Source organism: Anolis carolinensis, chromosome 5, assembly GCF_035594765.1.
Source record: "Anolis carolinensis isolate JA03-04 chromosome 5, rAnoCar3.1.pri, whole genome shotgun sequence".
In the NCBI taxonomy this organism is placed as follows: Eukaryota; Metazoa; Chordata; class Lepidosauria; order Squamata; family Dactyloidae; genus Anolis; species Anolis carolinensis.
This window is the reverse complement of record NC_085845.1, coordinates 175,233,607-175,370,672: the sequence shown is the minus strand read 5'-3', so window position 1 is coordinate 175,370,672 and position 137,066 is coordinate 175,233,607. Positions and strand designations below refer to the sequence as shown.

General features: G+C 41.9%; 4 protein-coding genes across 7 annotated transcripts in view; all 4 read right to left on the bottom strand.

Moving 5' to 3' along the window:
• Positions 1–22,212: 22,212 nt before the first annotated feature.
• txn2 (thioredoxin 2) lies at positions 22,213–40,330 on the bottom strand. Of its 2 annotated transcripts, none has more exons than XM_003220934.4 (4): positions 40,179–40,330; positions 37,377–37,651; positions 32,015–32,138; positions 22,213–22,819 (listed from the first exon to the last, which is right to left on the bottom strand). In XM_003220934.4, the coding sequence occupies exons 2-4, from the start codon at positions 37,649–37,651 to the stop codon at positions 22,703–22,705; spliced, it is 516 nt and encodes a 171-aa protein (XP_003220982.2). In that variant the 5' UTR covers positions 40,179–40,330; the 3' UTR covers positions 22,213–22,702. The 2 variants fall into 2 exon arrangements, with proteins under 2 accessions (XP_003220982.2, XP_008108856.2); XM_008110649.3 differs by having other exon boundaries at positions 40,140–40,272.
• A 2,397-nt stretch (positions 40,331–42,727) lies between these two features.
• On the bottom strand, positions 42,728–74,747 carry foxred2 (FAD dependent oxidoreductase domain containing 2). The gene is made up of 9 exons (XM_008110650.3): positions 74,527–74,747; positions 71,057–71,598; positions 69,877–70,128; positions 68,301–68,567; positions 67,113–67,279; positions 63,711–63,876; positions 49,256–49,497; positions 47,178–47,348; positions 42,728–45,079 (listed from the first exon to the last, which is right to left on the bottom strand). The coding sequence occupies exons 2-9, from the start codon at positions 71,572–71,574 to the stop codon at positions 44,817–44,819; spliced, it is 2,046 nt and encodes a 681-aa protein (XP_008108857.1). The 5' UTR covers positions 71,575–71,598; positions 74,527–74,747; the 3' UTR covers positions 42,728–44,816.
• A 4,212-nt stretch (positions 74,748–78,959) lies between these two features.
• eif3d (eukaryotic translation initiation factor 3 subunit D) lies at positions 78,960–92,619 on the bottom strand. Of its 2 annotated transcripts, none has more exons than XM_008110651.3 (15): positions 92,463–92,619; positions 88,679–88,812; positions 87,541–87,586; positions 86,497–86,633; positions 85,931–86,016; positions 85,232–85,304; positions 84,969–85,081; positions 84,043–84,175; positions 82,910–83,057; positions 82,553–82,683; positions 81,977–82,062; positions 81,717–81,846; positions 80,747–80,889; positions 80,175–80,455; positions 78,960–79,109 (listed from the first exon to the last, which is right to left on the bottom strand). In XM_008110651.3, exons 2-15 carry the CDS (start codon positions 88,799–88,801, stop codon positions 79,096–79,098), a joined length of 1,644 nt encoding a protein of 547 aa, XP_008108858.1. In that variant the 5' UTR covers positions 88,802–88,812; positions 92,463–92,619; the 3' UTR covers positions 78,960–79,095. The 2 variants fall into 2 exon arrangements, with proteins under 2 accessions (XP_008108858.1, XP_003220983.1); XM_003220935.4 differs by having other exon boundaries at positions 88,679–88,809; positions 92,463–92,583.
• Positions 92,620–128,239: 35,620 nt separating this feature from the next.
• Positions 128,240–137,066, bottom strand: part of cacng2 (calcium voltage-gated channel auxiliary subunit gamma 2) — a 177,615-nt gene continuing 168,788 nt past the window's right edge. For both annotated transcript variants that reach the window (XM_003220936.3, XM_008110653.2), the window contains one exon: positions 128,240–132,400. In XM_003220936.3, coding sequence (XP_003220984.1) covers positions 131,865–132,400 — 536 coding nt within the window. In that variant the 3' untranslated portion in view covers positions 128,240–131,864. The remainder of the gene's footprint in view (positions 132,401–137,066) is intronic.

Genomic DNA, 137,066 nt, shown 5'->3' with positions numbered 1-137,066 from the left:
TTATGAATTTAGCACCAAAATATCACGATATATTGAAAACATTGTCTACAAAAATGCGTTGGATAATCCAGAACGTTGGATAAGCGAGTGTTGGATAAGTGAGACTCTACTGTATATAGAAAGGAGGGAAGAGTGTACTAATTATCTGCCCCTTCCTTCACATCAGAGCTTCAGGTGCCTTTCTACACTGTAGAATGAGTGTAGTTTGAATGAGTGACACCTGGCTTTTACTGTCCTGTCTCAATGCTAGGGGATCACTGGAGTTGTTTTGGACTTCAACTCCCACAATTCCTAACAGCTGGTAAGATGGCTGGGATTTCTGGGAATTGAAGTCCAAAACACTCGGAAGCTCAAAGGTTGGGAACCACTGGTTGGAATCTCTTTTCCTGCCATTTGAACCCATTGCACCATTGTGTCCTAGTCTCCAGAGCAGCAGAAAACAAGCTTGTTCCCTTTTCAGTGTGGTATCCTTTCAGATATTTAAACATGGCTACCACAATAACAACAGCAATAATAATAAATGTGTCACCTGCCTCTCTTTGTGGCTCAAGGTGAGCAAGAAATAAAACACTACTCAAAGACATCCAACAAGAAATGCAGATTAAAATTTACAATTTAAAATGCTTCATCTTCATCCTGAAAGCTGTGACAAGTGGAGTGTCGCAGGGTTTCGTCCTGCTCTCGGTTCCGTTCAACTTCTTTATTAATGGCTTAGATGAAGGCTTAGATGGTACAATCATCAAGTTTGCAGACAACACCAAATTGGGAGGGATAGCTAATATTCCAGAAGATAGAAGCAGAATTCAAAATGATCTTAATAGATTAGAGAGATGGGCCAAAACTAACAAAATGAAGTTCAACAGGGAGAAATGCAAGATACTCCACTTAGGCAGGTAAAATGACATGCAAAGATGCAGAATGGACGCCTGGCTCGACAGCAGGACGTATGAAAAGGATCTTGGAGTCCTCGTGGACAACATGTTAAACATGAGCCAACAATGTGATGCGGCAGCTAAAAAGCCAATGGAATTTTGGCCTGCATCAGTAGGAGTCTAGTGCCTAGATCCAGGGAAGTCTTGCTACCACTCCCTTCTGCCTTGGTCAGACCACACCTGGAATCACACTGTTTCCAATTCTGGGCCCCACAATTGAAGGAAGATGTTGACAAGCTGGAATGTGTCCAGAGGAGGGCAACTAAAATGATCAAGAGAACAAGCCCTATGAGGAGCAGCTTAAAGAGCTGGGTATATTTAGTCTGCAGAAGAGAAGGCTGAAAGGAGACATGAGGAGGGAGCAAGCTTGTTTTCTGCTGCCCTGGAGACTAGGATGCAGAACAATGGAAAGGAGATTCCACCTGAACATTAGGAAGAAATTCCTCACTGTGAGAGCTGTTCAGCACTGGAACTCTCTGCCCCAGAGTGTGGTGGAGGCTCCTTCTTTGAAGGCTTTTAAACAAAGTCTCGGTGGCCATCTGTTGGGGATGCATTGAATGCGATTTTCCTGCTTCTTGGCAAGGGGTTGGACTGGGTGGCTCATGAGGTCTCTTCCAATTCTATGATTCTATCATTATTTCACCCAAAAAAGAACCCTCACTAATTTCCTTCCTCTTCCTCCCTTTTCTGGCAATACCAAAAAAAAATGAAATTAGTGAAGTTTGCTGCGCTTTGATGACATACAAAATCTGTGACTCTCATATAATCTCCCTTCAACAGGAAAATGGCCCATTGGGATTGTTAAGGATAGCTCGCAGTACCTCAGGGTGATGCCAGTGAACCATTGTACAGAATTGGGTTTGCTAAGTACAAAGTGTGCAGGGAGAAACCTGGCTATGAAGTATGATGTTTAATATCTGAAAATTAATTCAAAGGCTGACATAATGCTGCGGCCCATTTAACTCAGTGAGACATCACTGAAAGAAAAGTATGGGTTAAGAAGCCAACTGGCAAGCCCTGTCTTTAGAATACAAGACTATCCTTTATTTCAAAACATTCCCACCCCCTTCAGAGAGTCCTTCATCTGCCCCCCCCCCCCCCAAGATTACTGGTAGATTCGTAGAACTGGAAGTGGGTAGAAGGTTAGCCAATCCAAATGTTCTTCCAGGAGGCAGGATCCTTGAAACATCAGCTCTCCTTACAACAATTGAACAATGCAATCCAAAAAGACGACCCATATCAGCCCTGTTGCAAAAAAAACAACAACCTTAATGACTAACACATTTATAGCGGTTTGAGCTTTTGCAGACAATCAGATACAGTTCATTGAGTTCATTGCATTCATCAGATGCAGTCAGTGATGTTGGAACATGCCTGGAAACTCTTCCAGAAACTTGATGAAGTACAAATTTCAGCACCTACAGATTCCATGAAAAATAAATTCTGCTTTACGCACTTATCTCTAAGCATGTTTAAGATCTTAACAGTACAGCTTGCATCTGTTCCTGCCATTTGAAATAAGCTCTCACTACATTTGATAAGAGTCTTTCTCTAACTAAGTATTTTTTGAGCCAGTATAATGTGGTGGTTTGAATGTTGGACTAAGAATGCGTCTACACTGTAGAAATAATGCAGTTTGACATCACTTGAACTGCCATGGCTCAATGCTATGGAATTGTGGGAGCTGTAGTTTGGTGATGCATCACCACTGTTTGGCAGAAAAGATTGAAGACTTTGTAAAACTACAACTCCCTTGATTCCATAGCATTGAGCTATGGTAGTTAAAATTATTTCAAACTGCATTAATTCTATAATTTAGATGCATCCTAGGGCCATGGAAAACCAGTATTCAAATCCTTTCTTGGACATGGAAACCCATTGGATGCCTTTAGATAATTCACAGATCACCTGAAGAATGGCCACTTCTGGAAGCACTGTTAAAGGAGGAATAAAGGAAGATGTAAAGTTGAATATTCTGAAATGTTGATTATGTGTGTAGTAGTTTTCATCTAAAGTAGAAATGCTGTCATTTTATGAACGGGTGGAGACTATATCACTTCATACGAAGTTTCATGTTTACAGAACTCAAAGCTAACTAGGAGTATCATAAGTATATATTTCTTTTATAACTTCAATAAAATGTAAAATACAGAAACAACACCAAGGTTAACTAGCCAGTGTTTCTAGTCAGAAACTCCCTTGCTGATCAAACATATAACAAATAGTTAAAATGGATTGGGAACCTTTCACCATCCAGATCTTGTTGGAATTCAACTCCCATTATCCCTTCTCATCGGCAATAGGACTGATGGGATCTGGATTCCAGGAACATCTAGAAGGCCAAATATTTTCCACCCCGAAGCATAAAACCAAAGCTTATCCTTCAGTTCTTCCCCTCTTTCTACCAAAACATCATTAGGGCACAAGTGCAGATAGTGCATCTACACTGCAGAATGAATGTAGTTTGACACCACTTCAACTGCTACGCTTCAATACTATGAAATCCTGGGATTTGTAGTTTGGTTAGGCAACAGAAAAAACTAAAAATTTGTAAAACTACACATTCCATGATTCCATAGCATTGAGCCATGGTAATTAAAATGATGTCAAACGGCATTAATTCTGCAGCATAGCTGCATGTAGAGTTGCCAACTGGCAAGTAAAACCCATCCTGAAGTGCTGAAGTGCTCTTATTATTTTAACTAAGATCAATTTTCAGAAATCACAGGGTATATTTTTGTGGAAAGTGCACATAGTCCCCTGCTGCCAATCAAACTGCTGTTAATGGGAGAGATCAGTTTGAAACTGGCAACTGGACAAATCCGCCCCACTTCAATGTTTTGTTTCTAGTTGCAGCTTGTGAATAAAAGGTAAAGCTCCTCAGAGATTTTAAAGGACAGGCCTGTTTCAAGCTGCATGAATGCGTTCTGGTTATGTGAGGCTGAATGCCTGTGTGACTTTGTGTATGTTATCTCTACACAGGCAGCTCTGCAGCTGGGCAGCCGCAGATCCAATTTCCCTTTGTTTCCCTATGGAGATGTTTACACTGGAGCTTGGATCTGGCCAGGTAGCTTCTACATTACTCATCTGCCAGTTATGATTATGCTCTGGCAACCTTGAACTCAGACTATCAGGTTTATCCTATACACACCTTTCTTCCAGCTAGTGGGGAGAAGAGACAGACAACACAGGCTTTGTTTACCCAGAGAGAACAAGTCTTTGCTACTGGGGCCTCAGCAGCAAAACAGTATTTAGAAGCATGGAGAAAAATATTTTGTCTAATAAACCAAAATATACTAATATGATAGTATTATGAAAGAAGGAATCTATACCTTGACAGTTTTCACATTGGTGACATTATATATGTTCAGCCTGGCATTCTAACTGATACAATTTATTTTTGTTGTGTTCCTTTAAATCATTTCTGATTTATGGCAACCCTAAGGGTTTTCTGGAGGGTTTTCTGCGAGTGTGTGACTTGTCTTCATTGCTCAGTAAGTTTTAATGGCCAAACTGGGATTCAACCCTGGTCTCCAAGAGTTGTAGCCCAGCATCTAAAACACGACAACATGCTGCCTCTACAATAACCACATGTAAACAAATTAGAAGTGTTTAAAATATTTCATTTAACTTTTTCATTGAAATGGCTTCTGCCTCTGAATAATATATAAAAGCCTACCAATCTGAGGGTCAAATTTGGTGTAGGTTATATCAAAGTATTTTTTTTAAATTACAGGTCAGAATATACCTAACCCAGCATCACAACTGTCCATGAAGTTCAGGAATTGTAGTACCCTAATAGCAACATTTCTCAGTTCCTAGTTACTTAACTAGGAACTGAGAAATGTTGCTATTAGGGTACTAATAACTGTTTACAGGATTTGTTTTCAAAATACAGGTTCCATCAACGGGAAGAGGGCTGATAATGTACAAGATTCCCTTTTGTGCAGTTAAACTAGTGTCTTCATTGCAAAGAAGCATCTTACTCACATTGCATTGCATCAGTTTCCCAGACACACCTTTAAAAAGTGATTTTTCTCAGAACTCTACCAAGAAAATAAAGGATTAAATTTCTCTTCCAGGGCCTACTCTTGATGATCATTTGCTTTGCCATATGCAATTTTCATTTTAAAATGTCAAGACTCTTTGACGTCTTATTAATTTCTCCTCTGACAAGGACATTCATTTTTTTCACACCTGAAGCAAAACCTCAAAATTATCCTTTCCCAATTGCTATTATTTTCTTAAACACTGCCAAAGGGTAAAAGAGAGGTTTGTTGGTATTATTTGCTGTCAAGTTGACTTTGATTTTCAGCAGCTCAATGAAAGAGAGTCCTCCATCAATTGCCTTCCTTGGGTCTTGCAAACTCAAGGCTGTGCTTTTTTGATGGAATCCATTAATCTGTAATGTGGTCTTCCTCTTTTTCTACTGCCTTCCAGTTTGCCGGAGTATTGGTTTTTTTGGTGAATCATATTGTCTCTTCATATGTCCAAAGCACAACAGTCTTTGAACCTTCCTCCACCACCACATTTACACTGAGTTTTTTTCCTGTCATTATTCATCACATTCTGGCTTTCACAATCATATAAAGAAATCAGGAATGATGTGGGCCAGATTATTCTGACTTTAGTATGTAATTATATGCCTTTACACTAGACTTCAAGTCTTTATATTTGAGGAAGAGGTTAGCCCTATGATAAAGCTATTACTTCATAGTTAGAATAACTATGGTTAGAATAACTCAAAGGCAATTTCTCACACAACAGCATGCCAGAGTTGGTTCTTCCAAATTTGTTGAAGTGCTTTGGTCCATAACTCCAATATGTGATGGAACAGAATATCAAAAAATTTGCTTCCCACTATTGTTTTGCAGGGACTTGGTTCCCAATGATGCTATCAAGATGTTGAACTATGATTCTGGAGACCAGAGTTTGATTCTGGATTCCCTACTCAGACATGGAAATCCACCTTGGGCATGTTTCACCCTCAGTCTTTGAATATTCTGTTATAGAAGTGCCTTAAGGCTACCATAAGTCAGATATGACTTGAAGGCACACAATAAAGCAAATCTCTAAAAGAGAACTTTTCACTTCCACCCCAATTCTGTGGTCAATGCTAATACATGGAGGCCAAAAATAATTCAAACTATAGCCAACCCTACTGAATTTAATGGCGCAGAAATTGTTCAAAACTTGGCTACTAGCTCAATACGACTGATAATGGGGGCAAGGATTTTTGGTTTTCCTTCCTGCATAATCTGTCCAAACCCAACTGTTCCCACTTGAAGGAAGACAAAACTGAGTTTGTAGAAAGAGCTGGTCATCTTCAAATAAAATTCAGCAAGCAAACCAATCACTTTCTATTACTTAGAACGGAGTAGGAGGTGACATTTTGCCCACAATGGGCTGCAAAATATCTTGAGCCATCCCTCAGTGCCTATATTCCCTTCAGCTAGCAGAAATGCCCCCACTTCTCCCCTGTGGTGGATGATTTTGAGAGCAAGCAGTTTTGCTGCCGTGTTCCTTCTTGCCGCCGGAGATTAGGGGGATGTCAGAGTCAACATCTGCAAGGGAGATAACATTCCTGTCTAATTAGTGGAATGGGAGCAGTGAGGACTTCCTGTCGTCCCCCCTTCTCCCAAGTCCTCATCCTCAAGGGCAGGGAAAACAGCTCAGTCTTCACGCCGTGTGTCCCTCAGTACGTTGGACTGGAACTCCCTGTAGGCATCTCGGGGTCTCTCGTTTCCCACAGCCTGAGTTCATCCTCTTACCACAAAGCTTGCAATTGCTATTAAGAAAAATATTTGTAGAGTGAAGCAGTTTTTGAGTGTTCTGGAATACTAGACAAGCCTGTTCCAGTACTGGCTTGTTTACAGATAGCTTGGCAAAGACATTTTGTTATATTTAGGACATTCATTGGGGTGGGGGAACCCCAGGTCCCAGAGCCAAATCTGGCTGCCTTGGGATCCTAATTTGGTCCTCTTAGGGTGCATCTACACTTTGAATTACTATACATTGACACTACTTTAACTGCCATGGCCCGATACTATGGAATCATGGGAGTTTTATGAGGTCTTAAGTCTTCTCTGCCAAAGAGTGCTGGTGCTTCACCAAACTACAAATCCCAGGATTCCATAACATTGAGCGATGGCAGCTAAAGTCATGTCAAACTGCATTAATTCAACAATGTCTATATGCTTCTCTACACAGACTAAAAACCTTTTACTCAACTCAAAGGCACTGCGCTCCTGACTCATGACATTCTTGATGATGTGCTTGCAACGTGGTCCTGTGGGTTTTTATCTGATTCAACGAATCTTGCCTTCAAACCTGAAGTTGTACAGAAAATCTGTGTGGCTAGCCCTCTATCACTTCACTATGGAATTAGGAAGTCAGTGGTGGGTGGATCTGGTTGGTGGGAAGTGAGCATTTCCATCAGGAAGTGGTTGTTTCCTGGATTTTATTGTAACTTTTTAATTTTTGTAACTTTTTAAAAGTATATTTAAAATATACTTTTATATTTTAAAATATACTAAAAATATACTTGCATATCAGTATATTAGTATTACCTTATATCTGCTTGAGAAAAAATACATATATTTGCCTGCTAATGGAGAAGAGGGAAGTAGAGCATCCATGGCTACATGGTTAAAAGTAATGAGAAAGATTGGAAATGTGGATCACACGTAGAAGTGAGGTGAGTGTGCTAGGGGAAAATGTGTGGCTGGTCATGTCAATCTCACTACAATGTGATGTGTTTGGTTTTAACAGAGATATTGCAGAGTCAATGTGGACCAGGAAAATGTAATGCCAAGTAGATTTTTTGTCAGTGTGGACAAACCTCAAGACCTCTTTCCTGTGCTATTATTACCTGGTAATTTCTGAACTTTTGTGAAGTTTTTCCCCCCAGTCTAAAATGCTAATATGTCTTTCATAAGGCTTAATTACTGCTAGTAAGAGCTTTGAACTAAAGTATGTTGGAGGCAGGGTTGATCCCACTCTTTTTATCTTTGACGTCACGCGTCACTGGATTGTAGCCTCTGAAAACATGGAGTGATTTTACACCCATGACATACATTAGACCTGCACAATCTGTGGCCCTTCAGGTCCTTTGAGATTTCAACTCCCAGAAGCCCTAGCCAGTTTGTCCAATCGCCAGGAATTCTGGGAGCTGAAGTACAAAACCCCTGGAAGGCCACAGGTTGTGTAGGTCTGACATACATGCACATATGCCAGCTGCAAACGGAAATCAGCCATACCTGGAAGTACTGGAAAAGCTGTTTCTTCCAAAGAAACCTAACAATTTGATTTTGCCTGTCTAATTGACTACAAAATGACAGAGCAGTCTTAATTTGCCTATATATCTTTGACCTTATTTTAAAAAATGGAGCCCTCAGTGGTGCAATGGGTTAAACCTTTGTGCCAGCAGGACTGCTGACCAAAAGGTTGGCGGTTCAAATCCGGGAGTGGAGTGAGCTCCCGTCTGTCAGCTCTAGCTGTCCATGCGGGGACATGAGAGAAGTCTCCCATGTGACGGTAAAACATCAAATATCCTGGCATCCCCTGGGCAACGTCCTTGCAAATGGCCAATTCTCTCACACCAGAAGCAACTTGCAATTTCTCAAGTCGCTCCTGACACACACACACAAAATTAAATACTATTTAAGTGAAATTCAAGAGATAGTGTGGGCCACTGGATAGAGTTTGGACATGGATGGGAGCCTTTGACTCTCCATGTTTTCATCTTCACCTCACATAAGGCTCGGTTAACATGGCTAAAGAATTTGGGCTGACCCAAAACATCTGGAGAGTCAAAGAGTCTTCATATTTGTCAGTGTGTAGCAAGGAGATTTACTTCCTTCCCTCAACTTTTTAATACAAGTTATCTCATATATGGTGTTTTGGTAGTTATCTGAAGGAAGATGAGCTTGCAAACTAAATGGCATCATACTATATCTATACTGTATGTGCTTTCAAGTCATGGGCTTACAGCAACCTCATGAATTTAATAGGGCTTTCTTATGTAAGGGATTTTATGAGTTCATTTTACTACTTATGTCTTCTGAAACGAAGCCTCCAGCACTTGGTATTCATTGGTGGTCTTCCATCCGAGGACTAATCAGAGTACATCCTGTTTAGCTCCTAAGATCAGACATGATCCCATGCCTTTTATTCATGGATGATTTTGTATTTGTGGGGCAACAGCCCAAAAGAATAAACAGTACTAATTTCAAAATTCATGTCCTAAGGCTAAACTCAGTTGATCAGGCAACATGTCCGATGCTTTTCAGTTCTCCTGGCACATCCAGGGTGTGGTAGAAGCTCCTTCTTTGGAGGCTTTTAAACAGAGGCTGGATGACCATCTGTCAGGGATAGTTTGATAATGCTTTTCCTGCACGGCAGGGGGTTGGAGCAGATGACTCATGCACTCTCTTCCAAGTCTATTATTCTATGATTCTATGTTTTTTATAATAAGACAGGGCAACCCAATTTCACTATTTTTCCACCCTGGACATAGGTGTAATTCAGAATAAGTTATGAAATACCTCTCTTTACAAATAAAGACCGCTTTTCTTAAAGCCCATATAGAAATCCGAAAGATGAGCCTTTCTCTTAGGTATACTTAAGGGGCAATCTTGTCCCCAAGTTATATTGCTGGCACAGCAAAACTTGCCTATCACCCAAATTCAAAATCAAATTATGGCATGTGCATTCAGTGTTCTGATAAGATTTGACACTCAGCAACTCATATCCCAGGAAAGAAAGGATGGGGAAAAGTAGAGGGATGGGAGAATGTGTTGGGCAAAGCTGTCCAATTTTACACCCTGAACAATACTCCTCTTGTTCCTGGGACTACTAAAGTAGACACCTGTAGAACTCCCTACAACCCAGAGGCTGAAGGATGGCAAGGACTTTGCTTTATATGTACTTCCGAGTTTTGTTTTTAATCTGCAGGCTAGTTTACATTCTGGTTAATCTCCTTTGTTCCTTGCAGAGTTAATGCTGAAGCAAAATATTTCAGCCTCGGAAAGGAGGATGTGGTTACTTGCCCTGCCTCTTTCAAGATGTATTCTCATCTTTCAAACATGTTTTTCTAACCAGCCAAGGGGGAGATTTTCTGCATTAACCCTGAATGAGCTCTTACCCTCCTGCAGAGAATAGTTTCCCCAGTGTTAGTCACTCATGGCCTTCCAGGGAGGAGGCAAGATCCTCTCAGGTTTTACTGCAGGATGGATTTGCTAGCCAGAAAGCCTATTTTAAGGCATGGTTTATTTCTGTAGCACACTCCTGTTTCAAAGTATTTCAAAAACATCTGCCAGTTGGCACCAGTCTCTGCAGCAGTTGAGGTTGCAAAATCATTTGTTCTCTCCTCCCATCCCCAAACCCCACACGCTGTTTCATGGGAGAGCGGCATATCAACATTCACCATTATTTTTGATCTCTCCCTGCACTCTCTCTTGCCAACTCAAGGTGAATATTTCTGTAATGGTCTAGGAAAAATGTTTTTAAGACAGTTTAAATATATAAAAGCATTGTATTTTTAAAACCTACTTTTTCTGCACTGGGTTATAACAAGCTGCAATCATTTTTCTAGCCAGTATGTTTTTAAAGAAGGGACTTGGCCTATGAAGAAGAATCCCCACTGAGCCAAGCCGGCTTTGCCAATGGCTAAAAATGCAGATAAAGAATAACACAGTTATATAAACATTTGAAGACTTCCCTCAGCATATGTGTGTCCTGTTATTAACAGTGAATCCTTTTATTGCTAGGAAAAAATCAAAAGGACACACGGTCAGGGCCTCACCATACTAAGCGGAATGCAGACTTCACAATAAATCTGAACATCTGTGCACCTAAAAGCAAAGTTAAGGTCATTAGATATATTAACAGGTTAGTGTATCCATGCAAATAATTATTGCCATAATGACAACAGAACCATACTTTTATGAGGACCAATGAATATAATCTGCTATTGGGAAATGTGGTTTATTTGCATCTTCTTTGTGAGTACTGTCAGCCCAACATACTTTACTGCCTGAAGGGCAAACAAATATTTTCATTTATTTAAAAATAAAAATGGCACCCTTCTCATAATTCACATATAATATTTTGCATTTATTAAAATATTTTTGTCCCAACCTATGTCTAGAGATTTGGAAGTGAGTTATTTAACAGCTGAACTATGGGAAAGAATGTAAAAAAAATCCACAACCCAACAAGTGAAGTCAAAGGTAAGTCGTGCGGTGCATCTGCAGTGTAGAATTAATGCAGTTTGTGATCTGATCTATCATTAACCGCCATGGCTCAATACTATGGAATCTGAGAGTTACCCTTCTCTGCCAAAGCCTGCTGGTCACCCAACAAACTACAAATCCCCGGCTTCTGTAACATTGAGCCATGTCAGTTAAGTGGTGTCAAACTGCATTAATTCGACAATGTAGACACATAAATGACCTCTGGATTCCCAAAAGCTTGCGAGAAAGACTAGTTGTCATTTGGCAGCAAAACAAGATCAGTGTCAGCATTCAATTTTACAAGTAGGTCACCACAGAAGAGAAGCAAGGCATATGGCTCCCACTTGGTGGGGCACAGAGCATCGTCTTCCAGGTTGATCTAGGTCCTTGGGCTGCTGTATATACATGATGAGAATACATCCTCCTACTCGTAGTATGGGGATTCAAATACCAATCATACATCACTTTAGAGAAAAAATGTCTTTAAGATCATAACACAAAATAAATTCCAATCCGTTTGACTACATAGAAACATAGACTTGGAGGAAGCCACAAGGATCATCCAGTCCAAACCCATAACATGCAAGAATACACTTTTTTGCCCATAGTTTCAATGGTATATATTTTACATCTAACGTTATGAGACCACTATATACAATCTTTAACTTGTTCCTCTTCCAGCTTGTAAACTGGCTTGAATTGAGATTCTGAGGGAAAAGGATGTGTATGATGATGCCGCTGACTACAACAATGATGGTAATTTAGAAGTATTTCCACTGGGAAGAACCAGTTGTTCTTAGCTTTCCAGGACATATATGTAAAGTAAGTTTAACAAATATTTGTATCTACTAGTGAGAGAAATCACCATGTGGATGGCACCACTACTTCTTATGCATAAGTAACTGCCATGAAAGGAATTTCATTATGTGTCAGTGGCATGCTGCCATAACTTTGCATGGAGAAATTATACCACTAATTGTCCATTTACACATATGAATTCATTTCAACATATGCAAATTTAATACAATTGCTAGGCATCCAACAAAAACAAAACCCAGACATTATGTATTTGCAGATGAGCATGCTACAGACAGGAGGTGTTTCTTCCACTGAGATAGGTCTGTGATTGTATTACATTGGCAGTAATGTATATTTTTATGGGATCCTTTCTCAAAATGTTTTGGATGTGCTTATGCAAACAAAAAAGGTTGCCTAGACGTATTGTGATCTGATCTACCATTAAGAAATACTAGATGAATTGGTTCTGTAGAGCTGCCATAATTACAAATCACTTAATTTGCATAGGTGAATCAGGAACACATCCATACATGGCTTTTTTAAATCATACAATCATACTTGTTTTCACTTATACCAGGGCTCTGGGCAAAGCATGGCCTGTATGTGGCCTCTAAAATCTATTTTTGTGGGCTCAAAACCTACCCCACCCATTTCTTAAGTTTGCTGAATTTCACAATTTGTTTTGCCCTGATACCGTGTAGAAAGCCTTCAAATGCATTTTAAAAATTCAAAACGACCCTTAACAAACAATGCAGAACACCACACTATCCTCAAAACACTTCAATTTTCCTCTGCAAACCCTCTCAAAAGGGCAACAGGAATGTCATTTGCACTTGCCATTTTGAGTGGGACTGCAAGACAAATGGATGTATTTGAGTTTGCTGGGTAAATACAGTAAATCAGAGCAGGGGGCCTCTGGCTTTATACCTAACCTTGCTCTATGTTGTAGAGCTCCAACTTTCTTCCATTTATTTCTTTAAGAAATGGCGGGTGGAAAACGTAGCATCTGCACTGCTATATAGATTCTTATATTGTCATCTGTACACATTTGTGGGTTTAACTTTTATGGTTCTTCTTGTTCATGGATTTGATTAATATGTTTTCTCCATTAATCTCTTGTTCTTGTAGGTCAGCCTCCATTACTAGCTGGATTACTAGAGAGGTGATCTCTCAGGTAAAATAATAGCATTTTTAAAATTTGTGGTTTCCCCACTTTTGTGAGGGACTTGTACTCCTAAACCCCATGAAAGTGGAGGGTCTACTGTACTGAATCATAGAATCCTAAACTGGAAGAGACCCCATTCTGCTATGAAGGAACACACAATCAAAGCCTTCCTGACAAATGGCTATCCAGATTCTGGCTATTGAGATGTTGCCTGTAATACCCTGACAGCAGGCTGGATCCACATTTTGTGCAATGGTCAGCTATAGAGATCTCATGCCATCAAAGCCCGGGCAAAGAAAAACTGGGCACTAGAGAGAGCCTGGCAAAGAGCCTTGTTCACAACCATCAGGGCAAGACGAACATCTGTTAGAAAGATTGCATTCTCCTATACAAGGCTGTCTTTGTTCAAAAATCTCTTCTCTTGTTCCTAATGCCATCAGAAGCACATCACATCCGAGAGGTTCTCAGGCTCTGGAACCCTCTGCTAAGGAAGACTAGGAATTCTAGAATTCACTGTAGAATTAATGCAGTTCGAAACTACTTTAACTGCTATGGCTCAATGCAATGGAATCCTGGGAGTTGTAATTCTGTGAGGCACAAGCACTCTTTGGCAAAGAAGGCGAAAGATCTTGTAAAACTACAACTTCCATGATGCCACTCCTTAAAGTGGTGTCAAACCTCATTAATTCTATAGTGTAGATGCATCCTAGATTGCCCCCTTCATTGTGATCTTTCTCCTGTCAAGTAAACACATTTTTGTTCAGGCAAGCCTTTTTCCAGATACTCTGCTTAGCTGCTGTGACCAATCTAATTAGTTTGGGGCTGGAGAAGTCTCAAGAAATGGGTTCAGTGGACCGAGTGACTTTTTAGACTGACCGCACTCAGTGACAACCCTATGATAAGTTGCTGACTGCTGAAAGGGAAGAAAATAGAAAATGGAGAGGAGGAATAGAATGGCATGTCTTGGATGAAGGTGTGGTTGCCTGCAAACCAAACGGCCACAACACTCTGCAACATTTAGTAGCATGAGATTCCATAGGTCTTCAGCTTCATTTCAATACGTGTTTAAGCTTCAATACGCGTTTAAGCATCAAAAGTGAGCGATACCAAAGGTTACAAAAGGGACAGGAACTTTTTATGTAAGTTATTTTGGGAACAGTGAGGTTTCAAAGCCAGTGGTGCATTGATATATAAGTTCTGATCTCTGGAGCAGAATAATCAAATGCAACATTGTAATGGAGCTATTAAGCAGCAAGGACTTTTCCCTCCAGTAAAAATGGAACAGAACAACAGAAGTGGCACCTGCAAGAATGCTTGCAGTGACCTCCAGCCTAATTATAGAGTTGGATGGGACCCCAAGGGCTATTCAGTGCCTTGCAGGAACACACAATCCAAGTACTCCCAACAGATGACCACCTCTGTTTACAAAGCTCCAGAGAACGCACCACATCCCATTTTTACAGCTTTTTGTAAAATTTAACAGCTTTTACAGTCAGGAAGTTCTTACCACAGTTTAAGTGGAATCTCTTTTCCTGTAGTTTGAATCTGCTGCTCTGGGTCTAAGACCCCTTCTACACTGCCCTATATCCCAGGATCTGATCCCAGATTATCTGGCAGTGGAGACTCATATAATCCAGTTCAAATCAGATAATCTGGGACCAAAGCCTGGGATATAAGGCTGTGAAGATCCAGCCTTTGTCTCTGGAATGTCAATGTGACCTCCTTTCAAAGAGGAAGCTTCAAAGAGGAACATTCATCCTGGAGAGTGTTCATAACGGCCTGGAATAGGAGCCATATACTGCTGTCTGGCCTGTTGGAGGAATATATTTGTACTGTGTGTGTATATATGTATATAGGAATTACAAGAGATAAGAAATCTTGTAACTATCCCCAGACATACACATGCTGCCTGAATGCTGCCACCCTGAGATGAGGATATTTATAAGTTAAATATACATGTTGGATATGCAAACACAATAATGCAGTTGGGGAATTTCCTGTTCAGAAGTCTCCAAACTTGCCATGTCCTCATCAGTGACCTCCATCCTCTTTGCCCACTTGTTTCAGCCTTTAGACTGGAGATGGGGGCATCCGCCAGATGTTTTTGACTGACAAATCCCATCAGTCCTCGATGGGATAAGCAGTAGTCAACCTGCTCCTTGTAACTCACAAAAAAAAAATTCCTGGCTACTGACCATGCTGAAACCTGTTTGGAGAGTATAACCCATTTAGCCTTCAAATCCTTTAAAAACGTTTTCTAAAAATATTTTTTGCAAACCTCAGTGTTTCATTTAGGTTCCATCTACACTGCCATATAATGCAGTTTAGAAGTACAGTTCAATGTAGTTAAACTACATTATATGAGTCTATGCTAGGCATGGCAAACTTCGTCCCTTCAGGTGTTTTAGACTTCAATTCCCACAATTCCTAACAGTGTACTGGCTGTAAGACAGTGACTCCCAGTCCTATCCCAGTGAGATGACCCAGAAGGATACCATAGTCAATGGTATTGAAAGCCACTGAGAGATCCAGAAGAAGCACAGGGAGACATTCCCATTATCCAGCTCTCTTCGTAGGTCATCCACCAAGGCGACTAAAGCTGTCTCTGTTCCATAACCAGGCCTGAAACCAGACTGAAATGGATCTAGACAATCCGTTTCATCCAGAAATCTCTGGAGTTGGGAGGCCAGCACACGCTTCAGATCCTTGCTCAGAAAGGGAAAGTTGGACACTGGTCAATAGTTGTCCGTTATGGAGGGGTTCAAGGACTTTTTAAAAATATTGGTCTCACAACTGCCTCCTTTAGGCAAGCTGGAACTTTGCCTTGTTCTAAGGAGGCATTGACCACTTCCGTCACCCACTCTGCCAGCTCCCCTCTGGCCTGTTTGATCAGCCAGGAAGGGCACGGATCTAGAACACATGTGGTAGCTCTCACCTCTCCAAGGAACCTCACCACCTCTGAGGATGCCTGCCATTGATGTAGGTGAAACATCAGGAGAGAATGCTTCTGGAACATGGCCATACAGCCTGGAAAATGCACAACAACCCAGTGATTCCGGCCATGAAAGCCTTCAACAACACATTCTCCAAGGAAATATAAGGTAAGGCTTGCTGTATAATGGAAATTTTGTCCTTCCACTACTAGCTATTTTAAATATAGAACTCAAAAAGTTACCCAAGTATTTGACAAGTTACTGAGGCCCCTTCTACACTGTCCTTATATCCCAGGATCTGATTACAGGTTATCTTCTTATCTCAGATTATATGGCAGTGGAGACCTCATATAATCCAGTTCAAAGCAGATAACCTGGGATCAGATCCGGAATATAAGGACAGTGTAGAAGGGGCCTGAGAGAGAGCAAATGAAAGGAGGTGCATGCTTTCTATTTCCTCTCACCAGATTTTAAGATGTCCCAATGTTATATATACAAAAACAAGCAACTGTGTCTTTCATAAATGGTGCATTTATTAAAGTTTGCCAGTAAATCTCCAGCTTGTCCTGACAGTGTACAATACCACCCAGGCCCCAGAGCCTTGGAAGGAAATGATAAAACAGCCAATTTATGCAAGCTCCTAAATACACAATGCAAAGTCACAGTGCCTAGAGATGTTGTTTTCCTGTTCTGTATTTATGGGGGAGGGCATGAACATTGAACCACTGTAGAAACATGCCAGGCTAGTTCCCTCTCCCAGACTTTTCCTGCAGTCTCTGATAATACTCCCTCCTTTTTTTTTTTGCTTCAAGTAGGAAATGTGTTTGTTCCAACTGCACACAAACAAGTCTAACGATGAAGTTAAAAATCTTAATACAATGCTTACATTTCTGCCTTCTTTAGAACAGTTTCAAAATACAGACATACCTCTGTTACCAACACCTTTGAGAATGAAGTTCCTTTTTACAACAGCTTTTTATACCTGCCCAGACTCCTATTCTTCCTCATCCTCTGTCAAGCTGGAAGTATTTTTAGCAGCATCAGCCTCAGGAGGATGGTGAAGAAGGTCTGGATAAACGTGCATATTGTTCATATTAAATAAAAGGTTGCTTAAATATAATGGAACACTCTTCTCTTCTTTTTTGTAGTGTAGGAACCTAATCTATGCTTATGCTTTCCATGCTGTTTCTGCCTTCAGCACCAAATTTTCTGTTGAAGAAGTAATGTTCAGAAAGACATTTGGGCATCAGTTCTCTGCACATCCCTGTCTTCCTCCAGATTTTGCTCTCCTTTCTTGTAAGAAATGCTGCAATTGTTCAATCAAAAAAGTGTTACCAGAGCGCAGACTGGCGATCATGTCTTTTTTTTCTTAATATTCTGGGAAGTGAGAAGGAAGGTACAGACTGGGCTACTTCTGCTACACTACCCTTGATCTTGTCCAAAAAGCAGAGAGAGGAGGATATATAGTTTGCTTACTAGTACTATGCAATGCTATGGCTGTGCAGTATGTGTGTGTGTATATATATATATATGTATGTGTGTATATATATGTATGTGTGTGTATATATATATATAGGTAAAGGTAAAGATTTCCCCCTGACATTAAGTCTAGTCATGTCTGACTCTGAGGGTTGGTGCTCCATTTCCAAGTCGAAGAGCTGCTGTTGTCCATAGACACCACCTAGGTCATGTGGCCAGCATGACTGCATGGAGCGCCATTACCTTCCTGCTGGAGCAGTACCTATTGATCTACTCACATATGTATGTTTTCTAACTGCTGGTTTGACAGAAGCTGCTAACAGCAGGAGCTCACCTGGCTCCCCAGATTCAAACCATCAACCTTTCAGTCAGCAAGTTCAGCAGCTCAGTGGTTTAACCCACTGCGCCACCGGAGGCTCCGTGTGTGTGTGTGTGTGATTGCTTTTAATTGGGTGCTAAACATATTTTCTTGCATTGTTTATACATGTATTTGTCAATATTCTGCTTTATCCTACTGTTCCATTGCAACGTGTATTGTTTATACTGCTCAAGTGTTCACACTTCTATCTATATGCATTTAAAATATATATAACTGTTTGATTGCCTTATGGTTTATTAGTTTATTGACTGTAAGAAACACTTGAGCGAGGTTTACTTCTGCTTTTATTCTTCATGTTGTGTGAAAAACAGAAGTCCTGGCTCCTGTGAGAACTAATCTGATCCCAGCTTTGCAGCACTGGATCCAGTATAACAGTGGTTCCCAGCCTTTGGTCCTCCAGTTGTTTAGGACTTCACCACCCAGAAGTCCCAGCCAGCTTGCCAGCTGTTAGGAAATAGGCATGCTGAAATCCAAAACACCTGGAGGACCAAAGGTTGGGAACCACTGCGCTATAGGAATTATGTTTTCTTCCAAGGACTGCACTTTGATAGATCAGTGGATCAATCGAAAGGATATCTATTTATCTTTTTCCAGGGGTAGTCAACTATAACAAAATCCACAAATAGCAATGCCTTTATTGGGCTAGCTCCAAAACATAAAATACACCATGCAAGCTTTTGAGGCTTTACTAGCTTCTGCATCAGCCAAACATGTTTAAAATCATACATGAGAAAAATGTGATAAGAGTCATCAGCCTACTTTCTGTGTAAGATGTTGTGGTTTAAGATGATATTGAGGAATTGCAATGCAGGCAGAGGCGTCTCCCCTTCTTGGCCATGTGAGCCCTAGGAACAAAGAACAATGAAAGTCCAGTAATAAAATTTCAGCATCGTTAACAACAGAAAAGCAACTTCTCTTGAAATCTAGATGTGTCTGTCCTGTGCAAAGTCTACAACTCAAAGCAGCTGAAATTTTATTATCTGTTTTTTTATTACTCCTCACCTTCAGTCTTTACATGGCAATAAAGGGAGTGGCTCCCATCTGCATTGAAATCCTTCAACACCATTTTAACGGACATTTCAAACAGAATGTAGACCTCTGATTTTAACATCATCCCAATTTTTCATCTGTATGATTTGAAACATATTTTCTTGATGATGAAACTAGTTAAACTTGAAAACTTGCAAGAAGATTTGGCCCAATCACTGCTTGTGGATTTTGTGGCATTCCTTTAGGCATAATGCAGTGTATGTGTATGTATAGAAGTGGTTCTCAACCTTTGGGCCTCCAGGTGTTTTGGACTTCAACTCCCAGAAATCCCAGCCAGCTTACCAGCTTTTAGGAACTGTGGGAGCTGAAGTCCAAAACACCTGGAGGCCCAAAGGTTGGGAATTACTGGTATATAGGATGAGGCAGTATCCTGGCAGCTGGTAGGCCTGAGGCAAATAATAGATAGGGATGTAATTTTACTTTTTCTTTTCTCTGCTACTGCCTTCTCAGCAAGATGCCAGATGTCAATGGAGTCACTCTGGTCAAAGGTCTGTACCATCACTTGCCAAAGGGCTTTTGAAACTAAAAGACTGTAGATTGCCCAGCCCTGTATTAAAGAAATAGGGACCAGGTTTAGGTTGCCACCTGGCAGCCCTAAATCAGAATTCAGTTGATTCACTGCTTGGGCTTTCCAATGTCTGTAAGCACACACTGTATTTCTAATTAACATTAAATTGTAAAACCTAAAGAGACAAGCCACTAGCATTTTTTAAAAGCCTCACCCCTTCAAACTATGCAGAAAAATCTTCCACAGCAAATAAGTAATTATTTAGTTCCAATCTCATTTTTTTTAAAAGCCTGTTTCCCAACAGGAAAAAGGTCAAGGCCTTTGACCGGCCCAAGGACAGAGCTAAGAGTCCAATCTCCTCCTCCCCTTTCCTGGCAACATTTCCTGAAGGCGGCTTTCACTCCCTGCTTGAAGAAAGCTGGCAGGAACATTGCTGCCTGGGTAGTTATGTACTACAGGAAAACACTGAAAAGGACATCAAATACTGCTCCCTCCTTTAACAGTTTACTGCCTGTTCCCTGGTGTTAACAAGCCAGCTACAACAAATCCTTAAGCCTTTTAGATGCTGTATGCTGAACAAAGCGATGCATGTTAAGAGCCAATGGCATTAACAGACTTTGAAAAATATGGTCTTCGTAAAAATGGAGTGACAATAAACTAATGTATTCATAGCAGTGTAGGAATGAGCTGTTACAAGACTCTGATAGGCTTTTCAGAGTCAACACCATTTCTACATCCCAAATGGGTGCGGTAGGCTGACCACATTAAGGAAGCAGGCAGGTGGTTGGAGGGAGGTAGTTCCTAAGAAAAAAGCCAGATGAGAGGTAGCAAGAAGGCGTCATTTTAAATTACAGGCAAGAACAAATAAACCCAGTAGTCATAGTCTAAAGGTTACGTGATTTAACAGCCTAAAGGTGTGGATTATAATCATCCAGCTTCTCAGTATGATTATGGCTCAACCTGTCACAGTATTGCTTTCTTAAGATGAGATGAAATTCTAAATAGTTCAAAAAGTAATACCATACTAAACTATAAGATAACAAAAGAAAACCACCGAGCTAGCCAGAAGACTGTGGTCCATTTTTGCCCTGTGTTCCTCCTGAAATTATTTGTTGAAAATATCTATGTCAAACCGAGTTTCAAAAAGTAATAGTTGTGAGTGGTTAGGTTGAAAACAGAAGTAGGCAACCTGTTATTTTCCAGATGTCAATAACATCTATCATTCACTATTATGTGCTCTCGTTACTATTGATAGAAGTTGCAGTTCAACAGTAACTTGAGGACACAATTTGCTCCATATAAAACTTCACCCATCGTTATCTCTGTATTTTGATCACTGCTGGATTGCTAATTTATAAATCATGTTCTGGTCTGGAAGATCAAATGCATCAATGGTCCAGATCTGCGATGGGTCTATCTGTGGCCCAAAATGTGCTCTCTGATCTACACAGTAGAGCTTTTGCATAACTTTATTGAGTCAGATTTGTTATCATTTAGTAGTTTCTTTTTTACCCTAACAATAGCTATTTTAGCAAATAGTATTCATTATACCATTTACATTAGGGAAAGATTATCACTCTTCTTTCAACTGGAAATAATGTTGGTTTGAGAACCCAGAATCCTGCTTCACATTTGGGCTCTAACACCCCCCCCCCCCCCAAACCACTCCTTAGATCTTGTTATGTGCTTTGCTTTAATCATCAGTGTTTTATTTTGTATAAACTAGCATGTTAGCAGCTGTGGTTAGACTCACTAGAGTTCCACAACAAAGGTATTTTAGTTCCATTCATTCAAAAAACATTGAACTTTTAATTTCACTTGGTTGCAAATAGCTTCAGGGTCTGACCCTACCTGGAATGTTAGGGTAAATCAGGACATCTACAGGAGAAGCTTGGGTATCATTAAATGGCAGGAAACTGTCAATTCTTGTTACTGTGTGCTATCAAGTTGCTTTCTCATCTACAGCAATACTATCATGGGGGTTTCTTGGCATAATGGGTTTAAAGGTGCTTTTGCTTTCCTCTGAGACAAAAGAAATTCCAACAAAATCTATGGTACTATACCTAGACAGCCACACATAATCCACATAGTAGTCTTAACAGGCTGAACATGAGTTAAGTGTGATGTGGCAGCTAAAAAACCCCATGATCAATGGAATAAACCTCTTGCAGCCTCTTCCATCTACTCAATCCTATAATTGTTTCAGTAGTCTGGTCAGGAATCTTGGTTAAATCTTCACTATATTTCCAGGGATGGCTAACTCTGACCCTCTGAAGGCTGCTGGACTAGAATTCCCATCAATACCTGACAGCATAGCCAATAGTGAGGAAACATGGGAATAGGACTCCAGGTCATGACATCCTGGAGTCTTGAAATTCTCAGCTAGAAAGTTCAAAAGTTATTGTCCAGTGTTATGTAATTCCAAGTCTTTCACTGAATTAAAATTACAAAGATTCCTAAAACAGAACCATCATAAGCAATGTAGTATTGATCTGCTATATCTGTGCAGTATAGATACTTTCCTGAAGGACTGTTGTGTGTCTGCCCACCCAATCAAAGCCAGAGCTCCAAAGATAAGTTGAAGAACTTTGGCATTGCAATTGAAGATACGTCCTTTATTGCTCAAGTCACAAACAAGTCTATACCAAAGAGGAATGGAGAAATTACTAAAGCTGACTTTATCACTGATGAATCAAGAGGAACATAGAGAGATTGAGAGAGACAGACAGGAAGGAAGACTCCAAACAATGTTACTCTTTATTAATGTTATAAACAGCAGCAGCAAGTTTTGGGGCAGCAGCCAAAAAACTGCATATGATTTAAAACTATTACCAGACAAAGAGGGAAGACAATAATGACTGATTATATCAGCCACTCTCTCATGGGCAGCAGTTATTCACTACTTTGGGTCCAGAATGAACCAGGTGGCTGAGGGAAGCTTCTCCACTCTGTTACTAATAATCCTGCATTTCTTGCCATATTTCTTTTAGCCAGTGAGCTCTTCCTTTTGCCTTCATTACACAGCAACCAGACCTACTGTTATTTCCAAGGAGAAGGAACTAAAAGAATGGCATAGTCCAGTCCCTCCAGAATCATACACTAGTCCCTCTCTTACAAAATAGTTCACAATTTCTCTCATTTTCCTCCAAGGAAAGAGTTTTCTTTTATTAAAAGGAGAGATGCAGGAGTCCTTGGCGCACGTCACTCAGTTGTCCTTGGTTGTTCAGGGCCCAATGAGTTTCTTGAGGAAGGCTTCCAGTTGGTCCTCATCTTTTATCCCCACAAACTTGTCCACAACATCTCCGTTCTTCATCGCCAGGACTGTGGGCACTGCAGAAACCTAGGGACAAGGACACCAAAAGAAAGACACAAGGAAAGTAACAGCTGTGCTTCACTGACCCGTGAACATCATTTCAAAAGGCAAAGCAAACATTAAAACAAAAGGTAGGCTCTTTCAAGAAGTCAATGATTAATGTTTCCTCATATTGGAGCAGTCTTGGAGAATTTATCAGGAACATTTAAATCTCTTTCATTGTGCTTTTATCCTCTCTGTTCCAGAGCCTGGAAAATTAATTTGGGGACTATAGGTCCTTGAATCTCCCTGTCAGTATAGGCACTGTGTATGCAAGCTAGGGGCTATCAGACGTTGTAGCCCAAAGAGTATAATGTAGCCAAGCCCTGCTACCAGTCATTAAACTTTAGTATGGAATTTATATCTTGGGTAAAAGAAGTTTTGATAAAATGGAAAATATGATTTTATACCCAGGAATGTTAACACGTCTGCATCTTCCAGGGTTCTGACACAATACTGTAACCCTTTCACACTAAGGCCATAGCTCAGTTAATAAAACCTCAAACTAAGAAGGTCCTTTTTTACAAGGTCTTTTTCTGGTGACCCAGCCCCTGTTCTTCCTCTTCCTCCTCCTCCTCCTATCTGGAAGTTTGTTTTTAACAGCATTGGAATTGGGAGGATTGGAAATAACTGAAGAAATGCACACTTTCACTTGCTGAAGTTGTAATGCCCTATCTACAGTAAACAGTGCAATATCAGGCAAGCCTACTCTATTTGTGTGTGCTTGTCTACAACAGTCAAAGTAAAAACAATTGCCTTTAGAATCCCTTATTGAGTATATGTAAATAGCAAAACAGAGTGCAAAGGGGAAAAATTAGCCTGCCTGATAATCTACCCTCAACATGTTAAAAAAACACAGAACTTAAGTTTGGCTACCAAATTGAAAATCTAACAAAACCAGTGTCTGGTGAAAGAAAAATATTTGTTGGGTGCATTTGGTATGTCTGTAGAAGGTTCACAAAGTTTGTGTCTTCTTATGGCAAGACTCACCTGACCTGGTAGTTTCATTTCCCATGCAATTACTGTTAGTTTTGAATCGAAACTTTGGTTTCGTAGACTTAAGTCTGCAAAAGCTTATGCTACCAACTTCTTTCTCTGTTAGCATCAAAGGTGCTGCAAGATCCCTTTGCATACTGACCCACACTAACATGGATATGCCTTGGAATTTGGTGAAACATGTTGAACTGGTCTTTTTTTCTGTGGCAAAGGAACTTATCCTTACCCTTTCTATTATATTTCTGCCTCTGGTACTAAAGTTTCTGTAAAAGTCATATACTCAAGAACACTTTACTTTCATAAACTTAGATGCATTTGAATGTGTGTGCGCGCCTTTAACTCATTTGTCAACTTATGGTAACCTCATGAATTTCACAAGAGTTTTCTTAGGTAATGAATACTCAGATGGGAGGTTGCCAATTCCTTCCTCTGAAATGTAGCCAGCCTACAACACCTAGCATTCAGCCTCCCAGTCAAGTACTAACCGGGTATGGTGCCATTAGGATAGTAAGGCCAAGTATTGAGATATACCAGTGCTAAGCTATGTGGTATGATTACACCCTAACTGACAATGCTGCATCCTATGGAATCCTAGGGTCTGCAGTTTATGGAGGTGTATTTTAGAGTATTTAGAGCCCCTGGTGGTGCAGTCGGTTAAACCCAGCTTCTGCCAACTTAGCAGTTCAAAAACATGCAAATGTGAGTAGATCAATAGGTACTGCTCTGGCAGGAAGATAATGTGTCTCCATGCAGTCATGTCAGCCACATGACCTTGGAGGTGTTTTCGTATAACGCTGTCTCTTTGGCTTAGAAATGGAGATGAGCACCAACTGCAGAGTCAGACATGACTAGACTTAATGTCAGGGAAAAACTTTACCTTTAGAGTATTCTCAATCAGAGAACTGAAATGCCTCACAAAACTACATCCCTCCCTCCCGGATTGCACATGATACAGCCATAGCATTTAAAAGTGGAACCATCATGCTATAATGTACACAAGAGTCCTAGTTCTGAAAAACCCAATAAAAGATACTACTACAGTTTTTAATGTTTTGAAGGTCTAATTTCCCGATCAGGCTTATCAGATTATCTTGAGGATCAGGTTCCTTAAGTCAATATTACTGTGAATATAAAAAGGCCCAAAGACAGGAATGATGAAACATCTTTCACAATTAAACAAACACATCTGTTTCCTGGCCATTTTCTAAAAAGATTTGGACAACCCCCCCCCCCCCCCCCCAGCACTGAAAATAATGGAATTCTTAACTGCTTAGGAAAGACTGGAGAGAAGGAGCAGACTTTACTGAGGTATTAAACTACAACAATACTACACTCTGAAAACAGGGCTGAGGAATATTTAGCCCTTACCATAGCCGTACTGGTTGTAGCTTCGAGGAGTTGAATTCCCCGGCATACAAAGGGCCAAATGTTCTCTGCCTCTGCTCTGAAAAGGAAGCTCTTGGACTGTTCATAAGTGCATAAAAGCTCACCATGTGAGGAGATATGATTGTCTGTCACCTCTGACCATGTGTCAAGGAAACATTAACTATAAACACCTGGACATACTGGTGCTTACAATATGTCTGGAGGCTGGGGAGAAATTACCTATACTTATAGGGATATAGCTACCAAAAGGAAGCTTTTAAGCAGTTCCTTTTGGGATGTCCATTATCTATTTCCAATCCGCATCTGCCATCAAGCTCCCAAAGCAAGAACACCCCAGTTATGCAGAGGCTGCTATTAAGCCAAATATGATGTTTATTAATGAATGAGGAAAGTCACAAAAGTCTAATTTTTTTGAGCTTCTGAAACTTGGTCAGAGATTTGCAACACATTTTTAAATCTTTGCAGGCAGGCATGTGAACACCCTCCCCACGGAGATTAGGCAATCCCCCATACAGTCTTTCTTTCGTAGGGATCTGAAAACCTGGATGTTCCAGGAAGCATTTGAGAACAACTAGTCCCTAGTTATAAATGCCCTGTCCCTAGGTCGCCAGATAGTACTCTGTTCTCTGCACCTCATTCATTTCCCGGCTCTATGGTACGTTGTTTTGCACTATCCCACGTCCACCCCTTTTATAGCCTTGTAATTATGGTCATTGGTTTCTGTTGAACACTGTCTGATGGAGCCTCAATGCTGCTGTTTTTTCTCTTATGTTTAAATGTGTTTTATATTTTTATATGGATTGTTGTATTTTATAATGTTCTTATTTTATTTTAGTGGTGGTTTTGTTTTAATAGATTGTTTGCTTTTATGTCTGTTGAACTTTCTGCCCGATATGTAAGCTCCCTTTGGAGAGATGGTGGCAGGATATAAGAACAAAGCTATTATTATTATTATTATTATTATTATTATTATTATTATTATTATTATTATTATTTTATTATGACACAGCAAACAAGATAGACATGCTGGATTTCGTATCACAAAATCACAAGTCGAACACTTCCCAAGTGTTTAGGACCATGTGATGTATTTTCGGATGATGCGCGCAGATCCCGGTAGGGTGGCCTTTTGCAGTTGCATATTATTATTATATGTATAAATGTGTGTACACATCTATCAACTCTCAACCTGAAGAAGCAACTGCTAAGAACTAGCAAACTGACAACTGTGATGAAGAGAAACTGAAAACAAACCCGAATTGCTACCCTTCTCAGACTTCTCTTGAGTTCAGTCACATAATCCTTCCCTCACGCCAAATTTGTTTTATTGATTTATCAGAACTTCAAGAAGTTTTTAGGTTTTTTTGCATTCAAAATGGCAAATTCTATCAACCAATGGCATGCTGGTTGGAAGAGTCTGGGAGCTATAATTTTTCAAATTCCAGATCTATCAACTTTTTACTGCTTGTTTTTTAAATAGTAAAGAATACCACTAGGATCAGACAAGAACAGGAAACAGGGACTGGGATAGAGGAGGCTATCCTGGCTCAGACCAAATTCCTGCATTTACACTGCAGGCCCTGGAAACCACAAGCCCTGGCCCATATGATGAGTAAGCCCATGAAGAGGCCAGAGAATGGCCGGGGAGGCATTGGCAAATATTTCAGAAGGGGCTGACACATTCCACAGCTCCACTGGCGCCCTTATCTGCAGACAGCACAGCCACTGGGTCATGTCCCATCCTTATCTTGCATGCTGTCCATCCCAGGAATGCACTCTCTCATCAAACAACGCTCCCAGCTGCAAGGCATTTTGCTGCCATCAGCAATTTGCCACATGCAGATATCCTCGCCTCACATTTGGGAAAGTTACTTTTGGGGGGGGGGGGGGGCGTGTGCCAGTATGGCGGGGGTGGGTGGGTGGGGGAATTCTTGCAAAAAACAAAACAAAAAACAAAACAAACAAAATATAAAACTGTCTCCAAAGTTTTGCTCAAAGGCCTCTTTCAATTGGCACCACCCTTTCCTGTCTGTTGGCCAATGCAAAGCAGTTACTCAAGAGGGTTACATCCAATGGTTAACCCAGGAAGGTGTAATTAAGCAACAACTTCCCCCCATACCCCTCTCTTGCTTAAAGTAAGGATTAAGTATGCAAATACTTGGATTTTTTTTTGTTTGGTGTTCTTTAGTGACGCCTAGAGGTCAGTATGATTCTTTGCTATGGATCTTTAAAACGCTCCTCTCTTTATTTGCAAGACTTTCAGTGCTGGAAGAAGCAGGGCAGCTCATTTTACTTACTCTTTGATGAAGTAAAGGTAAACGTTTTCCCCTGACATTAAGTCTAGTTGTGTCCGACTCTGGGGGTAGGTGCTCATCTCCCTTTCTAAGCCAAAGAGCCGGCGTGCTCCGTGGCCAGCATGACTGCATGGAGTGCCATTACCTTCCTGCCGAAGTGTTACCTATTGATCTACTCACATTTACATGTTTTCGAACTGCTAGGTTGGCAAAAGCTGGGGCTAACTACTGGAGCTCACCCCCCTCCACGAATCTGAACCACCAGCCTTCTAATCAGCAAGTTCTGCAGCTTAGTGGTTTAACCCGCTGCACCACTGCAGACCCTCTCTGATCAAGGCAAGTAGGATAAAAACTATCAGTAGTGGTGCCCACAGACCTAGTATCCAATTCCCCTTTCCCATGCCCACATTTCAGCTCCAGACCATCCGGATGCATAGATTTGCCCAAAATAGAACATCTATGATGGACAAAAGATTTCTAGGTAGAGCAGCACAACATGACAAACAGATTTAGCACATGGGCCTTGTGTTTGACTCATGTGCCATAGAGGCTTCACTGCATACATGTGATGAAGTAGGCTGGAGTCCACAAAAAGTTTTTAATGAGAAATGTCTTTTTTCTCAGTCTCAAAAGTTCTACGGGAATCCTATCTATAAATGACTGAGGGTCCTTCCACACAGCCATATAACCCAGAATATCAAGACAGATCATCCACAATATCTGCTTTGAATTGAGTTATCAGAGTCCACACTGCCATATAATCCAGTTGAATATGGATTTTATACAGCTGTGTGGAAGGGGCCCGAGTTCAAAGCATGCAAATGTGAGTAAATCGATAGGTACCGCTCCAGTGGGAAGGAAATGGCGTTCCATGCAGTCATGCTGGCCACATAACCTTGGAGGTATCTATGGACAACGCCAGCTTTTCAGCTTTGATATGGAGATGAGCACCAACCCCTAGAGTCGGACATGACTAGACTTCATGTCAGGGGAAAACCTTTATTTATTTATTTATTTCTATCATTTCTACCCCGCCCTTCTCACCCGAGGGGACTCAGGGTGGCTTTACCTTTTTATACAGGAGCTACATTTAGCTCCATTTATATAGGAGCTTCCTTTTTATATAGGAAGGACAGGTTTCTTGCCTGCAAGGGCAGAAGAATAGACTAAGGGAGCATCTATACTGCAGAATTAATGCAATCTGATACCACTTTAACTGCCATAACTCAGGGCTATGGAATACTGGGAACTGTAGTTTTACAAGGTCTGGAGCCTTCTCTGCAAAAGAGTGCTGCCACCTTACCAAAATACAAATCCCACAATTCCACAGCACTGAGCCATGGCTGTTAAAGTGGTATCAAACCGTGTAGATGTGCCCTAAGCCAAAGGCCCACTCCTTAAACAAATTGAGTATTTGTCATAGGCAGAAAGGTAGGTACACAAGAGATGTCAAGCAAAGAGTTGCAGCAAGGCTGTCCTCCAGCAGCGCAGCAGCAAAGGCAACCAGAGCTTGGGTCAGAGTGCCCAAGTCCTTCCCTCCTTGAACATCAGAGAACAAAGCTCTGGCTTGTACAGATCTGGAGTGTGTTCTTGTGAAGTCCTCCCACCCTTGGTTTCACAGCAGGAAACACTTCACGGATGGCTGCTCCGCTGGGACAGCTTGGAGCCAGGGCAGGCCAGGACCCATGTGGAGGAATGCAAAGGCATTCCAAGGCTCACAGGAGGAGGGGTCTTTCTCCCCCCTTCCTTTCTCTCCCTTTGAAAGAATTGGTGCTGTTGTGAAATTTGCAGCTGGGATGTTGCCTGCTGTCTTGTAAACAGAGGTGGGTGAGGGAGACAGAGAAGTGTGGGAGGTTTACTGGCAATCTCTAAAGAATCCACAAGAACCGAAAGAAGCAAGCCTTGAAAATCCCCAAGGGAGTGTCAGAAAAAAAAGAACCATTTTAGGGTCCTGAACTAAAAATTCCCTTTGGCCAAATGAAGCTGAATTGTACTTACAGAATATTACTGATCTGCCTAGCCCAGTGTCATTATTTCTGAGTAGAAGCAGCTCTAAGATCTAAAGCAGCTGAATTCCTCAAGTCCTTTTAAAGTAGAGACACAAGAGGTATCTTATGACATCTAGTGGAAGTTATGTGGCCATGACAGTATTTCCAGGAACTGTAGTTCAAAAAAAGTAATGTAAAGCTCTGGATCTGAACTCTCACTTAATGATAAATGAGGGTTTAAGAGAACTAAGGCCCTTCTACACTGCCATATAATCCAAAATATCAAGGTAGATAATCCACTTTGAACTGGATTATCTGAGTCTACAGTGCTATATAGGATTTTTATGGCAGTGTACAAGGGGCCTAAGAGATCCCAGTTACATTTCACATCACTCTTGAAATGTGAAAAAAATGAAATTTGTAACTCTTCTTCAATTTAAAGGCTAAAGTCCAAAATACTTGAATATCAGAGTTTGGGAAGCATGGATGTAGACTAGAGAAATGGAAGGCAATCTTTCTGGCTTCCAACATCCTCTATTGCTAATGATATTAACTGGAAATTGCAGTCCAACAGTCTCTGGGGGTCCTTCCACATAGCCCTATATCCCAGAATATCAAGGCAAAAAATCCCACAATATCTGCTTTGAATTGGGTTATCTGAGTCCACAATCCGATAATGTGGGATTTTCTGCCTTGATATTCTGGAATATAGGGCTATGTGGAAGGGCCCTGGAACACAACATATTCTCTGCTTTTGTAATTCAGTTTTTTTTTTCAGTTTTCTATACACTGAATCTAAAGCTAGAAGATCCTTGAACAAAATTAAATATATACCCTTTTAAACACTTTTAAAAGTTGTTTTGGTTATCTAAAGAAAGGTTTTGCAAAGACTGTTTGCTTTCAGAAGTAAAATTTATGATCCCCATTTGAAATTCTGCAGTCTTCCTGTCTACTAATTTAGGGACAGGGAATATGTGGTGCTCTGGATGTTGATGGACTACAGCTCCTTTCACTTTTCCCTACTGGCTCTGCTAACCTGGGATTATGAAACAAGTAGTCATCCAAATCTAGAGGGCCACTGGTTTCCCAATATGTATTCTAAGCTATCCAAAACAGGCCAGTTTGCCTGTCTCTGCATTCCCCTTCACTATCAAGTCAGCTCCCCCACAACTTGACTAGTTGATGGAAAAAGGCTCCTCCTGTATTATCTTCCAGGGGATTATCTCTTTCTGCCTCCCCTCTAAGCCTTTCTTGGCCCCAGCAGAGCAGCATTCCTTCTGCAACATCTCTCTTTCTAATTTATTGAATTACATCATGTCCCATCACTTTTCTATCTCATTTGGATACTAAACACTCTGGACAAGGATCTGCTCACAAGTGTCTTTTGCACAGGGCCTAACATCCAACTGCTCTCCAGTAAGTGTTAAACTGCAGTGTCAGGAAACTGCTCAGAAAGTGTGGTCAGCTATGAGATTAGAAATCAGAGATAGGTAAGTATGGGCAAAAGTGCTAAGCATCAGCATCTTGACATTCTGTGATTTACACTTCAAAGAACTTTCTTACTTGGGTACCTATCAGATTGAATAGTTTTGTTTCCCCAGACAAAAATTTCTGTAGCTATTTTCATGCCCATCTTTCAAAATTAACACATGGAAATTGGCACTATTGTTAACTGAGGTGTGTTTGTGTACATTTTTGAACTACAAGCATACTATCTGCATTTTTTAAAATGTGATACTTAGCACATGGATTTTTCCCCCAGGGCAAAATGGTAAGCTAATGCATGCATAGATTTGTGAGCATAAATGGTGTTTGGCTCTCCTTTGTGTCTGGTGCTGAGGGTTAGCCTTATGTTAATACAAGAACCTAACATCACCCATTATATACCTTACAACATTTCACAGAGAAATACTGAGAAATGTGTGACCAAGCAACAACAGAGTGTGGTCCAGATGGCAAAAGATATGCACGAGGAAAAATATACACAAGCTATGAGAGACTGCAACTGTTAACTTTTGCCTGAACCCCCTGCTAAATTAATTGCACTGTTTCACTTTAAATTCAGTTTGCTACAGACAAAGTAAGTTGAGGAGAAAGGAGAAAATTGGAGGAGAAAAGAGAAACTGGGCTATGTTAAAAGAATCTGAAAAAGCGAGATGACAGAAAATCAACTGGAATGATCTCTGACAAATTGGGACTATTTTAGGGCATACAACTGTTTGAGATTGTAGTTTTCTGTTCAATATCTGAGATGCTTATTTCTATCTGTACATACGCCCTTATTGCTCCATAGCAATGATTCCTTCTCAATCCAGGTATACTTTTAAAAAAAACCAGATATAGAGAACTTCTAAGTTTTTCGGCAAAAACAGAATTGCAAGGGAAAAGAACTTCCCCATTAAATGGGAAGATAGAGATCAGAACAAATAAACATAAATCATATTGGCTTCATAAAGCATATCATATGCACATAGCAGTGTGTGTGTGTGTGTGTATATGTGTTTCTAAGGAGCACATACCTCATATTCGAGGGCTAAGTCTGTGTGATCGTCAATGTCCACTTTTGCCATAAGCACCTTCCCCTGATGCTTGGCCACCATCTTTTCTAGTCTAGGTCCCAGGATCTTGCAGGGACCACACCACCTCCAGGCAAAGAAAAAATAATTAGGGTTTAAATAGGAAGAAGCGGCAACCTTTAAAAAGATGGTGCTTTTCCAAACACATCGAGCCATTACACACCCCCCCATTTTTCTGGCCTTTATATTTAACTAGCGTATATACCTGCCATTTTCCAGGGTCGTTAGACCATCCTCCAGCTCTGAGTAGGCCTTCTTCACAATGTCACCATGGCAATACTCGCTTTATGGTTCTTTCTTTCCTTTCTCCCTTTCCCTCATATACTTTCTCCCTCTCTTTAGTTTATTTACTTTATCTTCTCTCCCTTCCTTCATCCCTTTCTTTCTCTTTCTTTCCTTTCTTCCCCATACCTTTCTCCTTTCCTTTCTCTTCCTTCCTTCCCTACTTTTTCTTTTCTTGTCTTTCCTTCCTTCCTTCCTTCCTTCCTTCCTTCCTTCCTTCCTTCCTTCCTTCCTTCCTTCCTTCTTACCTTCCCCTCATATACAGATCACCTTCCTTTTCCAATTAACATCACATCAACCTTTGTGGTACAAACAGATAAACATGCATGCATACTTTGACTTTTATATACATGGGTGGGTCAAACAGTTTTGCCTCCTGTGTTGTAAAAATGTTATGAACATATAACAGCAGAAGTTGCTACAGAACGTAGGCTCTATGCAAAACTGATGTTCAACATAGTCACCATAAATTTGTACACATTTGCGCCATCGTTTAACCCAGGCATCAAAACCATTTAGGAAAAAATCAATGTTTTGCTTCGTGACCCATGATTTTAAAGCTGTTTTAATGTCATTCAAGACATTGAGTCTGAAACCACGTAGGTTGTCTTTCAGAGGTCCAAACTTATTGTGAAAGCCAACACTTTTGGCCGACAGGGCTAAAGAGATTGTAACACTAAAACTCCTGTGATTCCACAGCATTGCAACGTGGCAGCTAAAGAGGTGTCAAACTGCATTAATTCTACAGTTTAAATGCAGCCTGTGAGGGAGGAAAAAATAATGACTGCTGGGTTGCTGTGAGTTTTCTGGGCTGTATGGGCATGTTCCAGAAGCATTCTCTCCTGATGTTTCACCCACATCTATAGTCAGGAGGGAATGCTTCTGGAACATGGTCATACAGCCCAGAAAACTCAGAGCAACCTAGTGATTCCAGCCACGAAAGCCTTCGACAACACAATGTCTGCTGGATTACAACAGTACTGTATGTCTGCAGTTTTTGTTGATGTGTACCTTCAAATAATGTTTGAACATGGACCCAAAGGTGAACCTACCACAGGGATTCCTTGGCAAGCGGGCTTTGCCTTTGCTTTCCTTTGAGATGGAGAGAATGGGACTTGCCAAGGCCACCCAGACAATTTCCATGGCTGAGAGAGATTCAAATTCTGGTCTTCCAGAATCCACCGGTGCATTTAAACTCCAGTATTAATGCAGACTGATCCACAGGCCAAAGCAAAATATATAATTTTGCCCCCCCCCAAGCCAGCCCTTATACACAAGTATATATGGTAGTTGCTTCAGGCTGGAAAAAAAAGAATATGCTGATATGAAGAGAATATGGCTCCCTTGGTTGCTAAGCAGCGGCTGACATGGTTCCTCGCTTCCTTCCTCTCCCTCAACCTTTTAAGCAAACAAAAAATGTCAGAGTCACGCAAAAGCTGTATAATGGCAAAGACCAAACAAGTTAAATTTTGATATTCTACTGTTCTGATCCAAAGGTCAAGTAGCTTCATTAATTTTTATAGAATTTGTTTACTGCTAGGAAATATCCCTAGCAATAATGTAAGCAGGATCTGGGTCCTCTATAACAGCAAGCACGAACACAAAAATATGAATAAAATGGAACAAAAATGTCTGGTATTTGCCACTCAAGGCAGAACACAGGAATGAAGAGGAAGGCAGATGGGACACACATTGCCTGTATTCTTTCAGTCTGAAGATGCATTCCCCCCCCTCCCTATATAAACATCTCTAAAAATGGGGTGCATCTTAGAATCACTAGCGCTTTATTATTATATACTAGTCTGTACCCGGCCATGCACTGCTGTGGCCCAGTCTGGTTCAAAGAAAAAAACTCAGGAAAAAGTTTTTTCCCCCACCCTGGACCTTCCACAGATATATAAAGAGAAGCCTCCCACAGGATGGTAGAACATGCGGGTGTCCCTTGGGCAACATCCTTGCTAATGACCAGTTCTCTCACACCAGAAGCAGCAAGGCTATTCAATGCTTATCAACTTGGCCAAGTGCAACATTTCTTGCAGTAAATAAATAACACTAATCAGAAAACAGTGGAATACCAGACATGAAGCAATCAGGGCCAGCTGACACCTCCCAACAAAGGATTCCCCCAGGCAGGAAGTAGCCAGGGTTTGAAGCAGCAAGGCTATTCAACACTAATTAAGTTGACCAATTGCAAAAAGTTTCTTGTTCTCCTCCCCCCCAAGCTCTAGTGCAGTGGTTCTCAACCTGTGGGTCCTCAGATGTTTTGGCCTTCAATTCCCAGAAATCCTAACAGCTGGGATTTCTGGGAGTTATAGGCCAAAACACCTGGAGACTCACAGGTTGAGAACCAGTACTCTGGTGGAATATCAAACCATTGGGAAGCAAGTCCTGTCTGCTGGATGGTATCTCTTGCAAGGGCTGTATATGTCTACCCCATTTGTAATTCCATTAGAGTCTCCCAACGTTCCCCAGATTGTCTCCTATGTTGATAAAAGGACTTGGTCCAAAATCAAGGTGGCCATTGGTCTTGATTAGTTATTCATATCCCACAAGAAAGCACTGACCTCCTCCTCCCGTATCTTACCCGTCTCCTGTCAGTGATGGTAACAAATGCTTTAATGACAACAATCACTGTTTAATTTATAGCCACTTTCCTTCCAGGCAAGGACTGTTGGTGGTTTACAAATTCAAATGCTTATAGTAAAGAGACATGTAAAATATCAATATTAAAATATTAACAGTATCAAAACTATTTTAAAACATATACCTAAAATTATAACAAAGCCATTAAAAACATAGCAATTTAAAGTAGTACAACACATCTTAAAAGGCTTTTCCTCAGCAACAGTCTATCCTAAAAATAATTGGAATAAAAAAAAGTTGTCTAACAGCAGAATGACAGCAATGAGGGGAGGATTTCTTGCTTCCAAAGGAGAGAGAGCCCCAAAGCCTTGGGACAGCCACTGACAAGGCCCTGTTCTGTGTGTCCACCAGCCGTATGAAGCATCTGGTTGGACTGAAACCAGAGTCAAGGCAGCTTCATACAGGGAGGTACAATCAGTCAAATGTCCTGGACCTAAACTGTATAGGTAGTGGTAATAGCAGAAAATTGAGCTATGGATACAAATTATAATTACTGTGTGCCTTCACGTTGTTCTGGTTTCTGGTAATGTAAGGCAGAGCTATCACAGAGTTTTCCTGTCTAGATTTGTTTAGAGTGGACCTAGCTTTACCTCACTCTGAGACTGAGAGAGTGTGATTTGTTTAAAGTCAACCACTGTGGCCGAGGGAGCAATTCAAATCCTGATCTTTTATCTCTGAGTGCTTCTTTTCAATTGCTCTTGTATATCCATTACTATGAGATATGAGCACAAAGAATGTTTTAGGTGAGAGATGGACAAACTCCAGACTTAAGGGGTTCTACTTTGGTTTGGAGTGGCTTTTTATTACATGAACTCAAAGACCTGTCAGTTGAAACCTGGTGCAAAATGTACTCAGGTTAAAAGAATTCTAAGCATAGATGTTTTTTTATTTCTTGGTATGCTCTTGTTGACCAAAGTTCACATCCCTTCAACACATAAAAGTCCAATCCTGATTACTCCAGGCAAGCTTTCCCAAATCCAGTGCCCTCCAGGTATGTTTACTGTAATTCCCATCATTCCCATCCTGTCATTGAGCCCAAGTTCTGGAATAAAGACTGGATATTAAATAAATGTGGCTATATGTTTGTTGTTAAACATCCAAGAGTCATTTCTGGGCAAAACAGAGGCCAGGCAAATTGTAGTCCTGTAGCTATTGTTGTAATTCAGTTCCCATTAGGCCCTAACCTTCTTAATTACAAAGAACAATGATAGTTTCAACTTAGCATTTGGCCTGCCTTGGGTTTTTTATCCTTAGGATATTTGAAAATAACCACATTGAGAGATACTTATTTCAATGCCAAAGAATAATTTCTGTATTTTTTACTGTTGTTTTTTCATGCTGTAGATTTATGAATCAGAAACTTCACTCAAGTGATGTCATTGATTCTAAGACCCACACTAATGTCAGTGCCACCAACAGAAAAAAATATTTATTTACCTATATAAATAAAAATATAATGTCCGTCAGTGAGGGACCTCATGTTTCCCAAAGTACTCCACCGATTGCTATGAAATTTGGACACAACATAGCATTCGAATGGCCATGTGTTTTAAGCCTACTCTCACAAACCTGACACACCTGAGAAAGGAAAAATTATACCACTAATCAATGGTCAAGCACTCCCCTCCTACCCTTAGCAATGGCGCAAGAAATGGCTAAGCAGTCTCCACCCTTTAGCAACTGGTGTGGGCGGGCCAACAAGGAAAGACTAGGCCCGCCTCCTCGCTACTCACGAGGAATTATGCGAGGCTGAGGCTCTGAGGCCTAGACATGGAAAGGGTATCAGGAGCAACTTCAGAAACTGCAAATAGCAAGGATGTTACTCAGAGGACACCCGGATGTTTTACCATCCTGTGGAAGGCTTCTGTGGAAAGTCCAGGGTGAGAGAAAGGATTCTTTTCTGCTACAGGCAAGTGTGAATGTTCTTACTGGCCAACTTGATTAGCATTGAATAGCCTTGCTGCTTCAAACCCTGGCTATTCCTGCCTGGAGGAATCCTTTGTTGTGATGTGTTAGTTGGCCCTGATTGTTTCATGTCTTGTATTACTTTTTGTGTGTGTCCACTTCCAGAAACAATAACACAAGGAAATTAAAAGAAGGCAGCACATCCAAACACAAAATCTATATTTCCAGTGTTGTCCTCATGATACAATTTGAGTTGTTTATCCAGGGAGGTAGACACAAGATAGGAACGGAAACCAGGATTTTTGCTATTTTGAGAAACCACTAGAATTTTTTTTTTGGAGTGCCACTCCCTAAATGCCCCAGCCAGTATGGCCAGTGTCCAGGCTGACAGGGCATTTTGGAAATAGCAATTCCAAAATATAACGTTCTCAAGCTCTGGTTTTAAATCAAGAAGAAAAACACCTCCTGCACTTACTGGGCATGGAAGTCAATCACCACTGGCTTTTGACTTTTCAAAACTCGGTCTTGGAAGTCATCCCCATCTTGGACATTAAAGGTGTTCCTGAAGACCTGGGTGGTGGAAAATGTCCTTGCTGCAGGTGTGGCAGTAAAGGAAAGCGGCCTGTGCCAGGCAACATTGTATGGCACAGCAGAAACCCGGCATAGGAGAAGTGAAGTTTGGGGACTAAATGGCCTTGAGAGGTGCTTGGCAGAGAGTGACATGAACGGTCTCAGAAGTTTTTGGGCCATCTGGAAAAGAAACAACATAACCATCACAATAGAAACACAACAAGAAAAAACTTTGCCATCCCTGGCAACACATTTGTCTATTTCCTGCTACATTTTAACTCTTTATCACACAATTTCATATCCACCTTCCTCTTCCATGGGGTTCCAGGGGATATCTGGTAGTGGCACCAATGTTTCTGACTACTTTTTAATGCACTCACTGGATTTCTCCTGTTTTCTCTCAATCTATTGGAAAGGCTGGGAAATATAATTTTTTTTTACTGGATCTTTCGTATTTGAAAGTGGTTGAAAGATCTACTATTGAAATCTAAAAAGGGAAGAGTAAAAACAAGAAAGGACCAACAAACGTTTAAAAAATCTCCTAGGATTATAGGACGAATGTACCTCCTAGGATTATAGGACGAAAATAAGAGTCTTCCCAAATATCCTAAAACCTAGTTCAATTCCATGGCCCCTTAATGACTAGGGCACATACGTCAAAATCAAGGCCTGTCGGCTGGATGCGGCCTGCCATGTCATTTATGTACCCCTACAGATGCTGGACTACAACTCCTGTATTCCTCATCGTTAGATATCAGGAGTAAAGGTGATGGGATTTGGGATATAGCAACATCTGGAAGGGCAGTTTCTTATGTTTAGTCAGGAGAGTGGGATTTGAAGGTAGATAAAAGGCTCGAGGATAGGATGTCTGATGTTCCCCAACTTCAGAATCACAAGTGCTGTTGTACTGCAATTCCCATAATCCCCATCTGCATGGCAGATAATCAAAAGTTATGGGAGTTGTTGCATAATATCTGGGGACCCAAACTGGATAAAATCTAAAGTGCATTGACGAGTATGTAAAAAAAAAATACAGTTGGTCCTCTGTATTCATGGATTCTCCATCCGTGGAGGCAATCATAAGACTGATGTGGCCCTCAATGAAAATAAGTTTGACATTACTGGACTAAGGCATCAGGAAATAAAAATAATAACATTTCCAGGCTGTGTTTATTGTAGATCTAACAATATCCCCTACTCTTATTTCTGTAGTTCAGATTCACTATTCCATCTGTTTCAATGTGGCAAAACAATTCAAAATTCTTTTCTGCTTTCATAACAACTTGCAAATGCAATTGTTTTTTTAATGCCAATAAACAACTTGTTCTACGAGTTCGAGACTGCCTCATGGTGGAGCTCAAGTATCCCATGAGGAATTCCGTTTTTAGAGGGATGGGGGAGGCTTTAGAATCCAATGCTGTTACATTACTGTGGCTGCTATAATACAGGTGCTTGGTAGTACAAGTCCAAATTGAAGGACTATATATTACATAAAGGATAAAACAGCTATGACAGTTAGTTGTATATGACAGTAATTTATATTAAGTGTACTCGATCAGCCTTATAGCAATCCCAAAAAGATTAATATTCCTATAGACCAGCTCTACTATAGTCCTAAAAATATCAGTAAAGTAGAGAACTAAAGAACTAAATATCAGTAAAGTAGAGAACTAAATATCAGTAAAGTAGAGCATAAACAAGAGGAAGAAAGACTTGAAAACGAACAACATTGCTTTCCTCTACAGTTGTCTCACTTGATTTTTTCAAAATCAGTTTTGCCTTCAAGGGTGTTGCTAAAGAATTTGCTTCAGAACTTAGAAAACAACAATTTGTTCAAAGAACTAGTAAATCCTGGCTGAAATTAAACCCATCCTGGCTTCTTCCAATTTGCCAGCTCTCCAATGGCATCATGATTTTTGTGGCTGGAATCACTAGGTTGCTGTGAGCTTTATGAGCTGTATAGCTATGTTCCAGAAGCATTCTCTCCAGACGTTTCGCCCACATCTATGGCAGGGTTCCTCAGAGGTTGTGAGGTCTGTTGGAAACTAGGCAAGTGGAGTTTATAGGAACATGAAAGGCACTGCAGACTAACTCAACCAGAGAAGTCAGCCACAGCAGAGCACTTGATGAACCAACCAGGACACAACATATTATTCGAGAACACAGAAATGCTGGACCACTTTAACAACCACCATGTCAGGCTACACAGAGAAGCCGCTGAAATCCACAAACATGTGGACAATTTCAACAGAAAGGAGGAAACCATTAAAATGAACAAAATCTGGCTACCAGTATTTAAAAACCCTCTAAAATCAGGACAGTAAATAAAGAACAACACTCTGAAAACAGGGGGATTCCAGACATGAAACAATCAGGGCCAGTTAACACCTCCTAAGACAGGATTGCCCCAGGCAGGAAGCAGCCAGGCTTTGAAACTGCAACCCAACAACTCCCATGTTTCCATAACACTGAGCCAAAGCAGATAAAGTTGTACCAAACTGCATTAAATCAACAGTGTAGACCCGGCATGGGCAAACTTCGGCCCTCCAGGTGTTTTGGACTCCAACTCCCACAATTCCTAACAGCCTACTGGCTGTTAGGAATTGTGGGAGTTGAAGTCCAAAACACCTGGAGGGCCGAAGTTTGCCCATGCCCCGTGCAGACGTACCCTGGAACAAATCAACAATTAGCCCGATCTCTTCCTCACCTTTCACGCCCCCCGAAGCGTCCCTCGCACAGGAATCCTACGCAAACCGAAAGCTCAACTATCTTAACAGCTTATTGGCTGGAGAAAGAGTAAAACGATAGCGTCTTCCTTGGCGGTTGGCTAGCGAAAAGGAGGCTTCGAGAATTCTGGAAGGCGATTGGCTAAGGCGCGCAGAATGTTCGTATCCTCTGTATCTATTGGCTAAGACGGCTGTACTTCCGACCGCCGAGTAACTTCCCCCCCCCCCCTTTGCCTGGATGCCGATTGGCTGTTGGGGAGGCCTGACCTTGTTACAGAGCCTGATTGCGCCAATAGAAAGCGCTTATTTTCAGCGAGGTCAGCGTTTCCAGCGTTATGTCCTTGACATTTTGGAGATTTGTCAACTGAGCATGTTTGGCGGCATGGTTTTGATGATAGCTCAGTTAAATCACAACTGCAAGGCTATTCACTGCTAATCGAGGTGGCCAATTGCACCATTCACACTTGCCGCAAGTACACAAGAGTTCTGTCTCACACCCTGGACCTTCCACAGGTATATAAACTCCACTTGCATAGTTTTCCATCAGATCTCACTACCTCTGAGGATGCCTGCCATAGATGTGGGAGAAACGTCAGGAGAGAATGCTTCTAGAACATGGCCATACAGCCTGGAAAACTCACAACATGGTTCGATGCTGTGGAATCATAGGAGTTGTAGTTTGGTGAGGCACCAGCACCCTGGCAGAGAAGGCTAACGACCTTGTAGAACTACAACTCGCATGATTCCATAGCATTGAGCCATGGCTGTTAAAATAGTGTCTAACTGCATTAATTCAACAGTGTGTAGATCCACCCAGTAACTGAAGCTTTCAGTATCACTGTTTGCATGCCCATACTAAAGAACAATCAAATAACTGGGTTGATGTGAGTTTCCCGGCTGTATAGGCATGTTCCAGAAGCGTTCTCTCCTGACGTTTCGCCCACATTTATGGCAGGCATCTTCAGAGGTTGTGGGGTATATTGGAAACTAGGCAAGTGGGGTTTATATATCTGTGGAATATCCAGGGCAGGAGAAAGTGCTTTTCCTGTTCCTTGATTCGTGTTTGGGCAATGCTGTGTTTGGTGGTCCCTATGTAGACTTGTCCACATCTGCATGGTATAGACTCCAGAGGTAAGAGGATCCCTCTTGTCCTTTGCTGAATTAGCATTTGTTGCAATTAGGGCCAGCTAATACCAGCTACTTGCGACTTCTTTGTTATATAGCCGCTTTGAGTCCCTTTGAGTGAGAGAGGGGGGTTAAAAATGATGTAAATAAATAAATAAATATTACTCTCATCTAGTGCCTTCTCTGAGCCTTCTTTGTTTTAACTTTGGCTCTAAGGCAGCTCAATTGCCCATTCCCTCCTTCCCTCTGAAAGCTATTACAATGCATATTCCGCAGCAGTTAACTTTGCCAAGCAATGATCAATATTGGGTTACTGTGAGTTTTCTTGGCTGTATGGCCATGTTCCAGAAGCATGAAACATACATGCCATACAGCCCAGAAAACTCACAGCAACCTAGTGATTCCAGCCATAAAAGCCTTCAACAACACAATGATCAATACGGATTTCATTCTCTAGCAATAGCAATAATCAGTAAGCAATTATTGTCTGCAATCAAACAGTCTTCAATTATTCCAAACTATGTCTGTTCAACACTACCAGTATTACAGGGACTGAGTTTGTATTTTAAATGAAACTGTTAATGTAATGCACAATGCTAGTAATTGGGAATTGAACTGTTAATCGGATGTGTTGCTTTGTTAGTATCGCTGTGAATGCTAAAAAACATATAGAGTCTCACTTATCCAACATAAATGGGCTGGTAGAACATTGGATAAGCGAAAATGTTGGATAAGTCTGCCATTTGTTTGGGAGTGTAGCTGCACTTGTGTTGTTGTTGGACGTATTTGCCTGCTGCGCGTTGCTGCCTAGAGAAACAGCTGTGGATCTGGTTGGGAGGCAGACAGTTGGATAATACAGAATGTTGGATAAACGAAGGTTGGATAAGTGAGACTCTACTGTACAATGTTTCACTTTTAGGCACAAAAGAAAAGCTGAAGGAAATGTGCTCCTAGAAGAGAGATTTTTTAAATATGAAAGCTAATAGTGAAATATGAACAGTGAATAGAGGGTGGTTTCTTACTGGATCAGATCATTAGTCCACCCAGCCCACTGTATTGGACTAAAACTCATATAATCTCCTACCACTATTAGGTTGGCTGATCAAGTTCTCAATATCTCTTGTTATTTGACAGTCTCTGATGTGGTGATGCAGGGGAACTGAAATAGACTGCTTCTACACTGGGTGGAAATCATGCAATCTTCCAGATTATACTGGATTGCAACTCCCAACATTCCTCACCATTGGCTATGAAAGGTTGCAGACAGGTCACATCTGCGCAGCTGCATGATTACCTCTCCCCATTATGTGAAAAACATTTGTATTATTACTGGGTTGTAGGTCCTCTCTTCAGGGACTATCCTACACCAGGAATATGGAACAAGAACAACAACAAGAACAACAAGAACAAAAAACAACAATTTTATTTATATCTTGCCCCATCTCCCCAAAAAGACTTTTGGTGGTTTACAAGGCAACACAGTGCAAGACAGAATACAGAAAATACACAAAAATTAACCAAAATCAGTAGCAGCACCAAGTAACATAAAATTATAACATACAGGTATAAATGAAATAACATAAAACACAAAACAAAATTGTAATTAAAGGCAAACTATACATGTAGTTTGCTTTTGTATGGCCCCCTACCAAAACACCATACTACAAATCCCACCTGCCCTAACCAAACAACCAATGATAAAAAATCATGCAAGCTGAAGCCCATTTATGTTGTTATGGGGAGAGACTCCTTGTGCTAATCTACTCCTCCCTGTCCATGTTGTGAGGAACGGCCACTGCTTTCAGCAGTATTTCTGTCAGTGCCGAAACCTCTTCTATGTTCATTTTTAAGAGTAAATGGGAGATTAAAGATATAGCTACACTGGGCCCTTGGTATTTGCTGGGATTTTGTTTTAGGACCCACCCCGCATAGATACCAAAATCCATAGACATTCAAATCCCATTATATATAATGACTTAGTGCAACAGTGTCCTTATATAAAACACCAAAATCAAGGTATGCTTTTTGGATAAAAAAAATCAAGCTATAGAAGATTGAATCCATGGCTGCAAAAATTGTGGATACTGAACCTCAATTGTATTTTATAGGTGAACAATAGAGTGATGGATTTTTGCCCCTGAATACTGGATTCTTGTCACTGGGTAATGGAAAGGTGTCACAGAACCCCTGTGAAAGTGGAAAAACACAAGTGGTGGGCATGTGTGTGTGTATAAAAGCTTTGGATAGAATAGGAATGTGATGTTTACTTTGCTGTCTGTGCCCCTGTTCAGAAGATTTCACCCCACTTTCTGTCCCTGTGACCACTGGATTTTGAAAAATTTGGCTTGATGTGGAAACAAGGCTTGGTGACAAAGTTTCAGTGGAAATACCTTTTCCCCATGATAACTCTTTCAGGATAGGGTAGATTTCTCTCACTTCCTGTTGCCTCACCCTCATTTTAACTATGAATCCTTTGTAAGTCAGATGTTTGTAACTTAGGGACTGCCTGTAATATATTCCCCATAAACATTTCTAGGATCTTCAGCATGACTATATGGTCAACCTCTGGCAGAAATTGATCAGAGTTGCATTGGAGAATGTAGTGATTCCTAGGGATATATTCTCTCAGGCTAAAAATAAAACAGCAGTGCTTTTGTTTGTATTTTTTCCACTTTTGCAGGGGCCCTGTGTCCCTAACCCCAGCTAATGTGAAGGGAGATATCAAAAATACAATTTCAATTAGAAATACGATTTCATTTTAATTAAATGGAATAATGTAAAGTTTTCTAACAATGTATAGTGCAAATCAGAGGATAATTTGTCAAAGGTACAAGAACTCTCCCTCTTGAGCAGAGAATCTTGAGACAGAACAGCATTTCCACAGAATGATCTCACTATGGCAATAGCATACCTTACCAAACTGGTATGAATGGATACAGGTTCTGCTACTCAGTTAGAGCCACGAGACCTGCCTTGTAGACAATAGATAAACATTTCCATGCTTTGGACTTTTAAGACCAGCCCTTGAATTGCTTGCCCAGCCGATATTAACCCGATTGTAGAGTCATGCACATACGCATCTGTAAGTATATGCAGCAACACAACACACATAGCACCTATGACTGACTTCTTTTGTGGATCACCACAAAACATGCAACTGAACATTCATGACCAGTCACCTGTGTATCTTTTTAAAGGTATCTCTCAATAAACTTGAGACAGCTCAGTATAAACACAAATGCAATACCATTATCAAGTAATGAGGCTAGGAGGAAAGGAATGTCTCAGTATTCTTGAGCTGCAGCCTTTGCTTACCTCCTGTAAAGCTTCACCTCCTTCACAAATAACAAATGATCTACAGAAGTCTTTGGCAATCCATGGTCCCTAGAAAGAAGCAGTAACATACAAGTGAACATACAAGAAATTGGAGGTCCTCTGGAGATCTTGGCATCTTAACAGCAATACTTGTGGATTTTGCTATTTTTGGAGATAGGTTAAAGTTCATTTCTGGTGCTCGTGAGACGGTGTCGTCGGTGATCTGATACGATGTGATTGTCCAACAACTGGTGAAACGGTAGGACACTGCCCTCCGCCTGCTCGCTGGAGGAATCCATAGCAGCATAGTCCTCAAGGTGTCCAGTTTCTACTCCGTAGCGGTGAAGTCTCTCATTACCCATGAGCCCCTGCATTCTCATGTATCCCTGCTGGCAGAAGGGAGGCAACTTCTGGTGGGTTAAGGCAAAGAGGAAGCAGGATTCTAGACAAAGGGGAGAAAACACTGAATTACAATTCTACCACTTCATCACATTTACTAAATTCCACTGATTCCTACACTTAAAAACTGGTAACCCACTGTGTTCATCACATTAAGTGGGGTTCAAGTGTAGGGTAGAGCATTCTTTCCATATTTTAGGCATGGGGCCCAGCATTCTTTTCAAACGTTTCAGGAGGTGCTGGGGAAGTGTTTTTTTGGGGAATGATCCGGATGAATGGCCAGTTCAGTAATGTGATGCTCTCAGGATTAAAATGAGACATTTCCCCAATTTGTGGGAGGGGAAATTGTAAGAGGAGCCAAGATACCCTCTTTAGGGAAAGTTAGGGAAAGTTTATTATGCCATGTCTCCATGCTGTGCAGTCCTGGGAGTTACAGTTTCCCAATGTCCATATACTTCTTTGGGTGCATTTGCACTATGGAATGAATGTTCTTGAACCCCACTTTAAATACCATAGCTCTATACTATGTATTCCTGGGAGTTATAGTTTCCCAAGGTCCATACCCTTCTCTGGGCGCATCTGAGCTGGAGAATAAATGCAGTAGGGACCCATTTTAAATGCCATTATTATTGTTGTTGTTATTATTCTTATTATACCATGTCTCCATGTTGTGCAGACCTGGGAGTCATAGTTTTCCAAGGTCCATACCCTTCTCTTGGTACATTTACAATAAGGAATGAATGCCATTGCGCCCCACTTTAAATGCCATGAATCCATGCGATGAAGTCCTCCTGAGAGTTATAGTTTCCCAAGGTCCATACCCTTCACTGGGTGTATCTACACTGTGGAATGAATGCAGTTGGACCTTACTTTAAATGCTATCTCTCCATGGGATGGTCTTGGGAATTGCAGTTTCCGAAGGTCCATGAACCTTCTCTGGGGGCATCTGTACTATGAAATGAATGCAGCTGGACCTTACTTTAAATACTATAGTTCCATACTATGCAACCCTGGGATAGTTTCCCAAGGCCCACACCCTTCTCTGTGGGGCAGCCGAGTGAGTGAGTGAGTGAGAGAGAGAGAGAGAGAGAGAGAGAGAGAGAGAGAAAGGGTGTGTGTGTGTGTTAGATTTAACAGTGTGATGACAGTAGGGAAATCATCTGTTTCATTTCAACAGAGTCCGACTGAGCTCTACACCTCCCTGCTTCAATGTGATGAAAAGTTGAATATTTAAAATTACAGATCCCTGGCAGTGTGAACCAAAAAAACTAGTAATTTCCCTCTACTGCCTGAAATAACTTTTTTTTAGCTGATGAGGGGAGGGGGAAACTTGAAGGTGATTGTTCCAAGGCACAAAACACTAAAGACTAGAGGGCTAAGAGTCCGAGGTGGATATGTGATACTCCAAAAGCAGACAGACTCCAACTTCCAGCAGCCCCAGTCAGAACAGAACATGGTCTGGGGTGGTGCACACTGTAAGTCAGTATCATTCTCCAGGACTGCTTAGGAGAAGAAGGGACTTAGCTCAATGCCAGAGCAGATGTTTTGCATAAATAGCATATACAGATCCCTTTCCATATACCATATTTCATCACTTAATAGTCACCACCACATAATAGTCGCACCCTCATTTTTTGGGTGCCAAAATTTGTATTTTTTATTCTTCACGTTATACTCACATCCTTCATTTGTTCACCTGCACACCTGCCCCCCTTCCCAGCTATGGGGCTTCACTTGAAGCTCCATAGCTGGAATTCTTTTCCTCATGTAATAATCAAACCCTCTTTTTTGTTAAAAAAGGGATAAAAGTATGGTTATTGTGAGAAGAAATATGGTACTTCCAAAGCTCTGGTACAGTGAAACACCCCTGTCAAATTCAACAAGGTCTCATTCCACTGCATGACCACTCAGCTCTGGAGGTCAAAATGGTGTCTTGCTAACCAAAGGCTGACAAACTATACTGCCACGTTCTTGTTATCTGAGCAAAGCAAGAGATGAACCCATTTTGAAGGGTGTGTGTAAATGTGGTTTTGGCCAGGGTACATTTCATATCCCCAAGCCAAAAGGACCTCAATTATTAATTGGCCTGCTTGCTCCCTTCTGTTCTCTACTCACTGGTTCCTTGCCAGCCCTCAAATTACCTCCATAGAATCTACGCAGATCTGTTTCCAGGCAATTCTCCAGAAACCGTCGGAGTGGCAGGATGTGGGCACTTGGCGCAGTCCACTCTGTCAAGAAGTCCTCCACCATGTGATGGATTGCATCTGGACGGGGCAGAGGCTGGTCTGGTGGGCAAAGTCTCATCTCACGTTCTGAAAAGTGGGGAAAAAAGAGGGGGAAATGGAGAAGCTGTTCCTCAGTACCAGAAGAGCTAGACCTGTGTGTATTATATGGAGTCATTGAGACAGCATACCATTAGCAGTAGATTAGAGGTACCAAATAAAACCAAAGAGCTCCAAAACAAGAAGCAGTTTTGTTTTGCCATCTTAAAAGACCCAAATTTGCCTTGAGATTAAATATCAATGCTGTCATCATTCAAGAACTCTTTTTAATTCCAAAAGGTTTTACTTTATTCTCATCTTTCCTCTGGATAGTTCCAAAATCTTTTGAAAACAATGTTTTATTTGTTTGCCTTCCGGCATTCATTTTCCCTATGCTTTTCAAGATTTAATCTTGGGTTTGAAAGAAGCATGAACAGAAATGGTTATAAAGGCATACTTTATCTTGGCCTTGGTAGCTGGGGGCTTCTGGGAGTTGTAGTCTGGAAAAGTAACTTTCCAAAGCTATACTCTTGGGATATGAAGAAGCATTGCTATCACTGTGTACACAGACACCTTTATATTTTTGCCAATATCTGTTTCAGATGACTATTCTCATTTCTAACATTAGCACAAAATTTCAATCAAATGTTCATATATACATGCCTTCTGAAATGGTTAATATACATCTCACAGAGGATTGCATGTCTTCCTCCCCTCCCAGCAGATTCCTGGGAGCAGGACAGATTGCTCTTGCCAGATGTTTACACTGCTTGCGGGCATCTTGGCAGAGGGTTTTTGTAATTAGAGTGAGAGCCACAGAGAGGCTCCCTCCTTGCTGTCCTTTTGCCAGCAAGTAAAAACATTTTATTCTAGCAGGATTTTAAGATCTGACTGCAATGGGATTTAATTGTGTACCGTCATGTTGATTTTATTTTGTTCTAATGGATTGTAACTGATTTTAATTTTATAGATTGTTTATGTTTTGAAATAACTTATATATTTTTAACTAATGTTCTTGTATGTAATTTAATCTACATTTTTTATTATCTTCGAAGTTGCCTTCAAGAGTCAAGACAGTGTAGTGATTGGAGCATTGGCCTAGAAGGCAGCAGCAATAAAAAAAAATGAAATGGAATCTTTTGACGGGTTGGGGTTACGTGAGAACATCTTGTCCAAAGACCCTGCAATCCTACGAAAACATTACATCAACACTGAAGTTATAGCTAACGTTTTAACAAAAAATGTCCCCCTATGAATAAATCACATTGTATTCCTAACCAGCCTGATACACTCTATATTCGAGTTTAGGAAAATTAAGCTTTTGAGATGATGAGACTCTTGGAGTTGTGAACTAAGAAAGTAACTTTTGAAAGATTTGTCTCCGATATGCATGGCCTTTCTGGAATGTGAATCTTAGCATGTTTTTATTACTTTTTGTAAATCCCCTGTTATCATGAAATGAAAGGCAAAAGATGTGGGGCACCCCAGGTATCTCTTTAGATTGACGATGCTGTATATACTTGTGTATAAATCAAACTCAAGTTTAAGTCAAGGGTAGGTTTTGGGACCAAAATTTTGAATTTTGCTATGACCCATGGATAAGTTGAGAATAAAAACCTAATTTTGACCACATGTTAATTTCTATAGTTTTGTCAGTTCTCCACTGGCTCTGGACTATAAAGACAACCTTTAAAGTCTCTAAATAAATGTTTTAGCAGCTTCTTTTACTTAAATTTCTGTCAGGCTTTAGAATCTTCTCTGCAAGCTATTCTTTCCCCTCTAAATATCCATTGTTTGTTCCATTTAAAACAATAACATTCACTGTTAACCATGGTTTCACTTATCTGCAGTAAATCCAGGAACATATGTCCTGCAGATACAGGGGTCTTACTGTATCTAAGTACTACAAATTAATAAATAATGGATGTGGATAGGAACAAAGAAACCCCTTCACTTACCAGTGGGAAGGCGTTTATAGTAATAAATGACAGGGTGCAGGAAATTGGACTGCCAGGCGTGCTGTGGTTCCCCCACGGCACGATTGTAATAGAAGACGTCCTTGTCTGGCCCAGAGAAGTTCTTCCCATAATCCAACATGATGACAAAAAGTCCATTCTGAACCTTTCTTCCTGTGTGCCATTCCAGGTCTTGCAGGACCCCAACTGGGTATTCCTCCAGGTATTCAAATTCTGTGGCATTTCTAAACACAAGCAGAAGAAATAAAATTTAAAACTAGACAAAAAGTAGTGGAGATGGTAATGTTTGGTGTTTCAGTAGACTAGCCTTAATGAGAAATTTCACGTGTGGTTGCATCTCCCACATTAAGTTCAAACATGGTGCTGGCTGCTGTTTAGGACTGTCTGCTGAAAGCTGTGGCCGGAGATATCTTTTACCTTGTTATCAACAGCCCTGCTCATCAGTATTAGAATTAGGTTGAAACTTGGATTTGCCAGGTTCTGCCACTTGACATCTGTATTCCATTTGTGGGTGGAAGATGAATGTATTTGTAGCCATTTCATGTTGAAAATAGCAACCTTCTTCAATCCTCCAGTAATAATTTGTTTGTATATGATTGTTTTCTTACTGTATTGTATATGTATATTTTGGTATGCAGCTTTCCCTTTACTCTATGTTTCTTGAGGTTGTGGGACGGGCTGCAAACCACATGATCAGATCTGGGACTGCTGAGACTCCATTTTAGAACACAGAGATGCTTTAGACTTTGGACTGTTAAGATCATAAGAAAGATGCCCTGTGTTATCTGTGCAGATAAACTAATTCAAATCCTATCTGTAACTGGATTGACAAGTTATGTACCTGTATACTGAATACATGAAGGTTGTGAGTAAACCAGGTATCTTACTTTTAACAAAGTCTCCTTTATTTTCATATCTTGAGAGCATGATATAGAAATAAGATATTTTAAGGGAGAGTAGAGGTTTTTGTGCACTGAAAATAACATTTCAGGTCTCTTCCAAAGATTTTTAAACCAAGAAAGTACTTTGCTGAGTTGATGCAAAGGGCAAATTTTCTCCTTCCTGAATGTTATTTTTTTTAGAATTAAAGTGCAATTTCTCTGATACTCTGATTGTGATGACCCATGGGCCTTGTAGTCCTGCTCAGGACATTGTAATTCCTGATGAAGATGAAAACTTGGGTTTTTTACCTTCCCAGTCTGAACTGGATTCTTCTCAGCCAGATCTTTCCCAGGCAGATCTGGGAACCTTGCACCTGCAAGAAAGTTGTCTCCCAGAAGTATGTCAAACAAGCCCAGAGTCTACTTCTCCCGTGTTCTTGCGCCGGGAGTTTTGTAAACAACAGAGAAGTTTGGAATCAGCTTCGCGCAGGAGTGCGAGGATTGCAGCTAAGAATGTGGCCAATTAAGACTGCTTCTCGTGAGAATCTTTGGGGAGTCTCACATCTGGTCTCAGAGTTTAGCTTTCGGTTCTGATTCCCAGAGAACTGCTTCGGCGGGAAAGCTAGACTCTATTTAGGTGTTTTACCCGCGTAGTAACTTCGCGGAGTCAATTCGTCAGCCTACGGAGCGAGTTGTGTCTGGACAGCGCGCTCCGATTCAAGCCTCGCTCCTGCTCAAGCCTTGCCTTGCTATCCAGCCTTCGCCTTGCTACCCAGCCTTGTTTATCCACGGACTTTGCCTTGTTTCCCAGGATCAATCCTTGCCTTGTTCCACGGATTTTATCAAGTTATTCCACGGACCTTGTTCTTGTTCTTAGTTACCTTGTTCCACGTTCAAGCCTTGTTTCAAGTATCAAGTTATTTCCTAGCCTCGCTCAAGTTTCATGGACTAAAGGACCTTGTCATCTCCCCTCACTTTGCTTGGCAAAGTGAGTGTTTCGGTTATTGGATTACAACTTTGGACCTTAATATTTCTTATTGGACATTGCTTTTTTGGACTAATTCTGACCTTTCCTGAAAGGTCTACTCCTGAACTATTTTCTACACTTGTTTTTATTAACTTTATATATTCCTTCAATAAAGATATTAGATAGATTCTGGCCTCTGTGTATGGTTATTGGTGCTCTGCAGCCTGGGTCTTGACAGTTTGACTCCGCCCCTAAGCACCAATTAACCTCGGCCAGAATGTCTACCGGAGTCGTACCTGGGCCGAGCGGCCAGCCGATTACCTACACCATCGACAAGGAGGAGGTGGACCGAATCCGTGATAAGCTTAATGCACAGGATGGAGAAATAAGGGGTTTGAAGGAACGCGGAATTCGTCTTCCGGCCATGGCGTTGCCAACCAAGTTTACTGGAGAAGCTTCTAAGGTTCATGTCTTCCGTCGCCAATGTCAAGCTTATCTAGAGGCCCGTGCTGCCGAGTTTCCCCAAGAAGACATCAAAGTGGCGTGGGTTTACAGTCTTCTAGACGGGCCAGCGGCCAGCTGGGCGACGGCACTGTACGACCAAGCCTCTCCACACCTAAGATCAGCGCAACGCTTCTTGGACCACCTCAAGGAGACTTGGGGAATCGAGGACAATTTGGAGGCAGCCGGTCACAAACTCCGTCGCCTTTTCCAAGGAGACAGACCTATGTCTCAGTATATAGCCGAGTTCCGAGTGCTGGCCCACAACACCGGCTGGAACGATGTAGCCCTCAGGGGACAATTCCGGGAGGGTCTCAACATTGAAATGCTGGAAGAAATCTCCAAGGTGGATCCTCCCCAGACCCTCGAGGCACTCATTGATCAATGTTTACGGGCTGAAGTCATGATTGCCAACAGGAAACAGTGGGTTCGAGGCCAGGGCGGTAGAGCCGGGGCAAAACCCCCCGCTCCCGCCAGCGTTCAGCCACGTCCGGTCTGGAGACCCCCACCACCAACCCCATACCCCAGAGGAGGCGAGGAGGTGCCGATGCAGTTGGGCAATGTGCGTCCCAGACTAGATGCCGCCGAGAAGGCCCGTCGGCAACGCTTAAACCTCTGCTGGTACTGCGGGAACGGGGGCCACTTCGCCAGAGGGTGCCCAGCCAAAGGGAAGCCTGCCGCCCGTCTTGCGGCGGCGTCCTCCACGGAGACGAAGACGTCTGAGCCGACTGGCACACAGCCGGCGGGGGAAGCCAACGACCGGGTGTAGAGAGGCTCGCCAACCCGGTCAAAAAATCCATCCAAGAGCCGCCAACCGGGGTCCTGTTCCTTCTCGTGGTCACATTATGGTCAGCAAAAAGGGGACCCGTCATGATCCACGCCATGATAGACTCTGGAGCTACCAACAATTTCATCGATAGAGAGTATGCCGACTCTCTGGGATTACAATATCATGATTTCAAGAATGCCCGTGTGGTGCAAGCCATAGACGGCCGCCCCCTCAAGACGGGCCCCGTAAGTCAGTGGTCGGAACCCACTAGAATGTGGATAAGGGAACATATGGAAGAGATTTCCTTCTTTGTTACCGAGGTCCCCCATTTCCCTGTGATTTTGGGAATTCCATGGCTGACTCTCCACGACCCTAACATCTCCTGGTCCAACAGAGAACTGCAGTTTGCTTCACCGTACTGCCAAAACCATTGCCTCGTAGCCAAGGTATGCCACGCCACAGACACCGAGCCCATCATCACCTTGCCAAAGAAGTACTCCGAGTATTGGGATGTATTCAATGAGAAAGAAGCCGAAAAATTACCCCCACATAGACCTTATGACTGTGCCATTGACTTGGTGGAGGGGGCCCCGATCCCGCGAGGGCATCTCTACTCCCTGACTGAACCAGAGCAAGAAGCTCTCAGGGAATTCCTAGAGACAAACCTTCGCAAGGGATTCATCAGACCCTCTCAATCCCCAGCCGCCTCCCCAGTGATGTTTGTGAAGAAGAAGTCAGGGGAACTACGCTTGGTGGTGGACTACAGAGCATTGAACAATATCACCAAGCGGAACAGCTATCCCCTGCCCTTAATCTCGGATCTACTGGATCGGCTTCGAGGAGCCAAGGTTTACACCAAGCTGGATCTTCGGGGGGCTTACAACTTAGTTCGCATCAGGGAAGGGGACGAGTGGAAGACCGCCTTCCAGACCAAATTCGGATTATTCGAGTCCCGAGTTATGAATTTCGGTTTATGCGGAGCCCCCGCAACGTTCCAGCATTTTGTCAATGACATCTTTCAGGACTATCTAGACAGGTTCTTGATAATCTACCTGGACGATTTTTTGGTGTTTTCTAGATCACAATCAGAACATGAGAACCACGTCAAAATGGTGTTACAACGATTGCGGGATCATGGACTTTATGCCAAGCTAGAAAAATGCGCCTTTGATCTACAAGAGGTAGATTTCCTTGGTTACCGCATCTCGCCTCTAGGGCTTTCCATGGATCCAGCCAAGGTCTCAGCAGTATTGGAATGGCGGGCGCCAACTAACAAGAAAGAGGTACAGCGTTTCTTGGGGTTCGCGAACTATTACCGCAAGTTCATTCCAGATTTTGCCCGCTGGTCCGACCCCATCACTAGCTGCATTCGTGGAAAGCAGCCTTTCCGCTGGACTGATCAAGCAGAGAAAGGGTTCCAGCAACTAAAGAAACTATTCACCTCCCAGCCAATTCTACAGCACCCAGATCCTGGAACCCCTTTTGTGGTGCAAGCGGACGCCTCTGATGTGGCAATTGGGGCTGTACTCTTACAACCGGTGGGAGATCACCTCCATCCCTGTGCCTTTTATTCTCGTCAACTAACCACACCAGAGAGGAATTACACCATTTGGGAAAAAGAACTACTGGCCATAAAGGCAGCCTTTGAAACTTGGAGACATTGGCTAGAAGGGGCCAAATTTCCCATTGAAGTCCACACTGATCATCGTAATCTAGAACATCTAAGAACTGCCCGCAAACTAAATCAGAGGCAGCAACGTTGGGCTTTATTCTTTGAACGTTTCAACTTCCAGATCCATTATGTGACCCCAGCCCAAACCAAGCAAGCAGACGCCCTGTCACGTAAACCGGAATACGCTGCAGGACGCAAGGAGACCTTTGAATCCCAACTGCTACAACCCGAGAACTTTGCCACGCTCACGGTGGGGAACACCAAATCCATTCCCATTGGTTCAACTTCCCCTACTCCAGGACCCATCTGTGCTCAAGAAATCAGGGCTAGTCAGCAAGCAGATGCCTGGGCGCAGGACCAACTTCGCCAAGGTCTGCACTTTCCCTTTTCGCTTAAAGATGGGCTGCTCTGCTATAGAAATCATGTTTATATCCCACCCGGACCGGGTAGGGAAAAAGCGCTTCGTCTGTGTCATGACTGCAAACCAGCAGGACACTTCGGACTATTTAAAACTATGCATTTGATCCTAAGGGATTTTTGGTGGCCCAAGATCCGCAAGGATGTGGAAAAATATGTCAACACCTGCCCAGTATGCCAGCGCTCCAAGATACGAAGGGAGAAGCCCTCAGGGCTTTTACACCCCCTTCCTACCCCATCTCGCCCATGGGAAATAATTTCCGCGGATTTCATCACTGACCTACCACCTTCCTGTGGATTCACCACGATCTTGGTGGTGGTGGACCTTTTCACCAAGTTAGCCCATTTCATTCCCTGTGAAGGCCTCCCCACGGCCAAAGAAACTGCGGATCTATTTCTTCAACATGTTTTCAGACTACATGGATTGCCCAAGAGTTTAGTCACAGACCGTGGATCTCAATTCACCTCTCGTTTTTGGAAGGCACTACAAAAACTATTGGGCATAGACTCTCGCTTATCTTCAGCTCATCATCCCCAAACAGATGGGCAAACGGAGCGCACCAATGCCACTTTGGAGCAGTATCTTCGCTGTTATGTAAACTACCAACAGGACAATTGGGCTTCTCTGTTACCACTGTCTGAGTTTGCCTACAACAATGGAGTTCAAGCTTCTACAAAAGAAACGCCGTTCTTTGCAAACTACGGCTTCCATCCACGTTTCTTCCCCCCTGTCATTGAAACTTCAGAAGTTCCCGCAGCAGAGGATTGGCTGCAGGAACTCACAGCGGTGCAACAACTTTTGCTCCAGCAACTGGACCAAGCCAAGGAGGACTATAAACGCCACGCTGACAAACATCGCCAGCCGGGCCCCGAAATCAAGGTAGGAGATCGGGTTTTTCTGTCCACTCGCTTCCTGCCCTCCCACCGCCCTTGCCGGAAGTTAGATGCCCGTTTCATTGGCCCCTATCCAGTGGTGGCGCAATTAAACCCCGTGACTTTCAAACTCCAACTTCCGCGTTCAATGCGCATTCACCCAGTGTTTCACCGTTCCCTGCTCCTTCCGGCGGATGGTGTGCGACCTGATACAGACCAACCGGCCCCCCCTCCTGTTTTGATGAATGGGGAGGAGGAGTTCGAGGTTGAGGACATTTTGGATTCTCGCTTTCACCGCCGCCGCCTACAATATCTCATTGACTGGGTGGGTTTTGGCCCTGAGGAACGCTCTTGGGAAGACGCCTCCACAGTCCATGCTCCTGATCTAACCCGTCGCTTTCATCAGACCTATCCCACCAAACCGCGACCTCGCGCCTCGGGGAGAGGGCCCCAGTTTGGGAGGGGCCTTGAGGAGGGGGATAGTGTGATGACCCATGGGCCTTGTAGTCCTGCTCAGGACATTGTAATTCCTGATGAAGATGAAAACTTGGGTTTTTTACCTTCCCAGTCTGAACTGGATTCTTCTCAGCCAGATCTTTCCCAGGCAGATCTGGGAACCTTGCACCTGCAAGAAAGTTGTCTCCCAGAAGTATGTCAAACAAGCCCAGAGTCTACTTCTCCCGTGTTCTTGCGCCGGGAGTTTTGTAAACAACAGAGAAGTTTGGAATCAGCTTCGCGCAGGAGTGCGAGGATTGCAGCTAAGAATGTGGCCAATTAAGACTGCTTCTCGTGAGAATCTTTGGGGAGTCTCACATCTGGTCTCAGAGTTTAGCTTTCGGTTCTGATTCCCAGAGAACTGCTTCGGCGGGAAAGCTAGACTCTATTTAGGTGTTTTACCCGCGTAGTAACTTCGCGGAGTCAATTCGTCAGCCTACGGAGCGAGTTGTGTCTGGACAGCGCGCTCCGATTCAAGCCTCGCTCCTCCTCAAGCCTTGCCTTGCTATCCAGCCTTCGCCTTGCTACCCAGCCTTGTTTATCCACGGACTTTGCCTTGTTTCCCAGGATCAATCCTTGCCTTGTTCCACGGATTTTATCAAGTTATTCCACGGACCTTGTTCTTGTTCTTAGTTACCTTGTTCCACGTTCAAGCCTTGTTTCAAGTATCAAGTTATTTCCTAGCCTCGCTCAAGTTTCATGGACTAAAGGACCTTGTCATCTCCCCTCACTTTGCTTGGCAAAGTGAGTGTTTCGGTTATTGGATTACAACTTTGGACCTTAATATTTCTTATTGGACATTGCTTTTTTGGACTAATTCTGACCTTTCCTGAAAGGTCTACTCCTGAACTATTTTCTACACTTGTTTTTATTAACTTTATATATTCCTTCAATAAAGATATTAGATAGATTCTGGCCTCTGTGTATGGTTATTGGTGCTCTGCAGCCTGGGTCTTGACACTGATGGACCACAATTTATTTATTTACAGCATTTATATTCCGCCCTTCTCACCCCGAAGGGGACTCAGGGCGGATCACATTACACATATAGGCAAACATTCAATGCCTTTTAACATAGAACAAAGACAAGACAAACATAGGTTCCGAGCGGGCCTCGAACTCATGACCTCCTGGTCAGAGTGATTCATTGCATCTGGTTACAGCTGGCTTGCTCTCCAGCCTGCGCCACAGCCCGAGCCCACAAGATTGTATTTCTAACAAAACAATATTTTTACAAAGAAAGGAAAAGAGAAAGATATATTTTTGTTCTGACTCTTGTCAAAATGAAAAGGAAACCCATTTAAGGCTTGGAATAAAATACTGAAGGTGGTGTTGAGAATTGCTAGAAAATAGTCTGGATGAATAAGGATGTCAGGACCCAGGCAGCAGAGCACCAATAACCATACACAGAGGCCAGAATCTATCTAATATCTTTATTAAGGAAATATGTAAAGTTAATAAAAGCAAGCGTATGAATTAGTCCAGGAGTAGACCTTTCAGGAAAGGTCAAAATTAGTCCAAAGAAGCAATGTCCAATATGAAATATTAAGGTCCAAAGTTGTAATCCAATAACCGAAACACTCACTTTGCCAGGCAAAGTGAGGGGAGATGACAAGGTCTTTTAGTCCATGAACTTGAACGAGGCTAGGAAGTAACTTGATTCTTGGAAAAACAAGGCTTGGATACAAGGCAGCAAGGAACGAGGAGCAAGGACAAGATCCGTGGTATTTACTTGGCAAAATCCGGGAAACAAGGCAAGGCTGGGTCTTGGAAAGCAAGGCAAAATCCGTGGAAGAACAAGGCTGGAAAACGAAGGCTTGAATCAGGAACAAAGGCTTGGAAGCGGAGTAGCTGTCCACACACACTACTCCAGTTGCTGACGAATTGACTCCGCAAGATCCCTCCGGGAGCAAGGAACCTAAATAGGCCTTGTTTTCCCCACCAGAGAACACTTCTCTGGGGAACCAGAAACGAAAGTCAATCTCTGTGTCCAGATGTATGACTCCCTAAAATTTCTCATGGGAACAGGCTTTAATCATCTGAATGCTTTGCTGCTATTCTCAAACTCCTGCGATTAGCCTGTTGCACTCCTTTCTGCTGGAGAATGTAATTACGGCGCGAAAAAGGGGGAGAACTCGACTCCGGGCTTGTTTGGGAGATTTCTGGAAGACAAGCCTCCTGCAGGTGCAAAGGCTCAATTTCTGGCTGAAATGGTTCCCTTTCTGGCTGAAATGGAGGAAAACCCAAGTTCTCCTCTTCGTCAGTCACAACAGCACTAGGAATGGGACTACATGGCCCATGAGTCATCACACTATCCCCCTCCTCAAGCCCCCTCTCAAACTGGGACTCTCTCCCCGAGGCGCGAGGCCGCGGTTTGGCGGGATAGGTCTGATGGAAGCGGCGGGTTAGATCAGGAGCATGAACCGTGGAAGCGTCTTCCCAAGAGCGCTCTTCGGGGCCAAAACCCACCCAGTCAATGAGATATTGTAGGCGGCGGCGGTGAAAGCGAGAATCCAAAATGTCCTGAACCTCGAACTCTTCTTCTCCGTCCACCAGAACAGGGGCGGGGGCCGGCCGGTCTGCATCAGGGCGCACACCATCCGCCGGAAGGAGCAGGGAGCAATGGAACACTGGATGAATGCGCATAGAGCGCGGAAGTTGGAGTTTGAAAGTCACGGGGTTAAGTTGCGCCACCACTGGATAGGGACCAATGAAACGGGCATCTAGCTTCCGGCAGGGACGGTGGGAGGGCAAAAAGCGAGTGGACAGAAGAACCCGGTCTCCTACCTTGATTTCGGGGCCCGGCTGGCGATGCTTGTCAGCGTGGCGTTTATAGTCCTCCTTGGCTTGGTCCAGTTGCTGGAGCAAAAGTTGCTGCACTGCTGTGAGTTCCTGCAGCCAGTCCTCTGCTGCGGGAACTTCTGAGGTTTCAATGACAGGAGGAAAGAAACGTGGATGGAAGCCATAGTTTGCAAAGAACGGGGTTTCCTTAATTGAAGCCTGGACCCCATTATTGTAGGCAAACTCCGACAGTGGTAACAGGGAAGCCCAATTGTCCTGTTGGTAGTTTACATAACAGCGAAGGTACTGTTCCAAAGTGGCATTGGTGCGCTCAGTTTGCCCATCTGTTTGAGGATGATGAGCCGAAGATAAACGAGAGTCTATGCCCAATAGTTTTTGTAGTGCCTTCCAGAAGCGAGAGGTGAATTGGGACCCACGGTCAGTGACCAAACTCTTGGGCAATCCATGCAATCTGAAAACATGTTGGAGAAATAGATCTGCAGTCTCTTTGGCCGTGGGAAGGCCTTCGCAGGGAATAAAATGGGCTAACTTGGTGAAAAGGTCCACCACCACTAGGATCGTGGTGAATCCACAGGAAGGTGGTAGATCAGTTATAAAATCCGCAGAGATTATTTCCCATGGGCGAGATGGGGTAGGAAGGGGATGCAGAAGCCCTGAGGGCTTTTCCCTTCTTGTCTTGGAGCGCTGGCATACTGGGCAGGTGTTGATATATTTTTCTACATCCTTGCGGATCTTGGGCCACCAGAAATCTCTTAGGATCAAATGCATAGTTTTGAATAGCCCGAAATGCCCTGCTGGCTTGCAGTCATGACACAAACGAAGTGCCTTTTCCCTGCCCGGTCCTGGGGGGATGTAAACATGATTTCTATAGCAAAGCAGCCCATCCTTAAGCGAAAAGGGAAAATGTAGTCCTTGGCGAAGTTGGTCCTGCGCCCAGGCATCTGCTTGCTGACTAGCCCTGATTTCTTGAGCACAAAGGGGCCCTGGAGTAGAGGGAGTTGATTCAATGGGAGTGGATTTGGTGTTCCCCACTGTGAGCGTGGCAAAGTTCCCGGGTTGTAGCAGCTGGGACTCAAAGGTCTCCTTGCGTCCTGCAGCGTATTCCGGTTTCCGTGACAGAGCATCTGCTTGCTTGGTCTGGGCTGGGGTTACATAATGAATTTGGAAGTTAAAACGTTCAAAGAATAAAGCCCAGCGTTGTTGTCTCTGATTTAGCTTGCGGGCAGTTCTTAGATGCTCTAGATTCCGATGATCAGTATGGACTTCAATGGGAAATTTGGCCCCTTCTAACCAATGTCTCCAAGTTTCAAAGGCTGCCTTTATGGCCAATAGTTCCTTTTCCCAAATGGTGTAGTTTCTCTCTGGTGCGGTCAATTGATGGGAATAAAAGGCACAAGGATGAAGATGATCTCCCACCGGTTGTAGGAGTACAGCCCCAATTGCTACATCGGAGGCGTCCGCCTGCACAACAAAAGGGGTTTCAGGATCTGGGTGCTGAAGGATTGGCTGGGACGTGAATAATTTCTTTAGTTGCTGGAACCCTTTCTCTGCTTGATCTGTCCAGCGGAAGGGCTGTTTCCCACGGATGCAGCTGGTGATTGGGTCAGACCAGCGGGCAAAATCTGGAATGAACTTGCGGTAATAGTTCGCGAACCCCAAGAATCGTTGCACCTCTTTTTTGTTGGTTGGCGCCCGCCATTCCAATACTGCTGAAACTTTTGCCGGGTCCATGGAGAGCCCTAGTGGCGAGACGCGGTACCCCAGGAAATCTACCTCCTGTAGATCAAAAGCACATTTTTCCAGCTTGGCATAAAGTCCATGATCCCGCAATCGTTGTAACACCATTCTGACGTGGTTCTCATGTTCTGATTGTGATCTAGAAAACACCAAAAAATCGTCCAGGTAGATGATCAAGAACCGATCTAGATAATCCTGAAAGATGTCATTGACAAAATGCTGGAACGTTGCGGGAGCTCCACATAATCCATAATTCATAACTCGGGACTCGAATAATCCGAATTTAGTCTGGAAGGCGGTCTTCCACTCGTCCCCTTCTCTGATGCGAACTAGATTATACGCTCCCCGAAGATCCAGCTTGGTGTAGACCTTGGCTCCTCGAAGTCGGTCTAGTAGGTCCGAGATTAAGGGCAGGGGATAGCTGTTCCGCTTAGTGATATTGTTCAATGCTCTATAGTCCACCACCAAGCGTAATTCCCCTGACTTCTTTTTCACAAACATCACTGGGGAAGCGGCTGGGGATTGAGAGGGTCTGATGAATCCCTTGCGAAGGTTTGACTCTATGAACTCCCTGAGAGCTTCTTGCTCCGGTTCAGTCAGGGAGTAGAGATGTCCTCGCGGGATCGGGGCCCCCTCCACCAAGTCAATGGCACAGTCATAAGGTCTATGTGGGGGTAATCTCTCGGCTTCTTTTTCATTGAATACATCCCAATATTCTGAGTACTTCTTGGGCAAGGTGATAATGGGTTCAGTGTCTGTGGTATGGCAGATCTTAGCTACAAGGCAATGGTTTTGGCAATATTTTGAAGCAAACTGCAGTTCTCTGTTGGACCAGGAGATGCTTGGGTCGTGAAGTGTCAGCCATGGAATACCCAAAATCACAGGGAAATGGGGAACCTCGGTAACAAAGAAGGAAATCTCTTCCATATGTTCCCTTATCCACATTCTGGTGGGTTCCGACCACTGACTTACGGGACCCGTCTTGAGGGGGCGGCCATCGATGGCTTGCACCACACGGGCATTCTTGAAATCATGATATTGTAATCCCAGAGAGTCGGCATACTCTCTATCAATGAAATTGTTGGTGGCTCCGGAGTCTATCATGGCATGGACCATGACGGGTCCTTTTTTTGCTGACCACAAGGTGACCACTAGAAGAAACAGGACCCCGGTTGGCGGCTCTTGAGTGGGTTTTTTGACCGGGTTGGCGAGCCTCTCTACGCCCGGTCGCTGGCTTCCCCCGCCGGCTGTGCGCCAGCCGCCTCAGACGTCTTCGTCTCCGTGGAGGACGCCGCCGCCAGACGGGCGGCGGGCTTCCCTTTGGCTGGGCATTCTCTGGCGAAGTGGCCCCCGTTTCCGCAGTACCAACAGAGATTTAGGCGTTGGCGGCGGGCCTTCTCGGTGGCATCTAATCTGGGACGCACATTGCCCAACTGCATCGGCACCTCCTCGCTCCCTCTGGGGTATGGGGCTGGTGGCGGGGGTCTCCATACTGGGCGCGGCTGGACGCCGGTGGGAGCGGGAGGTTTCACCCCAGCTCTACCGCTCTGGCCTCGGACCCATTGTTTTCTGTTGGCAAGCATGACTTCAGCTCGTAAACATTGATCAATGAGTGCTTCAAGAGAGTGGGGAGGATCCACCTTGGAGATTTCTTCCAGCATCTCAATGTTGAGGCCCTCCCGAAATTGTCCTCTAAGGGCTACATCGTTCCATCCAGTGTTGTGGGCCAGCACTCGGAACTCGGCTATGTACTGGGACAAGGGTCTGTCCCCTTGGGAGAGGCGCCGGAGTTTGTGGCCGGCTGCCTCCAAATTGTCCTCGATTCCCCAGGTCTCCTTAAGGTGGTCCAAGAAGTGTTGCGCTGACCTTAGATGTGGGGAGGCTTGGTCGAACAGTGCCGTCGCCCAGTTGGCCGCTGGCCCGTCTAGGAGACTGTAAACCCACGCCACCTTGATGTCTTCTTGGGGAAACTCGGCAGCGCGGGCCTCTAGATAAGCCTGGCATTGACGACGGAAAACATGAACCTTAGAAGCTTCTCCAGAAAACTTGGTTGGCAACGCCATGGCCGGGAGACGGATTCCGCGTTCCTTCAAACCCTTTATTTCCCCATCCTGCACATTGAGCTTATCACGGATCCGGTCCACCTCATCCTTGTCGATGGTGTAGCTGATCGGTTGGCCACCCGGCCCGGCTCCGGTAGACATTCTGGCCTAGGTTAATTGGTGCTTAGGGTGGCGGAGTCAAACTGTCAGGACCCAGGCAGCAGAGCACCAATAACCATACACAGAGGCCAGAATCTATCTAATATCTTTATTAAGGAAATATGTAAAGTTAATAAAAGCAAGCGTATGAATTAGTCCAGGAGTAGACCTTTCAGGAAAGGTCAAAATTAGTCCAAAGAAGCAATGTCCAATATGAAATATTAAGGTCCAAAGTTGTAATCCAATAACCGAAACACTCACTTTGCCAGGCAAAGTGAGGGGAGATGACAAGGTCTTTTAGTCCATGAACTTGAACGAGGCTAGGAAGTAACTTGATTCTTGGAAAAACAAGGCTTGGATACAAGGCAGCAAGGAACGAGGAGCAAGGACAAGATCCGTGGTATTTACTTGGCAAAATCCGGGAAACAAGGCAAGGCTGGGTCTTGGAAAGCAAGGCAAAATCCGTGGAAGAACAAGGCTGGAAAACGAAGGCTTGAATCAGGAACAAAGGCTTGGAAGCGGAGTAGCTGTCCACACACACTACTCCAGTTGCTGACGAATTGACTCCGCAAGATCCCTCCGGGAGCAAGGAACCTAAATAGGCCTTGTTTTCCCCACCAGAGAACACTTCTCTGGGGAACCAGAAACGAAAGTCAATCTCTGTGTCCAGATGTATGACTCCCTAAAATTTCTCATGGGAACAGGCTTTAATCATCTGAATGCTTTGCTGCTATTCTCAAACTCCTGCGATTAGCCTGTTGCACTCCTTTCTGCTGGAGAATGTAATTACGGCGCGAAAAAGGGGGAGAACTCGACTCCGGGCTTGTTTGGGAGATTTCTGGAAGACAAGCCTCCTGCAGGTGCAAAGGCTCAATTTCTGGCTGAAATGGTTCCCTTTCTGGCTGAAATGGAGGAAAACCCAAGTTCTCCTCTTCGTCAGTCACAACAGCACTAGGAATGGGACTACATGGCCCATGAGTCATCACAAAGGATGATGTTTGGATGTATTTTTTTTAAAAGACCTATAAAGATTGCAGCAACAAATAACATAACCTCCCAATTTGTCCCATCTGGAGGAGCCCAATGTCTTCAAAGGAGAAGAGACAGGAATATATGACTCACTCTTTTAACAGGATGACATCTGCCAGCACACTGAACATCTGGTAAAGTCCAGATGCCTCGTTTAGTCGCTTCACAATGGCATTTGTTAGCTGAGCAATGGGATAGACAGTGGAAGGCCAGGGTATTTCATGGTGACGGACCTCTAATAAGCGATGAACTACACGAGCTACATAAGATGGGAAGGAAAGAAAGAATTAATAAGGGAAAACAATTAAGAAGTTAGCATCTCACAGCAAGGCTGCTGAAAAGCCATCACAAGAGAGTACAGAAACTACAGTCAAGCCATATACAAGTATCTGATAATGGTTTCACACTGAGCAGGTAGAAGATAAGTCTGAGCTTGGGATATGTACTGTCTTTGTAATACAATCCCAGAATTCCCCAGAGCACAAGGCCAAAAGCAAAATCCTTTCACCAGGTCTGGGAAGAGCAACAATGTTGATGGTGAAGGATCATTGCTTCAGTGCTGGTGGTCTTTGCTTCCTCCAAAACATCGATGTTTATCCACTTGTCATCCCAAGAGATGTGCAGGATTCTTTGGAGGCAACGCTGATTGAGCACAGACTACATTATCATCAGCATATTGGAGTTCTATAACAGAATCTGTTGTGTCCTTACTTTTGGCTTTCAGCCTGCTGAGGTTAAAGAGCTTGCCATCTGTCCAATATCTGATTTTCATACCAGTGGGAAGCTTCCCATCAACAAGGTTATAGCTATGAAGATAGAACATAAGTTTGGGGCAATAATGTATCCCTGTTGGATACCTGATTCCATGTTAAATGGGTCACTTTGGGAGCCATTTCTTTTCAAGATTGTTGCCACTATGTCATCATGGAGAAACCAAAAAATGTTCACAAATTAATAATAAGGGCATCTGATTTTCAAGAGGATGGTCCAGAGAGCATTACAATTCACTGTGTCAAAGGCCTTTGCAAGGTTGATGAATACCATGTACAAAGGTTGATTTTGTTCTCTGTATTTGTCTTGGAGCTGTTGTGCAGTGAAGATCATATCCACTGTTTCTCTGGAGGAGCGGAAGCTGTTCTGGGGTTCAAGGAGGATGTGTTCTGAAATAAGTAGAAGGCAGTTTGTGAGAATTGTGAGGATTTTTTTGGCAGAAATTTAAAAGGAGAGACCTTGGTAGTTTCCACAGTCTGTTGTTTCTCTCCCTTTTTAAAAAGGGTGATGATAATAGCATCCTCGAAGTTTGCTGGGATCTTTTTGGTCACCTACACTTTTTCAATGAGCTCGTGGAGTTGTTGTGTCAGCTCAGGCCCATCTTCTTTAAAGATTTCAGCAGGGACCCCATCAGATTAGCTGGCTGTGTTATTTTATAGTTGGTTGATGGCTTTGCTGCCTTCCTCCAAACTAGGCAGTGCTGCAAGCTCATTCCTGGTTTGTTGTTGAGGGATTTGTCAGATAAATTCTTCAGCCATGTTTGCAGTTAAGGAGGTCATGGTGGTGCTCTTTTCAATGTAGTGTCATGGATTTTTTGTCCTTTAGAAGTTTGGTTCCATTTGATGAATGTAGAGGGTGTATGCCATGATTTGCTGGGCCATAAATGACCTTTGAGGCTTTAAAGAATCTCAGTGTGTTGTCGACACCTGCGAAGTATTGGATTTCTTGAACCTTTGTTGTCCACCAGAGATTCTTTGAAACTTAGCTTTCGCACTAGCATAGGTTTTTTTTCTTAGCAGCGCAATTAATGGCTCCTTACCATTTTTTTTTGAAGAATTTCCTTTTCTTACCAATTACATGTTGGATCTCATTGTCATTCTCATCAACCCAGCCTTGATGTTTCCTAGTTTGGTATCCAAATGTTTGTTCACATGCTGTCATGATACAGGTTTTCAGTTTATTACAGTGTTCCTCAACATTTTCAGAGTGTTCCATAGGTAGCTGATCCTTGAGTATTGTTTGGAGGAGGGTTCGTTTAGAGGGCTCTTGAAGGGCTTGGGTGTTCATTTTATGCCTTATCTTTCTTCCTTAGAAGTATTTGGGAGTGATCTTGATAGCTACTCTGGAGTGAATTAACCCGTGGTCTGTCCAGCAGTCATCAGTGTCTCTCATGGCTCTTGTGAGAAGCACATCACAACAGTTTCTGGCACATATAGTTACATAGAGGTGCCAATGCTTTGACTGGGGATGCTTCCATGTCTTAAACTTCTTTTTCTGGTGGAAAAGTGTGTTTGTGATGATAATGTTGTGTTCCACACATTTGGTGCTTCCAACCCCACCTTTTCCTATAGCTGCTGGATAAAGGTCAAAATCTTGTCCAACTCTGGCATCAAAATCACCTAGGAAGATGATTTTGTCCTCTTCAGGTATCTCCAATATGACAGTGTCCAGCTGATAGTAGAATTTTTCTTGGTGTCTTTGTTAACATCTAGTGTTGGTGCATAGGCACTTATGATAGTTGGCTGCTAAATTTTGGCAAGATTAATTCAGATGGGTTGAGAGTCATTTGTTAATGCCAATGGGTATTTCCAGACAGATGCTTCACCAGGTCATTTCTGATAGCAAAGCCAACTCTGTGTATTTTTTGTTCTTGTTCAGGCAGTTTTTTTCTTACTTCAGCTGCCCCTCTCCTGCTCTCTGGATCTCTTGGCGCGCTGTTATATCGATGTTAAAGTGTCTCAGATCCCTTGCAATAATTGCAGTCCTGCATTTAGGGCATTCATTGTCTGTGTTATCCAACAGTGTCCGTATGTTCCACGTTACAATGTTCACTTTTCTTTTTAAACCTCAAGGTGGTGAGCCCTCTGGACACAGAAGTCCAGACAGGGATAAGCAAGGCAGACTATGTTTAGGGCACCTTATCTAGCACCATCCCCATATGGGGTGGGCAGAGTAGATTCTAAAAAGGGCTGCTCAGTCGTGGATACAGCTGCCGAACTACTCAACTGCCTCGGACCTTAAGACAGAACTGAATCCATATTCACCACACATGTGCCAGTCTGTGGTTAGGGCATCTAGATTTCATAGTCCTTTCCCCACCACACTCGCTAATCTTCATGGGACTTTTGTTGGTTTTGGATTATCTTGGAAAAGGCATGTGCGTGAATTTGTTTTATGTGTTGAGCACAGCAACCAACACACAGTATTCACAGAAAGAGATTTTGATCCAATGGCATGGTTAACACATTGACTGGTGGCCTCTTATCTGTGGCAGCCTTTGGCTGCCGTCACAGCTGTTGAACCACGTACCAAGTTATCGTTGGCTGCTCCACCTTTGAGGTCTTTGGTCTTCGAATAGTGCTTGGTCTAGTTCTTCCCCTGTGACCTTGCTGCCATGGAGACCCTACTGGGAGCACAAGATATCTGACAACTTCACTCACAGGTTCACTGGAATGCACAAGCTCCCTCACCATGACAAGGTGATAAGTGAGGAAGCAAACTCACCTGTATATCGAAATCCATGAATAAAACCACCAGCAGATTTCCTGAAGTCAACTGAATGGCTTGCAGTGCCCAGAACAAAGAGACCTCGAGTGGCTTTGGCTTCATAGCTGGGCTTGATCAAGGGATATTTCTTTTTGTTGTCTTTGCCTCGCATGAGTCTAACAGACCTAGATGGATGGAATGGGGAAACAATGCAAGTCAGAGCTGAGAGAGGAGTTTGGGCAGATAATTAAAATGGAAGAGTGATGAGAAGCCGGTCCTAGTAATGGGACTTAAGGCTAGCAACAATGTATGGATTTTGTATGCAGATGATCCTTACTTGAGCTCTTTCTCAGTATCTCCAGCTAAAAGGGCAGGAAAAGTTCTTAAAATCTGGGAGATTTATCCCAGACAGACTTTTATATGTAAGGGTGTAACATTCCCCCTATGAAATTTTTCTTCACTCCCCCAAAAAACTGAAATTTCGATCAAATATTTAGAAATATAATTTAGGCATCCCAAGAAAAGAGACAGATAATGATACCAAGAAAACCCACAAATATTAGTCTCCCATATGAAAACAAAATGCAGCATTATGTGATTCACATCACTGTGTATGTTGAGATGGAGAAGGACCAATGCAAAAGTCATACTCCTGCTTCTGAGATAGGCCATTTTCCTGCTACTAGAAGCAATACAGATGAGGGACAAGGTTTAACTCTTCCCATCCTTCTACACTGAGAATGATATGTCAGTTTCTGGGGAATGCATCCATACATGTGCAACCTCAAGAAATATCAGCTACACATGTTAGGATCTAAACTCCCAAATTAAGCAAAAGTCTTCTATTATACGAATCCTGCCAGATACAGGCTGAAGGAAAGTGCCTGTCTAAAAACTTTGAGACAAAGTTCAAACTATTCAAATCTACATACAGTGGTTAATGTATTATTATTCAGTATTGCAGCTCTCTCTCTCTCTCTCTCTCTCTATATATATATATATATATATATATATATATAAAATACACACATAATATGCAATACAAATTAAGGCATCTGGTGTTGCATACAGTTTGTTCTTTAGGCTGAGAGTTTTTCAGTCATGCTGCATACTCTCTCTCTCTCTCTCTCTCTCTCCCAAACACACACATACATGTACACATGCATTCAGTCTCTCTATAGCTAGGGAGGTTGAGTCTTGTCTTACTTATCGAATATAGAGAAATCAAACTTCCAACCCAAGCAGCGAATGGCACGGTCGTAAGGTGCTCGAGCAGCAAAGTTGTCCAGCTTGTCCTGTGGAAAGAGGACCGTCTCTCCTTCACTTCTATTGCTGTTTTCCAGGTAGAACCGGAGGGTGATTTTCAGCTTCCCATTTTCATCCTTGATGAGGACCAGGTCTTCTAAGTCACCCTCCAGGAGCCCATCTAGAGACTTCAACTGATATGTATCTAGGAGGCCATTGTTAATTGCTCTATAGAAGGAAGAGAATGCACGATACACATTCACAGACGGTAGATGGGCATTAGTAGAAATATCACTGTCAGAGTACATAGTTGACAATGTTATTGATAGATTATATTTCAGTTTAAATCTCAGAAAATGTACTCAATTTGAGTTCCAATTCTGGGGACACTAGAAGTTGTAGTCAAAAATTAGAACTCCCCTATGTACTAGCTTCAATGTTGTGGGATAGAAAGCTGGTCTCAATTTGTTTATAGTTGCTTTGGACTATGAAAAACTACTGGTGATATAACAAAAATGGCCACTGAGCACACAAGAAGGCATCAGAAACTTAGCTCCACGCTTGAAAGGAGGGCTAAAATGATAAAATAAATCTCAAGAAACAGTACTTGGCAAAAGATGCACTGAAGAGCAGCTAGCCACAAATCATGAAACAGCAGAAGGCAAATATAAACACCTCAAAAAAGTCAGATGCCTTTCAACCTTTTCTATCTTCTTAGTACAGTAGCTAGTAAAAAAAACAACCCTTTATTGCATAAAATATTTCCAGCTACATCAAAAACCCAAAATCGGGAATAATACTGTACACTCCATAAAATATTAGTCATATTATTTCAACATTTTTTTGACTTGCTCTAGTTGAAAAGGAGGACGAACATCCTTAGATGAGCCTCCACACTCAGAAATTTCTCATCACAGTGACAGAGAGGTCAAACAAAGGCTTTTACACTGCCATATAAAATCCAGAGTATCTGCTTTGAACTGGATTATATTGCAGTGTAGAATCCCGTTCAAATCAGATAATGTGGATTATTTGTTTTGATAATCTGGATTACACGGCAGTGTAGAAGGGGCCAAAACCTCCATCCACCTCTCATATTTTAATGCCCACTTAGAACTACAAAAGAGTGGGTGTCAAGCCTACTGTAAGCCACACTCCATGTCTAACAGGGTTTGACTTGGCAGGTCACAAGTTGTGCTGCTCTAGATTGTTGCCTGAGGAGAAGGTTCCCAATTTCCATCTAAATAACATTGATTGGATGGACATGTGATTCTTACCAGAGAGGAAACAAACAACATCACATTGAGATAAGAGGTCAGTTTAAGAGGCTTAGGAATGTTTTATGGCATATATTGCCCTATTCTCTAACACAACAGAACAGCTAGAGATAGGACTTGCCACAGTCACCCTAATCTGTCCAATGATGGGGATAGTCCTGGTGCTATGTGAAGGATAACTTAAAGGAAGTACATATTTAACTCAGAAATTTGGCAATAGCCTTAGGTATTTTTAATACTCAACTGGCTCAGACTCTTACCTCAGATCTCCAACATAATGAGTAGCCCAAGAAAGGCGAACCCTGGAGCGGCTGACCATGTGTATGAAATTGGTGACACCCAAAATATTATCTGCCGTCTCAAAGGCAGAGTTTCCCCGGCCCAAAATCAAAACAGACTGGCCAACAAAATCTTTTGGGTCAGTGGACACAGACTCATAGCCCTCAACGTATTTCGAACCAGGGAAGTTGACTTCATGAGGGATCCATGTTCCTGTGGCCACCAGAAGAACGCTGAAACAGAGAGTAGAATGTCAGACTTGGTCAACGTACACGAAATCAGTTTCTACAGCTATTTCCAAAATTCTTCAGGATCATGATGCGCTAATCCAAGATTTGCCAAATATGCAGTGTGGAATTCTCGAACTGGAAGCTAATCAAGTTATGGTTATAGAATTCTTGCTATTTGCAACAAACTGAAAAATCTTCTCCCAATACAATACTGATGCAGGTGCTATTAATCAAGATCAGAGATTAATTTTCAAGGAAGAACTACAAGGAAACAGGTTTGCAGATAACTCTGGATAGGTTGTCTCAGTGTGCAGTGACAATTAAATAGACAATTCCACACTGTAGAAGGGGCTGACCTTGCACATGGGATAATAACATAAAAATAGGGTCTTCAGACTAAAAATACTATTATGCTTCTTCACTATACCATTTCACACTCAAGGTAGGACAAGGGAACTATTTCATTATCCTTTATGCTGTTTTTTTTAAAAAATCCTTACAGACACTAACACAATAAGCAGAAATCTGGCCTCAAGTCTTTGTCTCTGACATGTTATACATGCAGATGATGAAAGGTATTCAAAACTTTACAAAAATGGAATACTCCTCCAACAGTTAGATCACTTGGAGCTTCTGTGTCTCTCAGAGCCTGACCTCAAAATCATGTAGTGACTCAATTTGGTTTTATTCTTGTTATGAAAAGATAATTTTAAGTGTGTAAGACAGTGGTTCCCAACCTTTGGGTCTCCAGGTGTTTTGGACAGTTCCTAACAGCTGGTAAGCTGACTGGGATTTCTGGGAGCTGAAGTCCAAAACACCTAGGGGCCCAAAGGTTGGGAACCAGGAATGTGAGAGAAACAAACATGCTAGGACCACAGCAAACAAAATCTGTACCACATCTAACAAATTAGGTGCCCCCCCCATTACTTACCTGCATTTATATAGCTGAGCATTCTGATCAGTGAGGATGAAATAATGATCATTCCATGCCTTGCTGTCTTTTTCCAGCATCACATGAGTGATAGACGTGTTATATTGTACCTGTAGGTCTAGCATGGAAGCAAAATCAGCGAGGTAATGAATCATGGCATCGGCATGAGGGAAAAAGTCCTGAGAATAATGTCGGAAGAGTAGTCGGCTGTCATGACTGAGCAGTGAATTCCAGTCATGACGAAGGTTGAATTCCCTGTTGGATTTGCCAGTGTACAGTTTGTTGATGCTAATTAGCTTGCGATGGCGCGGATACAAAGTAAAGAAATGTCCTGGAACCAGTTCACGTTCAAAGACCACATAGTCCCGCTCTGCATGCTGGAGGAAATAAGCCATTTGAAGTCCTGAGGGGCCAGCACCAATAATGCAATAGTCGTGGTACAGAAAGTCATGAGAGCAGGAAGAAGCCACAGACAAAGCAAGGATTAGCAGAACATCCTTGGAGGCAGATGGCAGCATATTGGCGGCAATGAAGTGAAGGCACTTTTAAGAAAAAGGAAGGAGAAAATAATTCATCTAGAACTCCAAAGGCCACTTAATTCTATCGGACAATGCAATGTCATCTCTATTTCATCAATGTTATATACATATTCTGAGGTCCAACTGAAACAAGATCTTTCAAGATTCAACAGGGATGTATTTTCTGCAAACACTTATGGGGAAGAAGGTAAGCAAACATTCCCTCTGAAGGTCACTTGTGCATCACACTTCATGTGCAAAGAACCATTGCCTAACACAAGGCAACGTTTGTCTCCTTTGGATGTGTTTTGCCTGTTCTTTACCCCTCAGATATTTCACTTGTACAGTTGTTTCTCAAGCTGCTGTTAATGTACATCTTCTGTTGAAATATACTGAAAAGAGGCTACTGGAACAATATAGGATTGGCAGATCTCAGGGCCTGGCCTTGAGCCTCCGGTCTTCATGGGTCATCTCAAAGCATGAGGCAAGGGTACAAATTCTCCCTTTTTGATAGATTTGGTCCTGGGCAAGAGGAAATCTCCAGCTCAGCTAGGATTCTCAAGATTTCCTAGATTAATTTCTGAAACTAATGGCATGACCAGAGGATGTCTCAGGACCCTTCCACACAGCCATATAACCCAGAATATCAAGGCAGAAAATCTCACAATATCTACTTAGAACCAGGTTATCTGAGTCCACACTGCCATATATTCCAATTCAAAGCAGAAAATGTCAGATTTTATTCAGCTGTGTGGAAGGGGCCTCGGGTTTGGCTCTGAAAACTCAGTCTTGGGACAATCCTTCGAATAGCTCCTTCGAAGGGGGTAGGACCGAGAGCAGGGCCTCCCCGGCACATCTTAACACCTTGGTCGGTTCAAACAAGGAGATACTTTCAGACAGGTAAGCTGGGCCAGAACCGTTTAGGGCTTTATAGGCTAAAGCCAGCACTTTGAATTGTGCTCAGCAGCAAATTGGCAGCCAGTGGAGTTGGCGCAACAGGGGGGGTTATGTGCTCTCTGTTCACTGTTCCAGTGAGCATCCTGGCTGTCACCCGTTGGACTAGTTGGAGCTTCCGAACAGTCTTCAAAGGCAACCCCAATTAGAGTGCGTTGCAGTAGTCTATTCAAAATGTGACAAGAGTGTGGACTACTGTGGTCACTAGCCAAGTCTGGCGCACAAGTTTTGATTGTGTGAAGGCTTCCCTGATCACCGCTGAAACCTGGGGTTCCAGACACAGCAACAAATCCAGAATTCCCAAACAGGAACCTGTGTCTTCAGGGAAAGTGTAACCCCATCCAGTACAGGCTGTAAACCTATGCCCTGTTCGGCCTTACGGCCTGACCAGGAGTACCTCTGTCTTGTCTGGATTCAATTTCAATTTGTCTGCCCTGATCCAGATCGTCAAACCACCAAGAATTGGTTCAGGACTTGGATGGCCTCCTTAGGAGCAGATGAAAAGGAGTGATAGTGTTGGACGTCATTTGCGTACAGATGGCATTGACCTCCAAAACTCCAGGTGACTTTTCCCAGCGGCTTCCTTTAGATGTTAAACAACATGGGGGCAGTACTGAATCCTGCAGGACCCAAACGGGAATACACCCCCCCCCCCCCTCCAGCTCTCTGCGTAGTTTAGCTGAGCCAGGCTTTCAGGGTTGAAGACCCAGAGTTATTTGACTATAACTTCCCCTACTTGAAAACGGGCAACAGTTTCTGTTCCATGGGTCATCTTGGACATGGGACCCAAGTCTAAACACAAAAATAATTGATGTTTCATATACATCTGAAGGAGCCTGAAGGAAATTTTATATCCAACTAGCATATACACTTACTGGAGCCTGGGTATGAATTTTTCTAATGGTATTGCTTAGAAATATTTGTTAGCTTTGGAATTTTATGAATGGTCCAATTAGAGAAGTAAAGAATATCTACAATGTTCCTTCCTTCCTTCCTTCCTTCGATCCCACTTTCTTTCTCTCAAAAGAGACTCGGGGCCTTCCACACAGCCATATAACCCAGAATATCAAGGCAGATAATCCACAATATCTGCTTTGAACTGGGTTATCTGAGTCCACACTACCATATAATAAGGTTCAATGTGGATTTTATACAGCTGTGTGGAAGTAGCCTGAGCCCACACTGTCATATGACCCAGTTCAAAGCAGCTAATGTGGGATTTTATACAGCTGTGTGGAAGAGGCCTCAAAGCAGCCAACGCTAAAAATCACATAATGTATAAGTTAAACCTAAAGCATATAAACATTAAATTAGAATATAAAAGGGGACTTATTAAAAATACATAGTTAAAGCTAATAACATCATTGGGTTGCTGTGAGTTTTCCAGGCTGTATGGCCATGTTCCAGAAGCATTCTCTCCTAACGTTTCACCCACATCTATGGCAGGCATCCTCAGCGGTTGTGAGGTCTGTTGGAGACTAGGCAAGTGGGGTTTATATATCTGTGGAAGGTCCGTGGTGGGAGAAAGAACTCTTGTCTGTTTGTGGCAAGTGTGATTGTTGCAATTGACCACCTTAATTAGAATTGAATAGCCTTGCAGCTTCAAGGCCTGGCTGCTTCCTGCCTGGGGGAATCCTTTGCTAGGAGATCACGAGGTTTAAACCTGGTTTAAACCCTGCCAGCATTTTAATTTGGATCACGAAGGTTATGTGCACCAAGCTATGCAGGAGCCTTTGAAGAACATACATAAGTACATGTTTTCAACTTCTATACAGATTGATATTTTAATAATTTACAGTGGGGTCAAACCGCAACAACTCTGCAGTGTGGGTACACACTGCCAGTCTCAGCCCAAAGAGGGGCCAGTCCCCATGGCAACTGCCTCGCCTCTCCTTGGTTCCCTGGCAACCAGCCTCCTATCGATCCCTGCTGGGCCCCTTCTGCCCAATGGGGGAAAGGGGCGAGGTTCGAAGCCGCCCGCGTGACGTCATGACGTACCTGGGCATTCGGCGCCGGCAGCGGAACGAGCAGCTTGGCCGTGGCTCCTGCCCTAAAGGAGAATGCCCGTCGCCATAGAGTGGCAGCCCTTCGAGTCCTCCAACAAGAAATCAGCCTTGGAAGAAGGAAGGGAATAAAAAAAGGAACGCAACGAGAGGGCAGGGCTAGAGTGGCGGCGCTGCTTCCGAATCCGCTCGCATGGTTGCTGAGCAGGCGAGGGGTATCACGTGACCACGCCGGAATTTAAAGTGCCCGCCGTCCAAAAAAAAAAAAAGAAAGAAAGAAAGAAAAAAGATGGTGCTGGCTGGGTGGAATGTATTTACACCAGGCATGGGCAAAGTTGGGCCTTCCCTCAGGTGTTTTGGACTTCAACTCCCACCGTTCCTAACAACCTCAGGCCCTTTCCTTTTTCCCCTCAGCCGCTTAAGCCCAAATCCCATTGGCTTTTTAAGCCACCGCATCACATTGTTGGTTCATGAGGACTCCAAGATCTGCTGCTGTTGAGCCAGGCGTCCCCCATTCTGTAATTCATTCTGTAATAAGGTGCACTATACAATTGGAAAAAAATACAGTACAGGACGCCCCCAAGTTACAAGTTAGGAGCTGTAGATTTGTTCTTAAGTTGGATTTGTTTGTAAGTTGGAAGAGGTTCATTTTTAAATTGTACCCCAGCCAAAAATATGTGCCTTTTAGCTTTGGATAGCATAAGGAACAAACTGGTGTTTGTTTTGCTGTCTGTGTCCCTGTTCAGAAGATTTCGCCTCACTTTCTGTCCCTATGGTAATTGGATTTTGGAAAAAACGACTTCTTGTGGAAACAAGGATTGGTGATACAGCAGAGTGGAGATGCCTTTTCCCATGAAAACTCTTTTCAAGAGTGAATTTCCCTTCGTATGGGTTGATTTCTCTCAGTTGTCTCAGCCCGCTTCTTAACTACATATTTCAGATGTAAGTCAAATGTTTCTAACTCAGGGAGTGTCTGTATATAAATAAAGTTTGTTTTCTGTTATTGGTACTAAAATTAGTGCTTGTCTTACAGTCTATGATGTTTTCAAATAGAAGAAATACAGTATTTAAGAATAAGCCATACATGAAGTGTAGGGTGAGACTTTGGATCCCAGCACATTGTGTCACTGTTCAGTTGGATGAATGTTTACATTCCGTGGACATCTACAACATCTGAGTTTAGTGAAGTTTTCTCCAAATCAAACACTGAGAACAAGTCACAGTTAGTGAAGTTTTCTCCAAATCAAGCACTGTGTGGGGCTGGGCTGTGGCGCAGGCTGGTTAGTAGCCAGCTGCAGTAAATCATTCTGACCAAGAGGTCATGAGTTCGAGGCCAGCCGGCCATTAAAATAAAAATAAATAGCCACTGCTCGTTGCTGACCTAAACAACCCGAAAGATAGTTGCATCTATCAAGTAGGAAATTTAGTTACCACTTATATGCGGGGAGGCTAATTTAACTAATCTACGACACCCTAAAAAAATTGTCCAGCAAGCATTTGGAATGAGGAAGTTGCCATCGCAGTGGATGATGAAGCAGCTGCTCCCCCTGTGGCCAGAATCAAGCATACCCTCGGGAAGCTGGAGAAGTTTAAATTGCCTCTATGTCTGTCTCTGTCTCTGTTCTATGTGTATATGGCATTGAATGTTTGCCAATTATGTGTATATTGTGATCTGCCCTGAGTCCCCTTCGGGGTGAGAAGGGCGGAATATAAATACTTTAAATAAATAAAATAAATAAATAAACAACTCTTGTTAAAAAATAACATTGGCTTGAGAAATGTCCCCTGCATCATTGAGGAAACATGGAAATACAAGCATTTCACCATTTTGTTTGCTGGGGGGATGCTTTTGCCTCAAACAAAAGTGACTTCTAGTCACTTGTTGGTTGAGGGAAAAAAAGCTGCTACTGCTGGATATAAGGCAAACTAGGTCCCCAAAACATCACCCCCCAAATTAAAGTGATAAACAGTCCCAAACCATGGATGAAAGGGAGGGGGAAGAGACAGGATCTTCTAGTGCCCTTAATACAAGATCCAGTATTTCATAAGTTTTGAACTCGTGTTTTTTTTTCAGATGCAAGCAGATTGGCGTTCATAAAAGCAAATGCTGAAACATATAAAGGGTTTTTGCTAGAGCTCCCCCCTCCCACCCCCCGCTTTTCCTTCTCCAGATAAGCCAGTGTATGTATGTTTGTACCACAAATGCCCCCGCCATGGCTTGGTAGCTCTGCACCAAACTTGGCAAACATACCCTTCATTACCCAAAATAATTGAAGGGTTGAGGGAGTGTTAAAGCAGTGGTTCTCAACTCCAGATGTGGTTAGACTACAATCCCATGATCCTCTAACACAGTGCTTCCCAACCTTTGGTCCTGCAGGTGTTTTGGACTTCAACTCCCAGAAATCTCAGTAAGCTTACCAGTTATTAAGAATTGTGGGTGCTGAAGTCCAAACCCAGCCTTAGTTTGGGGATTATGGGACTGTAGTCCAACCACATCTGGAGAGCTGTGAATTCCACCCATGATAGATCCTGACCAAACTTGTGTCGTGGAAGTTCCTTCCTTGGAAGCTTTTAAACTGAGGCTGGCCACATGTCAGAGGTACTTTGATTGTGCTTTTTCTGCATGACAGGGGATTGGACTAGATGGCCCACGTGGTCTCTTTCACCTCTATTATTCTATGATCCAACTTAAAATATTTTTTGGGGGGCAGGGGACTAATAGAGGGGGGTTGGAGTCCAGCTACATCCGAATGCTGTGTTATTGCCAATTTCAACGCAGTCAGATCTGGAGGCGAAGGAATTTGCAGCCTGATCACATCTTGGGCTAATGAGAATTCCAATCCACCACCTATACCATTTTATAAAGGTATGATCTTATACAGCTATAAATTTTCTAATGGGACCATTCAGAAAATCATAAAGTTATCAACTATTTCTAATAAATACAAAGTGCATACCTGGGCAATGTTGGATACATAAGCTAGTGCTGGAGGGAAAACAAAAGAAACAGCCATCTCCTTGAGAACATTCAGTAATTGTCCCCAGAGAGATTACAATTTCAGTTTTCTTCCTGCAGGTTTATTTGGGGTGATGGAGATATGCAGCTCTCATAGCTTGGTGGGGAAGCAAATAATTGCCCACCTTGATCTATAGGATTACAGCCCTTCATTAACAGAAGCAAGCTGTGCTTGAAGGCAAAGCAAGAAGTGCAACACTAACTGGTGATGCATTGCCTCATAGCCAAAATGGCAGCAGTGGGGCAGAGCAGTTACTGCACTGGCAAGTGAAACGGCTTATTTTGCAAATCACTTTTAAGGATCTATGATGATAAAGAACTAGATCTACTGCAGCAGATAGCTAGCCTTCTAATAAAAGAACTCGCTGTTCTTTTTTCTGGAACTCCAGGCTTTTACACGTTCTTGCTGCAGAAACCGCAGCATCAAACTCACACGGGAGTTGTTGGAATATGATTAGAAAAAACCCCGGAGTATCTTCATCTGCCCAGTTCTGTTTGCCAAGGCCATTAATGAGCACCATACAGAGGTTGAAGCTATCCCCCTCTGGCTCTGCGGCAGAAACATTCATTTAATTGACAGAGAGCTAGTTCCTGTGTGTGGCTTTGATCCAAGGCATGCTTTTGCCGATGGAAGGTTACAAATGGCATCAACCAAATACATAATAAGTTTTAATGCTCTTTTGTAACAAGAAAAACTTAGTATTTCTTTATTTTCTTCATGTGCCTAAGACAGGTAGAAGCTGAAAATGCTGAAGTTTACTAGATCAATTGGCATTAGTTTTAATGCCACTGAAAATACAGAATTTACCTCCCATCTTTTAAATCAATAAACCATTATTCACAAAACTGTAGAGCTGCTTTTGTAACAATAATTTGCACTGTATTATTACAGAAAACACTGTCAAACTTTGTACAACAGTTGTACACACTCCCAGCTCTCTTTAGTATCTGAATATGACATTTAAAAAGATATTCTGAAACACTTCAACAGGGTGAGTTAGGGAGAATTACAATAAACAACTGTTATTGACGTTGCTCAATACTAAAAACCAATCAACACTTGCAAGAGAATCTCATAGCCTACTCTGTCAGGTTGTTGGGCAGCCCTGTTTGTTCCCCTTCCAAAACAAGTATAGCAAAAAGAAAACGATTCAAGTCTGGTTTCCTCGGCAACATAACTGCTTTCTAGTCTCTTTTCTTCCTGAAGTATTTAATCAGGTTAATCCTCACCTTCTGTAAAAACTCTTCAGTCTTTTTCAAAACTGCTATCAGATTATTCTGCTGCTCTTTAAAATGGGCAGGGTTTGATAATCATAAGATTATCAACCTCCAAAATTTGTTGTATGTTTTCCAGATCTGTTATTCCTTACACATATTTATTAACTGAACTAAAGAAAAAGAAAAACAAGCCCTGCAACTGATTATGCTTTTATTTATTTTCTTCCTTGGGGCTGAAGTGAATGAAGTGTAGATTCAGCTTTGATCCAGCAAGATGAAAGTAGGACATGTCTTCAGGCTGGTGTCACTGCGGCTGTCTGGCTGCAACACTTAGCTCTCTTCCTCTGCAACACAAAAAAAACTGAAATGGAGCACATTATACTATCCCAATGAGCCTATCACCAAGAAGAGACTCGGCCACCATTTTCACTGTCACCAAACCCCAAACACTGATCCCTATACAGATCAAATACTACATAAGCTGCAGCCAGACATACACATTGAAATTTAGCTGCAACAATATAGTGTTTGTGAAGAAACCCTTTCAGAGATTTCCATTCTGTAGGAAGGCATATGACCATTTGCAGAAAGTAGTAACTATCAAAAAAAAGTTCCATTCAGTTCTACACTTTCACTTGTATGTATCATTGGACAAGCAGTACAGAGCTAGATGGCATTTTGATCAGTAGCACAACTACCTTTTACACTTTTGGGTCTTGAAAACTAGATGAAGTCTTTTCAGTGAGCTCTAGATATCTGGGCTCACAAGTTTTTCTCAGTATGGCGTGTGGATTAATTATGGATGTTGTACTTTAAAATACTTAGAAGGTACTGGTTGAACAAACTCTTACTCTACGCCAAACTCAAGGCCTATGGGCCGAATCTGGCTTACCATGTCATTTTATGTTGCCCTCCAGATGATAGACAATTTATGCATTCCTCATCATTAGACATCATGACTTAAAAGTTTATGGGAGTTGGGATGCAGTAAAATCTGGAAGGGTGCAGTTTGTAGCTTAGTCAGGATAGTGGAGTTTGAATTTAGAGACAAAGCTTATGGATAGGATGCCTGACTTTAAAATGTCCTTCAACCTTTCCCCAACCTCAAAGCCACAAGTGCTGTTGGGTTGCAATTCTCATTATCCCCAGTCCACATGGCGTATAACAAAAAGTAATGGGAATAGTCGTACAGTAACATCTGGGGACCCAAAATGAGTAAATACTAAAGAGCACTGACCACAATGTAAAAAAAAGTTACCCCTTTGTATCCACGGATTCTCTGTTCATGGATTCAACAGCCCTTTGAAGGCAACCATAAGGCTGATGTGGCCCACAATGAAAATGAGTTTGACACCCTGCTCTATAAAGTATCAGTAAACGATCCTGATTGGGCAGCCAAAAACCATTACCTTCTTCTTCTTCCTCCTCCTCTTCATCATCATCCTCTTCATCGGAGCTGAAAGTGCCATCTGGCAGGCTGTAGACACGAATGACCTGCTTATTGGGGTCTTTCAAGATGAGATATTTGCCCTCATCTAGTTTCATGCAGATGTCAATGACACAGCGCAAGATGCCCCAGGCATTCTCCATGCTTAAATTAATCTGGCTAGCAAATTCATTGGGTTTGAATTGCTGTGTGCCCAGAATCACATGGCGTGCAGAGTCTTTCACGTGGTACCGGGATACATACCTGGCACAGAAAGAGAAACAAGAAAATCAGGAAATGCCCACCAACATGTTAACTGAATGTACCTTCTGTTACAGGTCTGTTAAAAGTATTGTCGCTCATCAATAAAATAAAAGATTTAAGCAATTTCCTTGGCAAAGTGTTTCAGATATTGTTCTACTATTTGAGAACTTAGCTATGAAGATCTGCTTTGCTCCATGAAGTATTTTTTCCATCTTCTTGCATACTTAACCATCGGCTGAAAACAAAAGAACCATACCCCCCTGTATTTGACAGTCCACTACTTAGTCTCACCCCAGTTTGATATATTCTGATCCAGCCAGCAAGGCACAACTTGTCCAACGGGCAAGTTTGTAGCTGTTGTTTTTCAGTTCAGTGGCAATCACAGCTCCTCTCTGGGAGTCTAGTTTCTGACGCCAGTCTACACCATTACAATGCTGGAAAAGAAGGCATTTTAATTAGAAAATTATTTAGCACTAATTCTGCCACATTACTGCAAATTAGTATCTAAAATATAAAGTTGAAAATGCAATGCAATGGTATTTATTTTAAAGTGGCTTATAGTCCTTGAAGAAAGGAAGCCATGTTCTTGACAAATATGACAGAAGTGAGGATCTAGGGATTTTCTTTGATCACTGACAAGGAAAAGAGAACTAAACATTTCCTTTTGTATTGAATGGGACTAAGGAAAGGAGGTTCATGTATGAAATGGTAATCAAGAGTAAGCTACATTCAGTGCAATGTGATTTCAGTAAATGCTACATCATACTCTTCTGATATTAATAATAATAAAAATAATAATTCTTTATTTATATCCCACTTTTCTCTTATAGGAACCAAGTGCAGTGCGAACTAGTTCTGTATTTTATCTACTAGGCCAGAGGTCCTCAAATGTTTTAAGCAGCGGGGGACAAGTTCATGGTTACTCAAACTGTTGGGGAGATGAACTATAGTGTGAAAAAATGTGAAAGAATTTCTATGTACCTTGCACATATCTTGCAGTGCAAAACACCATGAAAGAACAATACAATATCTAAAATGAAGAAGAATTTTAACAAACATAATTTTGCCACTTTCAATGAGAAGTGTGGGCCTGATTTTGGCTGATGAGATAATCAAGTTAATTAGGATTGTTGTTGTGTGCCTTCAAGCTGTTTTAGACTTAGGGCGATCCTAGGTCTGAAGTTCAGGGCGGGAGCTGGATAAATGACTTTGGAGGCCGCATCCAACAAGACTGATACTTCAGTTATTTTGTCTTCCTTACCCTTGAATCCCATTCATTCAGTGTTTTGATGTTGATGAATGACACTTCTCCATTGGCTCCAGTCATCACCCCATCATGTTCACAGCGTACTATGAGGTCAATATCATCTCCCAGCTTCCATCTTCGGTATCTACAACCATGAACAGGACCATAACGTTATGATTTTGCATTGTATGAGTAAATTATGTGTAGGTGATGACAAATGAGCTTTAATTGAAGCTGTAGTAAATTTGAAAGTCACATGCTAGAAAACAACCTACCGATAGGCAACAGAAGCCACTTCATTCTTGTCCATATCATCTTCTACAAATGGGTTTGGATTGGGGAATGTGTATTTTTCTTTCCCCTGTAAAACAGCCCACACCAAAACTTTACCAATCGTTACGCAGTCAAGACTGTCAGGAATGCTTTAGGGTGGTGATCAGCTTTGGACTAAAAAAGCTCCAACAGCTCTGTCTAAAGTAGACCAAGCTCTTCCCCAGCAATATTTTCATCAATTAGCCCCAAGGTCTCAACAGATTTCACCTACCATGAGGGTTTCAGTTATTATTTTGACCGTGTAGGTTTATGATTTATGTGTGCAGGTCCATTTCCCCTATAAAATGACCACTTATCCTATAGTTATTAATTTCCAAAATTACCCACCATGCCATGCCTACTGAAGAAATCTAGGAGTCCCATACAAGTAGAAAGATGTTTTGAAATATATACAGTCCTCTTTTGTGATTGCTGAGCTGGAGAAGTGCTTTGCTAACACCAAATTCTAAAGGATTACACTGAAGTGTCCGTCCCAAAAGTCTCTGTGCTACTGAGACAACTTCATCTTCTGCCCTTACCATTCTCAAGCATTGCTGGGAGAAGTTGTGGTTGATGTAGGTCGCTTCCATTGCAAGGTTGCGTGGTGAATTGAAGGAGTTGCCCTCATCCTGAGGTGGTTCATTAGCAGTCTCACTCACGGTCAGGAGATCTAAGGACATGGCCAAACACAAAGGGTGATCATACACTTCCATACTGCTCTACAAAGACACAGAGACTCATACGTGCTGAGTTAAATTGCTACAAACACTGAAACAACATCAATGCCCCAGGTACACGTTTTTCAAATATTCAATTTTTGTTCAAATATCAGAAAAATTCTCATCCATCACTGGCTTTCCTGCTGTTCTCTGCAATCCAGGTGTGACCAGACTTACCAAAGTCAGAATTGTCCCTTTTGTCAAAGAAGAGCTTGGATCCAACTCTTTGCACAATGATGTCCCAGGAATACACAGAACGGGTGCAGGCCATAAGGGTAGCCAGGATGGCATCCGTAGCAAATACATTTCCTTGAGTCTTGGCTAGCTGTGGAGAGAAGCAACGCAGATGAGAGCAGAAATTGTTGCTCAAAAGAATCAACAAGGTGTAAGCTAATTTACATTTGTAGCATTACTGCACAATTTGTAGGTCTTGCTGGAACAATATCAAAGCTTTCCTTTCCTAGATTAATGGTCTATACACATCATTACCCAGCAATTAAAATCCAAGGGAAGGAAGACAGAGGGGTGTGCCTGAATGCAAATAATTTCCCTAATAGAAGCAAAGATGAGATCAGCATCCCAAGGTTTAATTCTACTGTAATTCCAAGCTTCATTCCTTTGAAAACTCTTCCAGAAAACTTTGATTGTTGAGTTAGAACATCTGGAATACATGAACTATCACCTGCCTAATTAACTAGTTTTCTCACTGCGGGAAATTATATTATCTTACTGTAAAACACACAAGGCATGCTACCAAGTCAGTAAACGTGAAAATTCTCATCACTAAGAAATAGTTCAAATGAGTGTGCTATAATTGAACAGGTAGAGCACACCTTAGTGATCCTTTATTGGAGGGATTCCAAGCCAAAACACCACTCTGTGCCTACTGTAGAGTCAACCAGACACATACTATTTCCTGGCTGAATATATTTGCTACAATTCATTATTTCAGGCTTTATGTTGTGTGCCTTTAAGTTGCTTCTGGCTTGTGGCAGCACTATCATGGGGTTTTATTGGCAGGATTTAATCAAGGGTGTTGATTTTGCCTTTTTCTGAAACAATGTGATTTCCATGGCTGACCAAGGATTTGAACTCTGGCCTACAGAGTTGTAGTGCAATGCTCAACAAAGCACTACATCATGTTGGATCAATAATTTTGGACTTATGAAATGACATTTTATGAAGACATTCTTGTCTTTTCCAAAACATTTTTTGTTATGAACATAATGTCCTACTCTGTGCAGTACAAGACACTTGCTATTCTTTTTTAAATTGAAACATAGGGTAAATTTAAGAGAAAGAAATCATACCTTGCGGATGACTGGATCATCAGTGGTAGTTACGGTATGGAAGATGCGTTTGATGCTACGAAGAGTCTTCTCATTTCTTGTGGTGACACGGTCAAACGCTTTGTCATAATATTCTAGGGCACCACAGCACTCTCTGCAGGTACAAAAAAGGATGACAATGAATACATTTTGACTAAGTATCAATAAAACAGAAATAACACAGATCATTATCACAAGTGTACCAGTGCTTCAAGATTAGATGTTTCCTTGCCTCTCAAACAACCTTAAACTGGCAAAACTAGGAAAAGCTTCAATTTACAGTAAGAAGCAAAATATTTTATGCAAAAGGGAATTATATTTATGCCCATCATACAATCTGTACTTTAGACTAGATCTGCTAATAAAACTTGAGTTTTTGACATTGGCTGACTGCTAACCACTTGAGACGATTTCAGATTTAAAACACTTCAAACTAGAGTAGGGTGTCTAAATCAGATGGTAACGAAATGATAAATCTACACTTATGTAAGGCCCCTTCTACACTGCCATATAAATAAAGATTATCTGCTTTGAATTGGATTATTTGGCAGTGTAGACTCATATAAGCAAGTTCAAAGCAGATAATGTGGATTATGTTTTGATAATCTGGATTATATGGCAGTGTAGAAGGAAGGAGCCTTACTCTCAATGATTCAATTGATCAATTATACAGTAGTTGGGACCAGAAAATAGGTTTAGACTTTTACAGCCATGAGTCTGAGCTCAGAACAAATGGCAAGGTTACACTGTCTAATGAGAGAAGGGACTATAGCTGATTTTGGTCAAGGCACAGTGTAATATGTGGCTTTGCAAGGATTTGAGACACTGGTATATGAGCTCTGAAACAAATGGGACTATAGAGAGAACAATTAGCAGAACTCAAATATCCTGCTGTCTCCAAGGCTTACATGTCCTGAGGATCTGAGACTTCCAAGTATCTCATCTTCATTAGCCTAGGAAAATCCATCTCCTCCTTCACTTCCCAGTCACTACGAACCTCCACAGAGGAGTCACGAGGCTTCTGTTAAGCAGACAGGGGCAGTACCAGCAGATGGGAAAAAAATGAAGAGACAACACATAATGTTTAATATAGGAGTAACAGATGAACACAGAACAAGTTAGGCATAGTAACAGACAGAGAACCTTGTGATTAGAAAACAATTTGGTTTACCTGAGATTTTTGGTCCCATTTCTGTCTCACTCCAAATTGCTTCTGAAACTTCTTTTGTAAACGTAGCCTATCTCTGTAAGGAATTAAAAAACAAGTAAATCCTATGAAGAAAAAGCAGCCTGCTGATCCCAACTCTTCACCCACGGTAGATAAATTAGAATCTAGGAAATAACTCTTAAGGCTATTTATTGATCTGGAATTCTATTTTATGGAAAGCAGGATAAAAATGTAATAGACACAAACAAAATAAACAGCATTTCTTCAAGCTAGAATAGTTCCTGACAGAGCCTATTCAGTTACCTAATGTAGATTCTGCTTTTGTTTCAAATGGAACCCATCGTGGCTCATAAAATGAATTAAATTAAGGTATGTGGATGGAGTATTAGTAAGGAAAAGTTTTAAAACCAATGAAAAAAAGCTGCTGTATTAAAGTGCCAATATTTTAAAATAAAAAATAATTTAAAATAATAACATGAAGCAATAAATACATGACATGCTTCTCCCATTAAAAACTACTTGCTCAAATAAATAAGTCTGTATCTGCTGGTACAAGGAGAGCTGGGAATAAGGCAGCTTTGTCACCTGTGGTAGCAAGTTATTTACTCATTGTCTTGCTCTTTCAGGACAATCAGTTTTTTCACTCAGCTTTGCTGGACAATATTCAAACTGTATGTTCTCTGACAAACACAGCATACTCACCTCTCCTTTTGCTTGGCACTTTTAGGCAGCGTTTGCATGTTGAACTGAAGTATATTTCGGCGGTCTTTGTCTCTCCGAAGGTTCCTCTGAAAAAAAGATGCACTCATGTAACTCAAGCAGCATGGCACTCTGAGATATTAGTCAATGAAACACAAGGGACTTGATAGGCAAATCTACAAGGAATTTTTGTCTCGCATTCTTTGCAAAGAGAGCCAGTGTGGCAGAGTGGTTCAAGTGTTGGACTAGAACAGAAGTGTCAAATTTATTTTCACTGAGGGTTACATCAATCTTATGGTTGCCTTCAAAGGGTCACTGAATCCATGGACAGAGAATCCATTGATACAGAGGGCCAAGTATAAGTTTTTAACATAGTAGTTGGTGCACTTTTATTTTTACTCATTTTGGGTCCCCAGATGTTAGTGAACAACAACTCCCATCACTTTTGATTCTCCACCATGTGGACTTCATCCCAGTAAAACCACCCATTAATGTATTTTCAAATGTATATATAGAGACCGATACAACACCAGGCATTGGCCTTATTTCTAGATTGAACAAAATCATACCTGTGCAAATCGCATGCGATTCCTCTGGTATGCAGTCTTTTGTGTGCGTGCTGTATCCACAAGCTGGAAACTGGTCTCATCTTCCTCATGGAAATAGGCATATTGGCTTCCACCGCCAAACTGGGATGAATATTTGTCTGAAAACAGAATTATTTTTATTATTTCAGCGCTCAAGTCTGGGATTGGCTATAAGTTTTAAGCCTGGAATGATTTTACTTCACATAAAAAGGAACTGTAGGAGAATAATCTATTGTGTTCCTACTTCAACAGCTACAAGATGATGCCTTTTGCTGATCACAAAATAAAAAGGAGATCCTTATTTTAAAATCCAAGAAAAGAAAGAAAGCTTCACTTCTGCAATGAATCAGTGGAGAGACAGGTTGTATCTTGGCTTCCTCCTTATCTGAATTATAATACTAGAACTACATCAGTGTTTGAATGATCAAATCCCAATATTATATTCTGAGTCATGCAGCAGACACTTGTTTAGGGAGATTACACAGAAATGGGTTGTTGTGCGTCCTCCGGGCTGTAAGGCCATGTTCCAGAAGCATTCTCTCCTGATGTTTTGCCCACATCTATGACAGGCATCCTCAGAGGTTGTGAGCTTTACTTCACACCTTCTGAGGATGCCTGCCATAGACGTGGGCAAAATGTCAGGAGAGAATGCTTCTGGAACATGGCCATACAGCCTGGATAACGCACAACAACCCAGGCCATGAAAGCCTTCGACAACACATTACACAGGAATGTTTCAGCATTCAAGGAGAATGGTAGAATTATGAAAAATGGTTTCATTGTTGACATTTTATGCTATAAAGAAAGACCCACGGGAATATAACTATCTCAGAAATCTTAGCAGAAAGATATACAATTCTATTTTAAAACAATGAAATAAGGACAGTAATGTTCCCAAAGCCATTCAAGTCCACTTTAGCCCAATGCAGACTCAATGTCTGCTCCGCATGCCAGTTATGCCCACTCTATGCGCAAATAATCTTCCCTGTGAAGTATCCCATGCAAGAACAATTATTGTGTACTCACTTGTGTAACGCTTATCCTGATAGGTAGCTCCTGTCCAGTCTGCAACCTAGTGTCATAAATACATTTAAAATTAGATTGAAATAAGGTACACAATAAACATATTACAAAGATGTTCAAGCAGATTCTATAAATTGCTTCCAAGGTTCTGTGAGTTTTGCAGCTCCCTCAATCAAATTCAAGCTTTTTCTCTAGTGACAGTGACAACCAACATGAATTACCCCAGGTAGGAAGAAACATCTTAGGAATCATAGCTTGACAATTTAATTGTTGAGATTTGTGTATAAGATTTGTAATTTCTCACATTATGGGACCCCCATTAATTTCATAGGTTTTTCTTAGGCAAGTAGTATTCAGGTGGTTTACGCCTGCCTTTCTCTGATTATAAAAAACAGCATCCAAGCACTATCCATGGCTAGCCCTACATAGCTTCAAAGATCAGACAGGATCTGGTGCCTTCAGGGTATAAATCATAGCATACTATGGTACATTTATATGAATCTAGATGTAATAATAATAACTTTATTTTTAGATGTACCATACTGTAGCATGATTTATTTAGCATACTGCAGAAATTGTTTTCATATTAAACAGTCCTGGGCTGCTGGGACCTTAAGGAAGTCAGAAACATCGCATGCAGCCACAAATATAGGAAGCAAATGATAATGGGGGACAAGTGGAGAGGATATTATTTTTAATTGGAAAACTGCCTTTCAACCCTGATATTGCTATGATGTCCTAAAGGGGTAGGAATCTATAAGTGTGTCAAGCCAGAAATACACCCTCTTTTCCTTAGACCTTTCCTTATAATGTAGATTGAAACCATCATCCTGTATCAAGAAAATATGAATTCATAGCTAGTCCCACATACATGGTTCGACTTCCTTGTTCAATCTTTCTAGCTACTGGTACAATCAAAGCAGACATGAGTTATTGCAGAGTTTATTATCAATAGAAATGAATTAAATGTGATGCTTTGTCTTCTCCAATATATTTGCCAAAATGTTATTACACAGTGTGGGTATATTTCACTCAATTTTGCCCTTGTAGGAACTAGTGTGTGAACTCCAGAATCAGGTCCTCAGATGGAAAGCTGTAAAATGTTACTTGAACTTCTGGAAAAGTCTACAAGTAAACATACCTTTCCCAGACGATCTCCTTTGCTGAAGGGCTGATAAGGCATATCTTTGAACTGCTCAGGGACAGCACATGGACCCCATCCTGAAGGATTGTCTTGGATCACAGGTATCATGAACCTCGCCATCTTCTATACTTCTAGTAAAAAAAAGAAAAGAGAGAATATGACACTCTGACAATTATAACATATAAAGATCAGCTGATAAGATGTTTTTCTGGAGCAAACTAAAGAGAAATAGATACACTGTAAATTGTCGTGTCTTTATTCTCATATACTTGAAAGGTAAAGAATTATGAATGGGTTATCCTATGATTTTTCTATAGTGTTGTCCACTTTCCTCACTGGACATACCAAAATATTTTAACATAGGACAGCACAATCTGCTGACATCCATCAGTACTTGCTCTTACACAATGGAATATTTAATTCAATGCAAGTACTTTTTGAAACCTTGTGACTCTGGAAAAAATATTGGAAACAACAGAACAGCATGAGTTACCTTTTACTGAAAATATAGGAAGAAAACTACATTCCCATTGCTCCTCCTGTCCTGAATACGACCATGAGTTTTCAGTCATACAAGCTGAGCATCCCTTATCTGGAATTCTGATATCTGAAATACTCCAAAGTTGTACACATGGGTGGCTGAGAGTGTCACCTTTGCTTTCTGGTGGCTGATTTCATGCACAAAATTATTAATAATTTTAAATACCTTCAGACTATGGGTATAATAGTGTATATGAAACATAAGTTGATTTCATGTTTAGACTTGGGTCCAATCTTCAAGATGTGACATCATGTACATATAAGCAAATACAGGAATTCTCAAATGTGAAAAAGAAAATCTCAAACATTTCTGATTCCTAATAAAGGATATTCAACTTGTATAAGGGGTATTCAGCTTATATTATTTACTGGTTGTAGGTTAGTGTTTAAAGTATCTATATTCTACAACTTTACACTTTCAAGGAGGGATTTACAGCTAAGTGCATAAACAACACCCTGAATGTGCATAAGAAATAACAAATCCAGTATCAAGCATCACAAAATTCTATATTCTCAGATACTCTTTAAAAAGCATCCCCTCCTGCAATTTCTACAAGTTTACTAGGCACAGCTCTTTGATGTGATCCAATCCATGATCCGTTGCTCATTTTCAGAGAATATAAAATTAGGTAAAAGTACTTTTTGAGGAAAATGCTCAGTCACTGACTAATAAGCTGCACTGAATTCCACAGAGTCAGCACTTAAAGTCATGTATATCTTTTTTTCTGCCTGCCTATAATAATCAACCTCCCTATTAACAAATGTCACTCAACTCTTCTTGTTTAAGATGTCAATTATAGTCCTGGATACAAAATTATTTTAATCACAGTCCTGTAGCCACTGTTGCCCTGGAATTGCATAAAACTACCCAGAAAAGCAAGAGGAAAGGAGTGTAAGGTTTTTCAGTCAGCCGACATATTAAAAAGCCTTGCTATAACAAACTACAGTAGAGTCTCACTTATCCAAGATAAAAGGGCCGGCAGAACATTGGATAAGCGAAAATGTTGGATAATAAGGAGGGATTAAGAAAAAAGCCTATTAAACATAAAATTACATTATGATTTTACAAATTAAACACCAAAGCATCGTGTTTTACAACAAATTGACAGAAAAAGCGGTTCAATACACAGTAATGTTATGTAATAATTACTGTATTTACGAATTTAGCACCAAAACATTGCAACATTTACTACAAAAACATTGACTACTAAAAGGCAGATTGCCTTGGATAATACAGAACACTGGATAAGTGAAGCTTGGATAAGTGAGACTCTACTGTATCCCACATATGATTAAACACCGCAAAACTATTATCCTGTTTAGTGACAGTGTGAATGTGAAAGATGTGCTTTATAGATCAACACTATTACATACTAAAAATGTCTCACTCCTTTTTGTCATTTCTAGCATTTTGAAATACTAGTGATGACGTGCTCATCCCCTTTGAGAACGTGAGAACGAGACCTAGGGCTCCATCACCCTGCACTACTATACAGGTATTATTCCATGGCAATATCCTATGAACTCCTGGGATTTGAAGTTTAGGGAGGTGCATTGACAGTTCTCAGCTCATGGGACTCACTGAAGTATACTCCCCAAATTCCACCATCTGTTGTCATGGCAGTTAAAGTGGAATTGCAGTGCTATAATACTACAGTGTGACCTGATCCTTAATGACCAAGGGAACATCTTGTAAGGGTCCTTTGCTCCATCTGTGTTACTATGGGCTTAGTCTTCTCTTGAAAGAATATGCCAAGACGCACAGGGGCTGAAAGTACCATACATCTTTATTGTTCAGAATACAAGAGTCTAGCACTACTGCCCATCTGCCAGTTCATGTGTCCTTGTAGCATCCTGTCCTCCCTTTTGGCACGCCAACGTTTTAAATCAAGAAATAGCTTTCTAAGATCTACAGAGATACTTGCAGGAACACCTCAGCAAGCGAGAGTCCAAAAGTGGCAGTCTAAAACCCAGAACCTCAAGCCATGACTGAGACCGAATGAGATTCCCTCCTGGGCACACAGAAGACTGGGTGACTTGGATGGCACTGAACAGATTGTGTTCTGGCACCATGAGATGCAGAGCCAACCTTAAGAAATGGGGCCACAAAGTGGAGTCCATGACAGGCAAAGTGGAGAAGAGCAAATCACAGATCACCTATTATAATGCAGTCTGAGTCTTGCCACCTACACAATGGAGCACCTTCTTATAGCAACACCAGAGACACTCCAAGTGGTCAGCTACTGGTCAAAGGACATTTAGTATAATGCCAAGTTTTTAACATTATTTGTGTTTTAAGGTATATTACAACTGTACCCTCGGTTCGCTTCTGACAAGATAAATAAATAAACCAGGGCACTCATAGTTGCATGGCATGAGTGATTATGACACACCTACACTGTAGACTTAATGCAGATGGGCACAATAACTGCCCTGGCTCCATGTTATGGAATGATGGGAGCTGTAGTTTTAGAAGGCCCTTTTCTCCATCTTTTCTGCATCTACGCCAGGCATGGGCCAACTTGGGCCTTCCCTCCAGGTGTTCAACTCCCACCATTCGTAGCAGCCTCAGGCCCTTTCCTTAAGCTGCTGAGGGAGAAAAGGAAGGGGCCTGAGGCTGTTAGGAATGGTGGGAGCTGGAGTCCAAAACACCTGTAGGGCCCAAGTTTGACCATGCCTGATCTACGCTGTACAATGAACACAGCTTGACTGCCATGGTCCAATGCTATGGAAAATCCTGAGAGTTGTAATTGGGCGAGGCAGCCGACACTTTAGTAGAGAAGGCTCCAGTGCTTGTAGAACTACAATTCTCATGGTGCCATAGTATTTAGCTACAGTGGTATCTAGCTGCATTCATTCCATGGTATAGATCAAGCATGGGCAAACTTGGGTCCTCCGGGTGTTTAGGACTACAACTCCCACAATTCCTAACAGCCGGTAGGCTGTTAGGAATTGTGGGAGTTGTAGTCCTAAACACCCGGAGGACCCAAGTTTGCCACCTGTGATAAATGGGCCTTTTAGGCAACAGGGTAGGCCAAGGCAGCCATTCGCACACCATCGCCACACAGGAGACTGAGGCCAAAGACCCCGAAGCAGGGCTGAATAAGGCCTTCCCTTTCCGCCGAGTCCATTCAGCGGGCGCCGCCCTTCCCTCGAGGCCCGGCAAGGCTGCAGATCGCAAAATTAATGGCGCCGGAGGAGAGCGAAGGTCCCCCGGTCCCCCCGTGACCACCTCGCTCACCTCTAGGACCCCAGTGGGCCCCGATGGCAGCGGATTCGGCCCCGAAGACACCGACGAGAGAAAAACCACTTTCCACAAGGATTGCGCTTTACGGCTCTCTCGGCTTCCGGCGCGGCGGCCCTCGCTCTCAGGGCGCGTCACCACAGCGCGACGCCAAAACTGTCGCAATAGCCGAGTTGAAAGAAAAGGCCTGGCAGGGGCGTAAAAGCGCTCTCTGTGTGGCTTTATCTCTCTTCAGTGTCTGTCGCTTGCGGATTTATGTTGACAACGCCATGAATTTTATAGGGTTTTTTTTAAGGGATAGGAATCCTCACAGATGGTTTTGTCAGTTTCTTCCCCTGGAATATAGCCTACAGCACCTGGCATTTGTCAGTGATCTCCCCCATCCAGTTACAAACCAGGGCTGATCCTGCTTAGCTACCAAGATCAGACAGGATCTGGTGCCTTTAAGGTAAAGATAAAGGTTTTCCCCTGACGCTAAGTCTACTCATGACCGACTCTGGGGGTTGGTTCTCATCTCCATTTCTAAACCGAAGAGCCAGCGTTGTCTGTAGAAACCTCCAAGGTCATGTGGCCGGCATGACTGCATGGAGTGCTGTTACCTTCCCGCCAGAGCGGTACCTATTGATCTACTCACATTTGCATGTTTTCGAACTGCTAGGTTGGCAGGAGCTGGGGCTAACAGCGGGCGCTCATTCCGTTCCCGGGATTTGAACCTGGGACCTTTCGGTCTGCAAGTTCAGCAGCTCAGTGCTTTAACACACTGCACCGCCACCAGGGGCCCCCGGTGCCTTTAAGGGGATTTTAAGTTGGGTTGTTGCAACTAAAGGCATCACCAAACAACAAATCCCAGAATTGCATAGCACTGAGTTATGGCAGAAAGTGTGGTCAAACTGCATTAATTCTACACCCTTATGTGCTGCACTATTAGGTAAAGGCAAAGTTTTTCCCTTGACATTAAATATATCCAACTCTGGGGGTTGGTGCTCATCTCCATTTCTAAACTGAAGAGCTGGCATTGTCCGTAGATGCCCCCAAGGTCATGTGGTCAGCATGAATTCATGGCATGTCGTTACCTTCTCTCCGAAGTGGTACCTATTGATTTACTCACATTTGCATATTTTCGAACTTCTAGGTTGGCAGAAGCTGGGGCTACCAGCAGGAGCTTACCCAACTCCCCAGATTTAAACTGCCGACCTTTCGGTCAGCAAGTTCAGCAACTCAGTGGTTTACCCATTGCACCACCGGGGGCTGCACTATTACAATCATATTCCACTTCCATAGCAGGTTACTGTGGAATCCAGGGATTTGTAGTTTATGGAAAAGCATTTGGATATCTCAGCCAGAGAGATCTTGGACCTCACTAAACTACAAACTCCAGGATTGCATGGGACGTTGCCGTGACAGTTAATGCAGAATATAATGCTATAATGGTGCAGAGTGATAAGGACCTGAGTGTATGACTGTATGAAACACAATTTATTCTTGTACAGTCATCTAATTGCACTGGAGTGACCATTCACAGTCAAAGGGATTTTTTCTTATCGCATCAGAAGTGAACATACTGAAAGTCACTTCTGGTTTGAGAAAATCGGCTGTCTACAGAGACGTTGCCCAGGGGATGCCCAGATGTGTTACCATCCTGCTGGAAGGGTTCTCTCATGTTTCCACATGGGAAGCTAGAGCTGACAGATGGGAGCTCACCTCGACTTGCAGATTCGAACCACCAAACTTTAGGTCAGCAGTTCAGCTGCCACAAGAGTTTAACTCATTGCACCACTGTGGCTCTAGTCAAAGGGATTAAAACATTGGTATGTATTCTAGAATTTCTGATTTTAATACAGTGGTGCTTCACTGCAAACAGGGCATGAAGAGGTGACTGCCTTCAGATTACATTCTGATATGTATAAAAAACATTGTACACTTCATATAAGAAATTGCTACAGTATACAGTAAGAAAGATACAAGTTACACAGAAATCATCAAATAGTTACATTTTATTCAAGGGTTCAGAACTGATCGCGTTTGTTGGGTACAGCTGTCACCCCAATCTCTTAAAAGGTGCAGCTTTAGAAAATGGCCAGCAAAGTAACCTGCCGTTTAGTACTCTAAAAAAAAAGTTTTATTCTGAAAAACTCATAAGAGTTGGAAAAAAAATACAGAGAACTGGAGCTCCAGTGGTGCCACCAAAATGCAGGAACCCCGAGCAGTGAAAGTACGTTGCTTTTATAGTTTTGGGGTGTCACTCAATCATTGTCACACTCAAATTGGTTAAAGGAAAATCAGGCAATTTGACATCATGGTCCATGTTCCCACCCTGTAGCCTCCCTTTGTCCAGTTCTTATGAGTAGGACCCCTTTGTCCCAACTGACCATGTACAAGGCAAGTGCTGACACAAATAGGCAGGGTAAGGTCCAGCAAGCTTCTGGCTTATCAAGGCCATCTGTGTCCAGCAGGGAGGGTTATGGGGTCCTCACACAGCTGCTACTAGGTCCAATCCTAATCACCTTAATCTTTGGAATTTCGCAATTCTGGACCTCCAAAAAAGGTTTTTAATAAAAGAAAAAACCATATATTTGCTTAATATCTCTCAATTATTATAAATCTTTCAGGAGGGGGTATCATTGCTCGATAATAATTGCACACAGTGGGACTTGCACATCCATAGATTTTGGGTATCCAGAAGGGCTTGTGGAACTAGACCTGAGCAAATAATGAGAGTCTATTGTATTTTATTTTTCTTATTTCCTCTTCGGGTTGGATGAGAAGAAGTCTTGCAAATCAATTAAACATCATGATAGTTGTACATACATCAGAAAGGGATTATTTTAGCCTCAGCATGATGCCCCAAATATGTGTTCTATACAACAGTTCATGGAGGCAGATGCTATTGGACTATTCTTCCCTCTTCCCGATTGCTACAGTACAGCTGTAGGCACTGTATTTACTCTAATCTAAGGCTCACAATCTCTGAGGATGCTTGCCACAGATGTGGGCGAAACATCAGGAGAGAAAGCTTCTGGAACATGGCCATACAGCCCGAAAGACTCACAGCAACCCAATGCCAGAGGGACCACACAATTATCACCACATTCTAATTAAAATGTGTACATATCTAAAATCAGTCCCTGTGTCAAAGAACTGGTAATTTTTATTAAAAAGTCTTGAAATTTTCAAATCAGTGGGCTTACCATTTTCTCTAAGTAACCTGATCGAACTTTTATTAAAGATAACATTGTCTATTACATAGAGAGGCATTTCTTGATTTTTTTTCAAAGTTAAGTTCTGTTGCAACATTTTAAGATTCTTTGACAGTATCAGAAAAGACATAGATAGGAATGATCAGGCAGATGTTGTTTACTTTGATTTTGCAACGGTTTTATATGTAATTCATCAAGGACTTCTGAGCAAATAGTCATGAAACAGTTTTTTTATGGAGAGAAAACTGGTTAAGAAACAAGAAGCAAGACTAGGAATAAATTTTTAATGCTCACTATGGACTGATACAATTTTCAGGGATCTTTATTGACACTGGTGCTTTTTAATATGTTCGTAAATATCCTAGAATTAAAGGGTGAGTAGTGAGATGGCCATATTTGCTGACAACATGAAATCATTTCTGCTTTATAGAACAAAAATAGATTGTACATAGTTGTAAAAGGACTTCTCCAAGTCAGAAGGAATGGACATTAAAATTGCAAATGAGATTCAATGTAAGTGTTCTGCCGGAAGGCAGATGTTCCTTACTATTGAAAAAGATAATAACCGCACCAGCATTTTCTGACAAAGCATACATTTTTTCCTAAAAGAGAAGGAAAATAATCTACAAAAGAAAAAGAGAGGGAAATAGATCCATTCAGTGCTCCTCTAGACTAGGCAAAGGCCTTGGGATTTGGCAGTAATTGTAGTTGTGTAGGCTGAGCCCCCCTTTGCCATGAGCTGCCCACTTCTCCCTTTATGGAAAGGGGCTGGTTACATGTCAAACTGTCAGCCAATGATGGCATGTTACTTCTGAACTACTTTGCTGAAAGGGTGGAAAATGTGTAGATGACCTGGGAAGTGTCTAGGACAACTCTTTGCAGGGGCCTTGTGTAAGCAGGGTCCTCCCTACTTCCCCACCTTCGCTTCCCCTATGTGGGATTTCTGGCAGTCATTGAGCAGCAGTTCTGGGAATCAGTGGATGTTGGAGGTGTGATTAACCCTCTTTTGCCCACCCCTTATTCTTGTCATGACCAGCAGTTTGGTGGGTTGGTTCAGCTGCTGCGGAGTGCTTGGAACTTAGGGGTTAGTCTCTCTCCTGTTTGGAAGAGGTCAAGTTGACCTTCCCTTCCAAGTAATGTTTCACAGTCTGCAAAGATTATTGATGAAGGACTGCTGACATGACATGATTTTCTGGATATTTTGAAGCTGAACTCTGACTTTCTGGCTTAACTTATTGGACTTGAATATCAGTTTGTGCCTTTGGACTATAGTCTTCAGATAACCTTGCCTTTCTGTCTTGTTTATGGAATTCTGACTACATGGGACTTTGTATTACTTCAGCCTTGTGTGATATTTCTGTTCTGCAATCAGTCTTTGGAATTACGTCATGTTCTTTGCCTAAATAGGTTCTTGCATATCCTGGGTTTATTTGGTTAAACTCTACCCTCGTTATTGGGCGAGAGCCCTGGAACACTACAATTCTTTCAGTATATACAAATACAGTTATTCAAAAATCTGAAAAACATCTGGTCCCAAGGATTTCAGATTAAAAGAAAAGAATATCCATAAGATGATCCTGTTTGATCTCCTGAGGCTGGATCCAATTCTTTGGGCTGCCATCACTCACCCTTACCTCTCTCCCTTCTTGGATTTTGTACTTCTGCCTCAGTGGGATCCCTTAGATGCAGGTGTGTTGTTTTGGTAAGCATGACCTGACTCTTTATCAAATTTGATAGAGACAGCCAGAGACAGTTTAAAACAGAGAAGTGGTAATTTCTAGTATTCTAACATTGTTTTCTTCTTCTTCAGGGCAATTGCCAAATGTTAAAAAAGAAAGAGCAAAAAACCATGAGTGAAAAACGACAATCCTGCTTGACTCTTCTATTTGGAAGTAATTCTCTTCAATCAAAACCATTTGCTCCCATTATTTCTCACTGCTCCGAGGGGTGAAGAGCAATTCAGAGAAACTGATTAGACTATTACAACTCAAACTAATGTAGAACAGTTTTAAATATCACACAATTAACAATTTAAATTACTACTGTTGCCCCTTGTGTCAAATATATGACATTTTGTTATAATGTGAACAAAAAGGGGAGACATCACGGCTGAAATGTCACCTTTTTCTCTAGCTCCTTGTTCATCACAAGAGCTGTTCCTTTAATTCTTTTAATTCAGTTCCCTTCATTAAAATCCCGAATGTGCTTTGTGCAGAACAAGCAACTTGCTTTGCTAAAGTCCTCAAGACAGGAATACCTTCAGCAGACTACAAGCTTCAGTCTTTGTAATTCTTGTTCACTCCATCTCTGTTTTGAAGTATGCAGATCACAGTGCTGGAAGATTTTTTTTTAATCTTTTAAAATTAAACATTAAAATAACTTTGTTTGGTAGCAAGCTTGTATTAACATAAATTTCCCTCAAAATCTGGGCTAATTTTTTTGCATTTGTTCATTGTGTATGGAACATATCCCCTTTTATTTTCCTTTGAATTGACAAAAGGTTAACATAAACCAAAACAGTTATTGTTGTTCCTCTCAAAGCAGGCACAGAAGCTCTCAGCTTTGAATCTTTATCTGATGTCACAAGGGCCAAGGCTAGACCCAAGGTGACATCTGCAAAGTTGGTACTGATGGTGGCAATGGTACTATCCTTATGGGTCTTGTTCATTTTTGCTATTTCCCAAATGCAGCATTCCTTGTGCAGTAAATACTTTTAAGAGAGTAGGGAAAGTATTAGTAGTGATTCCTACTTTGAGCCTATATTTATTTGAATCTTTATATTTTAAGCTCCTTTTAGGATGAGACTGCATGGACATTTAGCTTTTTCTTACCCACCCAGAGAAACAAGGTAAGGCTTTACAGGTCAGGAGGGCTGAGGGCAGTTCCTTTGTGGGATCATACCTTCATTTCTGCCCAGGAGGAGCTTGTTTTGTGTTTTGGTCACACATATTCAATATTTTAAAGTGTTATGTTAGTTATGATGGTGTAACTAAGACCTCGCTATTTTGCTTGTTGAGGACATTTCTCACACAAAACCCACCTTTATAACAATGGCTGAGTTTTGTAGAATGATAGGGTTGAAAGACACCACAAGGACTATCCAGCTGCCATGGCTCTATGCTATGGAATCCTAGTTTGATGAAGTAGAGAAGCAAAAGACCTTATAAAACTACAGCTCCCAGGGAAGTTAAAGTGGTGTCAAACTGCATTCATTCTTTAGTGTAGATACACTTTGAGCCTCCCAATCCAGAATCCTGGCCTTTGGGAAAGGGTTGTAGCTCAGTAGTCAGACACATGAGTTGAATGCAAACATACCAGCTTCAATCTCCAATGTTTCCAGGTAGGGCTGGAAAGGACTTCTGTCTGAAATCCTGAAGATCTGATGCCAGTCCAGATGGGCAGCACTGAGCTAGATGATGATTGACCCAGTATAAAGCAACTTCCTTATATTCGGAGGTTCTGTAACTGTGTATCCTGATAATTGCACCTGTTAGATCCATTATGTAAGCTGCTTTGATATACCCTCTTCTAGGGAAGGGCATAGCACTGCAGACTTAATCAGTGCCTTGAGTACGCTGCTCACATAAGCATGGGACTTTTTCAAATCCCCTTCATCCTGGATCTGAATTGCCTCTATATAGATTTTTTGCAGGTTTTAAGGTTTTGCAGAAAGATTGTTGTTGCTTTCAACCTGTGCCAAGATTTCAAACCATCTAGAGAGATGGGAATGCTTTGAGTTACAAAAAGTTACTTATTTGGACAACAACTTTCACTGACTGCATTAGGTAAGGACTCTTTGTGCTGTTTTTTTTTTTAGGAAAAAGGTAACATTTCCAGACTCTGGTTAGGTTTGGAAATATTGGGAAACTTTTTGTCTCAGGGTTCATCAATATGCTGTTCCATTGTAGGTGTCAAGAAACATGCCTTTAAATTATCGTGTGATCCCTATATTCACAGGGGATGCAAATGGATGTGCAAAACTTTAGATAATAGTGAACCCTATTGAAGCACTTCCAGGCCAAAATGCCATAGAACCACACTGGATAATCTAGAAAATGCCTAGGGAGGCCATTGTTGTGTCAGATGTGGATACATTCAGTTGGGTACTGGAGCTATGCATTTGAAAGTCATATTGTATCTCATTATAGTCTTATTTAAGAAGATATCATAAACATTAATACATGATTATAGAAGCATAGGGTTGGATGATTGTGGCAAGGTCTTGGTGGTATGGGGATACCAAGTCACCTTGTTTGTCTCCTGAGGAATCTGTATAATGACCAAGTAGCCACAGTAAAAACAGACCACGAAACAACAGACTGGTTCAAGATTGGGAAAGAAGTATGGCAGGGCTGTATTCTTTCACCCTACCTATTCAACTTGTATGCAGAACACATCATGCGACGTGCGGGGCTTGATGAATCCAAAGCTGGAGGTAAAATTGCTGGAAGGAACATTAACAACCTTAGATATGCAGATGATACCACTTTGATGGCTGAAAGCGAGGAGAAGCTGAGGAGTCTTATCACGAAGGTGAAAGGAGAAAGTGCAAAAGCTGGGTTACAGTTAAACATAAAAAAACCAAGATTATGGCAACCAGACTGATTGATAACTGGAAAAAAGAGGGAGAAAATGTGCAGACAGTGACAGACTTTATATTTCTACGTGTGAAGATTACTGCACACGTAGACTGCAGCCAGGAAATCAAAAGACGTTTACTTCTTGGGAGGAGAGCAATGACCAATTTGATAAAATAGTGAAGAGTAGGGACATCACACTGGCAATGAAAGTTTGCATAGTTAAAGCAATGGTATTCCCTGTAGTAACCTATGAATGAGAGAGCTGAACCTTGACGAGGGCTGAGCAAAAGAAGATAGACGGTTTGGAACTGTGGTGTTGGAGGAAAATTCTGAGAGTGCTTTGGACAGCAAGAAGATCTAACCAGTCCATACTCCAGGAAATAATGCCTGACTGCTCAGTAGAGGGAAGAATATTAGAGGTATAGATGAAGTACTTTGGCCACATGATAAGAGAACAGAAAGGCTTGGAGAAGATAATGATGCTGGGGAAAATGGAAGGAAAAAGGAAGAGGGGCCGACCAAGGGCAAGATGGATGGATGGTATCTTTGAAGTGACTGCCTTGACCTTGAAGGAGCTGGGGGTGGTGATGGCCAACAGGGAGCTCTGGTGTGGGCTGGTCCATGAGGTCATAAAGAGTCGGAAGTGACTGATCAAATAAACAACAGGGTTGGATGAGACCACAAGGGCCATCCAGTCCAATCCACTCCATATAGGAACTCACAATCAAGACACTACTGACAGATGTCCATCAAGCTTCTGCTTGAAAACCTCCAGAGAAGGAGACTCCATCAGACTTCAAGACAGCATGTTCCACTGTCAAACAGCTCTTAGCGCCAGGAGATTCTCCCTAAATATTATAATTAACCTCACAATCTCTGAGGATTGTGGGCGAAACGTCAGGAGAGAATGCTCTGGAACATGGCCATATTTTTGAATTTTTAGGCATTGAATTTTTGCCTATTTATTGTAAGCCGCCTTGAGTCCCCCCGGGGGAGAAAGGCGGGGTAAAAATGATGTAAATAAATAAATACAGCTCAGAAAATGCACAACAGCCCAGTTGAACTCCTTCAGCAACATATTATGATTAAACCATGATGTTTTTGCCAGAACACAGATTGTGCATGGCCACACAGAGCCACACTGCACCATTGAAATAAAGGATGCTGAGAGGAAGGTTTGAAGATGAAAGATTGTCCTTTGTTGTCCTTCGTCAGGGAGCGTGGCGGTTGTAGAGATGGGCCAGTTAGAATTGCAGAACTGCCCTGCTTCCGCCAGAGGACACTGCTTTCCAAGGAATGAAACGGTGCTGCATGGGGGTTGGAGCGGGTTGGTGGAGATCAGCATCTTGACAGAAATTAATAGGAGGCGAATTGTTTTGATTGACAGGCCCCTGAAGAGCTCCTTCCTATCTTTTATTTATAGCTTCTCACATGCCTTGCCCCTGCTCGTTTCTTTCTTACTTAAGTCATTAAGGTCCTGGCTGGAGAGAAGGGAGTCCATTTTCTCTACCCTTTTAGCTCTCACTCTTGTGCTGAAGGCAAGAGACAACTGTGGCCTGAGATGCCTCTTAGACATTTTGATCCCATCCTCTTCTTGTTCAGCCAAGGCAGACAAAGTATGGGCCAAACGTTGTACACGACCTTCAGTCCTCCTTATGACACTGTCTCTCATGCCTCGACTTTGAAAGAAGGATTTCCCACTCCGAGGCATTTCTAGGAGAGGCATTTCTCGGACCAGGAGTGGTGATTGTGGCATCAAGCAGGGCACAGGGTCACTCAAAGCAGGAAAACAAATGGCTAGAATTGGCTTTCCAGTTTTGTTTTCTCATATTTCCTGACCTAATACAATGGGTGCTAAGAATGAAATCTATCCCTTCCAAGCCTGCTAAAGTTGCTCAGGTTGTATGTTTACTGTTGACAGCAAAGTATTCTTACCATACATCAAGGGAACAACTGACCACATAGGGAAACTGATAAAGGAACACAACCTACAAACTATCTACAGACTCACCAAGAAAATTGAACAAATGCTATGTTCAGCAAAGGACAAGAGGGATCCTCTCACGTCTACAGGACTCTACTGCAACCATACAGCTGTGGACAAGTATACGTAGGTGTTGAAGGTTGTAGATATAAATACATAGAAGCTTTACCACAACTTCTGATTCAAAATAAACCCTGCAGTATAATGAAGTGTCACTCAGGCTTATGTAACAAGTATCAGTATCTTTACTTCAGTTCAAAAGATCAAACAGGGCAACAATATGTACAGCAATCTCTCTGCATTCACACAGAGAACATAGGGAATAAATAGTCCCTTTAAACAGTCCTTTAATATGCCTCATTTGCCGTATAATCAGACTTCAGAGAGTTGGCAACCATTTCCTTCCTGACCATTTCTAGTCAGCGCTCTCTTCATTCTCTGAGCTGAAAGTGGCTGTTAAAACCGTTTGTCTCAGCAGCAAGCTAGAGACAGCAGCCAATCGGAGTTCTGGCTTCTAGCTGGCTCAGCCAATCAGCTGTCGACACATGCCTTTCCAGTCAACCCATTACATCATGATGCCTTTTTACAAATCATCACAACAGGGACCACCAAATGCAGTATTGCTCAAACATGAATCAAGGAACATGAAAGGCACTGCAGACTAACTCAATCAGAGAAGTCAGCCATAATAGCAGAGCACTTGATGAACCAACCTGGACACAGCATATTATTTGAGAGCACAGAAATGCTGGACCACTTTAACAACCACCATGTCAGATTACAAGAGGAAAGCCATTGAAATCCACAAGCATGTAGACAATTTCAAAAGAAATGAGAAAACCATGAAATGAACAAAATCTGGCTACCAGTATTTTAAAAAAACTCTAAAAGTAAATAAAGAACAACACTCAAAAACAGGGGAATTCCAGACAAGAAACAATAAGGACCAGTTAATGCCTCCCAATAAAGGATTTCCCCAAGGCAGGAAGCAGCCAGGCTTTGAAGCTGCAAGGCTATTCAGTGCTAATCAAGTTGGCCAATTGCAACATTCACACTTGCCTCAAACAGACAAAGAGTTTTTTTCTCCCACCCTGGGCATTATTCCACAGATATATAAATCCTACACCTAGTTTCCAACAGACCTCACAACCTCTGAGGATGCCTGCCACAGGCTTGGGTGAAACATCAGGAGACAATGCTCCTGGAACATGGCCATACAACCCAAAAAAGTCACAGCAACCCAGTTATTCTGTGATGAAAGCCTTCAACAACTCAAAGTAATGTTTCCAAGCTCAAACCTGATCTTTCATTTCATGCCAGTGACCAGTCAAGCACCAGCTACATGTTCTGAATAGGGTTATGAAACTGACAACTGAAGAAGCCTCCTGCACTTTGGATGACTGAATAGAAGAGGGACTTCCAGAAGATGTTGCTTCTTACCGGGCAGAGTGGGGTTGTAGGGAAGAAATGTTGCAGGGACAAATGGCTTGTCTCTGTCGGAATTCAGATAAGGAAAAAGTGACACAGAGATAGGGCTGGATTTCACGAAACAGGGCTTTGATTTCTGGGAGACATGAAGCCTTGCAACAGAGACAGCATAGTCAGTCAGAGGGGAGAACTCTGTCTGGTTTTGGAGAATTGTGAATGGATGGAATATTATTTTATGTGCTTTAATAAACGTCTATTTGTTTGTTTGCTTGTTTTAAAACTATCTGAGTGTCTCTGTCAAGCCTGATAAAATAGTCAAGATGTTTATCACAAATACCCAGGAAACAACACAGCCTTAGGTTCACATGGGGCCACCATGAGGCCCTAGAACCCAATCCAGGGGGAAAGAACAGCGTTGGAACTGTGAGGCCAGCCTGGAAGGGGGATTGGTCCAGCGACCTTGAGCAAGTCTCACTCTCTCAACCTCCGCAAATCTTGGTGTAATGACCAGTTCCAATAGTGAGGAAGAAGAGTTGCTGGAGGGGCCAGAGGAGGAGATGGAGACCAGCAGCTCCCTGTAGTTTCCCCAGATTAGCTCAGCTATCGCTGAAAATGAGCCTTCAGCAGCAGTATTGACTCCCCAACAGCCTGAGCAAGCTGAGGCAAAACATTAAACCAGGCTAGCAAAGGATTAAACCCCACCTTTGGTGCACAGGAGAGACTGTGCAGAGTTTTACAGGTCTGCAAGATTAGAAGAGAAAAACGCATTAAACAAGCAACAGCCAAAATCATAGAATTAAGAGACTCTCAGTGTAAAGGTTTGTTGTGTCAGTTAACATCACTGTTTCTTGGCTGAATCCAGATTTTTGGCATTTTGGACCCTGGACTGTGACCTTAGCTATAATTTGTTCTTGATTTAATTATGTATTTCTGTGGCTTGACTTTGCAAATTGGACTTTGCCATTAGCCCACCCTATTGGTTTATTGTTTATACTTCATGCTTTGATTCTGGACTATAAACTTTGGCTGTCTTACTCCTTTATGCGATTTGTTTTGGACTGCATTTCTGATAAAGCAACATGCTCCTGACATTTGCCCAGAAAAGCTGATGATGCCGTTTGTCTTAGAGTCTCCTTATGTTGGAAATGACTTCAAGGCGCAGAACAACAACCACCATGTCCCTCTCAGTCTTCTCTTCACCAAGCTAAATATACCCAGCTTCCAAAACCATTCCTCATAGGGCTTGGTTTCCAGAGATAGGTATCTGCATTTCCATGATAATGGGATTTTGTATTTCTATGTGACTGTAGGGATGGTAACATTGCTACTGATGGGCCTCTCAAGTTAGAGTTGCTTTTGCTAAGGAACCAGACTAAACGAGCCAAATACGGGTGGGGTGGGGGGGTGGAATGACACAAGTAGAGGATCTCTCAGAAACAATAGCAATAGCACTTTAGGTAACTTTTGTTAGTAATGTTAAAAAGAAGGCAAGGATAATTGATGCTTTTATCTTGAAAACTCAGAATGGTGAGAGAATTCAAAATAAAGGAAGAGATAGGGTTGAAAGACAACATGTCCAGGTTGGGGGCACTCAACCAGCAACTGTAGTAGTAGTAGTAGTAGTAGTAGTAGTAGTAGTAGATGTTGTTATTATTATTATTGACACAAGGACAGACTATGACACAGCAAACAAGATATATGTGCTGGATTATTATTATTATTATTGATAGTATTAACAGTCTCAGTAGTAGTAGTAGTAGTAGTAGTAGTAAGTATTCCTTATCCAAAATGCTGGAGACTAGAAGTATACGTGTATGTATGTGTATGCATACACATGGAGATGAGAACCAGCCTAAACCAGAAATTCATATGTTTCATTTATACCTTATGCACTTATCCTGGAGATAATTTAGACAATAGTTTGAACAATTTTGTGCATGAAACAAAGTTTGTGCATATCGAACCAACAGAAAGCAAAGATTTCACTAACTCAGCCACTCATGTGGCCAGTTTTGGATTTTGGAGTATTTCTGATTTTGGAATTCTTGATAAGGGGTGCTTAACCGGTTCCTTCCCCCTCTCTTCCTCCTGCCTTTCTCCCAAAATTGGGACTCAAAGCTACTGGAAGCGACTGGAATTCATGGAGATCTCTCATTTGTAGGATCTCTGTAGGTCAAAGCAAACATGATGGCAGGTAACAACAACATCAGTAGAGCTTTTTCTCACTGATGAGCCACAGCCCCCAATTTATGGAGGTCTCTCATGTTTTAGAACATCATTGTAGTTTCAAAAACGGCACCCCTGGCCACTTATTCTTTCCCTCCAATTTGAAAGGCTCTGCTTGAGTCAACATCACAGCAGGGCCTTGGAGGGACAGAGACAGCTGCCAGCGGATTCATCTTCCCTGCTCACCAGTTTCATGAGATTCCTCATCTGCTCCTTTATGCTGCGATTTCCATGCAGATAGGCTCAGGCACAGTTTTGCCAACTGCCCTGGGGATATTTCAGTGTCTTCACAGTAAAGTGAAGTCTCTAACAAAGAGCTTTGAACATTTATCATAAAGGAAGCAAATGCTACTTTGGTGTTGAAAGGCTATAGAGTAAACACAGGGAAGAGGGTGTGTCATTCTTTCCTTTTGCAATGCAAATGGTTTCCCACTTTTTGACTCTCTTTTGCTTAGCTCACAACACTTTGATGGGGATCACTGTTTATTCCCCTTGGAGAGAAGGCAGTTGAGGTTAATATAAGGCAGGGCTTATCAAGATCAGTGCTAGAGCCTGTTTTCAGTAGCGGGGCTCAGCCATAGAAATATAGAAATAGAAACAACAAACAAGAGAGTGGTACTTGAGTATGTCCAGAGAGCTTTTCCACTAGTTCTGGGTTACAACATCAAAAAGGAGCAGAGGGATTTGCCATATACAAGCTCAGTCTATTTGTCCATGTAGCACAGTTTTTCCCCCTCTGGCTGTAATCCTACAGTGAATACTTCAGGCTGGATCCTAATAATGTTCTAGTTCATGATTCTTACAAATTACATGTATTTATGAGCAGAGCATTATGACCAACAACAAGTGAAAGGAAATGAAGGCATGAATGGCAATGTAACCACCAATGTGTTTTTGCTAACCACCTTCAAAATTAATGAAAGAATATGAATCCATTACAAATGTTTGGCACTACCTTTGGCAAAAGAACTTACCATTTGAAGCTGATATAAAACTGGAAAGTAACCTATATGGCTCAATGTTATGGGATCATGGGAAGTTTCATTTTACAAGGTAGTCAGCCTTCTTTGCCAAATACAGACAGTATTAGTTAGGTTCTATAGGTTTGTTCTTAAGCTGAACTTATATGTAAGCTGGAACAGATACATTTTTTAAAAGTGTAACCCCATAGTATTTATACCCCATCCTTCTCACTCTGAAGGGGGCTCAGAGTGGCTAACGTAATACACATAAGGCATTCAATGCTGATTATACAATTAACAACGCAAACAGAGGTAAAGGCAGTTTTTTCCATCTTATTTCTGGTATCTTGGAGCCTGTGCTAGATTCCAGCCATGGAGGGGGGAGAGTGTGTTCACTTTATTTTTCATGCTGGGGAACATTCCTCCAATTGATGTCCTTAAGAGTGCCTTTATTATCTCCCCGCTAAAAATGGTACCTATTTATCTACTCGCATTTCTGCTTTCGACCTGGTAGGCGGGCAGGTGAGCTGTAGTTAATGACGGGTGCTCACCCTGACCTGGGATTGAACTGCTGACCTTTCAATCAGTAGGATTTTTCTGCAGCACAGTGGTTTAGCCTGCTGTGCTAAGCCCAGCCCCTATATGTATAAGATTTGGAAGCATAGCATAGGGAAGGTAATACCCCTGTGGTGTTTGTTGTACTGTTTGTTCCCCTGTTCAGAAAATTTCACCTCATTTTCTGTCCCTGTGATCATTTGATTTTGAAAAATGTGGCTTGTTGTAAAAACAAGGATTGGTGCAAAAGCGTCAGTGGAGACACCTTTTCCCCGTGATAACTCTTTCAGGACTGAATTTCTCTTCCTACGGATAGATTTCTCTCATTTTCTGTTGTCTCACCCCCATTCTTAACTATGAATCATTTTTAAAGTCAGATGTTTGTAACTCAAACTACATCTCTCAGAATCCCATAGCACTGAGTCATGAGAGTTAAAGTGGTGTCAAATTGCACTAATACTACAGTGTCGATGCACTCAAAGAGAGATACTAGTTGGCAAGGCCACAAAAGGATGCCCCCTTCCCAAAATTCAGCTTTCTGAAGCCATTGCATTAAGTTGCTTCATGATTAAAACAGCCTTACTTGTTATCTCATTATCTGGCAGTCTATGACTATAATGCTTCAATGAGCCTTAGAATGAAATAGAGAGTACAATGGACCACATTTATTTTCACAGGGTGCAGGTCACTGTTTCATTATTTTTGGAGTGATGGAAAGGTATCTGACCTATATTTTCAGCATTTTGCTTTGTGCAGTTGGGCAGCAAGATTCAGCTAGTGACTTGGCTAAAATGGTTCTTGAGAATTACTCCTATCCTTCTAGGCTTTTCATTGCCTCAAAAAGGAAATGCCATTCACAGCAAGCACATGAAAGCGATGGGGAAAGGGAGATAGTGATGCTTGAGGAAGAGGTACATCTCGCAGGGAGAAAGAGCAACTGCTGTGAGAAGTGATAACTCAAAAAGCTCATTGTGAGGTTCTTCCCTCAGAGATAATCTTGCAGCTGCCACAAAATCTGGGGTTCTCCAAACTTTGTGTGACCAAATGTGGAGATTCATCACAGGAAATTCCACTACTGTAGCCAGATGTGAGGTCTAAAGTCACCCTAATGTGAAGACATCCACAGTGCTTGCTGAAATTACCAAGAATGTGCATTTCCCTGATTTTCACATCTGCCACCAGTATGAGGGCTTACTCCATCAAATATGGGTACAGGCTAAAAGGCATAAGATTAAGGATTTCCACAACCTCCATTCGCAATGGACAGCCCTCCTTTTTATTCAATGCTGACATCACAGAAATCTTGCCCGAATCCAAGCTTTTAGATAGCATTCCCAGAAGCCAAAATAATTCTTTTATTTATAGGAGGTAAAATGTAGCAAGGTGGAATAATGACGGTTGGCCCTCTGTATCCACAGATTTGGAATTCATGGATTTAACTCATTTTAAATGGTTATGCTGATGCTTATATGTTAAGCCACTTTGAGTCCCCTTTGGGGGAGATAAAGCAGGGTATAAGTAAATATAACAACAATAATAATAACCATCCATGGCTTGAAAATATTCCCCCTTCCCCATTCCAAAAAGCAAACCTATATTTCTCCATTTTACATAAAGGATGCCATTTTACTATCTCACTGTATATAAGAGAGGATTTTGAGGCAGGGGAGGGGTGAGTCCAGCAACTAAACCAATATTTAAAACACTACACTACACAGTTTCTCTCGTACCTCTCTCTCTCGCTATCTCCGACTAAGTCAGTCATTTATTTCTAAACCCAATTGACACTATATCATAAATCTTCCCTGCTTTTCACACAGACCATTCCTCCTCCTGTTTAACTATACTCCTTGTCTAACAAACTCCTGCAACTCTTATTCATCAATTTTACGCAAATCTATGCAAAAATTCCACTAATCAGCATTCCCTCCATCATCCCAATTTATCTTTCCACTTGAAACACCTTCTTACATTATACTGTTTTATACAACCAATACATTAAACAACATTGATCTTGTGACCTTGAGGACAGACTGCTTGCTAAAGTTAATTAGACTAATAACCACATAGTTATTGTACAAAATTTTGGGTGCTGAATTAGAATAGCACAATAAAAATATTGTTGTGCCACACATTTCCTCTCCCCTTCCCCATCAATATTTTTTATCAAGACAGTTGTTACTCAGCTCTGATTAAGTGTAAACATTGATGTTCCAGTGTGATTTTTTTAGTGCTTTTCCCATCTCCTCATGCTTTGTATTTTCTCAAGGGAAATACAGGCAGACCTCAGTTCTTGGGCAGGAATATATAAGGAGACGTATAGGGAATAGAGAGCCAGCATAAGGTAATGGTTTCAGTGCTTGACTATTACTCTGGAGACCAGTGTTCAGTTCCCCACTTGGCCATAAAAACCCTCTGGGTGACCTTGATCCCATCTAATGCAGTTCACAATGCAGTTTAACCACATTGAACTGCATATGGAAATGTAGATGGGACCGCATTCTCAGCCCCAGAAAACCCTCCAGGGTTGCCATAAGTTGTAAATGACTGGAATGTACACAACAACAACAACGACAACAACAACAACAACAACAAAGGGGATTAGTCTCCAGGAAAATTGATTATGGGGCAGAAAATCTCCACTGTGGTCTTGTATTGAAATAGCTCCTTCCTTGGAAGCTTTTAAACAGAGACTGGATGGCCATCTGTCAGGGGTAGTATGTGCTTTTCCTGCATGGCAGGGGGTTGGACTAGATGCCCCATGTGCTGTCTTCCAACTCTATTATTCTATGATTTTATGACCTTGAATTTGAATGCTTGTAAGGGCTCATACATTTGAAATATACTCACATCTTCTGCTACACAAGCTTGCCTAGGCCCAATGCTCTTGGTGGACCTACAATAGTCATGGTGGGCCTGCTATGTATTTCTCTACCTGGTAAACAGATGAGTTCACAGTGCCTTCACATCTGTGGTATCGCTCAGATGATGAAACCCATTATCCCTTGAGATTTGCATGATTGGATAGGGAGCCTGCATCCCTCCAGATTTTATCTATGTATTCTGTCTTGTGTTGCCAATGGTCAGACTAGCTGAGGCTGATGGAAATTAGAGTTACACAACCTTTGGAGGGACACACACCAGCCACTAGCTGTGGGTTACAGGAGTTGTAGTCTATCCTGGTGCTATCCCGATGTGGATGACAAGAGGGTGTCAGGTTGAGTAATGCTGAAGTTGTACGCTTTCCATCTTGGTTTAAAAGTATTAATGCATCTTTTACAAAGATGTGCTCCAAGTCCATTTAATCTAAAACTTCACTTGGATTGTTTATCACTGCTGCAGGCTTTGTTGCAACTGCCTATTAAACTGCCTTTATTGTTTTCTTTTATTGATTGTATGGTGTTTCTGATTTTGAGCCACCCTGAAGGTTCCCTTTCCCTGCAATAAGGGTCACAGAGCTGAATCCCTTTTAGCCATAAATGTATAGAAGACTATTAAACAACCAAACCGGCAATCATTTTGGCTGCCCTTGTCTGGGCCCTTTTCAGCTCTTTGACCTTGTTTTCCAAATGGGGTGACTAAAACTGTACACAGTTTTGTAAAATGAAGTTGCACTATAGATTCCACAAAAAGCATTGATTTTCAGTCCCTTTCTTAATAATCTTTCAGCATGAATTCTGGATTCTTGGTAATGAGCCACCACCCTAGGGGATATTAGCCAATTTTTGCTGCTGCAAATGGGAGTGGCTACAGATAGCCAGGGATATGATCATTGTTTGTTTATTGTGACATCCAAACCTGGCACTTCAGCTTGATTCTTTGCCAACAAGCCAGAGAAATAAATTTGTGATTCTCTAGCTTCTCAGGGGAAGGACAAGGCTGATTGCCAGGTCTTGTTGGGTTTAGATGCCAGAATAAACAAGATACAATTGGAAGGTCTGTGGTTTATTTAGGTACACCTGCTCATTTACTTCCCACTCTGCAATCCTGGTTTATGATGTTCCCTAAAGTTACTGCTAGTTTTACATCATGTAAAACATGCTACATGCATCATGTAGCATGTTTTACTATCTGAGTGCATTACTTTACATCTACGTAACATCAAGCATTTGGTATTTCATTGTCTATTGAACCTAGATTCTGCTGTTTATTTTCCAGTCACAATTCAAGGTGCAGACCATCACCTATAAAGCTCTAAACAGTTTGGGACCCACCTACCTTCATGACCGTATCTCCCATCATAAACCTGCCTGATCCCTTCAATCGTCAGAGGAGGCTCTCCTGTCGCCACTGCCGATATTTCAGGCCCGCCTTGTGGGAACAAGGGAGAGGGCCTTCTCTGCTGTGGCCCCCCGATTGTGGATCTCACTGCCCGTTGAGATTAGGCGAGCCTCCACATTAGTAGCCTTTAAGAAAGACCTGAAAATATGGCTCTTCCGTTGTGCTTTTGGAGAGTAATTACTACATACGTCTTCTCTGTTGCTCCCCTCCAATATCTATCCTCTAGATTGCACCACTATTTTATGACCCTGTTCTTTGTGGTTTTTATTCTTATTTCTTTCTCACCCTGAGTTTTAACTTAGTGTTCATGTGGCCCGCCCTTGTTTTTATTGTTCTTCTGATTTTGCGTTGTAATGTATATTTTTATTTATTATATTGTTCAATGTGTTATGATTTGTGGTTCTTTTTATATTCTGTTATATTGTATTGTTCTGGACATGGCCCCATGTAAGCCGCCCCGAGTCCCCGTTGAGGAGATGGTGGCGGGGTATAAATAAAGTTTTTATCATTATTATTATTAGTCTCTATGAAACGTTTGCTAGAACTAAGGAATGAACATTTATATATTGGCTGAAGTGCATGCCCATCTTGATTCTGGCAACTGATGGCTTCCATGTTGATTTGTTGATGTTGTGTGCCTGCAAGTCATTTCTGATATTCCTACTTCAGATTTTTGTGGGAAGATTTGTTAAGAGTGAGTATTTCTTTACCCTCCTCTGAGGCTGAGAAAATGTGACTTGCCAAAGTCACTCCGTGGCTGAGTGAAGATTCAAACTTTGGTCTCCAGAGTTGTAGGCCAATGCTCAAACCAATATACTGATGAATTACATCCCGAATATTAAAAGAACTATCCAAGGTCCTGAACACTATCTGAAAAATAGTTTTAGCATCTTGAATAGCTTCTTTAACGTTCATATTTAAACCTAGGGAACATTCACCACTCATGTGATTATGAAGGCCATGAGCTGCCACTGTTGTTGAAGCTCACCATCTCTCCACTAAATCTGATGGAGGTGTCTTATGCTGATGAAAGGATCTGCCACCTTATCTGAGATCACTGGTAATGTAGTGCTGAAGGACAAACACGGATGAGGGGGGCACTGGTTTAATTAAAACCTTGTTATGACCAAAAAAACAACAACATTAATGACCGTGTATTTTGGTCTGTAGGTGGACTATGGAAAAGCCAACATTTATATATTATTGACACAGGGCTCTCTGTTGCAAACGAATGGATAGCACTATATTCTATTCTATTCACTATGGTGAGCATGAGAAGCTTGTTGATCTCTGGATATTGGGGGACTGGAACTTCCATCATCCTTTGCCACTGACTGTGATCAGGACTGTGGGGCTTGTAGTCCCATAACATCTACAGAGCCATGGTTTGCCTGCCCCTGCAATATTGGTGAAAGAGTTAGGAAATCATAGAGATGCAGCCTACCATAAAATGTTGTAGTGAAGAGTGCTGCTCTTAGACCACCAGCCAGCCATACTCTATCTCAGTAAACTCCATTCCATTATTTTGAATCCTACCCTCTCTCCTGATTTGTCATCCAATAAACAGTATTCCATAGCCACTGGATCTGCTTAATTGTCAATGGGCCATTTCAGGTTCCTTCACTCCTTTAGAACCCTCACTGCATATGCCAATAAGCATTACTTGTATTATCTGCAAACATTGGGAATCTCCCGAGGCTGTTGATTCCTCTCTCTGGAGCTTTAATGCTGCTATTTTGGCTAGAAAAGTATCCGTGCTCAGAAAATCAAATGAGTTTGTTCTTGGTGTATGGGATTTTGATTGATTGAAGAACCAAGCAGCCAGCATGGGAAGAGATCAACTCCCAGGAAAATCTGACTGTACCTCTGAATATGAGCTCAGCACCCCCAAGAGACCTTGCTTTGATCAACAGCCCGTTAAAAGCAGCATTTAATATGACAGATTAATTAGTGGATGTTTGTAAAGAGCTTTGAACATGAAAAGTGCTCTATAAATGCAGAGTATTGTTATTAATCACTATTACATGGAGCCTGGTCCCTGCCCTTGGCTCTGTGGGGAGGGAGGGAGCCCGGGAGGCTTGAGCAGCACTGCTCCTGGCCCCAGGGCCTCTTTGCTTCCCGGCTTCTCAGCTCTGATTACCTCATTGCTTTGCAAGAATCCTTCTGGGCTTAGCGTACGCACAGTAGGCACGCGCTCCATATTCATGGCACAAAGATCAAGCTGTTCCTCTTTCTCTGGAGAAAGGAACTGCTGATCCATCCTCAACCTGGGGCCAGCCGCCTGCTGACAGGGAATAGCTGGCTGATTTGTGGAGCTCTTTGGGGGATACCCCGTTCCAAAGGCAAGCGATGCGTTTAAGGCTGCGAGGGCTCAAGTTGTTATGCATGGGCAAGAGCAGGCTTTTACTGTCAGGAGGAAGTGTGACAAGGCAATGTGCACAAGCAAATTGAAGGTTAAATGTCTGCATCACGGACAGTGTGATATACAGGACCGGCTCTCCCATTAGGCAGCATGAGATAGTTGCTTTAGAAAGCAGATCCAGGAATAAAGTGGAGCTGGCGGAGGAACAGAAGTGACTGGAGGACAGAGGTTCTGGATATACTCTGTAGCCTGCCATGTTTTCCTCTAAGGCAGCCCTCGGGTAAGGTACAGGTAGTATTAAACTTAGATTCAACTATCAATCTTGTTGGAATGTAGGATAACCCTTTTACCCTTTCCTTCAGGAGAAATGGGGAATGTTACTGTTTTGGATATTAACTGCCAGAATCTCCAGCCATGGTAGCCATTAGATTATGGGATGTGTCATCTAAAACAATAATATTTCTAAGCAGCATGAGTATTGCTTCTACTGGCTGAGAGATTCTGGGAACTGTAGTCCTAAAACATCTTGGGCCAACCTTGAAAATGTAGTTGCCAGAGTGTTTGGCTTCAGAGAAAACAAAGACTGGCCACATATGTGGAACTGTTTGGTTAGCTCAGCTATGGATCTTGACGGATGACCTTCAGACTGTCTAATCACAGGATTTTTATTACAATTATATAAGTAGGGAATGCAACTATACATGTCATCTGAAGCTGATAAAGCATGATACATGAGAACAACACATTACCTTCTACAGCCTTAAAGGTACCAGAACCCATTTAATTTTGGAATCTAAACAGAGTCAGCCCTGGTTGGAACTTGGATTGAAAATTTCCAATGAATACCAGGATCATAGGTTATATTTCAGAGGAAGAACCTCTGAATACTTGATTCTTGCTTAAGAAAATGTTATTAAATCCATTGAGGTCCTATGTCAGCTGGTGCATGCATAAAACTCTTATCCCAGTGGAGACACGTGGCTCTCATGTCAGTGTGGTGGATGGTTTGCTTTGGGATTTAGTCCGAACATTAAAAGAGTTAACTATTAATTTATTTATTATTTACAGTATTTATATTCCTCCCTTCTCACCATGAAGGGGACTCAGGGTGGATCATAATGTACACATACAAGGCAAACATTCATTGCCATATGAACATAGAGACAGACACAGAGACAGACACAGAGGCAATTTAACCTTCTCCAGCTTCCTGAGGGTATGCTCGATTCCAGCCATACGGGGAGCAGCTGCTTCATCATCTGCTGTGATGCCGACTTCTTCATTCCAAACGCTGCTGGATGATTTTTATGGTGTCGTAAATTAGTTAAATTAGCCTCCCCACATAGTGGTACCTAAATTTCTTACTTGATAGATGCAACTATCTTTCGGGTTGCTTAGGTCAACAATGAGCAGGGCTATCTTTTTATTTTAATGGTCAGGTGCTCACTCCGACACGGGCTGGCCTCGAACTCATGACCTCTTGGTCATAGTGATTTATTACAGCTGGCTACTAACCAGCCTGCACCACACCTCTGCCCATTGTGCTGAATCTATTTAGGGATAGGATTCAGCACTTTGGAAATCTCTTTTAAAGTTCATAATAAGAACATTCAGAGTAGATCCACTTGCTCGACTGTTTTGAAAATCACCAGCTGCTTGATCTTTTCCACTTCATCTCAAGAATCCCTCTGTATCCTGCTATCTTTTTTAATGATTTGACTGATGAAATTATATGAATCATGAACAAAATCTTTGGATTGGCCTAATTAGTGCTTGTATAATTTACAGGTTTGTACTTGAGATTCCAGAATCCTCAAACAGCATGAGTATTGCTTCTATTGGCTGAGAGATTCTGGGAACTGTAGTCCTACAAGTTAGATTTTCAAACATCGGAATAAAGAATCCTATCCTGGATCCTGGAATTTTTCTCATGGCCAGAGTGGGTCACCCCTTCTTCTTCTTCCTTTTTACTTGGGGGGCAGAGGGGGGCAACTGTGTTCTTAATTTGGTATAAAGAAATGAGGAATATTGGTGGGAATAACACTTGCATGAATGTTATGAGTTGAGGAAGAGTTTCTGCCTTCCACATCTTTCAAGAGTACTGCAAAGGTAATTTAAGATGTCTTTCAGAAAAAGAAAGATTTAAACATATTTTAGAGAACCTAATCTTAGTCGAGTATGATTATGATTTTTCCCCTGGGAAGGGAGATGGGTCAAATGCTACTCAAGTTGTAATGTAAAAAGAACCATTTCGTTCAGCATCTTAGCTTATCCCTGAAGAGAAAATGAGATCAGTGCTCTATTCCTGCTGCATGCAATATATATTCATCATGTTTTTTAGCATTAAAATGCAACCACATAAGCTGGAAATGAACAAGAGCTTGGGAAAATTACTTTTTGTCAGTAATTAGTTACAGCTATGGCTCAAAGGTCCCGAAAAGTAGTTATTTAGAAGTATTGGCAACAGTGTACTTACTTTTTAAAAAGTAATAATTTTCTTCCTTGTTTCTCAGATGTAACTACAATTGTTACTTTTAACTAGATTAAAACACCAGAATGTAGAAACAGAAAAAGGTACAGCCTAAATTAGCACTTGAATCATAAATAACATAAAAGCTATCGTTTCAATCAGATACAGAGTGGGAGGTTTGTTGTTATTTTTACTGTCATTGTTTCTCTGTGTTTGTGTGTTTTATTTCTCTCCCCTTCTTCTTGGTTACTTTTATTAGTCATTTAGTTGTAGCTTAGTAGGAATGGATACTATCAGGTGTGTCAGTTTGGGTGGTTTTGCAAAACATCTGTGTTTTATTTTGTCTTTTTCTTGAATAAAAATGTATTGTAATAAATGTTTCCTATAGTGTTTTTGCAGAATTTAGCAATGACTGCACCCGCAGGACACAGTAGAGAGATAATGATTGCGACTTCCGGTTGGTCACCTCCAATTGGACTGTTTAGCGCTTAAGCTGGAAGTCCATGAGGGGTCTTCCATTATTATGATGCCATCGATGCTCCTGCTGATTTGGATCATTGCTTTCTGTGAGAAACCAACACCTCTGGTGGTTCCTAGGTTGAAGTATTGATCTGCAGAGAGTGAGTGGAAATGGGAAACTGAAAGCCTGTAATTATTAGCTCTGTGAGAAGACTTCCCACTGGTTTCCTGTGGCAGCTCACCAATGTGAAGATCAAAGGGACGGTAGGGAGCTTTGTTTATGCTTTGATACTCCTTGCTGGAGCAGGGATGGCTTGCTATGTACCAGCAAGCAGAAAACAAGAGAAAGTCAATGATTGGAAAGGAAGGGGCATCATGCTATCCTGGAATGGGCAGTGATTGGTGGCAAGGCATTAAATCTGGATCTTCAGAACTAACGTAGAGCCTCAAAATCCCCCTTACTTGGATAAAGAGGACATATTCAGAGGTAGCTGAGTTGACCATGCAGCAAAATACAACAAAATCCAACATCTAAAAACAGTGATTTTTGGGAGCCAATAAAAATGAGCAAATACTTTGGAAGCTTTGCTGTTTTCTTCATTGGGCAGAGATGTTAAAAATCCTGCTGGAGAAAAAAAGTGTTGATGTTAGAGTCACAGACCTACATTTTGTTTCAGATGTTCTTTCTGTTGTTAGATATTTCAGATGTTCTTTCTGTTGTGGTCTGAAAGGATCGGGAGGTAACTCTTTGAGGTTTCTACTTCCAGCAAAGATAAAATTATTTCCTTTGGACCACAGTTGGGAAGTATTACCTGTATATCATATACATGTTTTGTCCAGATATTACAGTATGGAGACTTCTTAAGATTCAGTCCTCATTGCCTAAGAAAGTTAGTGTAGGAAATGACAGAGTGTGTCTGGATCTCAGTGGGAATTGCTGTGTTGCTGCTAATAGATTTGACATTTTGTTGCCTATGTTTTACGCCCCACAAGACCAAGCAAAGGAGCGGGGGTCTCTTTTTGCATTGATATCTCTCTGGATCATCTAAGAAAAACATGAAAGTCTGTGAGTCTAATATAATTGCTTTTCTTCTATAGAGTTTTTAACACATTTGCCTGATGAAGAACGTAGTGAAGCTTTGAAAGCTTGCATTATGCATTTTGAGCCTTTTAGTTGACTCAATAAACATATCACTTTCCTGTGGATTTTGTATTTTGTTGTACTTTGAATACAGAAAGAGATCTCACAGAACCCTTATAAATGTACCCAGGATGAATGCTCTAATTTCAGGATGGGCAAAATGCAAGCCTCCAAATATTTTTGGGCTGCAACTTCCATCAGCCCTTGTCAGAATAGGTTATGGTGAAGAATGATGGGAACTGTCCAAAAAGAACTGGAAAGAAATATTTCCACCTTGCCTTAAATGCATTCAGCAGTTTCTTTGGGAGTTGCTGCCCCATAAGGCACAAGTTCTTCAGAACTAGCAAGTGAGGATAATTATTCTGTAGCTTCAGGTGTGAGAGATACTGAGGACAGACTGGTGCTCCCATCCTCAAAATTTGGATATTGATATTTAAAAGTGTGACTATTGAAATTCTTGGGCAGTGGATTCCACACCTGAAATTGTTGGTGCAAAGTAAGAAATACAAATTCATCTGGTCTGCTGAAATTAGCCTGATTAACTCTATGTTGATAATAGCTGACATCTCACCCATTGTCTTGCTGACCTCTGCCATTTGTGCTGTGCTAGAAATGCTGCAACTGCAATATCATGTACCCAGGGCCATCCCACCTGATGTTATATCTACAGTGTCAGATGCTGGGGATATTCCTGTAAAGAAACAACAACAACAAAAAAAAAACCACGAAGAAAATCCAACAAATGCTACGTTCAGCAAAGGACAAGAGGGATCATCTCACCTCTTCAGGAGTCTACCGTATACCATGCAGCTGTGGACAAGTCTACATTGGGACCACCAAATGCAGCAATGCCCAAACACCAATCAAGGAACATGAAAGGCACTGCAGACTGATTCAACCAGAGAAGTCAACCATAGCAGGGCACTTGATGAACCAACCTGGACACAGCATATTATTTGAGAACACAGAAATGCTGGACCACTCCAACAACCATCATGAAGCCATTGAAATCCACAAGTATGTGGACAATTTCAGCAGAAAGGAGGAAACAATGAAAGTGAACAAAATCTGGCTACCAGTATTAAAAAACTCTAAAATCAGAACAGTAAATAAAGAGCAGACTCAAAAAGCAGAGGAATTCCAGACAAGAATTAATTAGGGCCAGCTAGCACCTCCCAACAAAGGATTCCCCCAGGCCGCTACCAGCCAGGCTGTGAAACTGCAGGCCATTAAAATGCTAATCAAGGTGGCAAATTGCAACATTCATGCATGCCTCAAGCAGACAAGAGTTCTTTCCCCCACCCTGGACATTCCACAGATACATAAACCTCACTTACTTAGTTTCCAACAGACCCCTCAACCTCTGAGGATGCCTGCCATAGATGTGGGTGAAATGTCAGGAGAGAATGCTTCAGGAACATGGCCATGCAGCCCAGAAAACTCACAACAATCCAAAAAAAGAACAATCTGTATCTCCATCCTGTGCAGGTCACATAGTCTTTAGATAAGAATTACCACATACTGTATGCATTAGATATTGCTCATGCATATTTTGTCCTTTTCTTTGTAACTCAGAAGTACTGATATAATACTGATGCTTGAAATAAACTCTATATTGACTGGTGCTTTTAGTATGTTGGACTGAAAGAAGTACTGTGCTTGGTAGTTTATTTGGCCAAAGTTATTGTTTGTTGTATTTTTGCCTTTCTTCTCAGTTTCAGGGTTTATCTCAGCATTGTGTCCCACCTGGGAGGATACTGTGAGGCTGATATTTCAGTCCTACCCTACAAAAAATCTTATTGTATTCTTGCATTGAAGAAGCACATGGTCCTGAACATCTCACACAGGCAGTTATATTCCTCTCTGACTTGTACAGACAAGGGAGTATGTGTCCCATGGGTCACAGAGAGAAGGGGGCTTCTTGTGGAGGTCAGCATATGCTCTCCATACCTCCCAATCCAAGAGTGAATGGGAATTATTCAGAGTCAGCAATTGAACCCTTGAGAGGATGCATTTAAAGTACATGTCTTTGATATACAGACAGACATGAAAGTATAAGGAGAAAGGAAGACGGTGAGGAAGGGAGATGAAAGATGTGTGACTGATGGGGAGGCAAAAGATGGGAGACAGGGGGCAGAGATAGTAATTACAAGTGATTAAGTGAGTTAGTTGTGGGATTTTAATCCTAGGCCCTGGTATTGATCCGTGTGAAACGCAGCAGGCAAGAGCGAGGAATGGGAAAAGGAGAGAACTGCAGTGCTATTAATACGGAGGACACACTGTAATCTATCAGTGTCAGGCAAGGGAGCCAACCTGCTGCTTTAACCCTCTCCTGCTCTGAGATTCCTAACATTTTTGTCATTTTGTAGGCGGGGTGCTATCATAGCTGATGTTGGAGACAATTATTTAAATGTGCCATCAACAGCCAGAGTGACGTGACTAATTTTGCAAGTATTAATAGTGGCCGTACTCCCCTAAGAAGATTTTGAATGCTATTCCAATTGCTTGCCAGTTAATATAACGTCGGCTTGTGATTATGTTGAAGATGAGCAGGGACAGGATGAAAATGTTGCAGTGCATTCTGTCTCCTACCAGCAGAACATGGAAGGAGACTTTTTGAGAAGAATGAAAATGACACATGAAAGCCATAAGTGGACTTAAGGGACAGGATCCCAGAGCATCATGTTCTCAGTTATAGATGGCTACAGCATGACATTACATTCATTTTTCTTAAAAGTGACATTCAGAACTCTACCTGAAAAGAGTGGAGTCACCCTCCTGTCAACATTTTCGTCAAGAAAGTACCCTGTGTACTCATGCATAAGTCTAGAAATTTTTGTCAAAAAATCAACCCAAAAAAATCTGGGCTGTCTTATCCATAGGTCATTCATTGTGAATTCTGTACCTTACTTTTTATTTTTAAAAGGAACCATCCTTTTTCTGAGTAGAGAGAAGAAAAGCAAGTGCTCAGTCCATCCTATGGAAAGCTAAATGAAGCCCAAACTCCTTTTGCTCTCTTAACTATGGTGCTACTTCTGGCCTTTTTGAATGTCTGGGTGGGGAAATGGCACTGGTGGCCTGGGGTAGGTGGTCCCCTTCTCCATGTAATGACTCTTGACCTATCCATGGGCTATATCAAAATCCATAATTTTATCTGCAAAGTCTGCTTTTGACTTATACATGATGTCGACATATACATGAGCATATATAGTGATCTGTCTATGCCTTTCTGGTGTGAGGGATTGCAGTGGTGCAGGTAGTAAGGTGGAAAAAACAAGGAAAGGATGTATTGAGAGTATGAGGTCTGTTGTGGTAGAAGAAAGGAAGGGAGATTGAGTAGAGCAAATATCTGTGTGCCAAGAGCAAGAGCATAGTGCCAGTGTGAGCTGAAACATGCAGGAGAGATCTGATAGAAATACGCGTATTATTCGAAGTGCCGGTGCACGACAAAACTTTAACAGTGTTTGTTTTTTCTACCACAATAGAGAATGTATGTGTACATTTTGCATGTTTCCCCTCTCCTTATTAATGCCCACGATAATGATCAGAATTAGAATTAGAAGGTTAAAACTTGGTTGTGGGGCCAGGCTTTCGAATAAGAATCAGCAGCGCTAATTATTATTATGTACGCCGGAACTCAATCGACAGACCCAGTCTTTTGAACTTGAACATGCCCATCTGTATTTTAGAATGTTTTTATGAATGTTGAAGTAAGCTAATAATTTTTAATCTGATTTATAGTGTATTGTACACGGCCAATTCTCTCACACCAGAAGCGACTTGCAGTATGTTCTAAAGTCGCTTCTGACACGACAAAAATAGTGAAATATATGGGGGCACAACTTACTTCATGAAAACCTTTCATTTGTATATTTTTAAAATGTATGATTGATTGCTTATTTCACATAAAGGTTTCCTGTTATGTTCATGTGACACGGATACGCATTGCAGCCAACATACTAACGTGTTGCTACACACAGTTTGGAAAGCTTTGCTATAGAGGCATGCTAGAGGATCTACAATTCCTAAAGAGATCATATTAATCAAATCTGTGAATAATCATGTCTGCAAAAATTAAACCTGCAAATGTGGCGGGCTGATTGTACTGAGCTGAAAGTAAAATGTTGTACAATAAGATAAATAAAACCCATGGACTGACATGTTTCTGAAAGTATAGCTGCCATATATGCATCCATAAGCTGCTTGAGCAATTGGTTCTTGCTGTCAGTTTTAGACTACATTTAGTTGATATGAACGGGAAATGAATTGTGGTGAGAGCATGCTTCAGTGAAAATGAATTTACAGATATATGCATGCTGGCAGCATATATAGAGATGTATGGTGTAACATTCCATTCCTTTGTAAAAGAAGTCATGTGTAAAAAGTAGAATCGCACAATTTTGGAAGTCCATAATTCACTTCAAGTTATTTTAGTCATGTGACTTTCAGCCAAAGAAAATGTTGCTGATTAAAGTTACATACGTTTGGCTATACAGAATTTGTTTTGTTCTAAATACAAACAAAACAGCTTGTTAGATCAAGTAAGTACCATTGATTTTAATAGGGTTTACTCCTATGGAGATTTTGCAAAATTGGAGTCTTATTAGTGTAATATTAAGTTTCACCTAATTGGTCTTTTTTCTTATAGATGAATCCTCCAAGAAGTACGTATAACAAAGATCAGATATGTGAGAGAATCTTGAATTTTTCCTTCCTTTCTAAAATTGTTTTTCAATATTATGATGTTTGAGGTTTAACATAATTTTTGCAATTTTAATCTGTAACTTTTAAAATATCTTATTGTGATCTGCCTTGAGTTCCAGGTTTGAAGGAGAGATGGAATATAGATCAAATAAACGTATTAATAAATAACTTCACATTCTTCCTATCCTTCCATCCCAATGAGGGAGGGGTAAAGGCCAGTTTAGAAATGGCGGTGGTAATGGGAATGAGAAATGCCTACATTAGAGTAGCAAAGGGTCTGTTTTAAAGCTGTTAAAAGCTAACACCTGAAATTGTTTTATTTTCCCTTCCCACCACTTTTGAATCACCAAGGATTACAATGTATGCAGTATCTTACATTGCAGAGATAGGAATCTGGCCTCTGGTGAATCAGATCACTCATCTATGCAGCTCATTATTTTGGTGATTATGGTTTCTAACAATGTCCTAAATGCTCTAAAGCAGGCATGGGCAAACTTGTGCCCTCCAGTTGTTTTGGACTTCCACAATCCCAAACAGCCTCAGGTCCCTTCCTTTCCCCCCTCAGTTGCTTAAACGGTTGAGGGGAACAAGGAAAGGGCATGAGGCTGTTAGGGATTGTGAGAGTTGAAGTCCCAAAATACCTGCAGGACCCAAGTTTGCCCATGCCTGCTTTAAAGGCACCAAATTCTGTCTGATCTTGGAAGCTAGGTAGGGTCTGCCCTGGTTAGTATGTGGACAGGAGACTGCCAACAAATAGTAGATGTAGTTAGGCTACTATATTTCAGAGAAAGGAACCGTCAAAACCACCTTTATGTATTGCTTGTCTAACAAAATCCTGTGAAATTCATAATCACCACCAGACTGAAAAGAGACTTGAACAAAATGTATACATACAGATACTTTCTCACAGCTGTCCTTCCAGGTCCCATCCAGCTATGCCACTTGAATTTGGGAAGAATTGCCTGATGGTAAGACTTGGGATGGATGACCTCAGAAAGTGGCGAGTTCTTCTTTGATGAAGGTTTTTCAAAGAGACATTTCATGTTCAGCTCTAAGGAACACTTTCCTTGCGCTTTGCTACTTGACTGCTGAATATGCATGCCCAGTGTGGAATACATCTCACCACGTTAAAACAGTAGATGTGGCTCTTAACAAGATATGCTGAATCATCACAGGATGTCTACGCCCTACATCACTAGAGAAATTATATTGTTTAGCCGGCATTGTACCACCTGACATCCGCTGGGAAGTAGCAGCCAGCAATGAAAGAACCAAGGCATTGATATTTCTGGCCCATCCCCTGTTCGGGTATCAGCCAGCATGCCAACGCCTTAAATAAAAAAATAGTTTTCTAAGATCTGCAGAGATACTCGCAGGAACACTAGAAGTGGCAGGCTAAAACCCGATACCTCAATCAGTGGCTGACACCGGATGAGAGACTCCCTCCTGGGCACACAGAAGACTGGGTGACTCGGAAGGCGCTGAACAGATTGTGCTCTGGCACCACGAGGCGCAGAGCCAACCTTAAGAAATGGGGCTACAAAGTGGAGTCCATGGCATGCGAGTGTGGGGAAGAGCAAACCACAGACTACCTATTACAATGCAGTCTGAGCCCTGCCACATGCACCATGGAGGACCTTCTAATAGCAAGACCAGATGCACTCCAAGTGGCCAGCTACTGGTCACAGGACATTTAGTATAATGCCAAGTTGTCTTTGTTTTCTTTTTCTTTTTTTAAAAAAACAAACTTTGTTTGTGTTTTCAAATACATTACAACTTGTACCCTCAGTTTGCTTCTGACACGATAAATAAATAAATAGTTGGTTCCTGCACGAGGGTTGAATTCAATGGACTTTGGATTCCTTTATAATTTTTCAGTTCTGCAATGTTGTTATTCTCTCTCTAAGGTTGTCTACATGAAACAAAGCAAAACAAAACCTGGACTCACCTTGAATCCAAAACTGGCACAGTGACACCCGCTAAGTAGCCTGACTTTACTTTGTAGAAAACTCTGAAGTATCCATGAGCAGCTGGACTGGGTCCATTTTGGTCTGATCCATTGTCCACATGGACAATCCTTTGTCTTCACTGATCAATGCGGGGGAAGGGATGGGGTGTTCATATGTTGCAGCCACTGTTTCTTGTTGACCATGAAGCTCCTTGTGAATGCCTGGCCTTCGAAGTTGCATCTGAAGATGTCAGAATGGAGTGCTTCAAGATCAGCCAAGATCACTCTATTCAAGATCTCTGGACCACCAATCTGAGTACCATGTTTGGCTTTTAAACCAATCCTAGGTGACAATTTGAATCCAGATATTATTATCAGTACAATACATGAAACATACCTCCTGCCTCTTCAGCCTTTGGGGACGATATTAAAGAACCTCTGCTGAAGAATTCATTTGCTTGTGGATTCATACAAGGTAGAACTCTGCTGATGCCTGGAAGCAAACAATCAAAACCTGAAAAAGGTATTGCATTTTGTAACATGACAGAAATGGGTAACATTGACTAAAATGAGACCTGATTCAAATTTCAGGATAAAAAATGTGCAATCTATGTACATGTTTCAGGTGCTGCAATTAATTCAGTTAGGCCTATGTATCTCTGTCTCTTCAAATGGTCTCTTAAAACAGTTTTTCTTAATCTTTCGCATCTTATATCAAAAATCCAGGGTCCCACAATGACAGAAATAAAAGTCCACTTTATAGGAAGGACATTTATAAGTTTACAGTCATTCTCTTATTATGTCCAGCGGTTTAGCTGTATGGGGAAGGCAAAATGAGGGCATTGCTCCCAAATAAGAATTCTGTCATCTCCAGTGAAATTTTCATACATTTCTAGCATTGCAGTAATTTAAAATTTCAGTTTGAGCATTTAGAAATACAATTTAGGGATGCAAAGAAAAGAGGCAGGCAAAGTCACAGAGACTAAGTGCCCCTTCCAGACAGGCCCTATATCGCAGGATCTGATCACAGGTTTACTGTTTATCCCAGAATATCTGGCAGCGCGGACTCATATAATCCAGTTTAAAGCAGAAAACCTGGGATCAGATTCTGGGATATAGGGCCTGTCTGGAAGGGACCTAAGAGAACACATCAAATGTGAGTCCTAGGGGTGAATGCTTTTTAGTGTTATTCTGCAGTGCTAGGAATTTGGTGACTGCTGAAAATTTCATGATAAAGACAAGATTCCTATCTAGAAGAAAAACTCAAGGATACATTTCTAATTTATATTAAACATTTAGTTTCAAGATAATAAATAATTGCTGTATGTTATAAATATAACAATTCATTTAATAGCTGGAGATTGTTATGAAAACCCTGTGTTCCACATAGACCACGCCTCTGTACTGCCAACTAAGACCCACTGCTTAAAAAAACAAAACCCTGTTGTGCATAGGCTTTACATAGCTTTCCCTTTTTTCTCATGCTCTCCATTCTTAAGCATGTGATATTATAGTATATCAGGGCAAAAGCTTAGATTCCTGTCATCTAGACTCCTCAAACTTTCTGATGTGGAGAACTAGTGTTTTTCTTCTAATGTGCTAGGATGGTGTTGTATTTGTGCCATATTATTATCGTATTTGCTTGCTTTCCTGGAAACCTGCTGCAGCTTATGAATTGTGAACTGTTATTGATCTGTATTTCCACTTAGAGTAGCCCTGCCCTAAAATGTGATGATCATGGTAAAAACTACCATATCAGGTATCCATGCTTTATCCAGGTTCATCAAAATATGTTCTCTCTATGCATTTTCTAGGTCTCCATCATGACTTTATGGTGTTATTGGACCAGAAGTTCTTCATTTCAATGGTGTTCAATGTTATCCTCCCTTTTGCATATTCACACAGAGTTGGGAACATGACGGATATAGCAGCTGTACTGTACTTAATTCAAATATACCTATGAAAGGGTGTCAGTATACTCTGATAGGTTTCCATTGATCTGAAAACCCTGGTTCCTCAAAATGCTGGTTAGTTTATTCATTTCCATCTTTTGACTGAACTTTAAGCTATCAGTAATTTCAGGTCACCAGTGAGGATATTTGAAACACCATGGATGAGAGGCATCTGTCTTAAGTGTTGGATAGCATTTGGGTTTTTAAACTGGCTCTTTTATTATGATTTGCATCCAACATATGTGGTTTGTTTTGTTTTCATTGTGTTGTTCTTTCTTGGTGTGTGTATGTGCCTCTGATTTGCCTGTCAATTTATGTTGGTTATGAATGTCTTAAGATTTTCTTAGGTCAAGGTTAACCAGAGGTAGCTTGCCTTTGCCCTCCTCTGAAATGTAATTTACGGTCCTTGAGGACTATTCATGCTCCACCATTATGACCATGTTATTCCACTTAACGGATATGGCATCATGATATTTATAGTTTGGCGAAGCACAATAGCACTTTGAAGTCTGAATGCCCCTCCCTGTGCTGCAAATTCCAGGATGCCATAAGATGGTCCCATGGTAGCTGAAGTGGTGCCTAACACCACAATGGTAGTGTGGATGGGCCCTTGGTATTCCTTGGTGATCCCCATCCATGTAAAAATCAGACCTGACTCTTCTTAACTTTCAAGATCAGATGAGATCTGGTGCCTTTGGGATATTTAAGTTTATCGCTATCCATTACTGACAGAATCTTCCTTCTTTGAGCCATGCATGAAGTATTTATAAATAAAATGAGGCATAATCTTTGAAGTTAGAAGATCTGTTTTGAGTCCCATTTTGGTGTGCAGCTTCTTGCTATCTTTGGAGCTTGGCAGGGTTACTTTTTTGGACTGCAACTCCCAGAATCCCTAAGCTTTATAACCAGTAGTTTTTGGGAATTGTAATCAGATAAGTAGATTTTTCCAAGCTCTTGCTTCCATTCTGTATATTGGAAATTAAAATGACCAGTCACCTAGGAATACTGTAATGGTAAACATAAATAAAAAAGTCAGTAGAACAATTAAATGTAATAACACTCTGAATAATGTAAGAGAAAAGGGCCTGAGGCTTTAGGAGTGAAATAAGCACAGAACTAATACTACCGTATCTACCTCAGAAGACCTTGTTCTGCCTCTATCCATTTAGAATAGATGTTTTAACAATTCATCTAAGCAAACAAACAATATATTATGAAAACTGGATGTTTTGTTGAAATCTAAAAATACTCATAATAAATCCATCTGTTAGAGAAGACCAAACAATTCAAATGAACCATATTTACTGGAGACTGAAAATGGAAATATCTGTCTAACACATTCTCCTCCATTCTCTACTTTTGCAGTTTCCATATCTTTCAATCACTCAGAGCAAACGTAAGACTTGTGGCTGATTAGACCTTAAAGGGCCTCCATTTGCTTCCATATGAACTCTTGTCTCTCCATGAAGAAAAACAAGGCTTTTGCTTCAAGCTCCAAGACAAACCCACATAAACAACAAGCAAGTTATATTAAAAAAATCTTTATTTCATGTACCAGGATTTTTTGTGTGTAATTTTCTTCTTTTTAAAATTTTTCTTTTTAACAGTCTGAAAAAAAACACAAAATAAAGAAAATGGAGGTTTGTTTCTTGAACTGGTTTGAGCTGAACATAAGCAGTATCCTTGGAAAAAATATCTCCATCAATCTGAGTCCTCCTTCTTCTTCCCCCCCCCCCCACTTTCACCCTCCCTCCCTCACACATACACATGCATATGCATGTACACACACACACACACACACTCACATACACACTGCACATGCATTCATCTTTATTCAATCAAAAATGCTCAAGAACTCTACAGTTATCAAGTTCTTGAAAGCAGCTTTGGGATTTAAACCAACAATTCCACCCTTTGCCTATGCTGGAGTACAGGAAACTGGTTTAAACTCATCGCTGGGACTTTGGATAATGGTTTTATTTAACCCTTTTGGCCCTTTGCATTGTTAAGAGGATTGCAGGCTGAGGTTTGGGATTTAGCAGGGATTCTAGACATTCAGTACAGAATGGGGTCTTCCATATGAGTTCCTATTGTCACCCAAGCTGCCTTGGGGCTCTTCAGCCATGACAGACCTCTCCTGCAGACGCCTGGGGAGAACTTATTCTGCCACCGGCTCACTATTCCCACATACTTCTCACTCACCCTGCCCTGGGAAGGACTCCATTCTCCTCTGTAAGAGAAGAAACATGGGAGAAAGTCAGCATTAAACCGGGCCGCGATGCTCAGTATGTGCTTTTCCCCCTGATCCCATTTAGTTTTCTTCAGGAGCTGAGCGGTGGTGGGAAGCGAAGACTCTTTGAACCCGAAGAATACCAATTTGAACAGGAAGAATCTACAAAGGTTGAGAGGAATGGTTAGATTCCTCTCTGCAAACCATTTGTAGCCTGAAATTTTGCTCCTTCAAAGACGTTGGGCCTCTCATTTGATTCAACCCAGGTTTGCGCTTAAAAGTTAACGCATTGCCTCATGCTGGTGGAAGCATAATCTCTGCTTGACCCACCCATCATTCCTTTTTCAGACCTGGCTCATATTTACCTCCCAGGAGCAGTGTTAAGAGAGGCAATGGTTCCTCACACAGCATTGGCGTTCAGCACAATAATGATAACTAAGCAGCAGTGGGACCAAGGTTATGGTGATTTGAATATCTATTGAATGTTGCTCCCTGTGGGGGTTGCAATGAGGGTAGCGGGATAAGTTATTTAAGGTGCATGGATGCAAAACAGAAGGGACTGCAACTGAATCAGTGATGATAAGTAAAGAAGGTCAAGCACGTGACCAGGGAGGCTGATTTTTCTACTGCCCTACAGCATCTACATCCTTGCTCCATAATGAATGCAGACAGCTTAGCAAGCAAAGACTTTGGATTGGGTGGTCCAGGCCTGTCAGCAAAGTGAAAATGGGAAGTTTAGTCTCCTAAGACTGCAAATATTGCCCCTTCCACATAAGACAGACACATAAGATGGGCGCCTCAGCCTGCAATGAGCTGCATAATGGGAAACATGGAACCTGCTACCACCTCTCTTCTTGCTACTCAGCTATTGAAGGCACAGGAGCCCCTTACAGATAATTGTAGGCCTGTTGTAGCATTTTACAAAGGCTCTTTACAACCATAAATGACAGCAGGAGTCAACAGAAGAGGACCAAGAAGCTTTTGATGGAAGGTTTGGGCTCAGGGAGGACAATATTTGTAGCACTCTCTTCCCTTGTGCCTTTATGCTTTCCAAGGAATCATCCAGGCAGACTGCACCATATGTTATGCCTTCCTTTCTGTTTGGCATGATGTTCTTAGTGGGAGGAGGATGAAATTGTCCCCCTATGGACGTTGAACTTTATGGGTCACCCTTCTTCTCTTTCTGCTGCAATTTGTAGCACTGGCTGATTCCATGGGGGACAACCTATCTCCCCGGACCTCAAACACAGTTTAGAAGATATGAGAAGTTGCAATTTCTCCCATCCTGTGCTGTGATGGTGGGGAAAATCTGAAACTGACAAAATTATTTTTCCTGTATTCTTAAAGACACAGGGTCAGAAGGGTCTCAAACTGATCATGGCCATCATGCAGGTGGCTCTCTTATGTAAGGCAGGGTGAGCCAACAGCTACCTGTGGTGACTGGCAACAGAATGAAACCAGGGAATCGCTTTGTAGGATATCCTTGTCATTGGAGCTAAGTCTTGGTTGGTGTGCATGGGAGGGATGCTACAGTTAAATCTGGCAAGAAGGCCTGTCCTTGAAACAGGAAAGCTAGTAACGTAAACAAAATGGAAGTCAGCAGCAAGAAGGGACCATTTTGCCTGTCTGCTTCTTTTTCGAGCCTTGGAGGGAAGGCAGAGGGAGGGCGGCACATTTGCCTTCCCCAAGAGGAAATTTGAGCAGAGGTCTCCAGCACCACGTTTAGTCCTTGTTTGGTGACCTGAACCCAGCATTAGCAGCATCTATCTCTCCTTGGCAGGAGATCTCTTTCCCCCAGCCCAATGTTCTCGTGGCCAGTGAGGGAAATGCACCCTACTCCAAGCAGCTGACCAAGTTCTAGGAGTCTTTTAAAAGTTCCTGTTGTTTGTCATTGAATGGATTCAATTTCCATTTTCTCCTTAGAAGCCTCTCAACCCCTAAGAATTTAGTTTTCACAGTTTTCAAGCTGGGAAAAAGAAAAGATGAAAAGAAAAAAAATACTAACTGGCTTTCTTGCAAGTAAATCCACTTATTATATTTACATTTATTTATAGTTAGTTTTCTTTTATTAAAAAATTGCCACTTTTTTTATGAAGCTTTTTTTTTGTTTTTTTGCAATGTTACTGTTTAACCCCAGGACAGCCACACAGTAGTGAGGCTGAGTGGATCAGCCTGAACTTTCTGAGACCTAGAAATGAGTGAATCAGCATTAACCCTTCGAACCCTCAAGGGCAGAAAGGTTACTGTTAAGCCCTGTGGACCCGACAAGGACGTGTTGATTCACCAGCCACTCCACGGGCCACAGGGAGTGACTTCAGGCAGGCCCCAACACAACTGTGCAGAAAGGCATTTGCAGAGACACCAACGTCACTGCGTTTTCACTACTGCCTGGAGATGCTCAGGAACCTGCGAGTCCACAGTGGGTTAAAAGCAGAAAGAAAACAAACTAAAAAACAGAACAAAAGGAAAACAAACTTAAAGAGTACCCCACCCCCAAATCCAAAGAGCTGCCGCCTCTTCTTCCCACTTGGTTTTTTAAAATTATTATTCGTTTTTTGTTATTTCTTGGTTCCTTTTTTAAATCTGTTTTTATTAAATGTTAAAATAATGGTACATGGGAAATCATGCATTTTCTTTTAAATTTATTTTCTATTTTTAATATTTTTAAATTTATTTCTCTTGATTTTTTAAAAAGTTTTTCCCCCCTTTTTCTGTTTTTTTTCAACATTTTGTTTCTTTTTGGAAGTTTCACTTATGTTTTTGTTTCTTTTCTTTTTGTTTTTTGCGTTTGGAAGGTTTCCCCAAGGTTGCTTTCTCCTCTCCCCACCCCGCTGCCCTCCCCTGCTGCTCCCTCCCTTCCTGCACCCAAATCCCACTCCCACCTTCCCCGCCCCCCATTTTCAGCCCCCTCTCGACGGCTTCATACAGGGGTGGTCCGGCGGTTGGCTGTGTTAGTGTGGATAGAGTCCTTGTTTTCTTTTTGGATACAGTTGTGAACTTGGAGGAAGCTGTTATCCCTGTCTGAATTGTAGGTGGCGGTAGGGGTAGTAGCAGCCTTCATGGGGTCCCTGGTCAGGGTATACATCGAGATCTCCGTGGAGGGGAGGGTGTTGAACCCTTTGATCCCGACGGGAGAGGCATCCCTGGAGTGTGAAGGCTCAGTGGAACGGGAACTGGAGCGACTGCGTCTCTGATAGCGGTAGCGGTAGCTGGGTATGCGGGTGATGGCAGAGGACTGGAGGTAGTCCGTGGCATGAACACTGGCACGCAGCTGTTTGTGCCGGTCAATAAACATGTGTACGGCCAGCACTCCCACCATCTCGGCTATAATGAAGGACAGGGCTCCGAAGTAGAAGGACCAGCCGTAAGAGTAACTGTTCTTCTTGGAGTCACTTTTCGAGGGGTCTCCAGCATTGGCTGATATGTACACAATGATGCCAATTATATTACTCAGACCTGAGGACAAAGGGCAAGAGAGGAGAAACCATTAGAGTTGGAAGAAAAGAGATCCCACCTAATCGCATGACCAACACCTTTTGAGAGTGGAATGGGTTGCATGGGAGAGTGGTGGGTAACTGAGGAGCTTGCTAGAAAATATGAGGGGGACTGCATCTTCACCCCCCTCTTTAGAGCTCTCCAAAGAGAGGTGGACTCCCTTTCTTTGGAATCTCAACAGAGGTTGGGCTCCATCTTATGGGAATCAGGTTGGATTAGAAGGCAGTTGCAGTCCCTTCCAACTTGATGGTTGTGCAACTCTATGAATGATGATTAGGGGGTCTCTTGGTGCCACAAGTATTAATTGGGGAAGTCTGATTGACATAGGGTGTCTACTATGTGTTGCTCCTCAGTTATTTTAGGATAAATCTATCATCTACTGGTGAGACCCAAAATCACATGATCATGTTCATAGCAGCTGAACAGCACTGCTACTTGGTTAGCTTTTGTGTGGTTCATCTGATATGTGGGTTGGGGCACACCATATTGTCACTTTTCATAGTCCAAAACAATCTTCTTGTGATAACTGAAAATAAGTTCCCTCCCCAGTGCTTGCACAGCTTCTGAAATAGCACAAATGTAACCCTGTGTTGCACATCTGCAAAGGGGCACCTGTGCATAAGTACATGCAAGTGTGTAGCCAAGCTGCACATTTAGGGCATGTTTCTATTCACTCTACTTCCTTTATGCACAGGTTCCTGCACACATGAAGTGGGCCCTCCTTATGCATCCAGACCTTGGGAAAGCTACATTTGGGTATTACCACTTCCAGGATCCTCTCGTCAGCATGAATGCTACATATTGGCAGTTGTATTTTAAAAGGTAACTTTCCCAAGTTTTGGCATATATCATACATGAAAGGGGGCTATAGTCTCAATACCTGTTGGTCAGGTTGGTTGCCATATTCTTTCAAAAAGGTAGGTTCTTTACCTTTTAAAAATGATGGTATCAAAGGACTGTATTTATAATGAAAACAAGGAAGAGAGTTTATAAATTACTAAGGAGCTTGCTAGAGAATATGAGGGGGACTGTATCTTCACCCCACCCTTTAGAGCTCTTCTTAGTCAAGGCCAATCCAGTATTATCTTATGTTTCTCTATAAACTAAGTCCCATTAGCTCTACCAAGCCCAGCCAGTGATGACTAGACAGCTGGGAGCTGCAGTTCAACATCTACAGGGCCCCAAATGTAAAGAAAGAAAGGTTCCTTGTGCATGGTTGAGGAAGGGAAAGAGATTTTTATGATGAACTAAATGTCTTCAAAGTCATTGGGCTGTGCAACAGAGAGCAACATAGTTGAATTGTTGGCGCTTCCTGACTTTAAAAAATCCCACAATCACATTCTGCACAGAACTCACAAACACAATAGGCATGCTAACTGGTGAAGAAACCTATCCTTCCAAATGGGCTGAACATCTGCTACATACACACATACACAGAATGACCACACAGAATCCATTTAAAGCACAAAAACAACTGAAGACTTCTGTGTCACCTCGAAGACTTATTTATTTTATTGCATGAGCTTTTGTAAATGATTGCTCACATTCTCAGATGCAAGATTTTAAAAGAAACTACTTTATTGATGATCTTCTTTCTGTACATCATGATGACTTCAAAGAATTCAGGACAGTATACCTGTTCTCTGTCTATTTTGGCAACAACCCCTGAAGCAGTGCGGATTCATTGGAGAGTGGGTAGTCCCCATGTTGGTGGGTGGTGAACCTGCTTTCAATGAATTTTAAGGAGCTAGCCTACCCAATACTTGTATGCCCAGTACTTAAGGCAGCTCCTTTAAATAAAGGTAAAGGTTTCCCCTGACGTTAAGTCCAGTCATGTCTGACTCTGGGGGTTGGTGCTCATCTCCATGTCTAAGCCGAAGAGCTGGCATTGTCCGTAGACACCTCCAAGGTCATGTGGCCGGCATGACTGCATGGAGCGCTGTTAGCTTCTTGCCGGAGAGGTACCTATTGATCTACTCACATTGGCATGTTTTCGAACTGCTAGGTTGGCAGAAGCTGGAGCTAACAGCAGGCGCTCACTCCGCTCCCGGGATTTGAACCTGGGACCTTTCGGTCTGCAAGTTCAGCAGCTCAGTGCTTTAACACACTTCGCCACCGGGGCTCCCAGCTCCTTTAAAGTTTTGATTAAAAGTCAGAGCAGATTCCTTGTCAGATGGGAGCTTAGAGCTTCAGCCTTAGACTGAGACTGTGCTGGCTTAGTGTCACCATGTTGGATTGCTGGTTGAGTAGGGATTCAACACTATGTTTGTCTTATCTAAATTGGTCACTCTAACCACTTCCTAGTACTAGCACTTTTTTTTAGGTTTCATTTGTTTATCTGGTTTTATTTTTAATTTGTAAAGTGACTAGGTCTACCAGCTGACCTTTCTATATTGCAGTACTTTACTAGAACAACCTTCCCCTGCTATCACATTGTCCTGATGTTTTAGATTCTTTCATTTTCAGCCAGTAACCCTTTGCTGGCAGGAGATTATTCTAGAAGTTCCAATATTAAATACCTGGGACTGTTTGAGTTCTGTGAACTTTGTAAAGCAATACACTGCCATATTTTGGTTATCACCATAACGAGGGTGTGTGAGGAGCTGGTCCAGCAGCAGAAGTGTGAAATGGTGTGAACTGTGGTTGTGGTAGGGGTGGTGGACATATATAGACATAGCCATTGGTCCAAGTATCTTGCTGATGGACACACAGTGATAGCCACAAAGATTCCTCAATGATATGTTTTTGACTGTAATATTTTTGAGAGAACTCAGAAGGGTATACAAGATGGAAAATGAGTACCATTTCCCCTTCTATTTCTGTTCTGGATGTAATTGCCACTTAAACTGAATGGCATGTTCATATATGTTTTCAATGGCTCTTTCCAAAAGCATGCATCCTAAAGAAGCAACTGAGTTAACACTTCATCTTGAGAAGCAGTTCTGATAATAGCGCCAATCTCTGGGTTTTGTTCCAGGAATGTGAGTGTGCCATTAATGATGTCATAACATACTTCCAATGTCTTTGTGAATTGGGGCCCTTCGACATGCCACAGTTAAAGTATTATGTTTTCAGTGTAACTGTGATGACTACATCCTATGAACTCCCAGGATTTGCAGTTTACAGAGGGGCAGAAGGACAGGTGTGTGGCTCCAAATTCAGGGGGATGATGAACTCGTGCCATGTTTTGTTCTAAACTTTAAAGGGGCCATTCAATGCGCTGAAAGATCCACTATGCTATGGTGGTTTTGGGACTAGGACACCTGGAGACTAAGATTCAGCTCCTCATGCAGCCATGAAAACTCACTGAATGACCTTAGGGAAGTCACTCTCAAATCCTAAAGGAAAGCAATGGGCAATAATAAATGTTGTCAAGAAAACATTGTCATAGGACTGCCTTAGAGACTTGTAGTGACACTAACAAAAATTTAAGCTGTTGAACTTTTTTTGCCGGGGGTGGGGGAAGTTCCTTTAAATTATAATGTATCATCATTTGTGCAAGGCAGAGCAATGGGATCCCTCTATCCCCAGGGGACATGTTTCCAGCTGGATCATGGCTACCTGAAACCATGGATATGACCTATTGCCATTAAAGTATTTGGCTTCCAGACTTGTGATTCAACAGAATTGTACTTTAGACCTAAGATTTCAAGAGAGGTATTCTCTCTAGGAATTTTCTGGGTCCTCCAGTGCAACTCTGTGCTAAGGAGGAAGCATACCATAGAATTGTCTGAAGGATCTAACAAATTCCTAGAAAGATCTTGGTAGGTGTTTGGACTGGGTGACTTTTGTGGTCTCTTCCAACTTTGTGTTTTTAAATTTATATGGCAGCGGGTGTGTGTGTCAATGACATTCAATCCAAATTCATCATTGGATGCAATTACGCACCACACATGATTACAATAACTAGAAAGTAGAGGTAAAATCCATAGATTATGGGACAGGCCATTGTAAATAAGCAAAGTCTATATAGATGCTACAGCATTTTTAGAAGGGAGTCAAAAAGTTCCTGCATCACTTTGCTGAAATTCTAGGCCTGCCTTTCACAACCCAGTTCTCTCCAACTGTGTTAGAAGACATTCTTCAACATTACTATTCAGTCTGGCCAGTGGATGTGTTGGCAGTTGGGCTGATGATATTTGTAGTTCACACAATGCTGTAGGGATCTAGATTACAGAAGGCTGTCATCTCTCCTGTTTTTCCCTAATGCCTTAGACCATACAAATTCTAACAGCAGTTTTAGATTCTCACAATAAAATATTTTGCCATGCAAGGATGCAAGCAATAATTCCTGAATCTAGAAAGAGAGCACAATAAGGTGAAGGCTAGGTTGGGGCTCTTTTTCTTTTAATTAGGTTTTTTTGTATAGAGGGATGTAGACAAACATTCCGTTAAGTCAGTCTCCATTTTCAAGGAGACGTGCACAGCCTAGACACAGGTCCAGCCTTTCAGTGACAATGATATTTGAGATACCGAACCAGTCTTGTTCATTCTTCTGAACTCATTCTTTTCGTTCTTCAGCCTTGCAGGCAATGCATAAATAATGAAAAGCTGTTGTATTTCTGAACTCTTTTTGAAAAGGAAATTCTGCTGGTGATAAATGTAAGCAAATCTGTGACTAAAGGAG

What these genes read in the sequence shown, in the direction of transcription:
- txn2 (XM_003220934.4), bottom strand. Translation starts at nt 37,651, where the DNA reads ATGGCCCAAAAACTTCTGAGACCGTTCATGTCACTCTCTGCCAAGCAC. An exon ending in GTGATTGACTTCCATGCCCA is followed by an intron (nt 32,139 to 37,376) that starts GTAAGTGCAGGA and finishes CTTTGCCTGGAG; the next exon opens with GTGGTGTGGTCCCTGCAAGA. An exon ending in ACTTAGCCCTCGAATATGAG is followed by an intron (nt 22,820 to 32,014) that starts GTATGTGCTCCT and finishes CCTTGTCCCTAG; the next exon opens with GTTTCTGCAGTGCCCACAGT.
- foxred2 (XM_008110650.3), bottom strand. Translation starts at nt 71,574, where the DNA reads ATGCTGCCATCTGCCTCCAAGGATGTTCTGCTAATCCTTGCTTTGTCT. An exon ending in CATTATGTTGGAGATCTGAG is followed by an intron (nt 68,568 to 69,876) that starts GTAAGAGTCTGA and finishes TTCCTTCTATAG; the next exon opens with AGCAATTAACAATGGCCTCC. An exon ending in TCATGGATTTCGATATACAG is followed by an intron (nt 63,877 to 67,112) that starts GTGAGTTTGCTT and finishes CATCTTATGTAG; the next exon opens with CTCGTGTAGTTCATCGCTTA.
- eif3d (XM_008110651.3), bottom strand. Translation starts at nt 88,801, where the DNA reads ATGGCGAGGTTCATGATACCTGTGATCCAAGACAATCCTTCAGGATGG. An exon ending in CCCAGCAATGCTTGAGAATG is followed by an intron (nt 82,063 to 82,552) that starts GTAAGGGCAGAA and finishes GCTGTTTTACAG; the next exon opens with GGGAAAGAAAAATACACATT. An exon ending in GTGGCTTCTGTTGCCTATCG is followed by an intron (nt 81,847 to 81,976) that starts GTAGGTTGTTTT and finishes TCATGGTTGTAG; the next exon opens with ATACCGAAGATGGAAGCTGG.